General features: G+C 40.1%; 2 protein-coding genes across 3 annotated transcripts in view; both read left to right on the plus strand.

The window, feature by feature from the left end:
- The window catches only part of MEGF9 (multiple EGF like domains 9), an 81,162-nt gene extending 65,123 nt beyond the window's left edge, over positions 1–16,039 (plus strand). The window contains exons 4-6 of the mRNA XM_067542146.1: positions 2,814–2,957; positions 4,465–4,737; positions 9,631–16,039. Coding sequence (XP_067398247.1) covers positions 2,814–2,957; positions 4,465–4,737; positions 9,631–10,085 — 872 coding nt within the window. The 3' untranslated portion in view covers positions 10,086–16,039. The remainder of the gene's footprint in view (positions 1–2,813; positions 2,958–4,464; positions 4,738–9,630) is intronic.
- A 7,200-nt stretch (positions 16,040–23,239) lies between these two features.
- Positions 23,240–119,628, plus strand: CDK5RAP2 (CDK5 regulatory subunit associated protein 2). Of its 2 annotated transcripts, XM_067542147.1 has the most exons (39): positions 23,240–23,657; positions 24,190–24,251; positions 30,166–30,233; positions 35,103–35,213; positions 37,075–37,151; positions 39,891–40,014; positions 42,744–42,898; positions 45,167–45,329; positions 46,971–47,024; positions 47,464–47,583; positions 48,224–48,316; positions 50,059–50,277; positions 56,888–57,058; positions 58,030–58,203; positions 63,868–63,965; positions 67,220–67,347; positions 69,059–69,174; positions 70,474–70,602; positions 75,966–76,058; positions 76,804–76,851; positions 77,978–78,168; positions 81,521–81,986; positions 84,151–84,406; positions 86,176–86,292; positions 89,034–89,634; positions 91,891–92,123; positions 94,903–94,951; positions 96,025–96,212; positions 97,410–97,535; positions 101,842–101,958; positions 104,522–104,711; positions 104,922–105,043; positions 106,263–106,520; positions 108,177–108,260; positions 108,407–108,666; positions 110,950–111,096; positions 113,575–113,713; positions 118,230–118,276; positions 119,534–119,628. In XM_067542147.1, the coding sequence occupies exons 1-39, from the start codon at positions 23,605–23,607 to the stop codon at positions 119,591–119,593; spliced, it is 5,907 nt and encodes a 1,968-aa protein (XP_067398248.1). In that variant the 5' UTR covers positions 23,240–23,604; the 3' UTR covers positions 119,594–119,628. The 2 variants fall into 2 exon arrangements, with proteins under 2 accessions (XP_067398248.1, XP_067398249.1); XM_067542148.1 differs by lacking the exons at positions 23,240–23,657; positions 24,190–24,251; positions 30,166–30,233; ... (2 more) ...; positions 39,891–40,014; positions 45,167–45,329 and having other exon boundaries at positions 42,846–42,898.
- Positions 119,629–144,179: the final 24,551 nt, after the last annotated feature.

A 144,179-nucleotide genomic window follows, 5' to 3' on the forward strand; every position in this document is an offset into this window, starting at 1 on the left:
CAGTCTATGAACACAGAATGCTTTGTCATGACTGTCAAAGATCTGCCTTTATAGATGGGATTGCAGAATTGAAGCCTAACCATGTTATTGTTTGTTCAATCTATTGTGGAATGGTAGAAAATTCCTATTCTTTCTTTACTTACCTTTGCTTTTTATTGTTGAAGCAGAAAAACAGATAGTAAATTAGATCTGATTTCTAACAAGTAACGTATGCACGTAGCTCTCGATATGAACTAGAGATTGCACTTTGTTTGACCTATCCAGTTTATATAAAAGTGTGTATTCCTTGTCAATGTCAACGTTTCGATTGCATTAATACTGTGTTGTGGGCTCCCTCTGGTGGCTAACTGAAGACCTACATCTTTTTGACAAATCCAGGTTAGTAATGTGACAGAATTTCATATAAAAGATGTTTTCTCACAGTATATTAGATGGATACAGGTTCATTAGGTTTTAGTGTGTTAAAGAGAAAGTAGTTAGAGCAAACAGGCTGGAAGTCAAGAATCCTAGGCTTTATTCTTGGACGTATTGCCTTGTATAAGTCACTTCACCTCTCTGTATCTGACTGTATTCCTCTGTAAAATAAGTGCAACGACATCTACCTACTTGGGGTGCTGTGAGGCTTAGTTAATGCTTGAAAGGCACAATCAGATTGGACATTGTTATGAAATATTAATGCTTTCCATGGAGAAGAAAATGAACCCCGGACCAAAACATTTAGCATGCTTTGTATGGCTGTGTGACCTATTGGTCCATTGGCAATGCAGTCAGTTGGAGTATTGCAGAGGAAGATGCTTGCAACTCTGGCTGATGGGAAAGGGTGTGATCTTGAAATGGACAGGTCTGCACAGAAAATGTGTGGTGTTGTTCCCGAAGTACAGTAGCATAACAGAGAGCAGAGTCTAACTCCAGAGCCTTACAGCTGACCAGGAGAGACCACCTCTAGTAATTGACTCTTCCTGATTCATTCAACCCTGGTCTCCGTGGTGAGGCTGCCAACAGAGGTTGCAATTAGGAGATGGCGGTTTCCATAGTGTGGACACGTCTCCCACAGAGGCTATAGGCTCATATCATACAGGTCATCGAACAAGAAGCAAATATTGACTTGAAGATTGAGTTACGGAACACTGCAAGCATCCTTTGTTATCAAAGGCACTGCCAGCCTCCACCACATGTATGAATCAGCTGGTTCCAAAAAGCAATACCCAGCCAGTTATTCATTCTTCCATTAATCTGAGGATCAAATACAAGGACAAATCGTATTTGCTTGGGGACTCGCAGTCCTCTGATTCACTGGTGCACCAGCAAAGAAAGACTAAGAGTAATGTCATGTACCTGGACTGAGACTTGCATGATGCTTGAACAGCCTGGATTGCTGTTATAAGGAACTAACTGTAGTCTAAACATGAATCCGATGGGGATTTTATGTCTGGTTGCTGTTGACATGAGCATTTTATTCCCCCTAAAATACAGAAACTTAGCTCAATGAGTGTGCATTCTGTATTTATGCTGTAAATACACTGTTCTGCACAATCCTGGTTTGTTGAGAGGCTGCTTTTACCTTTCAGAGTCTTGTACTTGGGATTTAATCAAATAAGCTTCCCCTGGGTCACTTCCACCCCTCAGTGAGAAGCTTGTTGAAGCAGATGATGTTCCTGTTGATGAATGAGCTTTCGATAGGGGCTGCATTTGTATAGCTAGCAGGATTTTCTCCCTGTGTTTGCAATAATACCAAATTAAATTTGATAAAGGGCTAGATCATGCCACAAGGGCACAGTCTCTAGTAAAAGGCAATGTGTTGCTTTGCTGTTCCAGGAGCACCTCAGAGAAGGAATTTTGGCTCAGGAACCCCCCTTTCCCCCCCAGTCTTTCTCCAGGGGTTAGTAATTTGTTGCTGGCCTATACCAGCAGCAAATCCTCCCACATGGCGCTGGCTCAGCTCTGCTGATCGGTGCACTGGTGAGGGAGCCAAGCTCTGGGGGCTGGAGCCATCTGCTCCAGACGTAGGGATGGTGCACAGCTCCTCTTTACTCCACATGCCCAGACCCAGCGTCCATGTAGCCTGTGCAAGGGGGTTCTTACCTCTCTTTATGCCCTCGTGTGGACATGTGGTGCAAGTTGCAGTCGATCCCCACAACTTCAAAGCAATGCTACTGACATTAGGAGTGAGCGTTATAGGTTGTCCTTTATTTTAGTGCTGGTGAATTTTGATTGGCAGAGAGGCCAAAGACAGATGCAACACAGACTTTTTACTGAATTTTATGGTTCTCTTAAACGGTGACATTGCAATGATAGAACAGCTGTAAAGCAGAAACCAAGAGAACTGTCCTTGACCTTCCCAGCATGATCCTTACGGGGCCTTAACCCATCATTCTGCCTGTGACTGACTCTTGTAGGTATTTCACAAGCACCAGGAATCAGTGGGGCTACTCCTGTGAGTGAGGCTTGGCAGTGCGAGGTCCTTATTCACCAGTGTGGATACAGACTAGGCTATTTCTCCTGGAGGATCATTTGATTTTAAGTGCATGTATTGATTACTATGTATAGGCCTAAATTTTCAAAAGTGATGAGTGATTTTGGCTGCCTGTGTTTTTGACTGCCCAACTGGGGCAGGCCCGGTGGTCAGAAGGTATTGAGGCGTCCCAGATCAGGTCTAGTGTCCAACAAAAGGGGCAACCAAAATCGCTAGTTACTTGTGAACATTTAGGCTGTCCAATATAGATCTCTGTGTGTACATATATATCATAGCCTTGATAAAATGTGCTGCTGCTGCTTCTAAATTAATCGTCTGTTGTTTTGTTGATTTCTATTAGGCACCTGTTTGAATTGCCAAGGAAATACAGAAGGAAGTCACTGTGAAAAATGTAAGGTGGGCTTCTTTAGAAGCATCCTCCCAGGCCATGAATGTCGCCGCTGCCCATGTTCAATGGTGGCATCTACTGGCAGCTGCCAAATAAGTAAGGCTGTTTTTGTATGCTAGCGAAAGCAACTTCTTCCAATATATTTCACAGCTAAATTGTACTCAGGGCTGATCCTAATGTAGCAGTTCGTAAGCTTTGCCTTTGAATCCCTCTTTCATGGGACCTGGAGTGTGTTATTGGAAGTGACATGCCATTTGGGAGGGCAGTATTTATTGACAGTTATTCTTGGCACATTTATGTTGCTTCTCCTGGGAGCAACAGGATAGCAGAAACCATTGGAAGATCTCCCTGGCTGCAGGCAATAGCTGTTACGTGTTGCTGCGGTTATGCTGGTGGTTTTCACTGCCCATTTTAAGTGTCTTTATTGTCTTGCAGACAAAGAGACACAGGTACAGCAGAAAGCTAGTCTGTGTCATCAGGACTGGGTGAAATTCACTTTTCTGCAGAAGGTTAGCAACAGGGCTATGCAACTCTTAATTCCTACTTAAGTGGGACTGAAGCAGTGCATGGGCCACATGCTGGCCCTCTGCATAGGGATGGATTTCACCCAGTGCACACAGAAAATAGACCTGCCACAAATATTCTGTGCTCTTTGCTTAGTTGAAAGGCTGGTGAAGGTGTCTGTGCCTTACAGTTTCTGCAGTGTTGCTTTTGAGCCATTGGTACTTCATTACCAAAGAGATCGCAAAGGGGTGAAGGGATGAAATTAATCAGGGGGAAAATTTAAGCTGCCGTCTCTGGCTGTGTAAGAGACTCCCAAGAGAAAAGAGGCGGAAGCCCGGTTGCTTGGGATTTTCAAATTAATTTGGACAAAATGCTAGAAAATGTACTACTAAGATCAGTCTTGCACTAGTCGGGAGATGAACTAGAGTAGTTTTCTCCAATCTTTGTAGGTGGGTGGCCCCTTATTTAAAGACAGAATTTTTTGTACCGCCCTTATATTTACTGTAAAAGCGAGAATAAGAAAATGTATTAAAGATAACAATGCTAGGCCTATATAATTTGTGTGAGCTTTCAAGACGTTGGTGGAGAATACTTGAGTTTTAAGGCAAACTGCAAGGGGGAGTAACCCTTCGCTTTAGATTGTAATCACATTTTCTATGCCTTGTGATTTCCCCCTCCCCCAGGTCAAGATGATCTAAAAGGTTTTTGTCCATCCCTAACTTCCATGGTGTAGTCCCAATGGGCCAGGTGCTACATGCAATCCATCACTCAAGACAGAGGTGTCCTGTAGCAGTAATAATCTCAGGTTGCCTGGAAGTATGTTAACTGTGCTCTGTGACTGGGAACCAAGATTTAGAGACCCAAACATTGTTTTTTTTTATGTGACAGCATAGATATACAGGGCTGAACAGATAAAAGTCCCTACTGCAAAAAGCTTACATTTTAAAGGTTTGACCATTCAGCTTTTATACGGTCAATCTCCCTTTGACTCTAGAACCTGACTGAAAATCAGTGTGATGCAGAGCACACATGCAAGTGGTACAAGGAACATTCTTTCGTGGAGCTCCTTAAGTTATAGTTGTATGTCTCTTTTTTTCAGAACCTGGTGAACAAACCCCAACGTGTGACAGATGCAGAGCTGGGTATACTGGCCCCAACTGCAACCTGTGTGACAATGGCTATTACAATTCCGACAGCATCTGCATTCGATGTAAATGTAACGGGAATGTAGACCCAGACCAGTCACCCAGGGTATGCAAGCCAGACACAGGGGAATGCATTGGCTGCCTCCACAACACTACCGGGTTCCATTGTGAGGAGTGTCAGGAAGGTTATGTCAAAGACCCAGAGGGAGCCAATTGCACCAAGAAAGGTAAATCCTTCTCCTTGAATCAGTGTCCGTGTTTGCTGAACAGTTCAGATACACGCAAGCTGCCTAGGGGTGGGGAATGAATATTGTCTATATTCATTCATGGAGGGGTTTGCTGTTGAAGATGAAGCAGCTTTAGAGTCCTCCAATGTGGACATAGGATCTCATTCCTTTAAAAGGGCCAATCCAAATTGGAGGCTGGAAGAAAATTCCCCCATAGCCATTTCTGATGTCTTTTAAAGCTTCATTTTCAATTACCAAGAGCCTGTCTGAACATTGCCTACATTGAAAGGAGCAGCAATGATGTTTCTGACACATTGCTAAGCTTTGGCATGCTGGAAATGGCTCTTGACAGCCAGTTCTCTGTACAGCTCAAGACAGCAGGCTGGGGGATGGTGAGGATCCTCAGGGTTTCAGCACAGAAAAGTATTTGTGAATGTTCCTATCCAGCAGTGAACTTTTGTGTGTTTTTTCATGCGTGTGTGTGCATGTCTGTATAAAAAGAGACAGCAATATATTCATCTTGCTTGCATTATACAGAAGGTCACACTAAATAATGTAATGATACCTTCTGGCTTTAAAATCTATGAATTGGAGATTCATCTAGATTTTTGGTAATTCATCTGTTGCCCAAAACTGTGGCAGGCAATATTGTGAAATAAACTGAAACAAAAGATGATGTATAATTCAGTTTGTATCCTGATTTCTGTAGCTGGATGGAAACTCTTAACCCACCGTGAGTTGCACTTATTTGACTACTCCCGTTCAGCAGCACTTCTCACATCAGTAAGGATTTGCAGGATTGGCACCTTTTAAAGGCTTTTTATCATAACACTTAGTGGTTTAAAGGGTTATGCAGACATTAACCAACTGCTCAAAACAACTCTGAAGTACTAGCACCTCTGCTCTGTAGATGGGGAAACTAAGGCACAAAGTGGTTAGCAACTTGGCCAAAGCTACACAGCAAATCAGTGGCAAGATCAGGGGTTGTGAATTCACCATTGCCTGATTTTTGAGGCCTTTTCTCATTCCTCACCCTCTCTGCCTCATTGCATCTAATATGCTCAGGTGTGCTGTGGCAATGAAGAACCTGCCTCATAACAGTATAGCCCTGAATAAAATGGTAGAAAGCTCTTCTCCAATGGCTGTCAGTAAGGGCTGGTTCACACTGACCCTGCGATTCGGCAGCAGTCGACAGGAGTTACGCAAACTACTCTGCGTAGTCAACTGCTCAGCTTCCCTTCTGCGCGCTGTTCACACTGTGCTGAGCCGCAGCGCTACGCTACTTGAGGGGATGGACTTACTCAGTCGACTTCCTAATCAATTGAGTGGGTCTCACTGATCGCTCAGTCAATCCTGAAAGATCGATCTGGCGGCGGCGATTTTGCCGCCGTCAGTGTAAACATAGCCTAAGTTACTTCACGAGGTAGACTTCAGGCTCTGTGCATATGAACCTAAGCTGCGATTGTACATAGAAAGGAGAGCGCAGAGTTCCAAAATTTATCAGGACCAAATTCATCCCTGCTATTCCATGAGATTTAATTCAAAGGAGTCACAAAAGGAAGCTGCTGTGACCTTCATTCTCTTACTGATCCCTGAACGGACAGACTGCAAGATAGTTTTCTGCGTGGGGAAGAGAGATGATCAGTAAAGCTGTAACTTTATGTATGCCCATCTCTGCAGGGTTGCAGATAGCAATTTCACACTGGTCCATCCGTTGCCTCCAACTTTAATGGATTGGTTTTGTATGTAAGGGGCCAAGTGACCTTGTTCAGTAGTAATAAATATGCCTTTGCCTTTCCAGCCTGCACCTCTTCTGACACTTTAATGACATGGTGAGATAGCTGGTTGCTGTCTTGGGAAACTATTCCCCTCCCTTCTCAAAGGCAGCTATCATGTTTCCTTGACACCTGTTTTCCTTTCCATGTTAATATTTAAGAAGACCGCATTTTCTTTCCCTGTTTGCTGAATGTTTCTTGACCATAAGCAGAGATGCAGGAGGTACTGCATGCTAGCTGATTTTAGGGCCAAAAGTTTCAAAAGTGACTAGTGAATATGGAGGCCTCAATTTTGGACAGCCCATCTTCAGGCAACTAAAAGGGGCCTAATTTTCTGAGGGCAGATGCTCATCAGGCCCTTTCAAGGAGTCTCAGGTTGGATTCAGAGAAAACTGGGGCACCAAAAATAACTACCCACTCATGAAATCTGATCCTTTATATTTACTAAGTCACAAGAACAGACTAAGGCAGGATCCTTGAAGCACTTGGGATTTGGGCCATGATCTTTTGGGCTCCTTTAATTTGTACCCATGAAGTTCTGGGCTCAGGGATAACCTATTAGTGGTGTGAGTGCAACAGCTGACATCACAGATCTCTCTGCTCAAATACTTCTGCAAACTTCTGCGGATCCAGACTCCATTTCACCATAATAATTCACTCTGAGAGAGATACTAGCTCCTTACGTCTCTTGATTTCATGTAGTTAAATGTTGTTGGAATATTCTAATGGAAATGGCACTGACTACTATAAAGAAGGCTGAGTAACTGTTTTCATTCTAATCCTCTCTGTTTAGGGCCCATGACCTGCATAAATTTTATGGGGATTTACCACTGACTTCAATGGGAGCAGGATCAGGCCCCGAGAACTTAACTACTCAGACATCCAACAGTGTGCATTTTCCAAACAGCATGCCCATGCACATTCACAACAATGCCACCAGCACCAGAGTCTAATTAAACCACCAGTGAGACCAAGCTAAGGTTGAGTAGTGGTAGAAATTGGTCTGGGTGAGAGCCAGTGGTCTTTTCTTATATGATCGCGAGGAGCTGAGTGGATACCTTAACGGTGCATTTCCAGCGAACCTAATGGCTAGCATATATTTTAATGTGTATGTGATAAGGAAGCTTAAAGCTAATCAATTAGGTTGTATCAACAACTTTTTAACCTTAACTATCTTCTGACTAGACTGTTTTGTGTGGGACCCTTATTGGAGGTTGGCCCTTTGTAATTTGTGATAGCTTTTTATTGAGGATTTTAATCAGTGGCTCGATACTGCAGTGATTGGTGTTATAAAAATACCTAAGCTAGACAGATACGACCATATTCTTTTCTCAGTTATGCTCAGGCAATTGCATTAAAATGGGTGGGGTGGGATGGATGAAGCTGAGAGCAGGACTTGGTCCATGGAGCAGAAATATTCTAAATCATCTGTCTGGTTGTAACATATTCTGGTTGTAACATAATCTTTCCACCTCTAAATCCATCCTTTGGCTTTACAATATAATCATTCCCTCACTGAGCATCCCCAACTCTTGTTGCCTTCAGTGTTGCAATTCTGTGCTAAATTAGCCTTTCAGAGGTGATTCTCCTCCTCAGCTACTACTAGTAAAAGGTCTCTTCAGAAAAACCAAATCCATGCATCGAGGCACCATGTGCAAGAATTGCTACAGCTATGAGTGGATTTAAAATGAAGGAAGGGTTTTAAGGAGGGAGGATGGCAGAATGAGATGGGAGGGAGGAGGAAAAAGCAGAAAGGAGCTGTAGGAAAGCCTTTAATGAAAACTGTGTAGAGTGCTGATTATGCCTATTGCACTGGTTTAACCCCTGAATGTTCCTACTGAATGAACATAAGATTCTAAAATAAGTCATGTTAATGAGAAAAATGTTTTAGCGTGCATATCTGAAAACGTTCAGGATCTTCTGTTTGCCTTATGAAGCCAAGACTTTAGCAAGGTTCAAAGAGGGATTGGACATTTACATGGATAAAACAAAAATATCCAGTTATAATAGTTAATATGAAAAATTTGGAAGGGATATGAAATCTCATTCTTCAGGGTTTATGCCAATCTCTAACTAGTAGGGGTTAGAAGGAAAGTATTTTGGTGGGGCAGATTATCCTACAACTGCCCATTTTAGGGTTTCTTGCGCCTTCCTCTGAAGCATTTTGTGCTGGCTGTTGTTGGAGTAGATGGAACTTAGGTCTGATCCAGTATTGCAATGACTATCTTTCTGTGTTTGTCTATTACTCTATGCCGTAAATTGAAACTGAAATATGGTGCAGACTATGATCATACTATTTTAATATTGTTCATAGACACATGCACACTTTGTTATTTCTAAGCATTATTGAGCCACATTGTGCCCTCATATGTGCATGCAGATTTGTGTGTTGATTCATCTGAGGGGAGAATCTGGATCATTGTCTTTTTACATATAGAAATGTAAAAGCAGAGACACTATATCAAACATTTGATGATAGAACATGTTGTGCCATTGTTTTAACTTGGCTTTTGTTCTTAGACAGGTAGGTTGGAAACAATCCTGTAGTATGAAAGATGCACATCAGTGTCCCTAGGTCTAACCCTCCAGGCTTCACTTCTTTGGATGGGCCTGATTTTTAAGACCTTACACATGTTTGGTGAAATCCTGGCTCCACTGACTGGCAAAACTCCCACTGATTTGTGGAGTCAAGATTTCACTCACTGAGATGCACTTGGAGTGACTGGCTTTCATCATGAGTAATTGAGGTTCTTTGGGCCAGATTTTCAAGAAATGAGCATCCACAATCAGGACTAACTTAGCTCCTTTTTGGGCAGTTAAACAAGGAAGAGGTTTTCCAAAGAACTCTGCACCCAGCAGCTCCCATTGTGATGCTTATGGCCAGATTTTCAAAAGAACTCAACACTCAATGTGCTGAGCTGTTCTGAAAATCTGGCCAAGTATTTTGATGTGGAAAAGGGACCTGAAAAATTCTGACCTTAAATTTTTAGTTTGTTGCGCTCATACTAACAGTGATGTATAGGCAGAAGCATTTATTTCTTGTTCTCCAGTCATGGCTCATCATGTATTTTATTGGTCATGTTTGTATTTATTTATGTTGTTTTTTTTTTATTTGTAGAAGTCATTCCTGGTCCTGAACCTAGAGGATTTATAACTGCCTCTCCCAATACCAGCAGGCCAACATCATTTTCAACAACAGTGATAAACAGTACATTAGCTCCAACAACTGTGCAGACTATATTTCCTATAAACTCCTCTGAGAATAGTACATCTGCATTAGCAGACGTCTCCTGGACTCAATTTAACATCATTATTTTGACAGTTATCATCATTGTTGTGGTCCTATTGATGGGCTTTGTGGGTGCTGTCTATATGTACCGTGAATATCAAAACAGAAAACTTAATGCTCCTTTTTGGACCATTGAGCTCAAGGAGGACAACATTAGTTTTAGCAGCTACCATGACAGCATACCCAATGCTGATGTTTCAGGCTTACTGGAGGATGATGGCAATGAAGTGGCACCAAATGGACAGCTGACGCTGACAACTCCCATGCATAACTATAAAGCTTAAAACAAGAGTCAATCCAGCTATTCCAAAGTTGTCTTTAAAAATTCCAGTCCTCGTTGAAGGGGTACCAAAATCTGTACCAGGGTTCAAAGCAAAGGAATTTGTGACCCTTATTTCGGGAATGGCATAGCTTGCTGGTGAGCAGAAAAGGTGTACAGTGCATAAGAATTTCAGGTAAAATTATGAAATGCATTCAGTGTATTGTTTTCCATGAAGATCCAGAGAATTCAATGTTAAAGACTTACATAAAATTATGCTGACCTTAAAGTATATTTTTATATGAAAAGATGGTGGGGGGTATAATAAGCAATGCCTCCTGACTAATCAGAATCTGCTTTGACTTCCAGCCAAGCTAATGCCTACACCTGTAGCCTATATTTTGAAAAGTAGCCTGTTTAATTAACAGCGGACTTTCAGGAAATAGACTTTCGTAAAGACTTCATTTTATTTGCTGGTACGAATTTGTGTTTTTTATATATAAAAAGGGAAATCATGTTCATTTCACTGCACTAAGAGACTTTTAAATGAGTAAATGTTACACACATTGTAAAGTCACCATGTTCAGTTCTCCAACAATTTGGGGAGCAGAAACAATCAATCATAAAAATATCTGGGGGGAGAAAAGATCATTATTTTCCCTTTCTGAGTTCTCATACAAAATGATGGTACAATTAAAACACAGAAATCCATTTTTAATAGAAGGAGTTAATGAACTTGTATACATACTGTACAAGGGAAGACGACAAGGCATCTCAGGGTCTCGTGTACAAATAAAAGCTAGGCTTAATATCCTACCCTGACAGAAATGGTGTGTTCTGTACATAGAATGTAATATATCTTCTCTCCATTGTATTTGTAACTATTTGTAAAAAAAGAAACCAAAACACGAGTCATATTTTATCATCTAGATTTTATCTGTACAGCGGTTAGTGGCATTGTAAAAAAAAAAAAAAAAAAGAAAACAAAAAGGAAAAAAAAAAGAAAAAGGATTGTTTTAAAATTGTGTAAATCAGATGGCAATATTGCTGGAGCTGGGACTCTAGCAACTACCCATCAGTTCCTCTTCTGATATCACTGAAATTTTTTTAAAGTTGAGTGTTTCCTACTTGTTATCTACAGCTGTTCAACCTCCTCAGCTCCTTTAAAGGTATGGACAATACTATGAAAAGAGACTAGTCAATTTCCAGAGATCAGATGTAACATTTGGTAATTGCTGTGAAATGCCCACACAAAATGCAAACATGCTCTTACGAATACAGAATTATTTATGTCCTGATCCTGAAAACGATGATGAACACATTGTGGTGTTGTTCACATGCATAATCTCTTTGAAGTCTATGAGGCTGCTCATGTGAATAAAGACTGCTTGTGTGATCAAGGATTGTCAGAGATGCTGAACTCTGGCTTGCCCCTGCCTCTGTTGTAGATAACTGCAATGTTCCCATTGACTTCAGTGGAACCACGTTATCACTTAAGAGTTTACCGGATTAGCTTATTCATTGCAAAATTCTAGTTGAAACAAATGATATAGACACTGTCAAGCAATTTATGCCTACCAGTTCGTATAGCTTAAAGTTGTATACTGGGGAGAGTCAGGAGGCTCAGTTGCTGAGAAACATACAAATGTCCATTGGTTATGCAAAGTCCTACCATTCTTGTGCAGAGACAGACTAGCTGTTAACTTGTGCTCTCGCTGCTAACAGTCCTTTTCAAGCTCAGCAGAATGGAAATAGCCCCATGGAAGCTGGCTGCTTTGTTCCCCCAGCTGACTCTAAGATGTAGGCCTGAATATAGGCTCCTATGTATAGGTGCAGTGTGGATGATGAACGTATCCATGCACTGCCCAGGAAGAAGGCTGACAATAACAGCCTCTGTGCACTGGTTAGAACCTCTAACAGCACGTCATGACCCCTGGATAGAGCCACTCTCCTAGCCTGTTAACAACTGGCAGTGGGGGAGCACGTGCTGAACCTTTTGCCAGCAGACATAAGGAGCACTGGACAGTTTGCTTCATTCAGTGACTCTGGCACATTCTGTCTGAATCTGTGCAGTGCAAAAATAATGTCATGGAGCACCACAGCTCCACCCTGCCATTCTTCAGTGTTCCTCACAAGCAACAACGTGGCACCTGGTCCTGTTCAAGTGCCACATCCAATCTCTCTCCATTATTCGTTTCACTCTACTTTGGGCCCAATCCAGCTCCCATTAAAGCCAATGGTAAGCATCCCATTGGCTTTAATGGAGTTTGAATGGGATCATTTGTTTGATTTCTTCTGAGCTTGACATACTGTTACTGTCCTATGAAAGTCAATACAATTAATGTTTACCAGAGTCATGAATCAAGCCCTTTTCCTAACCTGCCCTAACATCACGGATGAGGCTGTGGTGCATGCTTTGCAAATGCTGCTGATCAACAAAGTGGTTAACCAAATTGATCTATAGCTGGCATGCATCATCAGAAACAGAGTGGAAAGGGAGAATATTATTTATTTTATTTATTTATTTATTCTGTTTGTATTACTCTAGTGCCTAAGGATCTCAGTTGGGGTTGGGCTCCTTTGTGCTAGCTGCTGTTTGTACACACAGTAAGTCACAATCCCTGCCCCAAAGACCATGCAATCTAATTTAAGATGTGACACAACAAGTAAACGTAACAAAGGGAATGAGAGAGGGAGGACAAGGAAAAGAGTGATAGGAGAGTGTGACAGACTGTGTATAAGCCTGATCCAAAGCCTGCTGAAGGCAATGGACAGTGTCTCATTCCCTGCTGTGGGCTTGGGATGAGGTCCTAAATTTATAAGAAGTTGGATTCAAGTAATTTAAGAGATGTTTTAAGTGATAAGATGGGGAGAAAAAGGAAAATCATAGATTGCACATGAAGCTTTTAAGGAATGGATTAATAACAATGGAGAGTAATGACTAAAAACTGTATGTAATTATTTGGCAGGGTCCTTTTGTGATATCTACATGCCTGGTCTTTATACAGTGGAACAAGATTCACAGGAGATTTTAATAACCCATTTTAGATTCTGGAAATAGTTCTATAGAGCAATAATGCTGACAGGTAAAGTGAAAGAAAGATTGTGCACTATGGCATGTCAGAAGTCTTTTTGGGGGGTTAAGGGGAGTTTGCAAAGAAGAGAAGAACTATTACAAAATGTTCCTTCCTGAAACCTTGGAAAGTCTGCAGGCTACTTTGTAACAGGGATGGTTGACTTCTGATTTGCACTTCAGATCCTGGTTTTTGGTTCTCTCCCATTATAGAGAGAGTGGCCAGCTGCAGAGTTTGAGTCTGAGTTCAGAAACTGACCCCTCCCATTCCACCCCTAAAATTGGGGGTGTCTGGATCTAGAGTTTTGGTTCTGACCCTTTTCTACTTTATAAGCAAAACAAGAGAAATGAATATGAAGGCACTATCTGTGAGCCCAGATTTGATGTACTGAGGAGTTCAGTTCACCTTCTGCTTTGTAATGGTGGGAGGGCAGTATGATTTGGGGTACTTTGTTGATGGCAAATTCTCACAAATGTTGAGAAAACATCTCAAAGACATTGTGTGGGCCTGATTCAAAGCCTCCTAAAGTCAATCTAAAGCCTTTCCTTTGGGCCCTACTTTCATAAAACTTTTCAAAACCAGACTGAACTTACTGGGAGTGTGGAAGGATACCCGTTCTGTTATATAGCCGGCTTTGTTTTGTGACTAACCTCAGCCTAGTAGAGACCGGAAACATCAGAGGTGAGGCACTAGGGAGGATACCAGTAGGATGGTGAAATGACTCAGCAGAAGAAACAAAAATAGTTGCAGACTGTCAGCTCTTTTTGCTTAGAAGAATAATAGGATAAGAAATCAAAACCCAATTAAAGAAAAAGTAAAGAGAAACTCCCCAGCTTGAGGTTCAGCTTAGTTCTATGATCTCTGGGAGTGGAGCCTGCTTGTGTCCCCTCTGTTAACCCCATACCTGAGCATCTGTACAAAAGGAGGGAAGAATGAGCTAGTTGCATCTCTTGATCAGCAGACTGCACCTTGACATAGCGCAGTGCCTGAAACTTCCACAGGCAACTTTCTCAGCCTACCAAAGTCCTCAGCTATTCCTCCTGTCATTTAGCAGTTCATTTTATAACTTGCCACAGAGCTGCTGTGACACAGAGTCTGCTCCACAGCAGCTTGGCACATGCACAGATGAGGAGGGAGAGGAGAGCACAGGTGCACTAGAACCAGTGCAGAGCTAATCATCCAATTAGGGAATGGGCCTCTAGGATACTGGCCACAGATGGCTGAAGTATCAATATGGATACTGTGATGGCATCTACAGGCCTCCTGCTGAACCAGGGCAGGCACTGGGTTATGGAGGCCCAACTCCATACAGGTACAAGGCATGTTCTCAGGGGAGGAACAGTTTAAAAGGAGACTGGTAGGCCAGCTGGGCATGAACTGCACGTAGCACTAGAAAGTGAGGCTGATGATGTCAGGAATGGCAACAGCTTTGTGAAGGCCGCTCTAGCATCAGGGACTTGGAGGCCCCCCTGCTTGCTCTTTGGGAGTTGAAAGTCCTTAGAGACTGACTGAACAGGATGCTTTAGAGACTTGTGATCACTGGCTTATCAGATTCTCCTGTTCCAAACTGAGGAGCTCCAGACTGGTAGGAAGTGCCCAGGGAGAAACATAATTCGGGGTAGCTCAGTAACTAGACAGGATAGTTTGACAAATGTTTAGGACCCTGGGTTGGGACCTGCTGGAGTGGATGGGTCAGGGTCCCTCTTCCTTGCCCCCCAGCTTCTTTGTAGTGACTGACTGCTGGGGGAGTAATTGGAGCACAAGAAGGTGATTGAGGCTGCAGCTGGGGTCTCCTCTGGGATGATTAAATTGGCAGAAATCAAAAGCCACAAGCTTACCACCAGCTAGCTGGTGATCAGACCTTCCTGCTACAAGTACACACCTTTTGTGGGTACCACTGTTCCACTTTAGCAGCTAATTGAATAGTACTGCAGTCTTGCAGGACAACATTCATTTTGGAAGAGAAAGTGGATGGACTGATGCAGTAGCTATGTGTGCATGGAGAAAATGGAGTAATAGGGGAATGTGGGATTTCAGAGAAATATGATAGTGAAAGACCAATGGCTGCTACTCCTAATGGCCATGATTTTATGCCCATGTCATGAGGAGGTGAGAGCCATTTTGATACATGCCCTAGCTGGTCTCGCTGAGGCAACTGAAATCCCATAGTCAAGTTCTTGAAAACAAAAAGACTCCTCTAATGGGATGGGTAAAGGGTAAAAACAGTAACTTTATTATATGCTTGGGGCATCTTGGCTGGATCACAAAGTAGGATGCTATTCTTTGAGCACAGGATGTGGCAGCCATACAAAAATATAACAGGACTAATTTGAATTTAAGGTCTTAAATCTCATGAACCATCATAGCGAAAAATAACTGCATGAAGTTTTAGCCCTGGGGAGTCCTCATGAGATGTCATACACTAAAATAGTCACTCTCTTGGACCAGGCAAAATAAACTTAGACCATCAGAAGTAATTTAAAGGCAGAGTGGAGTGTCTTCACCATTATACTGGCATTCTGGGCCAGTTGTCCCTGATTTACAGTATCTTTATTCCAAAAATTAAATGCAATATGTGGCAGACCATATCTTCTATAATGAGGACTTAAGATAGAAGCCTAAACAAAATTTATCTTTAAAGTAAAGTTTTAAAATTAGCTTCCAAGGATTTCTGCTATTTATAACTGAGATTAAAATAAGGAAAACGTGGGTTTAAAACATTAAAATTACACTTGCTCCCGATGAAAATCCATCAGTTTTATAACACATCCAAATAAGGTGTCTCCTAAGCGCATATTGAGCTTACAAATGCATTTCTAAAAAAGCTGTGTATGATTTGAATGTCAGAATTTATACAGAAGAATGTTGTTTAAAATTAATAAAAATGTATATAATTTGTATCTAAGCCACTTTGGGTTTTGCTTTTGTTTTTAAATATATTCTTTGGGCTGCTTCCAAATCCCATGTGAAGTCAATTGGGAGTCTTTCCACTGACTTAAATTAGAGCTGGATTGAGCCCTAAAGGCTTGAATCTGACACATACCAATAACTCCATTCATGGATTCCTGCTCTATAGATGTGAGATCAAAATTAGGCCCTATGTGGTTTTAACACCAGACATTTGCTAACACAATTCATAATCTGTCAGGTTATCAGTGTTTTGTTTTTTGAAGTAAAACCTGTGAAATCTTTTGACTATTTATTATTGTTGTTTGTTAACACACCCTACTCTTACAGCTCTGTAGCTTGTCAGTCGATGAGCCTCTGTTCACTGTGGGGGTGTAATACTGATAGATTTATTTTGGCATAGAAATATGCTACCATGTAAAAATGAAATTAGAAAAGGCATTGGTATCATGGGTGTTACCCACATCTACAATGGGATCTTCACAGGACCGCTGTGAATCGGGTATCTCTGAATCTGCAGCTGAGGTTTTGACGATTTAGGAAGGCTGTTTACATCTGCAAAAAAGATTTTGTATAGCTCTGCCTCTGGAACCTTTACAGTTCTCTCTCACTTGTCATTGTTAGTAAGTTAACTCCCACTCTCCGTGCAGAAGTCAATGGTTAGACTGTCCTTGCCATTGAACGTTATTTGTGACTCTCTTTGTCTGGGATGCAGCAAAGCACTTAACTAACGAGGATAAAGTGATAGGAATTAAGCTTAAAACAAAGTATGTGCTTAAAACTAGATGAAGGTCCCTTCCAACTCTAATATTCTATGTGATTCTAAGTGCTTTACTGAACTGGGTGCTTTAAAATGAAGGGCTTGAGTTTCTTCTTCTTTACACTGATGTAATTTCATTGGTTTCCTTTACTCCTGATTACACTAGTGAAAGTGCTTGATCCTGTAAGTCAATGGGAATTTTGCTCTTGACTTAAGTGGGAGCAAGATCAGGCTATTAGTGAAAGGAGAATCAGGCTCATTATGTAGTGACTTGAAAACATTGCACCAAATCCTGTCCTCTAAGGAAAGCCCAGGTCTAGGTAAAAAGGCTAAGCATGAGCCTAACTATTCTGCCACTGATACTGCAACCCTTGGGCCGCGGTGGGTGTGCACCTTTTGCACTCTGTTCCTTCGGAGTCTTTGGCCCATAGATCCACATCATCAAATATGCAGTGACAGAGTCTCCATTACTCCCCTTCATTTTGTACTTCATCTCTGAAATGGCAAAAATCTCAGCCTATTTTGCAAAAGTAGGATGGATGATAGGTCTTTTCCAGTACAACTTGTTGGTACAAGGATTTAGTATAATCTCCTAAAACATGCTGTTAATTAAGATAAGGCTAATCGATGTTAATTTGATTATCAGAAGGCAAGATGTTAACTGCTCCAAAATAATAAATATTTTTCCTTTACAACTTCTATGGTGTTGCTGCAGATTTTGTAAAATGGACATTTCAGTAACGCCATGGAAATTGCCCGTAACTCCAGTTAATGATCTGTTGGATTGTTTTTAACTTTTCGTTTGATCAGAAGGAGTTATCCCTTTGCAAGCCACGCTGATTTAATTTGAATGATGGTTCATAAGGATGGCTACTTGGCATGTGTCTGCAGAAACGTGTGTCCCTTTTACAGGACATACGCTGCACTGGCCTATGTCACTTAAAAGGTAATTGCGTTGCCTAGTGACTTGGTGATTATCATTGATTTAATGCCATATGTCATATATTCTTCATTTACCATCAATAATTGGCTCATTTCTTGTACCAAGAAGACAGACTGCCACACACTTTAAGATCTCTGTTGTAGCCATTCTAAAGCTACATAAGACATTTCAAGCCAGCCTGGCTGATTAGACCGTGCTGTCATATGGCAGACCTGATTTTGAAACTGACTTCTGACCAGCAGTGATTGAAAGATCAAAGCATAGGACCCACTGCTACAAGGTGAGAAGTACCCTGAACTTGCATCGAAGTTAACAGGTGTTCAAGACACTCAAGTTACTTCACAGGATCAAACCCCAAATACATAGCACCAAAGATATTCTACTGTACCCAGTTAAGAAAGTCCTCAGTTCTGCCAGCAATTGCCTGAAATTTTCCATTCAGTTTTGTGCACTGTAACCTCAGTTCTGTTGTGTGTTTACACAAGTATATCTGAATGAGAAATGGGCAGCAGCAATGCACTAAGGTTAGGACCACTAGGGAGGGGAAGACTGAAGCAGCAGTGGTGGTGTATATGCCTGTGGTTGGGAACCACAGCAGGACACCTATTAGCAGCATGTGGGGTGATTTTAGTTTTTCATTTCTTTTTAATTTATTTATTTTACAGGCTTCTATGTGGCTTTGTTTGTCTCGGAAGAGAAATTAGTTCCATGTTGTAGCTGTTGTATGTACATGGAGAAGAATGGCAATCGAATAACGACAGTGAAAATACTATAGTCCATGATTACATGCTTGTCCCAATCCCAAGCCCGTGTTTTGAGGAACTAAGAGTCCCATTGATATAGCCCAGATGGTTGGGGTGAAGAATGAAATCCAACAGTCCAAATAAAAAAAGAATTAAATAAACATGGCAAAGGTAGGCAAACATCTCTCACTCAGGTGTTACTTCCTTGTATTACAGGTAACACTGCAGAGCATTAAATTAAAAGTATTTACCATTCCATTATTGATGCTGGGATCTCCCCAACCCCCAAATTTGGACAATAGAAGTAGAATAGTCAGTTTCGTGTTTTTGTTAACAGTTTCACTGTCTGACTCTCATGTATTAGCATAGTACTGCAATTTTTGTTCAAATGTGGCAGGTAAATGCTTGTTTAAATCCCGCCAGAAAGTTTTAACTATCTTTTTAAATATACAAACATATCTATATAATCTATGGATATCACTTGGTGTGTCACTCTAAAGCCTAAAAGGTCTGAGTCAGTAAGAAGCGATGGAAGCATCTTACAAGCATGACTGAGGGCTCCTTTGATTCCAGATATCACCAGGTTGAATCCTCACTGGGTTTTGCAGTCTCTTGCTATCCAATTTTTAAATTCTCAGCCATTTTGACTTTATGAATTATGTCCATATGGCATGCACCTACAGTAAGGCATGTATTTATGCCATGCCAAGATTCCAAGGCCCTTGTGATATCAGAGGTAACTCAACCAGTCACCACCCTTACTCTACAGCTAATTTGCATGCAATAGTTTCATTGAGGGAGACTGCACAGATGGTAAATTACTTGGACCAACTGCCTCAACCATGGATCCAACTGCCATCCACACAACCCAGACACAATAACCCCAAGCACACACAGGCCCTTCCTGCATTACTTATCCCTCATTTGCCACCTGCACAAATTAACACATCTCCCAGTACAACCCCACCCAGACACAAATCAACACAACAACCCACACAACAATAAAACCAGCATAAGCAATAATCCCAAACACACGTAGGCCCTCATAGCAGTGTGTACACTGTAGATAAGGATGGTGATTTGCCACTTGCACAAATCCATACAACTCTCCCAGCACAGCACAGGACCCCACACAACACCACAACCAGTGCATACAATAATCCCAAACGTCCCTCTGAAGCCTATTATGTTTGTAGAGTAACTGTGAATTGATGGAAACAGCTAAAAGCATGATTGAGAGTTTTAATTTAGACTATCACCAGATTTAATCATCACTGTGACTTGTCTGTTACCATCCAACTTTTAAGTTCCTCCATTTTCAGCTTTGGTACACATGGCTTTATGAATTACACTTCAGCTCCTAGTCTATTAATATGAAGTTTTACAAAACTTTTTAAAATCCAAAACCTAGGTTTTGGGTTCAGACTACCTTTTCTGCACAGTGTCAACAGAAAAGAGTGTAAGGGAGTGTTAACACATTAAAGCAATTGGCATACAGTACTATCTGTATTATAATAAAAGGTAGGGAGACCAATACACACTAGGGTTGATTGAAAAAATAGTGGGGAAAACTGGAAAAATGTTTATAAAATCCAGATTTTTTTTTCAAAATTTTGAAATGTTGATGTTTCAAAATATGAATACTTTCAATAGTTGGTTGACAAATGAGAAAATTGCAAAACTTTTGTCAATTTTCTTTTTTAAACTTTAAAATTCAAAATGCCATCAAATTTTTAAAAAATTAACCTACTTTAATACATACAAAAATACAGCAATAGTTGATTACCATGAATTTCATCTGTCAGATACAAATGCTACTGAATGGAACTTTGCACATAGCTATGTATCCCCCTCTTCCCCCTCCCCCCCAAAAAAAATTAAAATTACTATAAAGTGTGATTAACTTTACAGTGTTATTTTACTGATCAGTGCTGTCTTTTGATTTTAGCTGTTAATCTCTGCACTCTTTTGGTCTTTCCTATGTATCTCCATTTTTTAAAATTTATTTTTCTTTAAAAATGTAACTTCAGTGACTACTGGTGAATTTTTTAATGTCTCATATTTCTTGCATTCCCTTTACTGGCATCTCTTAAGACTCTAATAAAAGATTAAAAAAATATCTAGCATCTTTCAGTTGAAATGCTTTCTTATGCCTGTAAGAGTATTGTATAGCATAACATAGCAATTTTAGGACCTGATCCTGCCAACACTTACTTACATGAATAACTTTTACTCACCCAATAGTCCTGTTGAAGTGAATGGAGCTACTTCATAAATAAATTTAATCATATCCGTAAATGTTTTCAGGATGAGGTCTCTATTATGGCCCCAGTTATGCAAATATTTGTGTGTTTAAAGTTAGACATGTCAATAATTCTACTGACTTCAGAAGGCGTACTTGTGTGAGGAAAGTTAAAGACATAAATGTTTGCAAGATCAAGGAATACAGCTGGAGCTTTCCAAGGATAGCAAGGCTATGGTAACAAAATATAAAAAGCAAATAATGTAGGTGCTGCTTAAATAATAAAGATAGCACAGAGAGAGAGAGAGGACAGTCCAGAGATTAGGATGCTAGTCTGGGACTTGGGAGATCTACATTCAATTCTCAGCTCTGCCTAAGGCTTCCTGTGTAACATTAAGCATATCTAAGATAATAGCAACTCCTTATGTCATAGGTGCTGTGTGAGGATAAATACATTAATGATTGCGAGGCACTCACATATTATGGTGATGGGACCATATCAATGACTTTGGGGTATGAGTTCATTTCTGTTACTGTACAATTTGTGTGTGTGTGGCAGTTTAATGTTCCAGTACAAAGTCAGCATGCTGCTGTGCTCACCAAAGGAAGAAATTGATCAAATTTGCATAGGGGCATTTGACACTAACTAAATGGAAATATTATTTGTAGTTAGAATAAAAACAAGTTTGAGATAATACTCTTATATAAGCCAATATAAATTTGCTTTTATGATGAAATGTAAATGTTATATTGAAATACAGAATTCCATATGGGATGGTCACTTTAAAAACAAATAAAACTAAAATAATCCATCTAAAGAACTATTCCATGCATGTTTTTGGAGTAGATCATCTAGAATACAACTGAAAGTCGTAAGAGCCAATTTTCAAGTATCTACCTAGATGCATGAAAGTGGCAGCAATAGAAATTGCACACATCCAGTGAGAAAAGAGAACACTCCTTTAGATACAAAACACAGGCTAATGATACAATGTATGGTTAAGTAAATCATTTGGGCAAAACACCAGTTCTTCTGCAGTACTTTTTGACTATCTTTCATCTCTTCACTGGGCAAGCAAATCAATTTTAGAAAAGTTATTTTGCAATATTTTCAGATGGAATTATTGTAAAGGATAGGACTCTTGATTTTAGATCCATGTATATATTATATACAACCATTAAAATAACAAAAAGCTTTGCAATTATGATTGTAATTCCATCCTGAGATTCTAATAACTACATATAAATCATGATTTTTGCCATACTAATAATTAGCCCACCATATCCTGTATACGACAGCCCCACATCATTTAGATGGAACTATAGCTCTATGATTTATACTTACATTGTGTAACATACCTAATAAGCAAGTATCTGTCTATCCACCAAAGAAGAGCCATGAGAATGATTAAAGGATTGGAAAACGTCTTATAATAGACTCAAGGAGCTTACTCTATATAGTTTAACAAAGGAAGGTTAAAGGGTGACTCAATCAGTTTATAAGTACCTACATGGTGAACAAAATTTTAATAACCAGTTCTTCAACCTAGCAGACAAAGGTATAACATGATCCAGTGGTTGAAAGCTGAAGCTAGATGAAGTCAGATTGGAAATAAGGGGCATATTCTTAACATTGAGGGCAATTAACCATTGGAACAACTTACCTGGGGTTGTAGTGAATCCTCCATCAGTGGCTACTTTAGAAAAACAACCAATCTTGATTTTAAAAGATATGCTCTTATTCAAACAGGATTTAATTCAGGGAAGTTGTATGGCCTGTGTGATATCGGAGGTCAGACTAGAAGATCACATTTGTTCCTTTTGGCCTTTTACATTAGTGAATCTACTTACCTATCTACCTATAATACCTGTTTAAATATATACCCTGCATTGCAATACTTGAGTGTCTGGTGTTACGTGTTTTGAATTTAGCTGGGTATAATAGTTTCAAGTTTTTCTAAATCGGTTCCCAGCCAAGGCATGATGGTATTCTACTGTGTCTAGTCTCCCAGGTCCATGTACCCAATTTCGGTGGACTTAAAGGATATGTCCTAACTCTTCTTATGGCAGGTACTAATGCGCTATGGGCTTGACTGTACTATTAAATATGAGGAGACTATTGCAGTGTGATGGGGTGGCCACCTGTGTATCCTGCAAAAATAAGGTGGATCCCTTAGAATCCAGTGCATGTGGGAGGAGAGGGGGGCTGGGTGACACATTTAGGGCCTCATTTTTCAGAGGTACTGATCATCTACAGCTCCCCTTCCCTTTGGTCAAGAGTTGAGAGGGCACAACAACCGTGAAAAACCAGGCCCAAGTTCTGTGCTGCATACTGGCCATGGCCAACTGCAGGGCCTGCTGTGTAAGGGTGGGGTGTCCTACCCCAAGTGTGCCCTGACTAAAAATGGCGGCTTTCCATGCTTCCCTGGCTGCCCCATTGTGCCCTGACTAAAGATGGCGCCTGGCCACGCCCTGTATCCGTTCTCTATTAAAGATGGCGGCTGCTCACACGTCTCCTTTCTTTGCCCTCACTCAAAATGGCGACTGCCCACATTCACTACCCTCTTTGTTCTTAATCCTGAACGGGGCTGCCCGTGTTCACTACACGGCCTGCACTCAGTCAAGATGGCGTCTGCCCACACAAACCTAGCCTGTGCCCTCATCAAAGATGGCGCCGCCGCTATAGATTTCTATGGTGCCCTTACTCCGGGCCCTCCCAGAGCGGCCTCAGTCGCTTCACAGTCGGATACACAAGATGGCGTAAGCGGCTGCGGCCGTTTGAATTCCAACGAAGCCGCCAAAGCCAAACTCGGACGATAACAACCAGAGTCGCCGGCGCCGCCGCCGGAGGGACCCTGCGGGGCTTGGAGCCGCCATGGACTCGCTGCCGGGGGAGGATCCATCCCTGCCCGTGGCGTTCAGCGGCAGGTAGGAGCAGAGCGGGACCGTTATCTCTGGGGGTGACCCCGGGTCTGGCGAGGGGGAGCAGGCCCGCGCGGGATGAACGCCCCCATCCCCAGGGGCTGGCCTGGGGGAGGGGCCGGCGCACTCGCGATTAAATGTTAATCCCCCCCTCGGGTCTGGCGGGGGCGCTCGGGATTCCCCCCCTCAAATCTGGCGCGGGGGTGGGGGCAGGGCAGCGCGGGATTCCCTGAAGATGATACGGGCCGGGCTGCTCATGCCCTGGCTCTGACACTGGCGGGGAGGTGGCCGTTGCTGGGGTCTCACACCTCCCTGGGCGGACGGGAGCCTGCTTAGCGCTGCCGATCTTGTCGGGTTTGACACCGGGGACGGGCTGCCAGGCTGCTCCGTGGGTCCGGTCCACTCCCCTCCCTCCGCGCTTCTGTCACGTAGTGTGTGGAGGAGGGAGACTAGAAATCCTGATGGAGGAGGGACGGGCTTTCTGCGGGGTTTCTAAACGGGCCCGCACTGAAACGCCTCTGGTCTCTTTCTTTCTTAGCGTCAGTGTTTCCCAACCGCCAGATACTGTCTCCAGAGATGAGTCTCGCATTGGCAGTGGAGGTAAGGGCAGCTAACACGTGGTGCTGAAAAGGAAGTGGGCAGTTAATACTAGACTCCCGCTGAAATGCTAATTTTAGGAGGCAGCAAACTTAGGTTTTAAAGATAAAAATCTTATTTGCAGGAACATATAATCTACAGCAGCCAAACTTGTTCTTACAGCCTTGAAGACCAATGGAATCATAGAAGGGTTGGCAGGGACCTCAGGAGGTCATCTAGTCCAATCCTCTGCTCAAAGCAGGACCAAGCCCAACTAAATTATCCCATATAGAAACATTTCAGTAATGTCCTAGAAATATTACAGCTTATTTGCAATAACAGCTTATTTTTCCAAACCTTAAACATCCCCACAGCATTTGCAATCCAAACATTGTAGCACTGAGAGTCTGAAAGTGAAACTGACTACAAAGTGAAACTGAATTAATTACCCTGCTGGTAGAAATGTCAAAAGTTACAGAGCATAAATATTGAAATGTAAACACGATTTTTAAAATCCTATTCACTTTCAATAGATGTTAGTAACAGCGATAAAGAAATTTTTTTATTTGCAACATGTGATTTTTATAAGTTGAATGTCCCTTTAAGAAAACCAACAGACCTTATAAATTCAAGCTACTGCTTCAGAAACTGATATCAGTCCAAGATACTACCATATTAAGTTTCTGTTGTCATTAAGATTCTGATCCTGCAAGAAACTCTGCAGCCTTTAGAATCAGTCCCTAAACTTCTTGTACTAATCATCAGAGAAGATGATGTTGGTTCACTTAGTGCTTTGTCTTAGGGATATCACATGAAAGTCTTTCACCAGACTTTAAGCATTTCCATCAAGTATTTCTGAACTGTATTGAGCAGGGATAGTAATTCAGCATGTTTTGCTTTATGGTGGATCTTGTGGCTGCATGTTCATTTTACTACAGGCTTGAGAGAAGATACAGCCCGAAACGTTTATTTTGAAGTAACACAGATGCATTTCATTATTTTGAAAACTAATAATGCATAATTATAGCAATTTTTTGGGTTCTGGTAGCCAGTTTTCTGGCCTTGTATTTTGAATGTTATTCTGCCAGCTATCCTTTTGTGTATTTAGCCAAATATATTGTAGAGTGAATTTCAACTAACTTCTGCCATGCAGTAGTGGAAGCAATTTACATATACCTTCTCTGGAAGAATATTTATTATGAAAACAAGCAATTATAGGAAATATACCAACATAGCAGTATGGCTGTGATCCTGGTATTGTAGGTGCTTTACTGTTACACTTATGAAATAAACAGCAGGATCTTATGCAGGGGATAAGGCAGTATCCTGCATTTATTACGAATACAAAAAAAGAAACACAGTTTAAAAAGCAATTGCCTAAAACACACACTCTCTCTCTCTCTCTCACACACACACACAGTTCTGCAGGAGGGATATAATTACCAGTCCCTTGTTGCCAGAGTTGAATCACTGGCCAGGTAATTCAGACACGAGGGTGGAGTCAGGCTTTGTCAGTTGCGACACGATGCTCCTTGGGATTTGCAGAACGAACCCAAAGTCCAGGTTTCTTCTCTCCATTTTTATACTTATCCATCCCCATTCGGGTCTATGGATTTTGTCATGTCAGATAGTCTCCTTGTTTGATGTAATCATCAATTACATTTGAAATTGCAAGTGTGACAGCTTTCTTATTATTCTTTCATTCCTGTTTCACACTTTGTTTTGTTCCTGTCCTTGGGTGTTAACTCCCCTGTTTTTTCCAGGGTTATTTTGATCTTCGGCCATCCAGGCTGTAAAAGTTCTTTAAACAAAAGCATCTTCTCTCCCTCTTGCCCCTGAAGGCTGAGAACCACTATCTCAGCAATTATTTTCTGCTGTCTTATCTCAGCAGACTCAAACTGCATTCATTCCTCATTCATATTCACTAAAAATCATTATATTTTTATTTCATTACATTAGTACATTATCTTATACTTACTTATTAACGTAATAAAATCCTTATACCTAAACCAATTTTGTTAATACCAATTTTACTAAAAGAAAATAAAAGAAATCTTATTTACCCTCTCATTGCCCCATGATTTACACATCAACCACATTCCTGATATGCATTGGGCACTTTCCTTCATTTGTAAACTAACATAATTAATTTCAAAACATTCCTTCGTAGATGTTCGCAAGCAGGGCCCCAATGTGTCATAAATGTTAAATCACAAATGTTTAGTCAGGATGTTCCCACTCATATATTCAAGCAGTCAATTATCATAGTGGAGCCTGGGATGGCATGAACAAACAATCAAGTGTCCAGAACATCCCTATCCATAATGCCTAGTTTTATTCTTTCTCAGTGTGAGGATTAACCCTTAAGCTTCAAATAGTATCCATAGTCCGGGCCTGCTCTGGTCCAGGCCCAAATCACAGTGCTGGGGCCTACACTATGAACTATGTATCTCATCAGGTTAATCAAATATTCAACATTTGAAGCCTTCTGGTTGGCATTCCTGGGAATATTGAAAGTCTGTTTAGTGTATATAGAATTACTGTATAACCTTAGATGTACAGTAGAACCTCAGTTATGAACACGAGAGATATGAACTGACTGGTCAACCACACACCTCATTTGGAACCGGAAATACACAGTCAGGCAGCAGAGACAAAAATAAAAGCAAATATTGTACACTACTGTACAATTAAATATAAACTACTAAAAAAAGGGAAAGTTTTAAAAAAAAGATTTGACAAGGTGAGGAGACTGTTTCTGTGCTTGTTTCATTTAAATTAAGATGGTTAAAAGCAGCATTTTTCTTCTGCATTGTAAAGCTTCAAAATTGTATAAGTCAGTGTTCAGTTGTAAACTTTTGAAAGAACAACCATAAGGTTTTGTTCAGAGTTACAAACACTTAAGAGTTACAGACAATTCCTTGATTCCTGAGGTGTTCATAACTCTAAGGTTCTACTGTACTTATTTAAATATTTTCTCTAAATTGTCACAACTCTGACCTTGGTACTTCAACCTTCTTTTCCTTATTCTTTCAATTCTACCTTTTCCATATATTTAATATGATGTTACATTTGTGTAGTAGTTGGCTTCTTGAAATCTTTTACCTAGAATTTCCCCCCCCCCCTCGGGCCCCCTTTTAAAGTTTGTTTGTTCACAGTAACCATAGTGCAGCATTTACATCCCTTAATCAATTTGGGCTCTTGCAGAATGAGTACGTGGGAGGGAAACATTTTTATTATTTTTAATAATATACATAGATAAGTAGTTAATATTTCTTTGCTACATCTTCCATGTATGCAAGTCTTGGTCTTATGTGGCACAATGCTGTGCAGTGATGACCACCCTCTACTTGCGTTGATTTAAATAGGTGTTGCAGGTGCTTAGCACTTTATACAATGATGCTTATGATACATTTTGTTTGGATTTCCTTGTTCTTCTTCGAGTGATTGCTCATGTCCATTCTACTATAGGTGAGTGTACGCCACTGTGTACGGTTCCTGGAACTTTTTTCCTCTTAGCAGATCCCTTAGGGCTGGCTCTGGTGCCCCCTGGAGTCCCGCGCACATGCCGCGGTATATGAGGCACTGCCGGCCCTACACCCCCTCAGTTCCTTCTTTCCGTCCGTGATGGTTGTTGGAACTAGCCTTGCTCTCTGCAAGTAGTATTCCCCTTGTTTGAACTGTTGTTATTCTAAGTAGTTTAGTTAGTTTTAAGTAGTTAAGTGTTATTAAGTGTAGTTAGATAAGTAAGTCCCTTCGGGGACTTAGAGTGACCAGCTATGCCCCGGTAGCTGGGATTTAAGCTGTGCGCCTCCTGTGGAAAGGCTTTCCCGCTCAGCAACCCCCACGATCGGTGCCTTGAGTACTTGGGGGAAGAGCACAGAAAAGACAAATGCAAGATCTGCAGGGCTTTTAGACTGCGGATTCAGAAGGACCGAGAGATCTGGTTAAAAGCCCTGTTCATGGAGGCAGCGCTCCGCCAGGCGTCCGAGCCGGCCCGCTCCACTTCGGCACCGAGCGTCACCTCGGTGCAGAGTGCACCGCTGGCACCGGCCTTGACTTGGCACTGAGCCACATCCCCGGTGCCGAAAAAGAAGAAACCGTGCATGGAGCGCGGACGCTCCCTTGCGCTGTCGGTACGGGTAGGGTCAAGTGCGGAGATGCATCAAGCTCGGCCTGTCGCGTCTTCTCCGGTGCCTGCATCTCCGCCGAGGGAGTCTCCCCTGACTCCTGGAAGTGGAGAGTGCCCATGCCAATGCCATCGACACCGGAGGCTTTTCAGGCTGCAAGAGCCTTGTTGGCCTTGCCTACGCCACCTCCGCCGAGGGAGAAGGGGCCAGTGTCCCGGGGCAAGCCTGCGTTGGGTCCCCCCGAAGGGTGGTGGAGATCCCTGGTACAGGGAGGAAGATCTCCCGCCGGAAGGCCACTGCAGGTAGAGCGAGGACGCTCCCCCAGCAGTCGCTTCAGGTCAGCGTCGGAGAGCTGGCCTGCTTCAACTCAGGACGAGGAGTCTCCCTCTTGGTGCCGATGTCGGTCCCCGGCACCGGAGGCAGCGCGGGCCAAGATGCAGCACCAGTCGAGGTCTGCCAGGCGAAGCTCGGACAGCTCCCGGTCCAGACTTCAGGCACCGAGAAGTTCGCCCGCACCGAGGCGGTGCAGAACCCAGTTGCTGTCGGAGGACTCGGCACCGCGCAGTCCACGACGCGGAACCCGGTCGCCGGAGTCCGGCTTGGCACTGCAGAGTTCAAAGCTGTGCCAGTCTCGGTCACCGAAGGGCAAGTGGCACCACAAGTCATCTGAGACGGCGCTCCGGTACAGAGAGCTCTTCAGAGCACGCCACCATCCGTCAGCACTGCTCATGGCAACTGAGGCGCTCCTTGTTGTCCTCCAGGTCGGAGGCGTCAAGAGGACGGTCTCCGGCACGGAAGGGCACCTGGGACTGAGGACGTGCACAGCACCGCCAGTCCAGTGGTGCAGGGTCCCACAGGGGGGACGGTTGTCGGGACAGCCGACACCCCCACAAAGCATCACAGCAGGTGGGGCAGTTAGCCCCAGTTTGGCCCCAGGGTCAATGGCCGCTACAATGGCCTTATTGGGCCCCATGGGGCATCCAGATGGGACTGGGGCCCCAATCCATCCTGTCATCAGGAGTTCAGTCTGTGCCTCTGGCGCAGGAGAAGGCCTGTAGACACCACTCCTCAGACGAGGAGTCTGACCCCATGGAGGGACCCTCTACGGGTGCATCCCTTCATCAGGTGGGAGAACACCTGCAGGACGCGCCTCGGTAGTCCTTTTCCTCCTCACCGCATGAGGCAGTCTCCCAGGACCATATGGCGCCACTGGAGGATTTCAGGGCGCACCAGGGGCTGCTCAAGAGGGTGGCCTCTAACCTGGAGCTGGAGGTGAAGGAGTTAGAGGTATTGCTTGTTAGTCACCTATAGCGGAATGGATGTGAGCAATCACTTGAAGAAGAAAACAAGATGTCTTCAAGATGTGTTGCTCATGTCCATTCCACAACCCACCCCCGTCCCTGCTGCCGGAGTTGGCAGAAAGAAGGGACTGAGGGGATGTAGGGCCAGCAGTGTCTCATATACTGCGGCATGTGCGCGGGACTCCAGGGGGCACCAGAGCCAGCCCTACGGGATCTGCTAAGGGGAAAGAGTTCTGGGAACCATGCACGATGGCGTGCACTCACCTATAGTGGAATGGACGTGAGCAGCACGTCTCGAAGAACAGCAGTTACTGGTAAGTAATCTTGTTTTCTTGTCACAATAACTCATTCGGTCCATAAGGTAAAAAGGGTATGAAAATGCAAAGGTGTTTAATGCTTTTAATGCATTCAGACTATTAAAATAAGCGTTTGCCTCTTCCAAATAAAATGGTAACTTTGCATCCTCTGGTATTTGAATCTATTTTAATTGTTTTCTCAAATGTCTAGCGCTACTGGACGTAGCGGAAGATACAGTTTCACCAACCAGAGCTCGTACCATGAAGGATTATGAAAATGTAAGTACATTTGTAATGTAAAAGTTAGTGACAGAGTTGGTTATTAAATCATCAAATTTACTAGTCAAATGTGTTTGTAACACAAATAAGGAAATGCATTTTTGGCTTAACGGGCAATGTTATTTTAACTGATAGAATATATGGAACAGAATTGTACTGTTGTCTGATTCAGTTTGGAAAACTTGTTACTGGAGCTTGTTTGGACTATCATTAACATTTTTGTGAAATTGTGGGGGTGGGGGAGATTGCTACTTTCCAAAACATTAGGGATTTCAACTGAATACATTATTTAGCAGTTTTAACTGGCTATTTCTGACCTCTAAATGGTTGTAACATAACTGAGCCATCAGCTATGTTATAGGATCTTCCTGGTATCCAAAAGATATACACTAAAAAGTAATGAAGTCTTATGATTTTAAAATGTGTAACTTGATAAAAACTCAGCCTTGTTTGTTGGCATTTTGTGTTAAAACTTCTTCAATCAAAGTTCTCTCAAATCTCTAATGTCTATAAAAGGCAGCTTTCATACAGAGGGGTGTTGTGGCCTGCTATGCCTGTCTTTTAAGATGTAATTGCATTGCTGCAATTTTTAGTGTGGCTCTGTAGTTGCTCATAGGTTTTGTAGCATTGTTATGGCTGAGTATTTATCGCCATTCTAAATCCTTCTTTCAGATTTGTGTAGCTTTCTCATGTTCTTCTGAGAAGTTCACGTGTTTGATGAGAGTCCAAAGATGAATTGTTTTGTAAAGTCTGGCTCTCTTTTTGATCTATCGACTATCAGATGGGGTAGGAATAGCCTGTTTAAAACAACTGTTAACTGTTTTCAGATCAGCTTAACATTTTAAACACGGCATGTTGCTAGACAGTGAGGAATAGTCACTTTGCTAAATTTGGGATGGGTTTGTAATTTTAAAGATTCAGATTTTCCATGCTGTAGGAGAGTTGGAAAACTCCGTGAGGTTCCCAGTGTGGAGTCTCTCCCAGCTTGTTCCATGAAAGGAAAAGAGGGATAGGTTATGTTTCCCTCCCTGCAGAATAGGCACAGGATTTGCATCCTTTCCTCCTCCCTGTGGTTCAGACCCTCTCAAGGTCCTCATGGATGTTGGGTTATACTAAGAGGCTAGGGCCATCTCTGCATGGGCCTCCATGCTGACTCCAGGTACCCCCTCCCTAGAGTCCTTTCTCTCCTCCCAGTTCCCTGGCTGCTACAGGCCTTGTCTAGACTAAGATTTGAAAGTGTGATGTTCTCATCACACTTTAAATCCTAGTTTAGGCACAGCTATGGATGATACTTGGTGTTGCTGCTTCCCAGGATGTCCCTGACAGCCTGAGAGAGGGAGGACAGAATAGAAGAAGAATTCTACTCCATGGGAGTAGAATTAGACCAGTACTGAGTGTATTTGAAAACATTATCCTTAATACAGAACTGAGCTGCAGATGTGAGGAACGTAGGACTAGGAACATGTTCCACTAACATAACTTACGTTCTTGTATTCTTAACTTCAGTATCTTTGTTTGCTGAGCCATTTAAAATACTGGCAATGTGAAATAATCTGCTGGTGGTTTAAACAATTGAGTGGTGAACATTGTTTGTATGATTCATACATATAGTTAAACCAAACTCAGTGGGACTGCTTCAGGTTTGGGCCCCCGGGGTGCAATTTTGCATTCGTCACTTATATGAGAAGTCCTTGATTTCTGCAACCACTGCGAAAAAGGGTTTCATGATTGGGCCATCATTCAGTAACTTCGTATGCTCATAGGGCAGTGGCTCTCAACCTTTTCAGACTACTGTACCCCTTTCAGGAGTCTGATTTGTCTTGAGTACCCCCCAAGTTTCACTTTACTTAAAAACTACTTGCTTACAAAATCAGACACAAAAATACAAAAGTGTCATAGCACACTATTACTGAAAAATTGCTTACTTCCTCATTTTTACCATAGAATTATAACATAAATCAATTGGATATAAATGTTGCTTTTACATTTTAGTGTGTGTGTGTGTGTATATATTATAACGGTATAAACAAGTCGTATGAAATTTTAATTTTATACTAACTTCATCAGTGCTTTTTATGTAGCCTGTTGTAAAACTAGGGAAATATCTAGATGAGTTGATGTACTCCCTCAAAGACTTCTACCCCAGGGATACATGAACCATGATTGAGAACCACTGCTCTAGGGCTTGGTCTTCACACAAAGTTGCATTGGTTTAACTAAGGTGCGATTTTGCGCTGATTTAGTTAAACTGTTGCAACTTTGTGTGAATACTTAAATTGGTTTGTGTATTGCACTGTTCTAACTCAACTGGTGCAACACCACACCTTAGTTAAATCCGTGGAACGTGTGCGTACACAAGACTTAGCTCTGCCACTCTTCATGATCATTCATTTTGCTTTTTAGTACTGTGGAGTGAATACTTCCAAAGTCTGATAAATTAGATAGCCTTCCTTATGTTGCAGGCTTGTGTCCTGATCCTGTAAACTCAAGCTTCCTTGTGGAAATAGTGATGAGGTTACTCACCGAGCAAGAACACCTCAGCCTAGAGGAAGAGAATGCATTTTTGGGCTCTGAGTTAATTATTTTTTGGGGAAAAAACTCTTTAACTTTCACAGGCCAATCTTTTTAAAAAAATTGTATTGCTAATAATGTTTACAAACTGCACAACACTGTCATTCTAGAGAACCGTATATAAATATTTTATTAGTAGCTCAGTTACATATTAGGTTTCTTTATCCAAAAAGTATCTGGCAGGAGGCACTTGTTTTATTTGAATGAATGTTTCATGCTTTGTCTCTTAAAAAATTTAAACGGAGTCTTTCTCTTTAATGAAATCATTAACTAATTTGCCTTCTTCCTACTGGGAAAGTTAAGTCACAATTGTTGAAGGTCATATGTACAAGATGACTTTTTGAATACCCCGTGTGCATTTATATGCAAACAGTTGTACTATAAAATATGTGACTGTGTAGGATAAAGCTTTTATTGGCATTTGATTGGGCAAAGCCTTATACACTTGTGGGTTTGCCTCGAGATTAATGGAGAGACATCGCAAGCTTTTGTCAATAAAACCTTTATACTTCACCACACTTTCATATGTTTTGTTCAAGTTGTCTTTTTATAGAAAAAAGCTACTTTTAGGTTTAAAACCTTTTTTGTATCCTTTTGTCTGTAAAGCCAGGCTGCTTTAATACTTGGTTTGTAAGCTCTTTGGGGCAGGAGCATTCCCTTCCGGTCTGCAAAATGTCATGCTAAAATTATGTATTGTATTTAAAAAGCTCTTTTATAACTGGTCTTTCCTTAAGAGCCAGTGTCTCATGGCCTTGGGGGGAACTGTATCCATTAGAAGGGGTGTGGGCAGAATAGATTCCTACCAGTCCATTGGTAGGCAGAAAGCAGGTGATTATAGCATAGAAAGGGTCCAGATATCGGCCCTTATCCAGTCCCAAATCATAGCAAGTGTATTACCTCTTCTGGATCTTGTGCCAGTGTGATTTTTTGGGGGGGGGGGTAGGGGGGGGGATGAGCGGAAGATGGGCAGGAGGAATTCCACATAATAAGAGTACACTTATTAAGTTTGTGGATGATACCAAGTTGGGAGGGGTTGCAAGTGCTTTGGAAGACAGGATTATAACTCTGAATCATCTGGACAAACTGGAGAATTGGTCTGAGGTAAATAGGATGAAATTCAGTAAGGACGAATGCAAAGTACTCCACTTAGGAAGGAACAATCAGTTGCACACGTACAAAATGGGAAAGGACTGCCAAGGAAGGAGTACTGCGGAAAGGGATTTGGGGGTCATAGTGGACCACAAGCTAAATATGAGCCAACAGTGTAATGCTGTTGCAAAAAAAGCGAACATGATTCTGGGATGTATTAGCAGGAGTGTTGTAAGTAAGACACGAGTAGTAATTCTTCCACTGTACTCCGCACTGATTAGGCCTCAACTGGAATATTGTGTCCAGTTCTGGGCGCCACGTTTCAGGAAAGATGTGACAAATTGGAGAAAGTCCAGAGAAGAGCAACAAAAATGATTAAAGGTCTAGAAAACATGACCTATGAGGCAAGACTGAAAGAAGTGAGTTTGTTTAGCCTGGAGAAGAGAAGACTGAGAGGGGACATGATGTAGCTTTCAAGGGCATAAAAGGTTGTTACAAGGAGGAGGGAGGAAAAATTGTTCTTTTAACCTCTGAGGACAGGACAAGAAGCAATGGGCTTAAACTGCAGCAAGGGAGGTTTAGGTTGGACGTTAGGAAAAACTTCCTAACTTCGGGGTGGTTAATGACTGGAATAAATTGCTTAAGGAGGTTGTGGAATCTCTATCATTGGAGATTTTTAAGAGCAGGTTAGACAAACACCTGTCAGGGATTGTCTAGATGTTACTTAGTCCTGCCACGAGTGTAGGGGGACTGGACTAGATGACCGCTCGAGGTCCCTTCCAGCTCTATGATTCCATAGTGGAGGAGAGGGAAAAGGTGGTAGTCTCTCTCTCTTTGGGTGTATGTAAGGAGTGAAGCAGCTGATTTGAAAGCTGTTCAGAGGTTTAGAATGTCAGAAGTAGCCTAAGGGTGAATAATTAAGGGCCACTATGCATGTGAGATGGTTCCATGATTCTGGTGTACTTGCAGCATATTAATTTATTACTTTTGACTTGGATGGGGTCCAGGTGACTATCCACTTCCATTGATGGATGGCTTTTTAAGTAGGGCCTTTTTTTAACCATGTTTCACTTCTTCATGGTCTGTTAATTTGTGATCTGTATTACCTTTTATTTGTCTTTTGCACTGTCAGGAACAAAAGCAAATACAATATTTAACTTGATTTGTTTTGAAACGTGGCATAGTTTACTTATTTGTCATCTTTAACAGCAAATAACTGACCTGAAGAAAGAAAATTTCAATCTAAAACTTCGAATATATTTTCTGGAGGAGCGAATGCAGCAGAAATTTGATGGTCCCACTGAAGACATCTACAAAATTGTAGGTATTTAAAATCATTGCAAGTAATTGTGTATCTTTCCAAACAGTTTCTACTGTCTGAAAATTCCCAAACTGTTTGATATTCATCCTTTGTTGGGAATGTCAGTATTGCCAGTTCTCTTCACTTCAGTCTAATTATATGCAATAATAAAGGGATTAAAGTGACCTTTATTCAATGTGAAAGATTAATTTAAATTTTTCTGTACTAGCTAACAAACAGTTAAATTATTAGAACAATAAATCACTGCTTCCTTCTTCTCTGCAATCTTAATTTAAATTACTTGTTCTTGTGGTTATTGGATTCTTCTCATTCGGTTATATCACTGATGGCTAGTGTTCACAGTGTAATCCTTCAGACCAGTCATAGCAGGAAGAAGATGAAAGTTTGTCAGCTACCTGATACTTACACCTTCTTGCACCTTCTGAATATTAGTTATTTTTCCTGCTACACTACTTAATAAATGAGTACATCAATGTCAGCATCTGTGGGCCAAATTCAACGATGATATATTTCAAGCAAGTAGGTATGAGTCTCAAGTAGTCATGAGATATAAATTATAGGCTAAGGGACATGGAAGAAGGAATAAATTACTATGACTAATAGATTGCTTCTGAACCTGGCACAAAAACCTGACACTGCCTCCTAGTACCATTAGGGAATTGGGCTCCCCATCGCCCCCATCCTACTAAATGGGACCATTTAGTTCTGGCAGTCCTTGCATGGTCTTTCTCACCAGTTTTATTTCAACCTGCTGATTAGAGCATTAGAACTTCCAGTCCATCTGTGGCTCTCTATTCAAAAAAGTAATCTATATCTTCCATTGTAAGAATCTTTATCGGTAGTTCTGCATTCTGTTTCTCTCCAGCTATTACTTGTTGCTTCATACTGAAGCTGAAAATCTTTTCACAAATAATATAGATTCTTACTGAGGCCAGGGAGCCATTAACATAGGTCATATGCTAGCAAGTGGGAAAGGGGTTTCTGTATTGTGGATCAAAGGTGTGAACCTAATATGTCTTGTGTAGTTGTCCTTCTGGTTTACAACTGACTGTGATAAGGGGCACTTGGTGGTGGTCTCTGCTTGCTCTGAGGAAAAGCTGTTCATTTTGTTGACCCACTAGAATGTTACTTTTTCAGTGGTTTGTTCCACCAGTTCTCCCCTCAGTTTCCTGTTTCAGGATGAGAAGTTAGCTCCCCTAGCCGGTATCAATGCCAAGTTAAGTATATGGATAGTCCTGCTGTGAATGCAGGAGACTGGACTAGATGACCTGTCGAGGTCCCTTCCAGTTCTACACTTCTATGACTCTATTATTATACTCAATTAGGGTATACCATGAATTGGCCTTTGCTAGTTGATCTCTCACCAGTCTTCTAGACAGTCTCTCTTTCACCCGTTATCTTTTAAAATTAATATACTGCTGGTGAAAGATGCTGCATTGACTGCTCCAGAGAGTAAAGGCCTCTTTATCGAAGATCTTGTGTAGGCAAAATTACCTTGAGTTGTTCACAGTCATACCAGTAAACTGGTTTGAACTGTTTTTTTAAAAAAATAGCAACATTTCTTGTAAATATAGCAAAGGGCAAACAGTCTTTAACGTTGTTACATATATACTTTAGTGCTTTAATATTATGCTTTTTAAGAAGCTTTGGAGACGTCTGAGACTATTTTCAAGCCTTGTAAAATAAGAACTCTTTTGAAGGCTAAAAATCGGAAGTAAGTTCCAATTTCCATCATACTCTGGGCCTAATTAGTTTTTGAATTTGCTATTGCCTCTTACAGGAAAATGTAATCAACGTGCAGGGTTAATTTTGTGTTGTATTGATTTGTGTGGCATCTTGTCATCTAACTTTACCTTGTAGAATATTGAGCTGAAGGTTGAGGTAGAAAGTCTGAAACGTGACCTGCAGGAGAGAGAGAAACTGCTCATCAAAGCCTCGTAAGTACCATTGCCTTTCTAATGGTTGCAGCCTTTCTAGTACTTGGGACTGCCAAGAACTTGTCATCTATATAATGAGTCTTGTTGGTACATTTTTTTGTTTATGCTTATAAAATAAACAGCAGTTTCACAGTTCTCCACCAAAATATGCTTATAAAATAAACAGCAGGATTTTATTCAGGGGGACAAGGTAATACGCTACGTTTATTGTGAATACAAAGATTGTAAAAAGCAATTGCTTGCACACTTTTACACACACACGCGCGTGGACACACACACAAGGTTTTACAAAGATGAAGAATAGTTACTAGCCTTAGTTGTTCATGTTAGTCAACTGGCTGGGTGGCTAAGACATGAGGGAGGGAGTGCAGGGGTCTGTCTGTCTGCGCACTGATGCTGGAGGATGATTGTAGAACCAAACCCAAAGTTTTTTAATTTTTTTTATTTATTTTTTTTAATAGGGTAAGCTTTTATGCCATTTTATGCCATTGTTATGCTGCATCTGCATTCTGGTGTGATTGTTAATCACTCATGTTTTGCAAGCATGACCATTGTTGTTTTTTATAGTTTATTTTGTTTTTGTTTTTTGAGGTGGATTTTAGAGTTTTTAGGGTGGGCAGTCTTTGGCTGTCTGGATTGTAAAAGTTGTTTTTTTTATTTTTTTGAATATTTGAGGCTGGTGCCTTTTTTTGTTTTTTTGTTTTTATTTATATAAATATTACGTTATTTACATTTTAATTTTTTAATACTGTAATTTTACTTAAAGCTTGTAACTGGAAGACAAGTGTTTTTTAGATACAATATTTTTTTATTTAAAACATTTATTATTATTACAAAACATTTTAATTTAATATTGAATTTTTTTGTTTTAGAACATTTGCTGATGTTACTTTAAGCAGTGATTTTAAAAAATGTACTTCAGTAATAGCAACAGTTTCACACAATGATCTTTGATAACTTTACAAAAAGGATAATCAATGACCAGATATTAGTTTTGGACAAACAGATGGTAATTTCAAACAAACTTATTAATAGTGAACAGATTACCCTATATACCCAAAACACAAAGCCTCACAGAACCTGCTGTGGTGGTTTGTCACGTACCAAAAGAATAAGGGTATTTTATATAGAATTAATATAACAGAATTGAGCTTTGGGCCTACATTATACTTGAGGATCCCTGAGTTTTTGCAAACTCGTGTTTAAAAATTCCTTCACCTACCTCTGGAGTGAAATACAGTAATTGTTTAAAAGCATGAAGGAACATTACATAGTTAGATTATCAAAATGAACCTCCAGGGGTGTTTTCAGGTAGATAGTCCCAAATTTCAGCAATTATATTCTAAGTTAACATCCCAACATTTGTAAAAGATGAAAATGTCCTCAAAGCTTAATGGTCACTTGCCATCAGGGCATCTGTTTTTATATCTCATCCAAACGTTGGCACTTGAAACTGACAACAGTAGTGGGGCATTAGTTCAATACTGATTCAAAATGAAGCATGCCTCTTTTCTTCAAAAATTTAAAAATTGTGTACATTTAAAAAAAAAACCCAACTTGGTTTGCTAGTAAATTTGATTATAATGGACTATTCCAGTGGTATTGTCCAGTGAATATATAACTTGATTCTGTTTTTATCAGGATGTTGTTCATATTCTTGATTGTGAATGTTATGGTCTCTATGTATAAACTGGAAGAGATGTGCATTGTAGAAGAATTGGATGGCTTACGAGGACTGGTAATAGGATATAAACTCTTCACCTCTGGGTGATTGGTTGAAAACCAATCTAGGTCGGTAGTGACTGAAAGCTGTTACCATCTAACAGTTGCTAAGTGACATCTGTTAAATGAATTTAGGTCTCTGTAGTTCACCTCACAAAGTATCAAATTGTCACTAATTAGTCCCTCTTTTTGGCAGCCTGAGAGAGGGCAAGTTTCAAATGGGGCCCTGAAGGCTAAATAGTCCAATTACCCTTAAATGTGCTCCTTTCAGATCTTTGTCAGTGTAAGGAAGCTTGCTTTACTGAAGCTCAGGAAAGGAAGCAGAATTGAGGAAAAATAATAAGTAAAGTACAGTAAAGGTAGAATTGCCACCTCTTTACAAAAGAAACAAACAAAATCCTGGCTGACTTTTTTTTTTTTTTTTTTTTTTAAAGTCATTGGCAACTGGGGAAAACAGAATTGGGTAGGGCTTTAGATACATATATTTTTTTTATCTCTCGCTACCCTTCAGCTAGTTCATTTTCTGTTGTAATGCTGTTTTCTGTTGAAATTTAACTTTGCCAGAGGCTTGAGAGTATTTTTTGAAGCTTTGAAAACATCAGGATAGTATCACATTTATATATAATATCATATCAAAGAAATGACAAAAGGCTCTTTCTTATCAACTGTGACAAGACGTTTGTGTGGAACTCTCATTGCTTTACATCAAGTAGAGACGATACTGCAGACATTTATATAAATGTAGACATTTATATTTAATCCATATAATAACATACAGGTAATTTGGAATCTCTTTGCCTATGTAATCTATGCGTCTCATGCTTTAAGTGGTATACTATGCAGCAATAATTCGATTATGCTAGTAGTGTTTGTACCCTGTGCAAGAATAGGAAAGATGCCCATTACCTTCTTATTTCTCAGAGGTATAAGCACTAATTATGAGCGTGATCAGTGCTCTTTACTCCTTTTTTTTTTTTTTTTTTAAATGCTGAGGGTTTCTACATTTTGTTCTTGCAGTAAAGCGGTTGATAGCTTGGCTCATGGCGGTGATGCTGAAGTGCAACGGGTGAAAGAAGAGGCTCATAAGAAAGTACAAGAAGTGGAAGAAATCCTCACCAGCAGAATAAACCTTTTGGAAAAGGCAAGTCTCCAGTATCGAAGAGTAGTTGAATTAGTTATTGACTCTGCTGTGTAGAACTCCCTTGTGCCTTTGTGCTGTCAGCTGAGATATTTAGCATTGTGACCTGCTTAAATGCTGCTTTCAGAGCTGCTGTTCCAGCTTCACTGGAACACTAGCCAGTATAAAAATAGAATAAACGCCATGAATGGGGAAGCTTTGTCAAATATTATTAAATCTCGGAATGTGGAAGGTGGGCAGATCCCATGAAGTACTTACCCAAAATGCACTAGAGAGGAATGTTCAGAACAAGGCATATTATTTCCTAATTGGGGCTGGGGAATCCATCTCTTAGATGGTAGGCTTTTGCTTGGAGAAATGGCTAGTAAAAAACCATGGTGCTTTGATGGCAGCAATTGGGCTTTAAAAGGTCTTGCCAGCAAGGTCTTTGCTTTGTTAGACAATTGAAACCATGCTGCAAGAGGCCATGTCGTTCCACATACCCTGGATCCTCATCCTGGAGTTAGAGACCTTTATATACTGGTATGAGTTTGTGACATGATGATTTCCAAGGTCTGTGCTTACTGGATGTGACTGGGTTGTGAGAAGCCACCTGCAAGTACCTATTCCTGGGAAGGTGGATTGAGAGGTACTTTCCTGTATTCTGATCGCCTTCCACTCCACCATTTGTTATGGTGCTGGTGGAAATTGGATATGACACCCTGTCTGCCAGATATTGACTGCAGCAGGAGTCTAGTAGCACATTAATTTTTGTATCTCTGGGGAGGAATTTTAGCAAAGCTTTTTTGAACTCCTTTATGTGAGTGGTTGGGATTACCTGCAGCAAATATTGGTCATTAATATGCTTCTGAAACATTAACAAGGAGCTTCCCCAAGTGTTCCCAACTAACTTATGGTACAACCTGCTGTTCTGGGATATGTGCTCACAGTTGAGTGGGGAGACGGTTGGAGCTGGGAGATAGTTGTCCCCTATCCCCCATATGAACCAAAACGCTTTCTCATTGCCAAGAAGGGAGGCAGCACCACACAGTGAACAAATGTATATGAAGTGCCCTTTGCTGGAAATGCACATACCCAGTTCCAGAAATACGTTATCAGTATGTACTGAATATATATCACAACCTTGAACTTATATAATTTGCCCAGGGGTGTGAGATTTTATGGGTGGGCGGAAGTTCCTTCTCTGGGAAAGATTTCCCAAAAGGTGTATATTTGATGCAGTCGTCATTTTCCAAAGATGTACTCTCCCACTCAGGAAAAAAAGAGAAACTTTCTTAAGAGGTGTTATGAGCTCAAGACTGTGTTGTCTGTTGGGATTACTTAGCAGTATCCCTAGAAGGGGTGTGCTCCTATAGAGGGATAGCAGTCACTCTAACTTCCCCTTTAGTTTGCTGGAATCTTAACATGGCGTTCTTTTGCACTTCGCTGGTGTTAATAATTGAATGTCAGTGGGTGGAGAGAATCCTCTCTATGCCAAAGGGATCTCTCAGACCATTGTTTGCCTCGAACGTCATCAAACAGAAGATCGGTAAATATTCTAATATCAAGGTTACTTAGTGTTTTTCTACAACTTGGAAAGAATAGTGTAGGCCTCTGAGGTTAATTTTCTTTATGCTTCTGAATCGACACAAATAGAAATATTATTAGTCGTATGTTTATATAGCAGCATATATTTACATAACTTCGAAGGACATAGTCAAGACATGTTCTCTGTCCTGAAGAGGTTTTGATTTAAAGGTAAACACACACAAGACATACAACAATTTTTCAGGAGAGGAAGGCTCTTGGCATTACTAATGATAAATGATTTCCTAACGAGGCATGATTTTTTTTTGAGCAGTGATTTGAAGGCGAGTTTACTTGGTAGATGACGGGGAGACTGTTCTAGACATAAGGACCAATGATCATAGAAGGCACAAAGGCAAGAATGGGAGGAGGAATAAGGAAGATGAAGAAGTGCTTAGGGAGACAAAGGCTGTATTGGGGAAATGGCTGCAGATTATGTTGGAAAGCAGTCCAGCCATTTAGTTAATTATTTTCAGCATAACCATGAAGATCAGTTATTTCGTGTACTCTGGGATCTTCTCTTTATCACAGCCAATGTCCTTAGAAAATTCCTGAAGAATCTAGCTAGTATTTACAGATCTTGCCTATGTTTGGTTGGTGTTCGAGAAGAAAAATGTCTCTGTGGACGGTGTATGTTGATAACAGTTCTTGTTGAATACTGCGGACAGTGTATGTTAGAAAGGGTACATCTTGCTTCCATTGTAGCTATGAATATCGATTTCATCTTTTACAGAATAAATGGCCCTTTAACATCTCCTTGATTTTTATTGTACATATTTATTTTTCAAGTTCAAGAGTTGTAGGATAAGCCTGCATTGACTGGTGGAAAAAGCAAAGTACTGCAGTTGGGAGAGCTCCATTGTGTTTCCAGGTCTGCTACATACTTGCTGCAAGTCTCTTCACCTCTTTATGCCTAATTTACTTTATCTGTGAAATGCAGATTCTAGACTCATTACTCACGGGTGCATGCTGAGGGTTAATTCATTAATGTTTATAGCGCACTTGGAGATCTTAGGAATGGTGTGCTAGAAGTGCAAAGTGTGTTAAGGATGTTAAACTTACTTAATGACTAACCATATACAATGCTGGGCAGGGAAATGTAGCATGGAGGAACTTTGTAAACATTTTATGTTCCAGTGCATCATGCTTGTTTGTTTTGACTACAGAATCTTAAAGCTGCCCAAGAAGAAGTGGAAAAAGCCTTTGCAATTACAGAGAGGGAGAAAGTTCTAAGAATGGCTGTTGAACAAAAACTCGCTTCAGTTGCAAACACACATCCAAAGGAGCTGGATAGTATTACAGAACTGAAAGAAAAAGACAGGTCAGACTTTTATTGGTAATCTTTCTAACGAATGGAAAATGTTAATTGTTAAAAGGTGATTAAAAACAAACCAGTCAATATGAAATAATACATTAATACATGTCTTGTAAAATCAGCTGTTGAACAAACACAGGAACCAATTTTACAAGATACATGTTTGATAGGAAAACGGAGCCTTAAATGTAGTCTGAAAATGGAAGAGTGGGTAAGGGCATGTGACATAGAAATGCATGTACTACTTCAAAGCATGTTCATGACCATATTGCTTTTTATCTGTGTCCAAGAAAAATATGCTTATTGAGCCATTGCTGAAAGGGGGCTACAGTTTGTATGTTTGTACCCATTTCCTGCTTTCATGGTGTTCACGTGCTATTCAATCCCATTGACATGTCCATTGAGGTTAGTAATTCTAGCAGAAATAGAAAATATTGTGCAGCAATTGGGACCGTAAATGCTTTGGTTAGTTCTTGGAAGGCACTGGCTTTGAGTTGATGGGAGGTGAAAAGGTGCATAAATCATGAGCTGGAGGCAGTTTGAATGTGGGCATAGATTTGGGGCAAAGGGGGTAATTTCTGGTCTGTGCATTTTTTTCCCTTTAGAATTAAAATTTCAAAGGTTCTGTTGTAAATATCTCTGACAAAAATGTATATCCAGGGGTTCCAGCAAAAGTTTATCAATTTGTCAGTAAAAGTCTAGAGTGGAGTTCTTAAACTTTGTCTTCAGAAGCTAGGGACCCTTTAACTGAAAAGAATGTCTCTTCCTATTCTTGTATGGCTGCATCTGTGGATTCTTGGATGCTAAACTACACAGTTGGTCCACCCTACTAACAGATAGAAGGTTACATTTGTCCGAGTCCTTTAATTTCCTATGTGTGTTCTTGGACTAGTGTCTAAAACAGACTACTAGACTAATGACGGGTTTAGGTGGGATATTTAATAAATTGTCAGATATAAATGTTTTATACAGTTGGAAAATTGTGAATCTGAACACTCTAGTGGCATAAATGATTCACTTGTCCTAATAAGTCTTGATACTTTATCTTAAATACCTCCACCTCCTAACTTCAATTCCTTCATGATTTTACCAGATATTGTCCTGAATCACTTCAGCTGGAAACAAATTATCTGGAAACAAAGATAATTTCTGAAATGTTTAAATTGCTGCTTTCAAATGGAGTGAAGCACTAGTAGCTTGAGTAACTCTAGTAGCTTGTGTGAGAACATCTGCTAAAGTGTGGGAGAACAAGATGGTGATCAGAAAGTCTGTCTCAATTTTTATGGTTCAGTATTGCCTTGATCTACTATGGATAGACGCTTGGATGGTGGATCAGCACAAATGCTTTCAGGACTAGAAAACTTGAGAACTAATGGAGAAAGTTTACTGTAAGGATTGAAATATTCACTATGCGTGGGTTTGGCAATGTAAGAGTTAGTCTAGGAGCTTCAGGCTTGAAATTATATCCACAAGTGTATGAAGATACAAAGTGTTATACCACCAGACGCTGGTGGTGATCCACTACTTTTGCTACACAGCAGTGGATCTCCAGCTCTTAAACTCTGCAGACCACTTCATGGACCTATCTATACTCCCAATCCCTCTGCTATTTGATCTGCAAAATTAAATATTTTGATCATCATCAGGAAGGACTGTGTGAACTCTTGGTGGTTCATGGAGAGTGGTTTGGGAACTGCTTTTACATGGGGATGAAAATTCAACGATGGTGTGTTTTTAAAATCAATACAAGCGGTTTAGGTGTGATACAAGCACTTGAGTGAGGAAGGGAATGTAACTGACATTTATTGTCCCATTCTGTGCAAAGTCATTAGCACTCTAATATGTGCTCCAGCTTCCATACTTCCTTCCAGTTCTATTTTTAACATATACATGTTCTGCCATTCATTACTATGTGCGTGTATTATGGAAACTGGTAGGAAGTGGTCTGTGTTGATGACTCTTAAATATTAGAGAGCATTTAGATACAGCACTCTTCATGTGGAAAATGTTAGGATGAAAGGATTAAGCATTTTGATTTCTTATCAGTACTTGAAGAGAGTATTGGTTCTAAAAAATAAAATAAAAATCACTTTTAAGCAATTGGATTCTATTAGTTGCTTGCTTTAAACTTTCTGGTTACTATGCAGGGAGAGAGAGGGATTGGTATTACCACTGCTGTTTGGCCTCTGAGCCTAGGGAGGCTGCCCATAAAATCTACCACAATGGCTTTGGATTTGATGATGTAAAATTAATATTCACATCTTGTAATTTTAGACTTATAGAGCAGCTGACTTTGTCTTTGAAAAGTAAAGAAGCTATAATTCAGCACCTTGAAGAGGAAAAGTCTCAAAGGGAATCTTGTGATGGGACCTTATCAGCAGAAAAAATCAGAGAACTTACTGTTGCTTTGAGGCATGAAAAAGATAGTGAGATAGAGGTGAGGAAACTAACTGAAAAGGTGAACATTATGAATCTGACATGGTTTAGGATTTTAAAGGTCTTGAGGATAACTGTAAATAAGCGAGTTAAGCTAACTTTTTAGTGGCCTCCTCCACCTCTCAACCCCCATCCCACATCCCTTTAATTGGTTTCATTGTAGTTTTGGCAGCCAGTATTGATTGCTACACTTCATGTTTATCATCCTTTAGATGTCACATCACAGATTTTAATTTTTTTTGGTACTTTTACATTTTCTACACAATTCTGTAAGACATAATATGTAATTGTGGTATAATAGAAATCCAAAAATAATCTACTAGAAGTTTTGAGCTGAGGCTAATAGGCATGTCATTCTTATTAAGACTTTTCCTCTTAATAAACAACTCTCTTCCTGTAATAAAGAATATCCTATGAAAGTTAAAATGATTTCTTCTCTGCTGAGGTCTGGATGAGAGGATTTGATAGTAGAGATAGCCATAACCAAGTCTCATGAAAATAAAGAGAAGGCCAACCCCCACATTCTACAGAGGGAACTATATACCAGTCATCTGTCTATTTTATTTGCCTTATGGAGAAAGTCAGACATTATGCTGAAGATTGGAAAGCAGAAGTGAGTCTTGAGGCTAATTTGATCTCTTCAGGGCTCTCTTCAAACCATAAATGAGGATTGATGGTAGAATCCAGATGATAAATCATGGAAGCTAGAAAGCTTCTAAGAAATCTTATCCATGGTACATTTTGGGTTTTTCTGCTCAAGATAGTGTCTTCTGTTTTATATTTATTGGAACATTATCTTTCTCTCCTTTCTGCCTTAAATCAAAAAATGGGAAGGACCGAGCACTTCTCAGACTTGGTTTGAGCAGTGGACTTAAAAGCTCAGAAGAGCACTAGCTTTTTAGAGAAACTCAATGAAAGGACTGAAACCTTCAGAAAATCTACCCTAGCTTGGTTTGATCAGGAATATCATTTTGGAGGCTTATCAAGTTTAATATTTCTTTTAAAATCAGTTCATGGGATGTGGGCCAAAATCAGTTCCTTTATTATTAGATTATGTTGGCTATCTCCACCTTAGAAACAGTATTCTTTTCTCGGGGTCTAATTGTGATGAGAGAGATTCGATTAATATTACTGATACAGTAAATAACCTTTACTTCAGTGTCCTCTTAAGATGTGTAAGAGTATAGCTGCTGCTGCTGCTTCTAAGTATCTCTCTCTTCTGGGGAAAATTACCAAAAAAAAAAAGCGCCTTAATTAAAATAGAGCAATTTTTAGTAAATCCCCTTCATAAGTGTGCCCTGCTATCATAGATAACTGCCCCTTTAAAAATGCATTTTTGTTACCATGTCAAGCAGAGTTGTCGTGTGACATCATGGAACATGTCTTTAGTTTTCCACAGTACAATTCTGTAGAAAGATCTCATTTTGAGAGAGTTGTTTTCTAGAAGTCTACAATATATTCTTTTCATAATATTGGTGTACTATAACTATCAATTTTATTAACAAGCTTGGTTTGGAGGCATACTTCTCTTAACAAGCTCCAAAAGAGAGCCTCTATATGAAGTACTAACTGATTTTTAATGGTGGTACCCAGAAGCTTAGAGTATTTTTACTTCAGATTGACAAATATTCTGTTCTTATAGGCTGTTAAAATGGAACTGACAAATGAGAGAAATTGCTTTGAAAAAAAAATACAGGTATGTGTAAATCTTGTTTCTATTTGAACATTTATAACATATGTTGGGGAGTTTTTTCTATTATGCGTTCTTAGACATAAAGAGTTCTTAGTTCAAGTGGTTTAATGCAGATCCTTTTGGCAAATTTCTTTTGTTGTATTAGGAGACAAAGCAAAGGCTTAGCCTATTTCCAAACAATTTTCAGTCAAGTAGATAGGAGAACTCATCAAATATTGACACAGTATGCTTGATGCTCTTGCCTGCCCCAGTAGATCAGCTTTCCTTCATCATATTCCTGTCACAGATCTGTAAGGAGACATCTAAGAGTTGGGTCTATATTCTGCTTTAATGGTTTGATTAATAAGATGTAAGAACCGCATGAGCAAGTGCATTTAATACATACTGTGTACATTTTAGTATGAACTTTTTAATTGAGTGCAACCTAATGTAATCTATTTAGTCTCTTCAAGAAGAACTACGAGAGAGGGAGAATGAGCTCAGTGTTGAAAAGAAAAATGGTTTGAAAAGGGATAAAACAATTCAAGGTCTAACTCTTGCATTAAAAACAAAGGAAAAAGAGGTATGTTAATTGTATGTTTCTGGTTAGAACTATCCAGGTCATTTAGGACCTTTATCCAACTGAAGTTACTGTCTTTCAGTTGATTTGAGTAGGCCTTGGAGCAGGCCGGTAGTGCAACTCTCAACAGTTCTGTAAAGACTGCATGTTATATTTGCTACTTGAAATTGGAGCGTGATGGCTAGAGTTTTGATTATTGGGCCATGGAAAAAAGATACATGACTGAGCTAATGCACTTGCTCTTGAGTGATGGGAAGTTAGAACTTTTTATTGAATCCCCAATGAAGCAATTTTAGAGCTGTCAGAAGGGTACAAGCTGTAATACCTTATGTGTGATGTGAATCAGCTTAATATTAACAAAAGCCAGGGTAGTAAGTACTAACGTTACATGAAGGTCGGATGTTTGTGGAACAGTGTGGTCATAGAGCACAAGTTATTGAACTTGTATGTATAATTATTGTACTGCTCAGTTGGGCATTTTCAGTGTTTTATAAAGTACTTTTTTTGTTTACCCTTGGTTGAATAAACAAACAATTTGATAATTTATTATCCAAGTGTGCCCATTTAGAAAAGATCTTTGTTTTGACACTGTCACTTGTGATACCTGTATTCATGCATCCATGAGTTTTTCTTTTGTTTAAAGAATGAAGAACTTAATTCTGAAATTGAAGATTTAAATATTTCATTGGCTAAGGCAAGAGAGGATACCCACAAAGCTCAGATCCAGAAATTCAAGGTAAGTCACAAACCGTTTCAGTTGCTTTTCCCTATTTTCATGCAGAAGGTGCACTGGGTGAAGAAACCAAAACTAATTTAAAATGTTTAATTGTTCTTATTGTGAAGCAATTTGCTTAAAGTAGTTCAGTTTAAATTATGGAACACTGAAAGTACAGATGTCTCACTACTATCTTGTTCCTCAATTTTTTTTCTTAATAGCAAGTGTGAGAATGAATTTTTAAATGAAAAAGAGAGAGAGAAACCTTTAAATGTAAAATAAAACAGTGGAAGTTAATAACTTCCATGTGTGCAGATGAGAAAGGGCTTTACGGTAGTTTGCAATATAAAAGCCTCATTTTATGGTACAGGAGTACTGAATTTTAAAATAGTTCACAAAACCAACAGTAACATCTTATCTTTTATGTTGGTGCATTTGTCTTAAAATCCAAAAACTGATAAAACTCAGATTCCCAAAGTGAGTAAATAAAATAACATGGGTTAAAAACAGAAAATGATGTTTTGTCATGAGTTTCTTTCACTTCTTGATCTCTGTGGATAGAGTCGCAGGAGTGTCATGTCTGCTGATGTGTGTGCATCCAAACTACTGAGGGTATGTCTACACAGCAAAGAAAAAACAATGGCTGACCCATGCCAAGCAACTTGGGCTTCCGGGCTGAACCCGGAAGTCTACACAGCAATGAAACAGCCCTGCAGCCTGAGCGCCCTGCAAGCCTGACATAGGCCAACCATTGCTTTTTCTTTGCTCTGTAGACATACTCCAAATGGCCTGAATCTTAGTGGCTGCTGGCATTTTTGCTTTGAATTGAATTGAAGTGGTCACAATCTAATGAAACAGGAGCTTTCAGCTAAAAAATTTGTATTGCTTTCTAAATGATCTCAGAAATGAAAAGCCACCACTTTAGTTTTTTTTTTTTTTTTAAAATGGCAACGCACTAAAATTGGTGTAAATATAACCTGTTGTTGCTAGTTTTTTCAGCTAACTTTTGGCCTCTGAGTGAATATGTGGCTTAAATGTTGGAACCCTTGCAGTTTTACGCCAATAGCCTATTTAGTGAAATACAGCCGGCCCACCCTTCCTTTTATAGCCTTGGTCTTGTGAAAGTTGAGAACTAAACTCTCCTGTCCACAGAAACAATGTAGCATGGTGAGTTACAGAGCAAGCCTTTCCCTCATTATCCTGCCAGTTAATTTCAACCCTGAGTTGATGGGATCCCGGTTCTGGGTCAGTGAGTACATCAAGCTGGATGGCCCATTCCTTCATTATCATTTCCGCTCACGGAGGCCAACTACAGTGGTATACATGATCTGAAGTGAACAGTAACTGCCTTCCAGTTCATATAAAGAACATGCTTATGACTTGGTCACCATTGACATAACCTGGATTTAAATTAATGACCTGGATGTGAAAAGCTTTATATACTATTATCAGTTCCAAAAGTACCAAAATATTCTCATTTTCACTCTAGAATCCTTTGCCGTTCAGCTTTTATTGTCTAAACTTTAGTTAGTAAACTACTTGTTGTCCCAACCTGGATCTCATTGAAGGCCTTTATTACTCTGAACATTTTCTTAATTACCCAAAATAAGGTTATGGTCCTATGATAATTGATATTACACTGAGTGATTTTGCAAATTGAGTGAAATTATTGAAGGGAGAAGAAAGAAAAATAGCCAGGAATGTCGACTTCCAAGCTGCATGTAGTACATGTAACAGACTATGAATGCTGCTTTCTCTTCTAGGGTGCTGAGGATTATCAGGCTCTCTTGATGGAAAAAGAAACCCTCCTAGAAGAGCTGCGTTCAGAAAACCTTACTAAAGATACAGAGAATCGGAAACTACAAAGGAGGATTAAAAGGACTGATCAAGAGCTAAATGATTTGAATCTAGAGAGAGAGAAGATGGAGAGAGAGCTGGATGAAGCACAGCTACAGAAGAGTAGAGGCGACAAAACCATTAATGTTGTTATCATATTTTTCTCTATTTTTTAAAATAGTGGATAATGTTTTATTTAACATCTCTCTGCTTTCTCATGTATTCATTTCTTCACTCTAAATTTCATTTTAATCTTTTTGAAAGTTAAATACAAATGCCCAAAGTCAGTCTTCAGAAGGACATGGATGAGAAGATTAAGACAAGTTTTGGGTCTATCTTTAAATTGTTCTAACTGACTGGGGCACACTCTTCAGATCTTATTTTTATTTACTTATTTTTAATTAAAAGCTCTGAGTCCTATATAAAATCAGTAAAAAAGTGGTAAATGGTAAAAGTTAACTTTTAGAAAGTTTCAATCTTCCTGTAGGTAGATTCTCTAATTTATCTAGTAGTCTTCATTTTATGATAATCCTATTGTATCTGTCAGGCTACATATTTTGTCATTTCTCTTAAATTACACTACTTAAACTTTTTTCTTTTCAGCCCTGATGTAGTATGATAGCAAGGCATTTAAGGGTTACAACCTTGAGCTGAATTCTTGCTTGCTTTTACCATCACACCTTGTTCCCTGGAAATTCCGTACTTTATTTAATCTCAGTTTCTGTTTGCAAAAATCTCATGAACAAAGGATTGCCTGATCACAATCCAAAACAGGTCTTAGGGCCTGGTCTGCACTGACCTGCCATTCAGCGGCAGTCGATGGGAGTTACGCAAGCTACACAGAGTAGCTTGCGTAACTCCCGTCGACTGCTGTGCTTCCCTTCTGCGTGGTGTCTTCACTGCACTGCGCCGACAGAAACTGTGTTCCCGTTGACGCAGTGCTAGGCCACTTGACGGGGTGGTTTTACTGCGTCGACTTCTGGCAACTTCTGGATCGATTGAGCGGGTCTTCACTGACTGCTCATTCGATCCAGATAGGTCGATCTGATGGCGGCGACTTTGCCCCCGTCAGTGTAGATGTACCCTAAGTGCTTTGTCTGTTTGTTAATTTCTGTGCAGATCCCTTCTGTAGGACCTTTCACCTTGCCTTTTTTGTCTAGACTAGCACATTCCGTTTCAACAAGCAAGGCTCCTGCAATGAAGTGAAAGAGCAGGTTTCCCTCTTTCCTTATTTTGAGTAAAAGCTGTGCCTCATGCTGAGTGCCTATCTTAAAGCACAACTTTGTGCACTTGCGTGTTTTCTCATGTGGATTTTATTTTAATCTTCCCACCTGCTGCTTCAGTGTAGGCTGGTTCTTCTGTACTGGCAACAGCATAAACAAAGGGGATAAGCTTTCTCAATTTGGGACGGTCAAGTAATAAAATCCTTATTCCTGCTTTGAAGCAAAGGACTGACCTTGAGCCATGTTGAATTACACAGAATACAGTGAGCTTGCATCTGTAGAGAAAAAAAGATTGCATAGACAGACTGAACTCTGTTTATTATTAAAGCGTGCATAGTTATATAGTGACAGACTTGTCAAATGAAGTTGTCAACAAGATTATGCTCTGTATTAGAACAGCTTCTGCCACTGTTAATTGGGGTACAATGCTCACAGAAGAGAACATTTATTAAAGGCCTCTCAATATACCGGTTACATACAAAGCTTGCTGTAGACCTCTTGCAATATTGTCTAAATCCAGTAGAGGGGTCTCTTTCCCTGTAAACATGTATATTTTTTCTCTACAAGATCCATTTATTCTAGTTATAGTTTTAGTTGGATCTCAAGAGTGGTTCATTTGTTCTCACAGAATCTCTGACCCTGCTATTCCTTGAAATTTCTTCTGTGTATTGAGGTTAGAAAAAAAGAGAATGGATGATTCCTGTCATTACAACAGTCATAAAAAGCACATTTTATTGATTTTAAAGTATTTTATCTTCAACTATCTTCTCTATCCTCTCTTAAGGGAGCTAGAATATAAATGTGTACAGAAAAGCAGGTTTGTGGGGGGGATTCGCATAGTTACATCTATTGGAGAAGTCTGACTCCATTATGGCCAAGTTTTTCATGTAAGTGATTAAGTTCCTTGGGGAAAAGTGTCCCTGCCAAAAGATGAGCAGTCTTCTTAAAATTACATCCCAGATCTACTCCTACTCTTATGTAGTTGCACAATCTCTGCTTCAGTTTCAGAGCTGCAAGTATATTTGGATATAACATTGCCTGTGAATTGTGGCCACTGAGTAGTAGGTATGTAGGAGTAAAAATGTGTGATATAATGCCTTGCTCTTTGAGAAACAGAAAACTATTTTGGTCATCCGATGAAAACTTTTTATGAGAGCGGCCTTTTTAAAAAAAAAAAAAAAAAGGCTGTTCTATTAATATTTCTATGTCTATTTAGCTGTATGCCAGTCCATAAAACTAATAAAATAGACCTGAACTGGAGAGGAATCACCATTCAAATTCATAGTTAGGTGTCATTTCATCTCTTTCCAGGTTTTATTTGTTTAGGTCATTTTTAATGACCTTTCACACAGAATAATCATAATCTATTTCTGTGAATAACAATATCAAAACAAGATAGTGGGGTTCTGTGTCAAGGAGAGAGGCCCATGAGGGGAGCTTCCACTTAACTTCTGATCTGGCCAGTGTGGAATGGCCAAGGAAATATTTTGGTAGAGTGGGATAGGCTTGTGCATTGAAAAAGTGGAAAAGATTAGCTGTTCAAGACTGTTGGGATCTGTTCACCCAAATCATCAACCTGCATCATTAAGATCTTTCCCATGATGAATAGAAATAGGTACTGTCATCAAAATGGCTACTCCGTCCTACTTTCACATCATCTTTGTTCACTGGATTTTTAGCTAGCTTCAATTAATTAGAAAACAAAACAGGAACATGAACAAGAAAAGAACACACTGCCCCAGCCCTGTATAGTAGCTGGCACTTAATCATCTACTATTTTTTGTCTTTAAGAGGGAGATGTCTTTAGACAGTAGCTCAACATTATCGGTTCTGGATAGTTTGGTTGCTAAAACAACCAACTAGTGAGATACAGCTTGTTTAACAAAGTGCTTCTTATAGAATAAAGATCAACATATTTTAAATATCATGAGCATCTACTGTGTCTGCATGTATATATAATATGGCCTCAATATTAGGTAAAATTCAAGAGTTTGTTCAAGCTCTGAAGGTGAAATATCTTAAGTAGCTATTCTACCCTGGTCTAAATACAGGCAATTAAACTATATTTCCCAGTTAGTCATATTTGATCAGTTGGTTGGGAAGCGAACAAGAATTCATTAGCCAGAATTTACTACATGCTCTTCTCTGTAGAAATTATGCTGAAAGAGAGGTATTGGAGCTTCAAGCCTTAATTATTCACCACTCTGTTTTCCTTCTGACAAGGAGGGGGGGCACTCCTGTGTTCAACCAACACTAGTTACAGTGTTTCAAATTCATTTTTCTAAGTTGAGCTATCATTAATCATAGGAAAATTCCTTTGAAAGAAAGGTTGGCAGAAAGCATTGTAAAGCTAATGCACTGAGGGCTGTAGCTACTATTTTATCCTTGCAACTCAATGTATAGAAACCAATAGACCGTCTCCTATTCTAGCTACTTTGAGTGGTCAGTGAGTTCAAGCAATCTGCTATAGTGATGGATAGTTTTGTGTGTTATATAATCCTAATCCATGCAAAGAAAATAATTTTCAGTTCCAGTCCCAGCGTATTCAAGCAGGGATTTGGGAATCTCATGGGCTGCACTATCATCTTTACAGATGGAGAAGGACACATAGAATCCTTTACATTCTTTGTTTAGGGACCACTACATGGCCATTCAAAGTTTTCTTCCCCTTAATATCTGTTACTCAAAGGAGGAAGCAGTCTCTGTGCCTTCCTTGACCAACTATTGCTTTTTACAGCCGCGCCTGTGCTGAGGTCATGTAAGAAGGAGGAAGAAGCAACCTGCAGCAACCTGTTTTCTATCCACACCTGCTTGCAACTTTTCTTCATAAACCTATCTCTGACTTCTCTTTATCAAGGCTAATAAGTTCTGGGCTCTATTGCAATTCTAGGAGAGGGTCAGATTACAAGTGTTAAATAAAGTCTTAGTTGCCTGAAAGTAATTTATTCACTTAGTCTCCAAATGTAGTGGAAAAAATGCAAAAATAAAAATCAGTCGAGGTGTGAGCTGTAGAATGTATCACTAAAATCATAGCTCTTCCATCAGGCTTTGAATGCCAGTTTACATGTTGCTAATGAATATGATTGATGTGACCCAAATAAGGAATTCCATAAGTTGGAGCCAAAGGCGACTACACCATGAGATTTCATACCACCTTCAAAAAGGTCATTCCTATCCCTACCCTGGAATCTATATTAATAGTCAGTAAGTAGGTAAAATGGAAATGCATTTGAGGGTTAGTGTATGTATGAGAGTGATGCTGAAGGCACTGCCAGCAAACACACAGCTTGGGTCTGATGCGGCAATCCTTATTTAAATTAGTCCCTGCTCCAAGCAAGTAATCCTACTGATCTCAAATGGGCTATTTGCATTAGTTAGTTTGCAGATTTGGGGCCTGAGCTTGCTTTGTCTTTCAAACTTAGCATCATATGATCTCGTTTTAAGAACTGAAGTAGCTAGTAGTGATTTCTTAAGTGAGTGCCAATATTAAGCTCAACAAAGTAAAGTAAAGCAAAAGGCAGTGTAAATAATTGGTAATAAATGCACAAAGCAAATAGAAGTAAAACACCAAAGCAGTTAAAATAATAAGGGTCTGATATGACCTTGCATATAAAGCAAGGTAATTAAGTCAAGAAAATCACAGAAAATTGTTAACAAAGAGATTGCCATTAAAGTTTAACCATCATTATTTCTCTATACTTAGAATAGGAAACATCTGTGATGTATTAAATACCAGTATGGGTAAATATTAACTTCTTTAAGAGTGACTACTATTTTTGTAATGAAAGTCAAACTAGTGTTCCTTAAAGTTCGTCTGACTCTATGGGGTTTTAAAAGAAGTTGAAGTAGTGCAAACTAGTGTATATTTTAAATAGCAAAGCAATTTTTTGACCACTCTCTTTTGTTGTACGTATCTTCTTCCATTCTATATACAGTCCTTGCACTGAGCATTTTAGCTCTCAATACTGTGAAATAGGAGTTGTGAAACAAGACCAGTATAGGGCACAAGCAACCCCTCCTTCCTCTCTTAGGGTATGTCTATACTGACGGTGGCAAAGTCGTTGCCGCCAGATCGATCTTTCAGGATCGATTGAGCGGTCAGTGTAGACCCGCTCAATCGATCAGGAAGTTGACTGAGTAAAACCACCCTCTCAAGTAGCGTAGCGCTGCTCCCGTCGACACAGTACAATGAAGACACCACGCAGAAGGGAAGCACAGCAGTCGACGGGAGTTATGCAAGCTACTCTGCATAGCTTGCGTAACTCCTGTTGACTGCCGCTGAATCACCAGGTCAATGTAGACCAGGGCTTAGTCTTGAAACTTCTAGCAAAATCACCATAAACAGATAATTTTACATGGAAGCAACTAGTGAGTGATGATGGGGGAAGAGGAAGACACGGTTACGTTTTGTTCCCTTGTCCTATGCTGCCTTTTTCTTCCATCCTGTGACTGAAATCTGTCTAGTAATAAGCTATAATATGTTGGCGTTTGATTCTGCGAACACTCCCACACATAGTTCCACTGTTTGCAGGATCGATCCCTTTCGCAGTCAAATGTTAGGAAGTGGAATTATATCATTGCATGAAACACAATTTATATAAAGACTTCTGATGGTGATGTGCCCTCTTGACCTCTTATATAGACTCACCTGTAGATCAAGGATTTCAAACAGACAAGGGAAATGATTGGTAGGAGAATTAGGGAAGTAAATAGATAGAACATGTGAAAGTTTGTGGCTGTGTCTCACTGACAAGGGAATATTATCATTTGTATTTAAGTAGAGCCTAAAGGCAGCAACCAAGATCCTGGTCTCATTATGCTTGACACTGTACATGGATATAGTGAGAGAGTCCCTACTCTGAAAATCTTACAGTTTAAATAGACAAGACAAGAATTTTACTGATGGGGAACTGAGGCACAGAGAGATTAAGTAATTGTTGGTCAAACAGGAAGCATTTGTGGAGCCCACTCCAGTTCTTTAATTACAAGAATAACCTTTCTTCCCTGGTTGGTAATCTAAAGCTCATGCTATTAAGGAAGGGAAATGTTTTAACACTTCTGCCTTTTGCAGCTGGTAAAACAACCTGAGTGCAAGGATTTCCATGGTGTGATGGGAGAAGGAAAAGATGACAAACTGAATTACCACTAAGCCATTTTCTCCTTTTTTTTGGCAAAGGAGTAAAAATGCTTTGAATTAGGAAATAAGAGTTCATGCTGACTGACAGTGACAAAATGTGTGTGCGTGTGATATTGTCTACTGCCTTTGAGTCCAGTCATTCTGAAGGGAAGGCATTAAAACAATAATACCATAGATTAATGTAAAACAGTATTGACACCTCACTCTTAAAGTTTTATTGCCTAAACTTTATTCTTAAGATGCTAAGAGGAAGACAGGGAGTTAGATACATTCTTTAGAACATTCAATGATAGGAGTAATTTAAAGCAATGGAAAGTTAAACTAATAACATTGGTTGTCACTCTTAAGTTTTTTGTAAAGCTGATTTGCTAAATATTCAGTTTCATCTTTTTGTAGGACCTTAGAAATCAGCTAGAGAAATTACATGGTGAAATGATTGAAAGAGAAAAAGCAGTGGAACATCATTACAATATTCTTTTGAGTGAAAGCAATCAGAAGTTGCAGAGTCAAGAACTAGTTATCAAGCGACTAACAGACAGCGTCAATCAAAAGGATCTATTGCTTCAGGTAGGTAGACTTAAGCTGAAATGAAAAATGAAAATTTATCACTTGATTTTGTATGAGGAATGATTACAAATTCCCATTTTTGTTTGGAATTACTGTTGATTTTTATGATAATCCTTTACTTTTTATAATATTGTATTTGCAGAATAGATACATGGCTGTGTGGCTTTCAACAAGAGTTCTTATTAGGGCTTATGAAGTTCAGGGCAGGGGAGGGAGGAAGCTCTGCCAGTGTTCATGTAGAGATTTTGCTTGTATAACAAGATGCTTTAGAAGCTTCTCAAGAGGTCACCAAGTCCATCCTCTCATGTTAAGGCAGACCCAAGTATAGCCAGACCATTCCTGACTGATGTTTTTCTAACCTCATCTTAAAAACCTCCAATGACAGGGATTCCACTCTCCCTTGGGAACCTGTTTTAATTTTCTCCCCAGAAACTAGAAGTTAAGGAATGGGTATTGATACTGAACTGCTCTCTCATCAATCCTTATAAGGGTGTCTCTTCAAAATGGGGCTAAGGTACATTGATGGGCAGCTGTGGGGATGCCTATAATACTCCTGCTTAAACCTATTCTGTGGATAAAAGATGCTATCCAGCAATGTCCCAAATACCCTAACTACTACTGAAGAGTAAGAGTTGAGGGTGCTTGCTCCTTGCAGAATTGAGCTCAAACTGAGTGCCATGCTTTAGTGTATCTGTGCTGCTAATTTGGGATTTTCTATGTTCTCTAATTTAACTGTTTAAATATAAAAGATTTTTAAACATTTGGGACATATTTGGGCAATCAAAGAGGGCCAATATACTGTCTTTTTCTCCTTTTGTGGTCTTAACGCTGGACTTTTTTTCACCAGACAACAAAGAACATACCTGAAATAAGTTGCTTTTGAAGTTTGTATTCATTATTGTACATTTTTTTGCAGTAGTAATACTAAGCTTTGCAGAATTTTCATTACATGCATTATTTTGTTTCACTAGAAACTCGATGCAACAATTAAAGAAAAGGATATAGAACTTCAGGAACTTTTTAATAAGTGTAAAAGCCTTTTAAAAGCTAAAGAAGATCTGGAATTGAAGAATGAAGACTTAATAAAGGAAAAATGTGCTTCTCAGTCTCAACAGTCAATCATCAAGATAGTCAAAGAGTTGGAAGTAAGTTTGACTCAACCACAGCCTCTACAGATAAATCCAAACATTGGGCTTGATCTGCCTCCTGTTTAAATCAATGGGGATTTTCCCATTGATTTCAAAGAGGTGGGATTAGGTAAATTGTTGCTAGCCCCTATAACATAGGGCACTGTTTCTCAATCTTTTCAAATTGACAGACCCTTATTTTGGAGTGTTTAAAAAAAAAAAAAAAAAGAAAAAGAAAAAAGACTCCTTTTATAGTATATTGTAAGAGTAAAACGTGTTTCATTGATAACAGTGTCTGTACTTCATTTGTGTGTTTTTTGAGAGGTTGTTTGCAGTGTTTTTGTAGCCATTTTGGTCCCACATTATTAGAAAGATAAGGGTGACAGAGAGAATGTATGATCTTGAAGGATAAGGTAGTGGGGGAGTGAGATTTTCTTTGCTTTGAAACCGTAATAAAATTTTCAATTCCTTGTGACCTCCTGGGGGTTGTGATCCACAAATTGAGAAACACTGATGTAGGGTAATAGAATTAACCCATTATAATTTAGGGAATGTAATTAGCCACTCTAAACCAGGATTAAACCCATTAAAATTAACTCAGATCAGGATTGCTATAATTTGTACAACTGATGAAACTTCTGTGTGGGAGGAGGAAAGAAACCAGCACTTGATTAATCATTTCATCATGTATCTTCTCTAGTAGTTGACTTCAAGGTCTTAAAAGTGTATATTACTATTATTGTTTATATAGCACCATAAGCATACTGTGCACTGAACGCTATTGAATTTTGTGAAAATACAAGTCTGTGCCCCAAACTGTTTACAATCTAAAGACACAAACAGGCAAAATACTGTATAATGCAGAATAGATAGTTGTATGGTCATCATGGCTGGAATATTTCACTGTACACTTCGGTTTTTAGTGATGTTACTGAAGAAGGATGAGAAGGGAGCTTGGTGTACTTCTAAAAGGGAAGAGGAAAGCATGTACAAAATCGAGTCAGTAAAGGAGACAAAAGGAGCAGTTAAGAAAAAATTTTGTGTACAGTTGGGGACAGAAGATGTAGGTGGAAATGGAGGTAGATTTAAGGTTAGAATACTGTACGTAGGCAAAAGAAGAGGGTAAACTAGTACAGAGACTTGAGAAGTGGGGGACACATGGTGAGAACTGGAGAATGGGTAGATAACATGGCTATCCTTTTAACTTGACAATATAAATAAAGGAGAGTGGTTTATACATGTCACCACGAACCTGAGGTCAAAATATAAAGTCACAGTACTGTATGTACATTTTGGTTACTATATATAGTACACAGGTAGTGAGCAATAGGCTACATTTGAAGGCACATGTTATATTTCTTGTCTTTTTCCTGTTATTTCCGAGAACTATTTTAAGTTCAGATCTTCAAAAGGGCAGTTAAATAGATCAACAAGAAATGCACAGCCACTTCCAAATAATGAAGCAGTAACCACTTCACTTGTTTCACAATGTACCATTCATTAGTGAAACCTGCTTAAGGACATACACCTACTGTGCTATGTAGGCTGTTGAATTAATTCCCTGTGAGGGTAACAACGCCCTTTGCCCTAGGCTAACCCAAATGAATGAACAGGGGACACAGAAGCACAGACTGAAACTTAGTGGATGCGTGGTAAATTCACAATTGAGGAAATGCATCCGTCTTGGCCACAGAGCCATTACAATATGTGGCAAACCCATAAGCAGAGAAAACCTGTGAAAAATCAGAGATTTTGCCTCTATAGTTCTGCAAAGGAAACACATTGAACAAAACAAACTACAGTTCATTCACATAGCTGCCCCCATAAGGAAAATGTAAGATGGTACAGTGATGGAATCATATAGAATTAATAAAAATGGAAACTAACTGCCCTCTCTTCAACTCTACCCTTCCATCCAGGTGTACAGCCATAAAGGAGAACAACAGTGACAAATCAAGCCATGCATAATAATGACTCAGCACCAATTTCTAATCTCAGTCCATTTTCTTGCGCTAGTTCACTTCTTGACTGAGAACAATACCTAATCAAAACCCATTCTCCTCTCAGCTCGCTAGTGTCTAAGATCAAACCCTGGAAGAGCCCATAATGGTATATTAATAATCCGTCTTTGGACACTGATTATCCAAAGCTGTATTTTGATTGGCTGATTTGGCCTCTTTGATGACATTACAGTGCTGCACCATCTCCCAGCAAGTGTGCAGTTGCAACCTCATCACCAATAAAGACAAGAAAGTAAATCCCATATTTTAGCCTAGCTGCTGCTTTAAACTTTAAGAAACTAATTTGGGAGGTGCTGAAACTTAGTTCTTAATATCTGATTACTTTTTTAAAGTAAAGATATATTTTAAAGCAACTCATCTGAAGTACTGCTGGGTGCCTGGCCAGGATAGGGGAGATAAAAGGTAGTTTCTAATTGAAGTTTGGATTCATGAGATGCAGTAGTGAGCTAGAGGAGAGAGAGAATGTGTGCACTGGTAATTAGGTTAGTCATGCAACTGCTGACTCTTCTGATATCTGTGAAGTCTCAGAATGATGCATTCTGGGGTTGACTACTAGCAAATGCAGAAATGCAATGGACTCCTATGTAATTCTGAAAATATTTATTTCTGTACGTAATGCCCTTTTCCCCACTTTCTCCACACAGTCTTGTTAGTGGGGCCATTTGTCACACAAATGTATTTTAATTCAGTTGTTCATCCTTTGCAGTTCATTTTAGTACTTACAAAAGCAACAGAATTTATGAGGCGAGGCTCTTGCTCAATCCTTTAGTTATGCTTTCGGGCTCTGGTGTTAAAACAGTGTGCCCACTTTGTAAAGTATGTGTTTCAGTAACTGGGCACAGTGGTATCAGTTTTTAACTCTAAATTGATTTTGTAGGTGTGAATAAAATCCGTATAATTATTGTAATGTAGCTTTTCTGTGCTAATGCACCTTCCCAAGAAAGTGAACTACTCTATAAAACTGCTTGATGCTGAAATAGGAAATCTCGTTAGCTGATATTCACATGGTAAAACTGACTTCTCTGCCAAAGCACATCGCAAATACTGTCATCAGCCCATTGTTTGTCTTGTGTTATAATTACTCCAGTATTTAGGGAGTTAATACTGTGTGATCAGGGAATTGAAGAATACGGTGTGCATGCAACTGTGGTGTTTAATTCTCTAACTACAGCAAATTATAGTCAATGCACCAAAGTTATTGCTATGGCTATAGGATAGCAGGTGGTGTGTGCCCTGAGAATTGGAATTGAGACAGTTGTTGCAGTATTGCAAAGGCGTCTCAACTCTTGAAATTGATAGAGTGAGCACTTTGTTGTTGAGTCTTGATGACTATGAAAGGTGATGCAGTTGACATGTTTTTTTAAACGTGTGTCCTGTCTATTAAATTGTGATCAGCACATTGTAGTCATTGCATTTAGCCTGTTGAAGTTGTAAATTCATTACTAGAGAAATTCTTCAGTTCCTGATTTTGGTGAGGTGAGCTTATTGCTGAAAATAACCTCTTTTTTGACGTTGACGTCCTTGTATCATCACACTTAAATGCGGTGCTGTTTGTTCAATACCCAGTACGTGACCTGATGATTGAAATAGGTGTAGCTGGTGCATTTACACATTGACTAACTCCCGCATACAGGAATTTCTGCCAGTGGAGTAACACCTCTACTGCATATTTAGCGCACTTCTCCTGCCTTATAGAGCAACAAGAGGAGACTGCTGCTTCAAGCCATCAGCCTTGTGGTCTTTCCAACTCTTGCGAATGTAACATGTACCAAGAAGAGTCACCAGTCGGAACTGTTGTTATGCCACTTTTCCTCTCTAGACAGAGGGCTCAGTGATACCTGGCAGTGAAACTCTTCCTAAGGGCTCCATGCAGTGTATGGCTGAATTCATAGTTCAGTGCAATCTTGGAGGAAGCTGCCAAACTCTGGGATGTCTAGTCACATAGGAGTTAGTCAGTGGTGAAGTGTGGGTTCTGGCCTCTTCTCAATCGTTCAGACTTCAACCTGCAGACATTTCTAAATGACTTAGATTTTGTTAGAAAACTTTCTTGCTTATATGAAGAAACTGGATGCTCATGTGACTATGCTGTTATCTTATGTACTGTGGAAATGTATATCCTTTCTTTCCATCACTTGCCATTTAAGAAACCTTTAGATGGAAATAGCTTTCCAAGTCCTCTAGCATCTCTATTTAGCAATGGATTTTCAAATTTAAGTTCTGACTTCAATGGATTAGGTTGCCTCCTTGCCTAGAAATATTAAACTTTCACAACAAGACTATCCTAGATGTCTTACAGCTATCTGCACTAACATCTTTGTCCTAACACCATATGTCAAGAGGTTTCATGTTTCATTAACTCCCATAACATAGAGGTCTAGGCTGGGATGTAGGTTACATATCTGCCTTACTCTTCGTAAACCTTTGGGGATTTGCTCGGAGTAATTCACTCATATACCTTGCATAGGAGTGACAGTAATAGTACATAGAAAAGGAGAGACTGGATCATGCTATCTCTCTTCATCCTTGTTGATTTTCAGAAATGTAAGAGTAACATTTCTTCACATTTTTGTACATTTTTATCTAAATTCAGGTCATAACAAACTGACCAGCGTCCTAACTGGTGCCACGAGACTTGTGGTGTTCATATCTTCTAAGACTATTCTAGTCTGAACTGCATACTTCATTTCAGTAATATACATGCTGTTTAGGTTTCAGTTCTCTAATAGCCTAACATAGACCTATAAGTGTGGTGGTTTACAACAACATGCCTGTAATTCTTGCTCTCAAAAGGTAAATCATTTGTTTTTCTGGAATAGATATTCAAATATCTGACTCATAGTAATCAGGAAGTTGACTCAATGGATGCATGTTTATGACACGTTCAGCCTTCGTCAGCCATTTACAATCCCTTTTTTGCAATAATAGACCCCATAGTTTGTTGCTAGAGTCCTCTGCCAATAGAAAGTTAATTTTATCCAAAATATAGAAAGTACTCTTTGAGCGGTGTTCTTGAGCATAAAACCCTCAAAATACTTGCCTGCCGGATCCTTCCCTGGTTTGTTAATGTGTAAACTTTTGGAAGTAAGGAGGCTAGGGGAGAAGGGAGCGTATTTTGTATACTGTGATAAAAATGATGAACCACTGCTTAGATAGGTGACTGTTTCATGGTAAGTAAATAACAGAGCACTATTAGCCTTCTTTAATAACAGTTCTTATTTGAGTGATGGTCATTATATGTATTCCAAACATGGGTGTGCATGCACACCATGCGCCAGAGTCGGAGGTTTATCAGCAGTAGTGTCTGTTGACCCGCCTTACATCGCCACATGCTCCGTGCGAGGTTATAAGAGGCTGCGCAGGGCGACATGCCCTCAGTTCCTGCTTACCGTATGGTCGGAGTCGGAATCCTCTCTTTGCGCTCGGCCTTCTTTAATAACAGTTCTTTTTAAGTTGAATGGATAGCTTTCAGATTCAACTCCGTGATTGGTGATGGGCAATCCTGTTTTGCAACTCCATCTCTAGTTGTTCTTTTGCCTTCTCTTAAAGGCAGACACTGACATAATTGTCATCTCTAGAGAGTATATATATTATATATTCTCACGTACGCACACACACTTAAAAATCACTTTCTTGGGTTAATGTGAACTTATTTTTAACTCAGGAAAGAAAAGAATCTGAAGATGAAGAATTGATTCTTGCTTTAAGAAAAGAGCAGCACATTTATTCTACTCTAGTGAAGACTCTGAAAGACTCAGACAGGTAAATGTTATTTCTTCTTTGCTTGAACATCATCTGTGCTAGAAGTTGGATAAGATGGTGCAATTCGGCTGTCAAATCAGTGGAGTTTCATTGGTTTACACTGGGCCTGAATTGGCCCCAAATGTCTCCTTTAAAAAGGAGTATGCGTGAACTTGTCTGTATGGTCCAAAATAGACCAACTCTGATGATTTCCAGGGTTTGTTGGAAGGCTTATTTTCTTCCCCCAAGCATTTGAAAGTGGAAGAATTATAATTTGGGATTGGGAATTGCTCAAGGGGCTGGGGGATTTATGGGATGTTGAGTCAAATTAAAAATACAAGTACAGCCACTTATTTCAGGGACACCTAAATTATGTGTATGGACCTTTTTAACGTTTCTATAAAATGACATAAATAAATCATGAGGGGAAGCAGTGTTTAATGGCAAAAGTTTAGGCGTGGAAGACATGAGATCTGGGTTCTATCCTTGGCTATCCTTGGCTATCCTTTGTGACTCTGGGCAAGTCGTTTAGGGTAACATTTTCAAAAGTGACTTTGAAATCTGGCCCTATGTGACTAAGGTGTTTAGATGCCTAAAGATGCACCCCTGGGATTTTCAAAAGTGCCTGTGTTCTTAAATCGCATTAAATAAATCACTTAAATGCTTTTGAAAAGTTTACTCATAGTCTCTTTGGGCACCAAAAAAGATGGCTAGATTTTCAAAAGAACTCAGCCCCTTGAGTGTTCAGGTCTTTTGAAAATCTGACCAAAACAATCACAGAGTGAGTTGCTGGGTGCTAAGACATATTGAAAATCTGGCCCAATGTGCCTTAGTTCCCCCTTCTTTAAAATACAGTTAATACTTACCTACTTCACAGTGGGATGTGAAAATTACTTCATTAATTTAAATTTATAACAAAAGAGGTAAGTACGTTTTGAGGGAAGTTTAAACAAAGAACAAGTTGATTGTGTTTTATAGTGTGTGTTATGAATTTAAGGTATCCCAAAATATGTTACAAAGCATGAGTTAGATTAAATTTTGCTGGTGGAGTGAGTGTGTAGCAAAGCATGGCATCCTTTATGTACTTCACAATAGCTCACATGCATCGTCAGACAGTAGAATCTGTTTTGTTGAGAGAGGAGTTAGTGGACAGAATACAGGGATTATTCCCTACTGCAATGGGATTATTGATTTCTTTTTGAATAGTCACCTGACACATGTAGAAGAGAGTTTGGTTTAACATCTCATTTGAAGGACTTTTAACACTGAAACTCCCTTTCAGGATGAAGACTGCAGGGATTAGATGTAGTATTAATAACTAGTACTTAGCTCCGATATGGCACTTTTCAGCTATAGATTTCAAAGCCCTTTACAAAGTTGAGAAACTATCATTTGGCTCGATCCTGCACCATTCAAGACAAAAGGAGTTTTGCCACTAACTTTAATGGGAGCAGGATCATGCCCATTATATAGATGGGGAAAATGTAGCAGAGAGAGAGGAAGTGACCGGCTCACACTCACAAGGGGAGGCAGTGGAAGGGCATGGAATAATAGGCAGGTCCTCTGATCCCCAGTCCAAAGCTGTGTACATTGGATCATGCTGCTTAAATCCTTAGATAGGGCTTGAAGCCATAACCCGAGGGTCCAGTGTGCTCCTATACAAGCCCTTTAAATAATGAAGGTCAGCCCGTGACTATAGAAATTAACAAAATGGGTTTTATACAAAGAATATATCTGGGTTTTGGTTGACGTGTGTCCTTTTTTAGTTGTTGTTTATTCCAAACCACTTTAGTGGTTGCATTTTGGAAGAGTCTCTTTCTCAGAGCCAGGACCATGTTCTCTCTCTTTGTTCTCCACCGCAGGGAATCAATGCTTTTTCCAGTAAAAGCATTAAGTTGTAGAGACGAGAAGGAAGTGTGCTTACTTAGCTTTTAGAAGTGTGTTTTATTTTTGCTGAGCATTTAATACTATTGAGACCTTTCTCTTAGAAGATATTCTTGAGTGAGGGAGAGTTGGTTAAAGCAGTTGTTGTGGAAAAAATACTGACAGCAGCATGCTTGTCATTTTGTTGGAAGATGGAATGAAAATCTTTTTGTACACAGGTCCTTAATAGCATGAGTTTAGCTGAAACAATTTTATTTACTATGCATTCATATGCAGTGCTACTGCACTCATGCAAGTGTAATGTGCCCCAGTGTAATTCCCAGCAAGCTGGACTTAAATTCTGTTGAAATGTCCCTGGATTCTGAGCTACTTTGGTGCAGTAGGTTGGAAATTCTGCAGTAGCTTCATTTTATATTCAGATATTGAGGTTCTGAATGAATTAAATATGGAAATAAATATATAATCAGTGCAGTAGCACCTTGTTATCTTAATATTGAATTTGAATTATTTTAAGCTGTTTCATTTTCAATTTTCCATATACTACAAGGTGTTTTTAATTCACTATTCATAACAACATTATTGAAATTACTGAGGGGTGTGGTGGAGTAATGAAAAGTTTTTGTCAGCTAGGTAGGGGACAGCTGAGTCTGTTGACACCCAGGAGGAATGGGAGGCAGTTTGGAAGTCTAGGATAAGCACATTAGGTGAATGTTCCTGCTGAAATGCTCTGCAATTAATTTAGTTAAAGTTGACACTTAACTCCAAAACCTAAAGATGACAATTTAACATCCCATTGAGATAAATGAGACAATTATACTTTTCAGAGAAAGACAAAACTGTCAATCTACATTTGGTTCACGTTTTCAAGATGATCTTTGTAACCATAAAGGCTAGGTACATTAAAAAAAAAAAAAAGATTATATAGTGCAATTCTATAGCAAGAGGTGGATTTTGTCCCAATTTCCATGACTGAGGTATGATGAAATACACAGAGCCATCGATATAGTACATTAGTGATATCTTTTGGATGTACGTTTCATAAGCTAGTCATTTTGGTTTTCCTGAAAAAGAATTATTTTGAAGTTGGCCTGTAAAATATATCTACCCTGTTCAGGCTAACTTACAAGTAATAGTTCTCAAAACAGCTAGAAAGGGACCTACTCATAAAGGTTTATTTTCACCTTGCTATGTAGGGATTTGTTTGTTGTATGCATCAAGATAAGAAAAGTGTGTGATGAAAAACAATGATTGCTACTGTGGAACAGGGTCTTTATGGAAGCCTTGATGTATAAAAGATGCTGTGGTAGGGAACACAGCAAAATGTTTTAAAAGTTTTTAATCAAAACCTAAAAGAAGTCTTTTAAAATTTTTGATTTCTTCCTTTTGTTTAGTATAAATAGCCTGCAAACAGAGTTGAATAACATTTTTTTGTTGCGAAACCAACTGGAGGAGGAGATTTTAGCTAATCAGAATCTACGGAAGGTGCTGGAGGATCAAATTAAGGACACCAAAAACAGAGGTTTGTGTACATGTGTTAACATGGCCCTGTCCTTTATCTTTCATGCACAAGAGAACTGTTTTTATTACATTCAGTTTGTTGCGATTGTGTAGAAAACGTTTTGAAAACGTTGAAAGTAGATAAAGGTGTAAAAAGATCTTTCATCGGTCTTCTTGCATTGATGATCATTTTAGGAATTTGTAAATGTGTAGTGGCTTTGAGCATTCAGGGTATAGGGACAGCATCTATCTTTCCCCTGCAGCCAGTGTTAGTAATTCTGTGGCAATTCTGCTGTAGTGATCATTTTGAGTTGCCTACAATTCCGCTTCCACAAAATGTATTGTTTTCTGCAGAAGTCAAGGATACCTGTCTTTTGTATAATTTCATGGGCAGGGGATCACTTCCTGGGATGGAATCTAATTCTTTCATCATATTTGATAAACAGCCTCTGTCTAGAGAAATGGATATATTCTTCCTAACATGACATGCATTTTCAGAAGCAGGAAAAAAATGCAGTTCCATTATGCTGGAATTTCCTTCAAGCATGATAGAGCTTTTTAATATAACTATCCATTAGCTGTTTAATATATTTCTGAATGCAGATTTTTAGTAGATACATACCTGTAGAGAAAGAAGAATGTAACCTGTCTTCATTAAAAGTGGCGTTCTGAATATATTCCCAAACTCGGCCACTTTCCTCCCATGGGGAGTTGATAATATAACGATAATGCTTGGGCTTTTGTGCCTTTCCTCTGAGCATATCAGTCTTTAGTATCATCCACATTTTATAGATGAAGAAATTGAAATACAGAGAGGTTAAGCCCATTTTCTAACGTGACCACAGATTTTCGGTACCTTGCTTTCTGGGTGCCCAACTTAAGCCACTTAGAACCTGATTTTCAGGTATTATGAATAACTAATGTTTCCAGTTGAGCCAAAGGGAGATGTGATGTGGGTGTTCTTGGATCTGATTCTCAGAGGTAATTAAATCTCAGGTTGGACACCCAGAAATGGAGGCACCCAAACCAAGACACCATTTTTGAAAACTTTGGGCTAAGTGACTTGCCCTCAGATGTCGTGTTGAGTCAGTGTCAAAATCAGGAATAGAACTTAGATGTCTCTTTCCTATTCTAACTGCTAGACTACATCCTCTTTATATAAATTGAGTTTGTTTACTGTGTACTTTTAGAATGTGAGCTGTATTGGAATTGAACAGGTGTTTCATTGTTTGGATAAACAAGTCACTTAAAGCAATTGTATAGGAAAGGAAGAAGCAGCTTTCTTCTATTCAGTCTGTTGAGCCAATAGCAAAATAAAATTAAGTAATTTTATTTAACCTGTCTTTTACTCTTGAGACTTATAGTTCATGTTCATGAAATTCTGGCTAAAACAGAATAACTGTTCAAGCCTTACTTTTCCTCCATGAAAATTATTTCTAAATGTAATGCTAAATATGCAAATTATAATTGAGAATTAGATTCACAACGCATGCTGATAACCATGGAAAATACAGCATGTCTAGATGCCAGAGGCACAAAGGAATGTAAAGGGAAAGTTATTTCAATTAAACAGAAAGCTTAGTGTGAGGGATGAAACATTTAACTCTATAGTTCCTACAGTTTTACTAGTATGCAGTTATTTTAAAATGTTCTTGTTTTGCATTTCTGTGTTGTATTCTCATATAAAGGAGTAATGTATCTGAAATGATACCCACTCTTGGTTATTTTGACAGATGAAACCTTTTCTTTTTGTGGAGATCAAACATCTTATCTGAGTATTTGCCTAGGAGAGCAAGATCATTTAAGCCTACAGGTAGACCATCTGTCTCTTGAAGAACTTAAAAAAAAGGTATAGATTTTATTATTTACTGTTTTTAATGGCTTAACTCTCCGACATGTATAGTTTGTTTCTGTCTCTCACACACACACACACACCAATTTTGATCATTTAGATACAGTTGGAGTATTCTGAAAGGATTTAAAAATTCTCATCTGTGTGTTCCTTTTATGAACTGTTTCTTTTCTGTTATAACACGTGCTGCAGACTCAGCTGAACGATAGCTGGGTTACTACAATGTTCTTACAGTGGCTAGATACCTGGATCCAAATTCCAGAGCGAGTAACACCTTTTCTTCAATAACAATTTAATTTAATCTCCTGAGGGCTGTAATGCTTTGGTCTAATGTTGGCTTAAAGTGGGGGTGGCTGTATGGTGTTTATTGGCCAGTGGTGTACAGGTGGTCAGACTAGGTGATTTGGTGATGCCTTCTGGCCTGAAACTGTATGGCCCTTTATCAACCCCAAATAAATTAGTTTGTCTGTAAGCCTCCCAAAGAGGCAAATATATATTAATGAAACCTCACATCATTCATGAACAATGAAAAGATAGGTATTAATAGATCTACCTTTACAATTGGTAAATAGAAGCACAGAAAGATGAAGTGAATTGCCCAAGATCATACAGGGAGTCAGTGGCAGAATCCAGATTGACTACTAACCCTATGTTTAGACCATTAGACCATGCCACCTGTATCTCTAAAGTATATATGTGGCTGTAAATTTGGCCACATTTATTAACAAAAGGCGTTGATACACTTGGTGAGTATGGGTTGCTAATGTCTGCTGAAGTGTTTTGAACCTGATTCTCCACTCTGGTTTGCTACTTTTACAAAAGTGCAACTCCATGGAGATATATTGTCATAGAAATGGTAATAAATTGGAGAATCAGACTCCTTTTTTTTTTTTTTATGTTTCTCAGTGAATGCTGCTGCTCCGTCTCTGTAAAAAAGCTTTCATTTGCACCAAGATAACTTTTTCCCCAGTCAACCTGCAGGCATGACAGACCCTGATCTTTTTTCTTGCTGGCGAATTTTGAAACCTGAGCTTCACGACTGAAGTCTTCTAAATTGGCATTTCTTGAACACTAGCTTCTAATATATTTATAGAACGTTACTGGTTTCAAATGCATACAATCCCTTGGGCAGTGATGGAAGTATTAAGCTTTACTGGAAGTAACTAACATCATAATTCTGAAGCTGCATAACATTATTTATATTGCATAGCATTATTTAAAGAGATTTCTCTCTCTCTCTCTTTATGTATTAGGAAGAGCTTTATAGTTTCTGATTGTTTCCCTGTGTGTATTTAGGTTGCTGAACTCATCTTAATGGTTAAGGACCTGCATTCAATTAACCAAGAGCTAAAGAAAAAACAACTTGGACTTTCCAGATCAGAGGCTCAAGGGAAAGAAACACTGAAAATACTAAACCAGAGTGAGGTAGGATCTTTATATGTTAAAATACTGGGCCTAATTCTCAGTTGCATTGCTCTTTGTGCTATCATTTATATCAATGCAAAGTGGGTGTAAAACATTGCCAGATCAGATTGCTAATGTTTTAGACTCCATTTTTGAATGATGTAAATAACTGTACAACGTGCAGGGCAATTGAGTACAAAGTGTTTATAGTGTTTGGCAATATTTTCAATTGATTTTTAAGAAAACAACATACATTTTAAAATATGAATTGGCTCTGTGATCTATTTATTTTATAAATTTGCAGGTAGGAGAGGTTGAATTATTTTTCAAAGAAAGCTGCAATTTCCATAACATTTAGGAATCCCTCAGTGGTTGCTTTATGCATTCCTCATTTATCTGAGAACTGTTCTCACTTCAGTGTATAGTCTTATTAGGGTTTAGCCCATATCTGCTCCATGTCTGAGGCCACATAGGTCCCCCTGGCAACAGAACTGGGGTGTTTCCACTATGCATAGAGGAGGGAACCTGTGGTCAATGCAACACAGAGCAGTGTACAGAGGAGGGGACAGAGGTGGCAGGTTGGGCTGAGAGAGGTGCAGGAGAAGGACCATTGGATCCATTGATGCATGGTCCTCTGGTCTTTTGTTTGTGGCTTGGGCGTATTAGGACTAGGTCTGGGGAGGGGGAGGGGGAATTGGCAAATAGTAAATTCACCAAAAAATGCATTTCTCAAGGTGCGAACACTATTTGGGAATTTGAGTAAAATTTAGCAAATAGTTTCTGCTGAAAAAAACCTGAAAACAAAAGTTTTGGAAATGTTGAAGTGGTTCGTTTTGGCATTTTGTTTCAAATTGACATTTTCTAAATGAAATGTCATTTCAACCCAAACAAAAATGTTTTTGTTTTTTGTTTCAGTGAGTAAATTAAAAAAAAAAAATCCAATTTCTGTTCAAAACTAGTTGATTTTTTTTTTCAGTTCAGCCATCAAACTGAAAAATCCATTATTTGCTCAGCTCTAATTAGAACTGCTTCAGCAGTGGAGTTGAAGTAGCCTCTGCATAGCAGCTTCACTGTTTGATGGAAAAGATTCTGGGTACTGGATCCCTATATTTGTCCCGTTATGCAAGAAGATAAGGGAAATAGTGTATATGTCCAGTTCACATTCATGTCTTGTCATAGGTTATTCTTGCTTTAAATGCTATTGCTAATACCTTTCTTTTGTTTCTTTACTTTCACCTTCCTTGTGCACTACGTGCTGAATGATAATGGGATCAAGAGCAAAAGGAACAATTAGGATGACCAGCATGTTCCAGCTTGAATTTCTAAATCTGGTTAAACCCAAAGAACAGAAAATACAATGTTTAAATAATATAATTCAGTTTGTGTTTAGGTATTGAACTCTTTTGTGGGCTGTGTGCCATGTATTTTCTACATGCAGCTCAGATCTCTGGATAGCTCAGGGTAGGTTATCATATGTGCTGCAGATGAATTATTAAGTCAGGTCTCTCTGGTTACTTTTAAATTAAATGTATTTTTAAGTATGGATTAAAGGTACTGCTTTAGGTATTCCTGGGATAACATCCATTTTTTAAAAATAGTTTACTTACAGATTTATAGAATAACTAGGTTTGCACTGAAAGTCTAGTGGGTAAAATATACATTCTAAAAACTCATATTCATATTTCCAGCAGTTTTCTGAGCAGTCCTGTAGAGGGCACTGCACCCTCACTGATTCTACATTTGCTACCAATGGCAGCCCTGGACTGACAATATCATAGTCAAGAATATTGTGCTCTCTGCATTTGTCTTGGTGTAAATGGAACATGAAAGGCCATTCGCTAAATAATTATATACACGGACCTAGCTTTAGAATAAATAAGAAAGGCATTGGTAAAATAACCTATGTATAAAAGCCCAAATGCTGGTAAAGGCCAGGAGGTAAATAAAATATCGTATTCAAGCCTGTGCCAAAGTGACGAAGGTACTATTGAACCCCAAAGATAAAGGCTCAGCAGTCAAATGTTTCATTTTAAAGATACTGTATAATCAGTCCTGTCAATAAAAGACCTTCATGGTTTCCGGCTATGGACTATGATGGGTGCATTTTAACAAACTGAAAATAAATGTGAAAAATGCTGGATTCTGCTGCTCTTGGTGCTGCAATGGAGTCTGTTAGCATGCACTGCTAAGACGACACCAATGTCTGTCCTCCATATGAAATTTGGCAGGTTATAACAAGATATAGCCCTCTTGGGGGCTTCTTAAAATGTACAGACCTTTCTTTTCTTTAACAGAATTGGAATTCAGACCAGATAAATCTGCACCTTAAATCCTCTGCAAGGCATCTCACAAAAGACGGACAGCCCTAAGTAGTCTGTTTCTTGGCTCCAAAGTGGTGGTGGTGTAAAGATAAAAGGGCTGTTTTTGCACTGTCCTCTGAACATCTGCTTTCTGTGAGAGAAGCAGCTTCACTGATTCTAGCCTTCAGGGCTCCAGGGATCTTTGCAATCCAAGCATATCAGTGGTTCATTTAGGAAAAACATTCTCAAGGTTTTCAGTCTCTAAGGAAATATTTTAAATAGGCTGCTTATTCTCAGTAGGTTTCCTCCTGGCGTTAAGCCACTTATTTTCTTTTAATATTTTGTTGAACATTAGATTGTATTCCTTAGAGCACAGAAAGTTACTTTTCAATCTCTGAGACTTTAGCAGCAAAAGACTCAAATTGCAGCCAGTTGCTATAGTGCTATACTGTGTCTGTTTAGTGTAAATGTTAATAGTTTCATTGTGAGCAGTGTAATTTATGGATTTACATATTGCCTGGAAAAGGGATGCACCAGAAAACGAGGGTGATTAGTAAAAGATAGTTGTTCTGTGATCAGGAGCTGTGTCGATCAGGTAAGTATGAGCACAAATGAGTCTAACTAGCTTTAAAAATAAGCTTGGCCCTACAGCCTCATTTTGAAAATCAGAACCTGGCTATACATTTTTGGATACCATAAATAGATAATATTTTCCACTTTTTTTTTTTTTTTTGCTTTAAATAATCTGTGAGTAATCTTAGTGTTCATTGAAGTCAGTGGCTACAGTCAGACAAATGATAAGCTTTTCTAAAGCACAACTTTGCCAGTACATCACAATCCTGATAGGTAGCATCCCTGCTACTCCAGTTCTGAGACTGCTGAAAATGGGGATTTGGGTGAAAATACCAAATTAATTCAAATCTAAGACCCAAACCAGGATTTGAATATAGAGCTCTAGAGATAAAGGGCAAATCTATGAATACATTACACCATCCAACTCCCCCTACTATTTTATTTTTTATATTGATCTTTAAAATTCATTTAAAAAAAAAAAAAAAGCAGTGGTTTACACTTCTGGGCAGTGGAAGGCAAAAGTACTTCTTTCATTCACTTCTAGCACACATATACATGGCAAACAAATCACAGTAAGGAAACCCACTTACACTTTCCCCACTGCTTTTAGAGAAAAAGATTTACACACATCCCCACTAAACCTGCAGAAATCTCTTAATCTGAGATTGGATCGACATACCTTGAGCCTTGTGTCTTCAGTGTGTGACATCAGGAAAAAACAGGTTTATCTCTTTACGTCATAACCATTAGCACTGCCTTGTGCATGCATTGAGGCTATAAATTCAATATGCTCTACTTTTAGTCATCAGCTTCTTTTCTCCCAGTGCATCACTAAAATGCCGTGTGCCCAAGGGCTCAATGAACTACTGCTCCCCTGGCTATGCTTAAGAAGCTGCCTTTTTGTCTTTATTTAACCTAGAATAATTTTTCTTTAGTCTAGGTCAGAATGGAGCTGACTGCTAGGCACACTAGTGTGATATTATTGCCTTTAAGGCATGTACATTACAGCTTTGCTCCAAGACTAAAATCCTTCTCTAATAGAGCTGTAAATCTACTCACACAATACCATGTATCGGCTGTGGATTAGACAGACAATACTACATTCAAAAAATGCTACTTACCGTTAATAGTCTCATTTCCATTTTTTAATGAATTTCCAGCACCAAAGTTCCTCTACAAAAATCTCTTTATCAAGTTATTGAGAGGTGTTGCTGTAGAATAAGACTATATCGATACCACAGTATGGGCTAATTCCGTTGAAATGCTCTGAACATTTGGTGTGTATGTTGCAGAAGCAGCATTATTGGAAACTTGTAATCTGCCCAGTGTTCTTTTTTCCCTTGCCCTGAAAACAATTGTAGCCAAGAACATAAACTATGTGAGGGTTTGTGCATTGAAGCCATTGTTGTACTTAGATGTATAGGAACAAAAACATGTGGGCCAAAGCCTCTCCTTGGAGTGCTACTCTGAGGCACTGGTCACAGAAGAATAGTGGAATGACTTCACTGCAGTTTCAGGGATGCCGTGTTTTCGGTGGAGTGAGGGTTTCCAGCTGCTGTGTGAGGGTTTTCTGGGAGGAGTTTGCATGCAGGGACTTGCTTGTATGTGGCCCCTTGATGAAATCAGATTAATCATTTTAAAATTAGTATTGTTGTCATTTGAACATTTTTAGATGCTTCTAGACAAAGGATTACATTCTGATGTCTTGCCAGAGGCAAACTGGCTAGGGAGCTGAGCTGTGGTGGGGGAGCAGATGTTCTCCATGCATTCTGCCTGCATGCCTCTGGCACTCCTGCTGTTGAAATTCTAGCAGGCACAATGTAAGGGGTTTCTGGCCTTGCTTCCAGCTTGGCTGGCCAGCCCTGTTGGAGTTTTGGAGTGCTGCTGGGTAACACTAGTCAGTGACTTTCCTCCTGTTTTTCTACTCATGGAGGACTAATAGCAGCGTTCTGTCTTTGTCCTGAGGAGGGTAGGAAATGGGGAAAGAAGACATTCCTTGCACTATCGTCTTCCCTCCTTCCCCATAGTACATCAGCGCAGGACAAAGCAGTATTTAGCCTTCGGTGTAATAGTAAATCTTTTTATCGTTACACCAGATGGGATCTGCCCTGTTTAGCAAGTGCTTTTTTCATGAATTCAGGAGAAGATCATAAAATTGTAGGAAATAAAAATAATAAATGGAAAAATACAACAGGCACAATAGAAATATGGCTGGGGGGGGGGGAGGGAAGGTGTTTGCAGAAGAGGGCTAAACTAGCATTTTTGTACAGTTCAGAAGGATGTGCAGAAGTGAGGGAATGTAAAAATTCAGATTTCAATGTACTCTGTATGAATTATTTCTGTTTTTTATATTAACTCCCTTTTGATCTTACTGGATAAATCTAATCTACTGTTTGTTACTTTGTATCACAGGCATTTTTTCTTTTAAGATATGTCACTGACTTATTTATGCATGTTTCATACCACATTATTTTTGTGCTACATTTTCACATCGTTCCATACTTTGTATAGTTTCTTGAAAGAACAGAGGAAACCCTGACGCAAGCTGGAGATTTTGACAATAAGAATGCAGAGAGTTGTCAACATTCTGAGAGGACCAGTGAGGTAAGATTGTATCAATATCATTGTATAATATTTTTACCAGAGAGTTATGTGTTCTTGGAGCACAAATACAGCTTGATATTTACAGCTTGGTTTCTTTTGACTGTATGATTAGAGTATACAAGACTAGCCTCTGCAATTCCCTGTAAGCAGGTTGAGTCCCCTCCATGCTCTGAACAGAGGATACTGTCACTGGATATAATGCAAACACCTTTTCCTGTTTGATTTTTTCTTAGCTTAAATAACTACAAATCATAAACATAAGCCTAAGTTTTCTCCTCAAGTTTGTCTGTTCCTAGGTTTTTCCCTGCAGGATCTCCTCTGTCCCAGTCCCTAGTTCCCTTTGATCCAGAGAGATGCTCAATCTCTCTTAAAGGGCCTGATCCCAACCCTTTAAAGTAAGTTGGAGAATTTTGATTGCCTTTAGTGGCCTGTGTAATCGGGTCCATAGCATGGCTGGAGTTAAGATCCACCTGCTGCTATGACTGAGCAAAAAGTACTGTGCATTTATACAGGATTCAAACACCTGATGTGAGGGTGACTCAACAGAAAGCTTGCATTCCTGTGCAGGATCCTAGAATCTGCCATCCTCTTATACCAGCATTCAAAAGAGATATATTATATGGTGAAAAACATATAACTAAGATAAATATTATGTTTTCTGTTCAGTTCAAAATGGTAGTATTTAAAAAAAAAAACCATGATGTGCCTTAAAATTTATAACTTCTGCATATCCCTACTTATCTAGGTATGTCCTCAGTTGCCTTTGGATCATCATCCTGATCTGGATATGCAGGTAAATGATACAATATAAATAGCCTCTCTTTGTGTATGGAGAAGCTGTAGTAAGTATGTACTTAAATCTCTCATTGCTAATGGCTCCAGAGTCAACAGGGTTCATCATGGGCCTAATCAATATTGTATTGTAATAAATGGAAAGACTCCCCTTGATTTAAATAAGAGTTGCATCATGCCTGTGTGTGCATCCTTGAGTATGAATCTGCAGAGGTTATTAATTCAGAGAAAAATAATTCTGCTTCATGAAATAGTCTCTGCAGATCTTAATTGTAGGAATTCATGTGCCATGTCTTATAAGCTGTGGAGCCATATAAAACACTAAAAAGTTTTGAGTGTGCATCAGAATGTTCCAAACCATAGTTATGAAATGGCCTTTCATAACTCATCCTCTGAGTAGTTACTGAATCAGCTCTGATCCTTATTCATTCCATTTTTGCAGAGTTCCTTAATTAGATTGCATCTGCAGATTCACACTGGTTCTCTATATTTCCCACTTCTTCAGAGTCTTTTATAACTGCAGTTTGGAATGTTTGGATTGCTGAGTCATGTGCCCTCTAACAGTTTCTACTGCTTTTTGTAGTTCCTTGGCTTCTAAGATAGGTTGTACAGCCTCCTGATAGCATAAATCAGCAATGGCAATATGTATGGAGAATTTTAGAGGCAACTAACCCAACTTTACACACACAAGAATGGTAATTCTAAATATTTCAGACCACATTCTGCCCTTGGACATTCATACCAACTGGGCCAGCATACGGGTATCTGAGGGCAGAATTGTATTTAAAGACTTGTGATTCAAATGTGAACTAATCATGGAATGAATTATAGCCTGGAGGCCACATACCAGCAGCTGCATTATACAGGAGAGCATTCATAGATAAACACCTTAAGGGAAATCTACTTACTACTAAACAACTGGTCTTTAGGAATTAACCATATCAAATTGATGTTCATTAGTTCCTATATTAATAAACAGTAAATTGAATGTCTGTGACTGCTTTATAATGTAGATTAAGACCATCAAAGATTACAAACCCTGATTATGAAAAGATTGCAGCCCTGAACATAATAGAACACTGCGTACCTGCCTAATAAGAAAACATTTGCAATTTTTTCCCCAACAGATAGCTCCTTCAAACTATTCAGATGGTTTCTGCAAAGATAGACATTATAGGAATCCAAATAAGCATCGGTTTGAACATGATATAGCTGGCAAGCACTTTGGCAGAATAGAGATGGGTGAACATGAAGCAGAAGAGATGAGCCTGCTCACATCTCTTTTAAATGAAAATGAAACATCTGTACTTGAATCTAGGTAAGTCTCAGGGATAGACACCACTTTTGACAGTATTTCTATTTGAGGAGAGAATAAAGTAATTTTGCTAAAGTGAATTTAGATAATGGCACTGTCTAATTTACCTGAGAGATTGGCAAGGTTCCTTCAGAGCCATTTCAGTCTATCATACAATTAAGTAATTACGAAACATACTATCAGTAGGAAGACATTCTTATGAAAAATCCATTACAAGAAAAGTTTCTCTAAAGGTGTTGCTTCATAGAGTCTTAATATGGGAACTGATCTTTTTCAGCATGAGGTACTGGTAGTGTTAAATGGCTAAAATAATAATGATACATTGTGCTTTTTTTTTTTTTTTTAATCCAAGTATCTCAAAGCACTCTGCAAACAGTGAATTAAATGTGGGGGACACACCCCGCGTTGGTGTAAGAAAGTTATGGGTGTATGAAACTGGGAATAGGAGTTATAATGAAAACTGTTTTATTGTGTTAATTATGGTGGTGTTACCAGTATCCCCTGTGATACCAGTCCTACAATCTGATCTGTTTGAGTAGACGCTTATTCCCAAGCAGAATCCCACTGAAGTCACTGGCGCTCTGCATGAGTACATAGGTCTGCCTTCTGAGATAAGATTGTGGGATCAAGATCTATAATTAAATCTCGTAATTCCCTTCTGAGCTTGGTAAATAGCACAGCCATTTACAGACTGGTATACTGAGGGACAGAGAGGAGAAGTGACTTGCCCAAGATTATTCAAGAATGGTAGAGCAGCAAATATAACCTAGTAGTTCTGATTCTTGGTCCCCTAGTTTTAAATATGCACTAGACAACATTGCCTCCTTCAGTAGGAATTTCTTTAACTCCTCTGGCCTTAGGTTGGAAACGGTGGCCCTAGATATGGTAGGAAATAAAATAATGCCTTTAATCGCAGGTGCCTTTCACTGTAGCTGACTGATCGCTGAGCTTGTTTTGCCTGCTTGTGAGAACACTTGTTTTTACTGACATCACTGAAAAGGAAGTTTACAGCTCTGGCTGTTTTACAGCAGCACCTTAGTTTTTCAACAACACATTAAAACTCTTTAACCCCCTGCTCCCTCAGCTTCCCCCAAAAGCCAGAGTTTTAGAAGAGGATATTTTTAAATAGAATTTTTTTTTCAAATATATGTAATTTAATGTTGAATAAGAACAGATGGCTCTCTAATGGTTCTCTGGCTGCATTCACTCTCATAGCTGAGGTGAACTTCATGAGGCACTCAGTCTGCCCGTGTGCAGTTCACTTCAAATAGAGACCTCAAGTGAGTTACAGCTTTGAATTCATTCCACAGTCTGACAGTGTTGTATATAGAACACTCCATGCTGTCCTTTTACTGTAGTTGGTCACACAGGAAAATCTACAGACAAAAGACTGCTGGAAATAATTATCTGTTCCGCAGCATGCACCCCCAAAAGAGCAGTAAAGATACTATGTTAATAATACTGTTCATGTCATCTAAGGATTTCAGAGAACTTTACCAATGCAGTTGATTGATAAAGGTTCACAGCAGCCTTGTGAAGTAGGTAAGGATTATTAACCCCACTTTACAGATGGAGAAACTGTGGTACAAAGAGGTGAAAATGACTCACTCACAGTGAGTGGCTGAGTTGGAGCTAAGGCCATGTTTACGAGTATAGGAATGCCAGTATACTGTACAGACTAAGTGCTCCTACTGTTGTTGGAACTGTACTGGCAAAGCTCTGCTTTGTACTGGTATAGTACAACTAGCTGTACCTATAAAAGCAATCGGGATAGCTGTGTCAACAAAGTGTTGTTGAAAAAGCTAAGGACTTCCGCTGGCACAGCTATGTCAGTCGGGGTCACACCTCTTGATATCCCTGACCAACATAGCTTTGCCAGTAGAAGCCTGTTGTGAAGGCTTGGCCTGAGTAGCCCTTCTTCCCAGTTCCTTGCTAGAACCACTAAATCCCTTTGGTTGTACGATACTGAGTTATAACCTCTTCCTCTGCACTGCATCCTGCACTTTTGAGAATCCCCGCTCATTTTCCCCTGCTGGTCTTCCCCAGGTTGTAATGACCTGTATAATCAGTTAAGTGTGACTTCTTTCAGAGGTCATCAATGTCATTCCTTCAGCAAGCCAGAGACAGTTTGTGGAGAGTGATGTGAACTGCCTTCCACATACAGTGTCCTCAATGCTCCCAACTCCAGGAGCTCAAAGCCCAAACTCTGATCCATCATGTGGCAAGGCATTACACTGCTATAGGCAGCTACACAAGCTCCAATTGTGTCTTCTGCATTTCAAATCAGTTCTGCAGTTGGATCTACTCAACCAGTTCTGTTTCTACATTACTATTTAAGCCATCCAATAAACACAAATTATTTTAATCATCAAGAAAATACTGAGTGGCATATGAGGCAATATTACTCTTTTAAAAGATGAATATATAATGTTGTTTTATTTCTTAACCTTACTTAAAAGTCTGGTAATGAGCAATTCTACGACAATCATCTTTAGCACTCTTATGTGTAATCTTTTCTGTGTCCTAGTATAAATTACCAGATTGACTAGCGATGAGTCTGTGCTGTTGGGTAACTTCATTCTCATTAATGATATTTGATGCCAGAAAGAAAAGATATAAAAAGCATAGTTAGCATCCTCCATTTCAAATGCCAGCTGTAAAAATGCAGTTGTTTTTAAATACCTGTTTATGTGTTTAGCGGCACAAACAGTTCTTTATTAGACACATGAAATCAGCTGTAGAATTTGAGGGTTTGTTTATAATTTAATGTCCCTTGTTTAGCTTCTGTTTCATTTTAAAATATTGCTTTCCAAACTGTGCCCCTGATCCACTGGTTATCTGTGGAGCACATGCTGATGGTCTATGGAGAGCAAGACTGTCACATTCTGCTGGCTGCTCCTGCTTGTTTCCAGCTTCTACATTGTTTTAAAAGAGAGCTGATGATATATTAAGGCCTAGATTTTCAAAAGAACTCAACACCCAGCACTTGTTTTCAATAGGCACTTCATTAAGATGCTTATATGGGAGGGGTAAGATCTTGAAAATCTGGCCCTACACATCTTCCTGATGTTATTTTATGTAAGCAGTTGCTGTGGTTTCCACAGGTTTCTTATGTGATCACAAATGGGTGGAGGGGATGCAATCTACATTGTCACAAGTGGGAGGGGAAAGTGTCTACAAGGCAATCTATGAAAAAGTTTGAGAAGCTCTGCTCTGAATCTGCTGGAAAGTAAAATGGAAACTCATAGAAGTCTACAGTATGTCAAATCTCTACAAAAGTGTTCCTTAGGAGATGTTCTTGTTTTCTTAAACAAAAAAGCAAAACGCATGTTTTTTTTCCCCTCTCTGGATAAAGGAGACAAGAACAAATGAAAATTGTAATTGCACTGTTAGATCATCTGAGCGCAACTGAGCAAGAATGTTTAAGTGAAGATATAGAGAATAAGGATGAAAAGGATCTTAGGCAAATGATTATTCAACTAAGAGCTGAACTGAGACATTTCAAGCAGGTCAATAAATTCTTAAAGCAGCAAGTAGAATTGAAATCAACTATTGATGGAAAAGAAAGGCTTTATCCAGATACAGCTCCACAGGTTAATAAGGAGATTGAATTGTTAAAAGTGGAATTGAAAGATACAGCTACACAAACAATGACTATAGAAGGTAATGTCATGAGACTCAAACATGAAGGCAAAAGAGGAGCCTCAGAAGAAAAAAAACAACACTCAAGATTAAATGTAGAACGAGAACATCAACAAGAAAATACATATAAGAAGGGTGAGCAGCATGAGAGACTTTCTGTTACAAGTAGAACAAATAAAGTAAGTTTATTTAAGATTCCCTTTTTTAACACTTCAGGGTAGACAGAGAGATGAAAAACAAGATTTACTTTAGAAATGAAATACACATTTCTCATGTAATTAAAAAAATTAGTAGAAGGGATTTCTGCCAAATATATTTAAGATAATTGTACTTACTGTACAGTGCCTTTTATCATATACTTCAGCGTGCTTTAGAAACATTAATTAAGCCTCAAGCCTCCCAGGATTTGGTATCAGTAAATATTGTATCAATTTTATAGGTGGATAAATTATGGCATATAGGGCTTGATTTTCTATTGCCTTTTTACTTGGCATAATTGTTCATAAGAGGGTAAAGTGTGTGTGAAATCACACCATTAGACTTTTAAGTCTAAGCAGAGAATTAGGCCTGGAGAATTGAAGAGACTTCCCTAATGTCTCGCAACAAGCAGTCCTGAGTCCCAGTCCTCTGGTTTAATTGGACTCTTTACATTGCCTCTTATTCTTAGACAAGTATGGTCACATTTTCAAAACTGGCCTCTAAAACTGGGTACAGTTTTTCACATCCATGTTTGTATATGCCTACCCAAAAACTCTAATTTTGGAGTGTAGATTACCTTTGCATGTGTAATTCAGGTGTTGGGCAGCTAACGGCTGATCTGCACATACATATAGCTTAGGACTACAAAAATTGTGCATACATTGATTGGTGTATACAAAAGTGTATACATGCATAGTTGCATCAGCAACTTTAGAAACTGTGTTGAGGCCACTTTGAAGATTGAGTCCCTACGCAACAGACAAGGACAGCTTTTGGTATTGTGCATTACTAATAGAGAGTTTGTAGCCTTCTCTGAATGGGAAGTTCCTGCCTGTGTGTGTGTATTGATCAAAAGGTTCTGTGGGCTGGCAGTATCAGCAGCTCATTATATTTTTCTGGATCAAGCCCTAACATGGAACTGAAAGAAGTTCAGGGTTAACACATTTTAATAAAAGAATGAGAAAACTATCAGCATTGGATTTATTTTCCAACATCCAAATGATATTGTGTTCATATGTACCAAAGGAATTGAGTATATCATTAGGAAAATGAAACTGGCTTTTTATTATTTTAAACTGTGTAAAGACTATAATTGCTAGGAAATGAATGTGGAAAAATAATGCAGATTACAAAATAATAGAAGAAATTGCAGTACTTACGATGCTAGTGGAGCAACTACATAACAAAAGAAGTAAATCAGATCTATTTAAAGATATTATTATTGATTTTTATTTTTATTTCACACAGTCCTGTTCATCAGCATAGTGTGAGAATTCTCAATGCCGAGATCTCACTGTTTCTTTTCTCCAATTTGGACAACTAGGACACGTGTAGGGGAAGTTCCCGAAAGATGCCAGAATGAAAATGTGATTGTCGATTATTATTTATGATGAGACGTAAACCCCTCCCCCCACTAACATTACTACACCAGTGGTAAATAGGAGCTTTGCTGAGGCAGCCTGCTCATCATCTTCAGTATGTGTGGGGAAGAAGCTATCCTTATTTTCTAGATTCCCTCTGTGGTTGGTACAAAGAACCATGTTGATTGGCTTAAAAGTTACCAGCAGGCCCTCACTGTGATAGAGGGAATACTGCTGCAAAGCAGAGACTGTTGGAGTGAAGAGAGGAGAAAATGAAGCAAATATCTTTAGGACTGTGGAGGGTGGAGAGGATTTTTTGTGTAAAGAAACAAGGAGCTAGGGAAGAGGCACAGAGATCCAAAAGGAATTAGTGGTTAAAGAAGACAAATGAGATGAGTATATATTCCCCCAAGGCGCACACAGTGTAGATTTAACTGATAAATCTGTAGATTAAAAGTCTTTACCAGTAGATAGTGAATCTGCCGACTTCGTTCCATGTGCTAGAATACACATGGCACAAGGCTGTGGAATCATAAACAGCACTTGCCTTTAGAAAATTATAAGGGGCTGGGCCAGGGCCAGGAGGATATTTCGCTTCCCTGTGAATGCTCAAATTATTTGCAAGGATATCGCTGTCTTGTTTCCAATACTAAACAGTATAGCACCTAATTGGTATGTACAAAGATTTACTAGTGTTTTTTCCTGGTGATCTTGTTTATTCCTCCCTTACCAAGTATCTCATTCCCATTACCAAAACCCATGTTTTATTGCATCTATCTTTCAGAGCGATTTCATTTATCCATCCAAGAAATCCCGTTTACCCATTCCATTAAAATCATCTAGATCATTAGGAAACATTCCCTTAACCTCCTGTATGCAGAAGCCAGACATGCATTTGCAGCACCGATTCATGGTACTTGATGAAGGTCTGAAGGAATGTAAAGTACAAAACAAACAACTTCACAAAGAGTTATCTTTGGGTGGATCTGTAATTGAAAATCTGCAAGAGAGGCCCGAACAAGAAAGAGTATTGGTGAGAGGTAAATAAACATTTGCATTTAAAGTGCAGACAAAATAACATCTAGTACTGCTTGAAATACTAGCTTCTTTTCTTACAGTGGAAATAAAATATAGATCACTTTTACATACCTACAATACTGCTTAATCTTACAGTTTGATTGGGGACAAATATATATCCTAAAAATCTTTAGTGTTGTTTTATAGTTAGATTTGTCTTTGCAGCCAAAACATAATAGAACTTGGTATGCAATGAAAGTACATGGTATATGTGGCATAAACTACATAATAAATAAATGATAGTCTCATAGCACATTTATATAAATATGGGTTAACCAAAATGTTCATTTATAGGATTCCAAACTGAATGGAAAACATGGAGAGATGAAAGTATAGATGCACTATATTTGTTTGTGTTGCATAAGTAAATGTACCTGATTCTACCATTGACCAGCCAAAGTGTCAAATGGCTTTTTCCAGCTTAGTGAGATTTAATTAAATTAATTAAATAACTATATCTACAAGGGATTACAAATTATAACACAGTTGACAATATATATTATATAAAGATGCAGTATGGTGAAAAAGTGCATTTAACTGTAAGATCAATAACAGAGGGGTTGGAAGGGATGTCTAGAGGGGAAGAGATGATTTCAGGATGTGAAATGAGAGAGAGTCAGAATTATAACATGTAGTGTTCTACAAAGCAGCAGCTGTAGAGTAGAAGGCTCTCTCACAAGCAGTAACAATGTTGTGGGAAAGGATAACAGTGACCCAAGTGCTTAAGCTATTGTAAAGGGGAGTAAAATTGGAACAAGGGACCCCATTCCACTCCTGTTAATAATAGTAATAAATACTTCACTCTTATCTTGCGTTTTTTTATCAGTATATCTCAAAGCACTTTACAAAGGAGGTAAGCATCATTATGCCCATTTTACAAATGGGAAAACTGAGGCATAGAGAGAAAAAGACTTGCTCAAGATCACCCAGCAGGCCAGGAACCAAGTTAGGAATAGAATCCATGTCTCTTGATTCCCAGTGCAGTGCTCTATAAACTAGGCCACTGTAGTACCATCTCCATAGTGCTTCCCTGAGTATTTATTTGTTTTTATTAAAATTGATGGAAGTTTGGTCATTAGCTTCAGTGGGAGCAAGATCTAGCCCATGGTCTGTGAAGTAGGCGAGAGCAAAGTTCCATAGAGAATTTTAAGAATGAAAGTAGTTTTATACAGGATTCTGAAATTGAAGTGTAGCCATTGAAAGGTTGCAGTTCTTTCACCCCTATCATCAATTATTTTGGCATGTATATGCAAGACGGGTAGCAGCATTGTACACTTGTTGGAATCCTGAGATCAGGGCTCTTAGAGGTTGTGGAGAATGAAATTAGAATCATTGCTTAAATTGGTGAAATTATTTATCTTAATTGTAAACACACACAAAAAATGAAAAATCAAACACTAAAAATCAATTGAGTATATAATAAAGGTACTGATGGCTGGCATGTGTTCATCATGTAATGCAGAATTTTGTGTAAGAACTTCATCTGGGGAAGGAAGCCTTTGACATTCAAATTTATTGTAATTATCTTGATAGTTAATTTATGTATTTGAAAAATATGTGCGTAGACTATTTCACATGAGCAGGATATTTGTGTTTTTGTTTACTACAGCAGTTCTTTATATGACTTCACCATTCTGAATTGTTGCAACATCAGTTGTTTTACTATCCTACTTTTTTTTTTTTTAAGTCACTTAGCTAAGTTTTCTTTTCTTTTTTCCTTATATTTCTCTAGCTGAATCATTGGTCAGATTGGATTGTGAAGAGATCCAGGTAGAATCGCAGTGTTCTGGTTTTGAAACTTGTGGCAAGAATGAAAATAAGATGGACATGGATCAGAAAAACAGTGAAGGTAGAGCATGGACACAAAGTCATAATGAGGAAGCAGCACTGTGAAAACTACTAATTTTACAATATATTGTCTTATTGTTTTCTGTAAATAATTGTAGATAACTCCTGTAGATAATTGTCCCTTTTCACCATTACTTGTTAGTTTTAAATATTGTTTACTTAATTAGTATAGAATAATTGTCCCCAAGTTAGTGTTTTAAGGGTTATATTTTCAGAAGGGTCACAAGGATTTATGAGCAGTGTCCAATAAAAATAATGAGTTGTGTGCCTAACTCCCAAACACAGTACTGCAAACCTCCTCGGTTCCTCTGTTCCATTCTGTGAATTGAGTATGTTCATTACTGTTTGCTTCTCCATACTGTTATGAAATGCAAGGAGGAAGCAATAGAATGATAGCATTCTGCTTATCTGAATTATTTGAAGGCATTTGGCTTAGTTGAAACCTAACTGAATCATGTAATGAAAATGTAAATGGGTTTAATACCCTGTACTATGTGCATCTACATAATCCATTTGTCTTTTTGAGAGGGCTTGGATGACCTTTTTATCTAGTTGCATATAGAGTACTGAATAGGAGACTAATTCTGCGACCCTTACTCACGTTAACTTTTACTCATATGAGTAGTCCTACTGAAGCCAGTCAATAAGGGTTTGCAGGATATGTATTTATTGTGTGTGTGTGGTACATTTAAAGTGCACTTACAGGTTCTGCTTTAGTTTAAAGAGCAGCTAATGCCTTATGAAAAACCATAACAAGCATTCTAATTAGAAACAATACAACTTCTGAATTTTCTGGTTTTTTCCACCTCATATTTTTAGTTTGTAGGACATACTAAATAACAGTGAAAACAGGATTATTGAGTTTCAGAATTCATCTAGTTTCACTGTTTGTTCCTCACCTGAATCCACAGCCTTCTATGACATCTTAATCATTACAGCAACCAATTGCAAAGTCACAGAGGATTATGTCTTTCTTGTGGAGTATAAGCAGGAATAGCCAGTGAACTATTAAGAAATGTATCTTATTCTTCTGCTCAGGATCTCCCCGTGAATCCTGATGCGATAGAGTTTTCTCAAGAGTATTCCTGTCTTGTGACTCAATAGCATTTGGAATGTTGAACAACATAAGGAAGCAGATGCAGCAATCCATGTATAAAGAAGAGCATCATCCCACCCTTCAGTACACGTGGGATAGATAGCACAGTGTAACCACTTAATTTCTTTCCCGATTTTTGATTCGGCTTGCAGAGTTATTTTTACTTGCTTGTGCTCATTCTTAGCTCAGGCATCCATATCCACCCCACTCCATTCTTTTTAGGAGTCCAATGTGTCAGACTTTGGATTGATTTAAGGCTTAATCCTGTGAGATGCTGAGCATCCTCAACTCCCATTGAAGCCAGTGGGAGTTGATGGTGTTAAGCACATTGCAGGATCGAGCCCTTAACGAGTTAGGATGAAAGCTCCTTTTTGAACGTATCCACTGGGGAATGTTGGCACTTTACAGTGCCATTCTTCCTGTCACCAATGCCTGTTTCCAGTCCCTGTGAAGGTTCAATGGGGGGGCTATTGAACCTCCTTGTTCTCACCTTGAGAAAGTAGACAAACTCTATGATAGTCTTATGCCAGTACCAAAGGTAGACAAGTTCCCTCTCAATAATGAAATTACTATGGGGTCTTCACAGTACATTGTCTGTAGTGGGCTACTATAGCCAAGAGGCCAGATACACGCTATCTAAGGAAAACAGAACTGATCTGTCACTAGTCGTTCAGAATCCTTTATTATTTTATCAGTAATTTCCAGATTTAGATTTTTCTTCATTTCCATCTGACACTTGGCCATGGAGATCATAGGGCTTTACCAGTATGCTATGCTTGTCTAGAATATACATGTAAGGGCCCTTGTCTTACTTCAAGATGCTCCAAAAAGAGGGAGATAAACGATCTTAAGTATTTGTGATCTTTTGCAGAGCTAGCCTGATGATAGGACTTTCTTTCCTGGTAACAAGAGACTTCCAAGTCCCCTAGCTACTCACTTGTACATCCCCTCCTCTCCTTCCCCCAAGAAATGTAGACTATGTGGTGTATAGAAGTGTAAAGCTTTTACTGGCATGAATCTGCGGTGATGGCATAACTCATGAGGGGCTTAGCCAAATGTGAGTTGTGTAGGGCATCCCAAATGAGCACCAAATAAAACCTTTAACATCACATGGTATTATGGATTTTATTTAGGCCACATTTTAGAGAGAATTTTTTAGAACTTCTTTTTCTAACTTTACTATATTTATTAGTAATCTTTAAATTCCAGTTGGCTGTGTATGGATATTGGAGCTAGAGAGAAAATAAAATTAATTTTTAGAAGTTTTTAAAAAGTATTTAAATAATACGGGTCTGCTTGTAAATCAGTGTTATAGTGTCTTGTGTTTGAGGACTCACCTTGGTGAGTTGAAACTGGACTTAGCAATGTCACTGCTCTAGCACTGAATATAGCAAGTGTAATTTTAAATCCTTACTTGGAGAGAGAGCTGGTTTTATATATTGAAAATTGGTATTTGGAAGCTGATTGGAGGCTTGGAATGTTAGAAGTGTAAGATGGATTAGTGGGCACAGATGATGAGGTCAAAGAAACAAACTAAGCAGAATTTATTTTATTCCCTTGTGGAAGTGAAGAGATTTGTTCAAGTGCTATTTTGAGCTGAAAGTCAAGTAAATATTGATGCTCACATTCAAGCCTTTTATTTTCAGAAACGAAAACTCCTCATAACATTAGTGACATGAATATTCTACATTCACGGAAAGAGCGAAATAAAGAGTATTCCATGGATAACCAGGACATTGACTCAGCTACAACATATTCAGGTTCCAAGAGTTTGCTTTCTCTCAAACTGAGTGTAGCAAGTACAGATGCATTTGATGACTATGAAGTCATAGACGACCTAGAAGAATTGAGACAAAGAATTAAGGATTTGAAGTCTGAGCTTGAAAAGTACAAAATGTTCGTATTTCATTTGCAGCCTACTAAACATTTTTTGCCCAGTGATATTTTCAATATAGTTTTGAATGATGCTGAATTGCCCATGGAAAGACATGTTATACAAATGCAAGATACTGATGGACAAGAGACCAAAACGTTTTCGAGAGTACATCAGCAAGTGGATTATGAAATCCACATTGAAAACCTAAATTCACAGTCTTCAGAAACACCTGATGAACAAACATCACAAAAGCTTAAGCAGCTATTATTAGAAAATGAGGCCGAACTTGAAAGAGAGCAAATTGCAAATATGCATCTTCTCGATGAAGTATATCATCTGCAAAACAAACTTAGAGAAACATCACCATCCAAGTGAGTAATACTAACACATTTTCAGCCCCTATGAGTAAGGGCGCAAGTACCAGTATTATAGGAGGTAATTCCAGGGACGTTCATATTTACATGTGTCCGTAGTGCAGTGATGAAGGCTAAAATTTGTTAACATTAATGTAAAATGACAGAGATTTTTAGTTAGAAGTTGCCTTATAAGTACAAAATATTATTTCTACTACTAAAGAACTGCTTCTAATACATCCATATCCTCCTCCCATGATGGTTTTTATGCCACACGGCTTTTTCCCTGCAGAGGCCTATAAACATGTTTGCTGCAGGATGCTGTCTCCTATTTGGTTTCTTAAGTGAGGTTCTCCCTTGTGCAGGTTTCTCTGTGGGAGGGGATGACTTAAGCCAGATATGACAGAGACTCTAGGGGGCTTTCATCATCTTCTGCCACTCGGGGCACTAGTCACTTGCTGGTTTAAACTAGAGTAAATGGTGGATTCTCTGTAACTTGAAGTCTTTAAATCATGATTTGAGGACTTCACTAACTTAGCCAGAGCTTATGGGTCTATTATAGAAGGGGGTGGGTGAGGTTCTGTGGCCTGCAGTGTGCAGGAGGTCAGATTAGATGATCACGATGATCTCTTCTGTCGTTAAAGTCTATGAGTTTCTAAGACATAATCAATGCCCTCAGAATTTTGCTGCACTCACATTCTAATTTTTGTGACAAGGGTAAGGAAATTCTACATCAGATCTGAAATCTCTGAAACACTTCTATGGGTGCCAAATTTCTGGGAACCCTCTTGGCCGTGTGTCTACATTTATGTATGCAATAGTAACGCTAGCATTTAAAATGACAATATGTCGCAATTGTATACAGTAGTGCCTTTCATTCAAGTATCTGAACGCACTATACATTGAAATTAATGAATGAAGCCTTATAACAGAAATTCACAAACCAGTGAATCTTCCCTGTGAGTCTAGGAAGTATCATTTTACATATGGAGAAACTGAGGCAAAGAAAGTTAAGTAATTTATCCACAAATCAGACTGATACTCTCCAGCCTAGAATCTGGATCTCCTGGTACCCAGTCCTGTAGTTTAGCAACAAGATCACTCTTCCCTGGAGGGAATATCTGATGGCAGCAGGTAGAACACACACAAGTCTTCAACCCTTCAGGTTTCTTATGAATTAATTCATGATTAATGATGCTTGCAAGCCCTTGATGTGGCCCTTTAATGTTAGCTTAGAAAAATACCCAACTGCTCCATAAAATATCTGTACTTGCATGTCTTGAAAATACACTTCGTACATATTGCATACATAGATCTATGTAATCTAAGGGATGTGATGGTATTGGCTGCTGTAAAGTTTTAGTGCCATGGGTTTGGTATCACTGCATGACTCACAAGTGACAGAGCCACAAGTGAGTTATACATCTCTCCGTAAACAAGTAGAATAAAAATGTAATAGCAATCCACACTGTCATAGATTTTGTTTATGCCCCATATTTTGTTCATTTTTTTTTCCTTTTTCAGTCTCTTCCTCCTCCCCCGAGGTACATGCATCTGTAGAAAGAAGCATATCAGTGATAGCGACATTTGCAATATAAGGTGGACATCTATATCCACAAGTGCAATATAAATTCAATTATTCTGAGTTGAAATTTATATCTTAGCTTTTGAAATACAAGAATTTAGGCAGTAAATTGGTTGTCATGATCACATCTGTAGTAATAAACATATCAGACAAAAACCTAGAATTTGTCTTACTGGATGTGAAACCATTAGTCCACAAAGTCTAAAATCCTTCCTCTGCAGTCAACAATACATAATGTTCCAGAGGAAGGTGGACCCCATCTGACTCCCTTGGCCCCTCAGAGACAACAATTGTAGAGAAGACACGTATATTTTTTATCCTTTTCACTCATTCCTTCCCATTTATTTCACTGTAGCTCCTTCAGGTGCCATCTGACTCATATGTTTGTCAGATTCTAAGAATCAGGTTAATACTGGGTATTTCAGTGATCTACAAGCAAATTCATCATTTCGGTTCCCATCTGTGTAAGGAGTGACATAAAGCATGATAACCTGCAAGTTGTCTGCATGAATACAAAGCCTAATAGTAGGGGCAAGACATCTTTGTTAGTGTTGCTGTAGGGTATTTTAAAAGATACTAGATTTACATAACATTCAATTCTAGAAATAGAATTTTAATTCATTTTAGGTTTTCTTAAATGTTTAGTTATGGTCAAAAAATACTTTTCAAAGATCATTTCATTTCCTCAGATATGATTCACTAGTTCATTCCCAAGCTCGAGAGCTCTCCTTTCAACGCCAGCAAATTAAAGAGATCCACAGCATTTGTGTCACTTATCATCAGCATCTGACGAGCCTTATTAAAGCTTTTGAGGAGCTGCTTCAAGCCAGCGATGTTGATTATTATGTTGCCGAGGGCTTCCGTGAACAGCTGAATCAAAGTGTGCAACTTTTTGAGAAGCTGGAAAAGAAGTTTCTATATGGTAACTAGTTATATTTCACAGCCTGTTGTCTACAGTGCATAAATATTTTATTGAAATCTGAAGAATTTTTATTATAATATTTTTGCCTTAGAAATCAACTTCTATGCATTTTTCTTGTGTGTATCCTCAAGTGACTCACGGTAGGATCTTCCCAGTACAGTTCTTTCAGTCAGAAGGGTAGGCAGACAGCTGCTCTTACTGCCACTGCATGGCAGATTTAATTCTAGTGCCCGTGCAGTGCTTGATTTTTAACTTTGTAATTGTCATTGCTGTTGGGTCCTTCCACCTCAAGTTGTTTGTGTCACAAGACAAACACACCAAACAACCAAAGCTACTTGGACTAAAGCACAGGATACAACAAAACCAATGACAGTTTTAACAACACATGGACTCAGGATTTTTTAATATGGGGTCCAGTCCAGCTCCCATTGAGGTTAATGCAAAGACTGACTGACTTTTGATTTAGAGGCTTTTTGAATCATGCCTACATGTCTGATCAGCTCCCATTGAAGTGTTCATAGAAGTTTTTCCATTGATTTCAGTGGGAATTGGATTGGGCCCAGAGGTTTTAGAAAATCAGTGAAAAATGTGGCTTTTTTTGTTTAATGCTACAAATACATTAAATCATAAACAATTATTTGTGTTTTTAATACAGATTGTCATTTGTAAGTGAGGAAAATGCATTACATTGAGTAGAGCTTTTCCCTAGCAATAAAGGAATTGCCATGTCACTGGGCCACCTAGTCTCTGACTGTGGCTACTGTCAGATGCTTTGAGTGAAGGTGCAAGAAATCCTGTACTGGACAATTTTGGAATGACCTGCCTGTAGAGGAAGTCCTTCCCTAACCATCATCAGTTAGAAGGTTGGATTATACTCTGAAGAATGAAGGTTTACACACCTTCTGAAAAATTTCTATCTTTTTGGGGTTGATATTTTTTGGGTACTCTAAGATCTCTCTCTCCAGTCTCTGTCCCCGTCCCCATGCACGCAGAATGCCATAAAACATTAGGCTGGAGAGCAGTTGCCTTGAACATCCAAGAAATAGGACTCTCAGAAGCTTTCAGTCACTTTTATATTGTTCTTTATATTTATAGGCTATTTTAATCAGGAAGGTCTGTTGAGATCCAGGATTTTGTTGTAGAGGGGGCCCTGGGGACATAAGCATGGCAACAGCATGGTGAAGGAAAGACAGATTTACATCTTAAATCATGGCTATTTAAAATGCAATGCAGTTCCCTAAAATAGTCATTGAAATTGTTATTTATCACCCAAAGGAACAGTGTGCCATACCCATTATCATAATCTTCATGCTTTGTTACTGAGGAAGTTTGAGTGACAAAGTGATGGCAAAGAGAAAAAGGAATACTAAGATGAGCAGAGTCCAACAAGAAAGCTCTTTTCCCTAGCTTCTCAAGGATGGCCTTTCCCAGCATATCTCAGTCAACTGACAGCATTTTTGCAGGTGTCAGCTGCAAAGTCATCTTCAAGCAAACACTTGAGGTAGTCTTTTAAAATGGGGACACTGACTCCAACATCTTCATGTAATTGCCTGAAGAAGATTTTCTTCTGAAACATTCAGTGGGGAATCAAACAATGGTCCCTGTCCTGTCTTCCTTTAAAAAGCTGCAGCATGTTGTAGCTTTGATTACTCAACTAAAGGGGCTGTATATTTGAAAAAGATGCTCTGACTAGTGTGTCATACCAATGTAACGAAAGATTGAGTGTATTCAGTGATTTCAGTGGATACTTGCATTACAAATAAGAAGATTCTGTAGTTCATAATCATTAACATGTCTTAACCCCCCCACCAAACCAACAGATGGTATCCTATATACTATGAAAAGTCACTGACAACTGAGACAATTCAATATATCTAACAGAATGGTGTTGCACTGAACCACACATTAAAATAAAATGATGTCTATAGGATTATAAAGAACATTTGGCTTATTAAGAATTGACTGTAAAGCAGTAGCATAAACAGCCTTCTGCCTGTGCATTTCATTCCTGATCTTCAGTACATACCTCTGAAATTCAAGTTCTGTGCCTTTCTTGAGCCAGGACTGTCAGTTGTGCTTGATCACATGGAGACTTAGCACTGTGAACAAGTGAGGGGGACTCAGGTGACGTCACCAAACTCTTGTTCACTTATGATCCAAAGTAGAATTTGAACCCAGATCTCCAGAGCTGAAATATTACTTGCTGTGCGATCCACTTTTCAATCTAGAATACGAAAGGCAAAATTCTGGACTTACCTGCTAGAGGCAATGGGAGCCCTGCTCAGCATGCAATATATGTAACAGACATTCTGCCAACATGACTCAAGGTGGCCAGGGGACAAATGGGATGGAATCTTAACTACTGCCTCATTTTCTTAGCATGCAGTCATGGCTTTCTTATACTGTACACCACAGCAGATGCAGTGGGGCCTTCACCAGGACCCTAACGCTGTGAAATTCTAATAGGTGTGGTGACCGGCTACCATTCCTATCATTCTCCTGAGCATCAGGTAGGGTTAATGCTGTGCTAGCATGGGATAAACTCCAAGGTACTCGCATTGTATTTGGCATTAACACATTAATTGTGCGTCTTCTCACTGATGAGTGCACACCCTATACTGTGTGTGTTTCTGACTTATGCTGGTAACTACTTGCACTTTCCAGATCTCTGTTCAATTAGCCTTTAAGTTATTTAAATATGTTAATGCAGAGAAAAGATTAGATAACCAGTATTGTTTTGAGAACACCTCCTTTTTAAAAAAAAATTGTTGTTTTGCAGGAGAATCATTGGATGCAGAAGTTGCCAAACTTTATGAATTAGTACAAAGGTGAGAATACCATTGAAGGCTAGCATTAAACTTGTTGTAGTGTATGTAATTGATAAAGAGCCTACATGTTTTTTAGTACAGCTTCAACTCTATTGCTCTTTGAGCTGGCTGTTGTTTATACATCACAAGTTCCATTAATATCCATTTTGTTAATAAAATATTCATAGAAAACAAACCCAGCTATCTCTACCCACTTCTCAGCAAAGGTTTAACAACAGAGCCACTAAAGTGAGGTGTCAGGTTACTAAGACTCTGTTACATTTACTAGCATACATAAAATTAGGACAGCATACTAGGACAGATTAGCATAAATATTTAGGATGGATGCTTAGCACAGCTGAGAGAAGAGGGTAGGCAAAGGCTACTTTTTGGCTTCCCCTCACCCTGGGCCTGAACTGTAGGGACTAGCTAAGGAACTCATTGCCTTGGGATGTTGCAAAGGCCAAAAGTATAACTGCATTCAAAAAAAGAATTTATATAAATTCATGGAGGATAGGTCTATCCAGGGCTTTTAATCAGGATGGACCCCAGGCTCTGGGTGTCCCTAAACCTTTGCCTCCAGAAGCTGGGCATGGATGACATGAGTAGTTGCCCAATTTTGTTCATTCCCTTTGAAACTTCTTGTATTGGCCACTATTGGAAGGCAGAATACTGGGCTAGACGGACCATTGGTCTGACTCAGCATGCCCATTCTTAAGTTCTTATTGCCCAAATGCATTGCTTTCTGACTTCATTCTCAAAATACCCTTACATTAGAGGTGTGGAGAGCAGGTGCTGTGAAGTTACCTAAATTGATTTTATGCCTGCCTAGGAGTCTCTTGAGCTGGTGCAATCCTCAGCTGCCTTTTTAAGGCAGCTGCAACTGCCTTTGCCACAAAAGGGACTTAAAATATATCAGTTTTGGAAAATGAACTTTAGGAGTGAAATCCTGGCTCTGTTGAAGTCCAGTGATGACAAAAATCTCCTACTATACATGTATTCTGTGAATTTGACATCAGTCTTCTTTATTGATTGTGCTTCTAAAGCAATAATTAATCACTGTACATTTAAAAATATTTTGCTTGACACAAAAGGGATAATGAGAAGACCACCACAATGCACCAGCAACTTAAGGATGAGTCACCTCTACCGTCTGCTTTTCATAGCTTGTCTGACTTTGAAATGTCAGAAAAGTCATCTCTTGGATCACCTGAACATAAGCAAGACCTAGCAGAAGAAGAACATGACAAACTGGCACTTGTGCCAAACAAGTTTCCCCCAGGTAATTTTTTTCCCACTGAAGATTTACTATATATTGGGGAAAATTAGATAAATAAAAAATTCATAAGGGAACTAATTAAGAAATAATGTGGAATGTATATCTCTTTCATCTTTCCAGTATCTTGCATAATCATTTGTAATTTCAGTAATCATGCGTACCAAGATGACAATGATGGAAGCTATCTCCTCTTTGAAACAAAATTAGCTATGATATTTCGTGCCTTTGTTGTTTTGGACTGTCATTTTTTACAGTACTCTAGGTGGTCTTTAAATAGACAAGTTATGTGGGAAAACAGGCAATTGTCAAGAGATTATTAAATTAAAAAAAAAACAACAGATTTTCTAATTTTATAATACCTAGTCTAGTGTTTCCTTGAGAATTGTAAGTGCTGCATAATTAATAAGTGGTGTCATGTTTGACATGGATAGTTTCAGTAAGTGCAACCTATGGTTAAAGTAGTTTGCTGTAGACAGAGATGAAGGCAGCAGCTGAATTACCGCACAGTGTTCAGGGAAAAATTAGTTCAAAATAAACCATCAGTATATGACATGGATAACCTGACAAACAAGATAGTCACAGTTAGAACTGTAAGTTCCTGACTAATGCTGAAATGTACAGCAGATGGAAGAGGAATTGTCGAATGGCAAAGAAAGAAGAAAAAGGTACTGTACTAAAAACTAGATAGAACAAACTTATTTGTTAAGGCATGGACTCTGTCTGTTAAATCGAGGACTTATTTTATACATGAGTTACTCTAGTGATCATTCTGTTGTTATATGGGAAATCATCTACAGTTGGTTTACTGAGTCTAGAAATGGAGTTGTATTGGAAACTTCAGATTCATTACCAAATCAAAAGAACAGTTTAACTAGAAAATTGTGTGATCTTATACTATTTTTAAGTTGAAATTTAGAAGAGATTAAAACTAGCGCTTATGATTATTTGAGAACACCAGAATAAAGAGTTCATGAAAGGAATGTTTAAATCACCAAATACAATATTCAGTAAGACCCATGTAAGTTATTGAAAAGGGCCGCTGTGAATACCATTCATTTAGCCTCTCTCACTGTGATTTTTGTAAAAGATTTTCTAGCTATTTTACCACACCACGCACATTGCTGGGTGTACTGTACCCACTGTAAAATAATACAATCATTTATTCAAAATGAAAAGAGACTTTATTTATTTATTTATTAGCGTTATTACTGGTGCATCTTCAAGAAATTCGAACTCTGAGACAACGTTTAGAGGACTCCATTAAAACTAATGAAAGATTGAGAAAGCAGCTTGAACGACAAGTAACAGACCTTGAACTAAATCAAGGTAAAGCCTTATTTAATCATGAGTGAAATACACTGGTGCTTAAAGCCAGAGTGATTGAACTCTGCTGGAGGAATGTGGGTGGGTTGAGGAGAAAACTCAAACCCCTAGGAAAGGGTACAATATGGGGGCATTGCAACCACTGCATTGGCACTGGTCCATGGTGAGCTGGATTAGCAGCTGCAGGCCCTCCACACTACTTGTTTATTTGCATAAATGTGGATCCCATGACCCCTCTCTTTAACTTCCTCCGTTGCATCAGGTATCCAATCCTCATGCAGAGATCCCTTCCATAGTGTACAAGTGTCCCATATGGATGTTCCATCCACAGCTCACACACGCTCCCAAAACAGGGTTAATATGCTGTGGAAGGCCTTGTGCTACCTCTTTGGACATAGGGTGAATTTAATCCTGGGAATGAAAAGCCCTTTTAGACTGCACTCTTGTCAGATAAAAGCCTAGATTTTCTGGCTTTTTGTTCTGTTTTTTATTGTTGACATGGGAATTTGCATTTTATATGTCTTCAAAATGAAGAATGAGAAGTTACTGGCTCAGATTCTTCACTGTGTCCAAGCACAGACGGGCAGCTGCAAGGAGCTAGTTGCAGCTACCTAATTTTAGGACTGCCCAGCTCTGGTATAAATTAAAGCAAAAGGAGTCTTGCTCTAACTCCAGTTGCTGCCGTTGATGGTATAAGGGTCCCTTAGTCTAGCTTAGGTTTGAGTGTAGTAGAGCTCATCTTTCTCCCTCTCCTCCCCATTACATTAGAGATTCTGGGACTGGTTAGCATAATATATGACTGCACGACCACTACTAACTCTGTGTCAGTGGAGATTCCCCTACATGGGGGGGCGGGGGGTGTGCATTCTCCACAGGGAGTGTCTGGATGTTTTAAGGCCATTGTGTGCTGCATAGCAGCACAAACTGGTCTTCATGGAAAAGAGTATGCGGTCCACTATCCGCAGCTTGTTATCAGAATTGCTTGTAGTGAGAAGTTTTTTCATAATAAAACAGAATTATGCCTTTAACTGAGGAATACACAGCAGAAACTGGTGGAATTTTTAAAAAGTCCATTTTTATTCAGTTTTCTCGAATGTTCGATATGAAAAACATTGAAAATATATAAGTTAACAGGAGCTCAGCACCTTTGAAAATCAGACTTTCTGTTTTAAAGCTTTTTCATAAGGAATCAGCCAGTCTTTAACCAAGCAGGCTTTTACAATAAGTATATGGTACAGTGCATATTTTTCTGCACATTACTTTGTTCTCATTCTCCTTCCCCACACTTTCCCCCTAGAGCCATAGATTAATCTGCAATATTACATAAGAAGGAGGCAACAAGTATATGTATGCTGTCCTCATACTCCGTTTCACTAATACTAGAATTAGATTAATTACGTTTACATCATCCCCACAATCCATTTCTGTTGTTGTTTAAATGGATACTACCTACAAATGGCAGTTTGCTTTCAAGAATAATTTACACTGATGGAAAGGTGTATAAAAGGCACCCATTTCATTCATGAAGTATTTACGCTGCCGGAAAGCCATACTGTTCTCATGAAATAACCACATTGAAACAGTTCCAACTCTTTTACAGCTTCATAAAGATTCTGGAAAGGGCATTCATTAATTCAGTGAAAGTATATTCTCTTTATAAACTGTCTTATGCCTTCCATCTGTCTTTTTGCTACATTAGTAAATTTACCAATGCATGGAGGGCAAATTTGGAGAGGAATGGGAAAAGTAGCTACTTATTACACAAACCCCTCTTTTGCTTCTTTATTTGCTTAGCATTTCCTATTGCTTTTCAAGATCTGTTTGGGGTATAGAGATGTGTGTTCTCTCTTCAGATAATAATGATTGCCACTTTTGTCAAGGTTTTCACACTGTGTTTTGTGTTTTAATTTTAAAATTGGCTATAAAAACATACTCGTGGGTGAACATGAGCTAGATTTTAGCCGTGGGGATATATTTTCTAAAACAGATGTTTTTAAACATGCTTTTATTTAATATCTTTATTTTGTTTTCCTTAAAAAACAAACAAGTTATAAATATACTTAGATGATGACTGGCAGCCTGTTAAATTCATTTTATATTGAGTTGTTTATTCACTAGACTCTAATACCAAGAATTACTTTAGTCTGTCTGATAAATATTTTATATATGTACACCATGTTTTGCCATTTTGCCATTTATTTATAATATTTACTTTGTCTTAAGTACTCAGAAGCCTCTGGGCTTGTAATCGTGGAGATAGTCGAATGACTCCATAGTTAGAGTTGAGCTGAAATTTTCTCTAAAATCAGGACTAAAATATTCGCATCATTTCAAATGCTAGACTAAAAGTTCAACCTTTAATTCTGAACTTTCTAGGTCTCTATTGCTTGTTTTGATATTTTTAAATATGGTAAAATCAGTAAAGGTTTTTATCCTTAAGTTACTGATATGTACACTCATCCTTCAATTGCAACTTCAGAGTACTTTTTGTCTGGGAGAAATGTATTTATTTATTTATGTTTGCTGGTGTTTTCTGTGGTGCCCATCTGTCTGTCAGTCTTCCCTTGGAAACCTCTAAGGTCTACAAAACTTTTTGTGTTCACTGTTGCGATACATGACATAACCAAAACTCCTCAGCATAACTGCAATCATAGCTTCTGAACCTACACTCACATCTGCTAGCTGGACCCCCATGCACCTGACCTGTACAGAATTCTCTGCTAGTGGGTCTAATTGCAGGATCGTGGCCTTATTACCATTGGGGCTACATTTCGCCTTTATGAGGTAAGAGAACTAATAGTTAAATTTCAGAGCTGTTCAGTGTAGCTTGTCAAATAACATGAAAGCGGGGTGATGGGCAATAAATTAAATTGGGATCGAGATGAGACCATCAAGCTCAGACATTTCAAGTTGAATTGCTTTGTTAAAATTTGAAAGGCAAAAATCTTTTGAGTTCACATAGCTACCTTAACTCCAACATATAGATAGTAAAATGCCATTAGTGCCAGGCTTCTAGAGCTTTTGAATCTTTCAGTAATGACAAGTGTGTATCATGGCACACTATATCCCAGTTAGGTAGTGGCTAAGAGCTTCAATTGGGATTGCAGTAAAATGAGGTTAGTCAGAGAAAGTACAGCACATCAAATTGAATTGCTATAGCTGAAAGGCATCCACTGCCTTCCATTCAGCTATTTCTTTGCCAGATGGTTATTTCTCTATTTATCAACTGAACAGTTGGCACCCATTTAGTTGTCTTGATCTTTGCTAAAGTAGTAGCTTTTGATTCAACTGTTCAATAAAAATATATTTTAAATAACACTATTAATCCCAATGGATCCTGAAGAGATTTACAAGTCTAAACAGATATATGCATTTTGCACAGGGCTATTACTTCATTCATCATTGAACCATCACCACCCCGCGAGTGGAACATGGCAACGTTAGCAGTGCACTATAACGTGGCACTTCACTGTAGTGTATATGAATAGCCTTATACCCAGTTCAAACTGCACATGGCATTTAGGGAGGTAGAATGATTCCCTAGGCGTGGCCAGGACCCCAAAGTTAGCTCCTCCACTCTTACAAACGCCAGAGGATTTGTAGTGACCACAAGTGGCCAGGAAGGATCTCAGTTTTTAATCATAGACAAAGGGCCACAACTCCAGCAGCCCATTCCCTTACCGCTACGTTGGGCCATTGAGTGAGCATTAACTTGGAGTCCAAAGTCATCAACAGAATCGATATCACTACTTCCCTGCACCACTCACCCTAGGTTTTTCTTGAAGGTCTCCCATGCAAATACTAATCCAGTCACCCTCTCTTAGTGTGTGAAATTTGAATGGCTCTCACCCGAGGTGGTCTGGTTACATGTAATCCAGTTTGAACACAGAAGATATAGTGGGATTTATCTCAAGTTAAATGTTAGTACAATACACCTCATTTTAAAAATGTGTAATGGTCTCTCAGAACATTGCAAATTCTTGCAATTTGTCCCACTGCATTTTTTGGCTGGTGGCCGAACATGAATGTGACGTATCTCGTTGCCTACTGAATCTTCCAGGGATAATTTAGCAATTTTGGTAATGTTAGCACAATGAATGAGGGTACTTAGGATGCAGAGCTTTGGTTTGCTTAGTGTTTACTTGAATTGCCTTTCAGTCTCTAGCAATGATAACCTTCAAAATATATAGGGGATAAATATCTTTCATAACATGTTTTTCTGCTTTGTTTAAATTGTTCTTGTCTGGAAAGTTTAATCTTTACTGACCTAGAGATGACTCATAAATCATTTTTATGTATATATTTATAGGTTCTGCAAACATTTTTAACCATGGCTCAGAGCAACATAATTCCCTGACTTCTGAAATTCATTTCCTGAGGAAGCAAAATCAAGTTCTGAATGTAATGCTGGCGAAAGGATCTAGAGGTAAAATATGAAACTGCTTTAAAGAAGCAGCTTGCAATTTTGAACGCATCATACATTTTTATTCCAAGTCAGAAAACAACAAAATATTTACATTATTTTCATTAAATTGCCTCCACAGCTCTCCCCACTGGAGAAATTTCATGATTAGCTGTTGTATCCAAACACAGGGTAATAGGGATGGAAGAGTTGGATCAGCAGCACTCTACCTCTGTTATGCTGCCGCTCTCTGCCCACAGCATTCTCCTTTTTTGTGTCCTCTTTCATTTCTTCTCTCCCTCTGTTTGCTCTTCTCCCTCATTTTTGTGCGTGCACATTCATCTTCTCTTTTGTGCCATTTTCTCTCTTTTCACCCCTTTTTGGTACAGCCTCCTTTCCCAAACTCTGTTTAAAGATCTTGCCAAAAGAAACTGGCTAAAATTATTCCGTTTCGTTCTGAATGGAGCTCCTTTCACACAGAGCTGGCTGCAAAGGGAAATAGACTAATTTCCCTTAAGATTCTAGAGCCTGATGCAGAGGGAAAACTGGATCATTCTAGTCAGTTTCTCTCTGCAAGCACTTTGCCTCAGTTCCATTATTTTTGAATAATCAGTTTCCCTTTACACCTTCTTAACTTGGCTCTCAACTCTCCTGAGCTCCACATGTGCTCTAAGCAATAAAATAAAATTAATTCAGCCCCCTTAACAAGAAACTCTTTAAAGCATGTAAAGGTAATCCTTGGGTCAGATGCCTCTCTATTTGCAGAGTGGCGTATGGACTGTTTGTATAAAAGAAACATCATGTTTTCTGCTGTAGAATCACTTGGTGCTTAGCAGTTTATTCATGGTTTATCTTTTTATACTGCATAAGCTAGTGTTGATTTTCTTTGTTGCCATGTTTGACAGTATGTTTCTAAAGTCAGGCCTTAAGTTTTGTAAAAATTATGTTTAAGCCCTGGTCTACACTACAACATTTTATTTTGGTATAACTACGTCGCTCAGGAGTGTGGAAAACGCACACCTCTGAGCAACGCAGTTATACTGACCAAACTCCAGTGTAGACCAAGCTATGTTGACAGGAGAAGTCCTCCTGTCGGTGTAGGTAACATCTCCACTAAACGCTGCAGTGGTACAGCTGCGCCACTGCAGCGCTGTAAGTGTAGACAAGCCCCAAGTAATGTTCATCACAGCAAAGCATTGTTGCCTTTTATTTTTAGGACTGGATCAATTTCCCCAGAGTTTGTGGGCATCTTCCCCTTTTTATCTTGAGAATAAATACCTTCTGCTGCAGAGTATGTTGGTCCCCAGTATCTGTCAAATCTTCGCCTTACCTCTCTTTCTGTGGTATTACATGAAGTCATATGGGCACCTGCTGCTGATTTTTTTGAATCAATGCTCTCTATTTTCAATGCAAAGCAAAATGATTTAGTCACATCACATGTAAATATGAATAGGAATCATGTGGTTGAATCCCCACACACCATGCTGAAAATGAACCCGTTTCTATCTAATTCCAGTATTTTATTTCACCCTGTTGTATTCTCAGATATGTTCATAGTTTGCTTATAGCTCTGTGCAAAGGTATGGGATCCTGAATTGTACAATTCAGTATTTTAATATTGTGACACGGTCCCCGGGGTACAATCTGGCCTGTGGGACCAATGAGCCCTCCAAACTCACCTGCCTGGATTGTCTCTCACACTGTAATGCTGATGTCAAGGTACAAGTCTCTGACAGGCACTGCACTTATACAGCCATCCACAGGCAGGAATACACCCAGCTGAGTTACATGAATGATTTCCCAGCCACTCATGAATCATCAGTCGAGAGAGGCTTCAGCCAGTTCCCCCCAGCTCCCCTACCTTGCACGTCAGAAATATGCCATCTTGCACTGCTCAAAGTTCCCTTATGTCTGGGAGATGGAACGATTCCTCCTTTCTGACCCCTGGCTGGGAACTCCTTTCTCCTTACTGGCACTGGCCTCGTAACATGACCAACTGCTCCTACTGACAGTTCTCAGTTAAGGAGCCAACATGGGGGTGGGAGGATGGCTGGTCATATCAGAGGCAGGGGAGAACTGGCATGGTGCTGTTGGCATGCAGGCAGATAATGTTGGGAAAGAGCATTTCAACATTCAGTGGAGGATGGAGGGTTAATTGTGGGACAACTAGAGAGGCAGGAGTGGCCTTACTTGGTACCTTCTGCCCCTCAACAGCAGACAAGCTTACTACTCAGTAAGAGCACTCAAGTTGAATATGCTCCCTGTTGGAGTCTAATCCTGCAAGTTACTGAGCAGCCCTTTCCCGTTGCTTTTGTCAGGTGCAGGGTGTTTGACATGTGTAAGGTAGTGCTCAGCTTCTCATAGCATTGGGCCATGAGTGTTCTAGGGGCTGAACTCTACACTCCATTCAGGCACATTTATCTACCAAAAATGCTTTCAAAAATTGGAATACTAAAATCATAAAACTCGAAAGAGCATCTTATTTCTTTTCTTATTCTGCTAGTGCTTAACAAGTTGAATTTGTGCAGTAATGGTGTTTAGATACATTGTGGGAATTGCAACCAGCTTGTATTTCTTCTCATTGCAGATAAACAAAAGGAAAACGAAAAGTTAAGAGAATCCCTCTCTAAGAAGAATGCAATCATTGAGCATCTTCACGAGGATTATGAATGTGTCAAAAAAGAAAATGAAAGGTTGCAAAAACAAATCGGCAAAAAGGAGGATGAAAATAGGCATTTGACTCTCGAGATTTACAGCAGTCGAAATGAATTAAACAGGTATCAATCCTGTCTCTTTTTAACCATTTTCTTCTCCAAATGAACATTGTGTGACATACACGTTTAGCCATAGCCATTAACATTAATGAGAACTGCATAATTACATTCAAGAAGCAGGGAGAAAATTAGAGGGGTGGGGAATTTTAGATTTTAAAGGAATGAATAAGCAAAATTTAACCTTTGACTTATGAGTACATTGGAACTTAACAGGTTGCAGACAGAAATGAATGCAAAGCAACATCAGCTGTCTGAGAATGACAAATTACTGCAGTCATTCCGAGTTGAGCTAAAGGTGTACGAAAAGTTGGATGAAGCAAGGAGAAAGAGAAAAGGTATTTAATGCCTGTCATGTCTGCACTTTGTTTTTGCAGCCATACCAGCTCTGGCTGTGATCTTGTCATATTACACAAGACAAGAGTTGGGCTGAGTCAGTATTTCCTTGGTTTTACTTAAATCTCTATTACTGCTACAAAAAGTGGTGTTGGTGATTTCGTAGCAAGTGGCACTTTTCTCACAGAGTCAATATTAAGAGAACATCTCCTACATAGTGTCAGGGGCAATGTGTTGCTGGAGGTACTGTCCTTTGAATGATATGTAAAGCTGAGCCCATGCCCACTTGTAGTTATTAAAGCTGTAGGGGAAGAGAATGAACCCTACCTGACTACTTCCTCCATCTTCCAGGAGCAAGGGGGCAGAAACCTTTCTGAATGAACATCACATTGGTGTAGATAGGCAGAGGTGGGGGACAGCCCCAACTGCAAAATCCAACAGAAATCCTTGCAGAAATTAATGCTGTTTCTTGCTGTGGTAATTTGCATCCTCTTTATAGTTGGATTTAGTGCCCAGCTGCAGCAGAAGAACCAAGCTGACAAGGGACAAAGCAAGAAATATAGAAGGGTTGACTCAAGGATAGAACTAAATTTCCCTGCAGTACTTGCAGCATCCATGTAATTAGAGGATCGCAGAAAACTTCCTCCTTATGCATCTGCAAAACCCTTCCTGATGAGTGGAGAATCTTTTGGGATATTAGTGTGCAGGACTCCAGGAAGCCCTTTTTGTGCTTTCCCTTTGCTAGGAAAGGGAAGAACAGTGCTCTGAATGTTTCTCAGTTTCAGGTTGGTTCCTCTAGTTGCCGGGTGATCACAATTCCCTTTGTTCCTTATGAGAAATTAAGCTATCAGTTGTACTCCATTCCTTCACCTCGTGCCAAGATTACCGTTCCTTTTTTTACTTCCCCCCACGGTGTATTAATGCACTTCAGATTTTATAAATCTTTCCATTCTAGTCTCTTATTATGCCTCATCTTGCTTTTGGCATGCGACTTATTAGCTTTTATGGACAAAGTGAAAAATAATTTTCAGTTCTTATTAAATCGTTTGAGGGTAGAAGCAATTAAGATTTCCTTTTTTTTTGGTCAAACCATTATCTGAATACTGTTTGTAGTTAATTCTTAATATTGAGAATAAAGCTGGTGATAATTTCCTTGCTCAGCATTCTGATAAGATCTAACATTTTTTTAATTGTTAACGATGTTAAGTGTTTCTTTTAAAGGCGTCTTGGATCCTGGACACGATGCATCAGAAGAATTTGGAAAAGATCAAAATAATCCACTTGATTTACATGAACTATTGACTGAAATACAGAGTTTGCGAGTGCAGCTTGAAAGAAGCATAGAGACAAACAAGACTTTGCATGAAAAATTGGAGGAGCAGCTTTCAAAAGAAAAGAGAGACGAAGCGGGCTCAGTGTCAGCTGTGAATATCAACTATCTTTTCAAACGAGATTCACAGCATTATACAGGAATGAATGGTACTGTGCAGTACATTCTTTTATAACACTGTAAAAACCTGTGCCTTGTTCTTCAAAGATGCCTCTTTCTCCTAAAGCCTTATGTGACATCAACTATGTGATTTGGGAGCTGTCCAGGAGATTTTCAAATCCCTTTCCTATTAGAGTTATTAGTGCATGTAGAGGTGAAATGCACACTGTCTGATAGCCTCCAACTGTCGGTTCCTTTTCATTCAAGAAATAGCTTTGCAGATGATCTCTGGAATGGAAGGATGACTAGGTTAAGTTTCCATAAATTTTGCTTACCTGGGGGTTCTGTATTTAGTGCATAGCTCTATAGCATTTGCTAGAGGTGACTGTGCATTATTCAAGAACAATCAATAAGTGCACTGGATGGTCTTTGTATAAATCTTGAGGAATATTTTATTTTTTATTTGCACTGGTTTTCAATGATAGCATTGTAGCAAATCAGAATTCAGGGGAAAATATACTGAAGGTTTTTACACAGAGGGTACAAAAGTCACAAGGGTCCTATCTCCTCTATGTCCCTCGTGGAACCTGCTCTCAGGAGAGCACAGACTGTTTCTTCCTAGTGCCCTGGAGGCACATGTCACTCAGTAAAGGGTCTGAGGAATGAACCCACATCTCTTCCCCCACACTAGCCTGCCTAAACTCCCGGTTGCACTACAGAGAGCAGGTTACAGCAGCCAGGGGTTGATTGGGAGAGTTTCTGAAGCAGTAGGGCTCTACACATACAAACACACCCATGTAGGCCTATCTAGCACAATCTTACTTGTGCTCTATATAAGATACACAGATTCGTATCCAATCAATAACAAACCTCTCATTGACTCTCAATCATTCCCCCAATCTCCCTAACCACCTATGAGGAAAAACAATGGCAGATTCTGCTCCATCCCACAGGTGAAGAAGACCCTGAACGTAGCAGAACCAGTATGTTAATTCTGTGGAGGGTTTTCCATGGCATCAGCATCTAGATTACTGTAACTTGGGGCCACTCAGAAGCTTAAGTGGGTGCAATATGTGGCTTCTCACTTGCTGAGCAGTAATGTGGGTCGTGCAGGGAGCCCATAACAATAAGCACCCTGGTCCTTGATACATTTATAGGTGTAGTTCTAGGTGCTAGTCTTAACTAATAACAGCTCGAATTATTAGAGACCTGCTTCTCTGAGACACCATTACTTTCTGCCATACTGCCACAGGTGAGATTGCAGGGTTGGTTGGGAAGGATCCAAGTGTGGTTTATTTGAGAGCAGACAGGGCAGTTTTTGAAGGCTGTGCACCAAAGCCATGCTTCAGTGGCTGTCTTTTTTCTCATAGGTTTTTAAGGAGGTTGGAAAGATGATATCAAAAGATCTGATGGCTGGACACAGTGCTTTACGTTTTGTGGAGAGTTAATGAGAGGCTTGTGGTTGTTGATTGGATGAGAATATTGTACTGATGCATTTCCAGTGATTAGATTTTGAAGCTGCACCAGAGATTATTTGCTAGAGAAATAAATAAAAATATATATGCATGTCCTGGACACTGGAGAGCTCTGCTTGATTCCTCTGCTGCTGCAATACTCAGATTTGGGGAGTAGCGCCATTAAGAACTTTTTACTGAAAGTATGTTACCTGCTTACTGATGCACTCTCTTTCTGTTCTGGATGTATAGATGTTGGTCACAAATTCTCCGCTACCGGCAGTAACGTATGTGAATTACAAAAGCATGGACATGGCACATCAACAGCAAAAGCAGGTACATCCAAGGACAAGAACATCAGAAACAAGCAAATGTTCTGTTCCCAAGTTTCTTTTCAGATTTAGTACAGCATACATTCTTTAGCTTTTTGAAAGGATTGGGCTTTAAAAATTGAGTTAAATTTAACTTTTCCCCCACTTTAGAGACACAACTAGCGTCTAAAGAAGATTTAGACAGCTCTTCGCGGTGCAGTAGCAGCTCATCTACTGGCACATCATGCACTCCTCGTCTTGTTCCCGGTCATCGTATGTGGGCAGACAAAAATGGACGCCATATCCTTGGCTTGATTGAGGATTATAATGCTCTACGAAAGCAGATCTCTGAAGGCCAAAAACTGGTATCTGAAATGGAGGCTCCTCTCGGAAAGATCACTGGGATGAAACACCAGGAACCAGGAGTAAAGGTAAACATTGAGAATGAACAGGGGAAAATGAATTTGCCTAGTCTTGTAAAACATATAGATCAATTAAATGCAACAGATCATGGAAATAGTGTACAAGCTTCTCTGAACAACTCTGCCAAAGCATCTCAGCCTTGACATGTACTACTCCTGTTCTTCTAGTCCTACGTCCCTTCTGAACCCGTTGAATGCTGATTTAATGATGATGTGGACAAGTGACCTCCTCTTAGTCCTGAATGAACAATCTCTTTTTTACTTGAGTCTTTAAATGTGTGTTAACCTATTTTTCCCATAGGTGAAACTACTGCTTCAAAATAGAAGTTAGGATTTATGACACTGGAAATATAATCAGAAAGCAGATAATGAAAACATGGAGACAAACCATGTTAAAATGGAGTTAAGGTGGAAAGTAGAGCTGGTTGAATGTCAGATGTCCCATTCCGCACAAAATTTCAGAACAAAAAGTAGAATTTTCAAAATTCCTGGGGAAGTAAATCTGGAAGTTTTGTTTTGAAAGAATTGAAATGTTTAGTTTTGAAAATTTCAAAACAAAGTTGAATGTGGTAGTTTAAGGTCCAGTTTCCTGACTCAACCATGACTCCTTGGGCGTTTAGGTTCCCCATTGCGATTTTGTAATTATCCCGAAACAGTATTACAAACTCAGGAGATTCAGATTTAAGGTTAATTTAAAAGAAATCCAAACTTGTCAAAGTACAGAAATGCAAAACTAAAGTTGGTTGGGTGCCTTAACTCTGCCCTATAATGATACCATGAAATAACTAAGCAATTATGATTGACGCATATTAGTGAAGGTTGTCACAGACTAGGTTAAATTGATTTTTGAAGAAACAGTAACTTTCATTTTTTTTCCTTTCTTGGTGTCAGTTGAGTATAGGTGGGATACTAGCAACTAGTCTAACAACTAGTTTCTCAATTGGTCAAGTTTCGGCTTCTAAGACACGCAGTACTATATATTCATAAGACTTCCATTTGTAGCATACTGATATGGAGTCATCATATACGGGCTATATTCCAAGATATAATAATCTGTTATATTTTTCCTTCAATAATCAGAATGCTTGGTTTGAGGATGATGTATTGTAGGAGGAATATATTGTATTGGGTTTTTCACCACTTTCCCTTTTATTCAAAAGAAGAAAGGTTGCTTGACTGGCTATGTAGAATCTCTTACCCTGTTCATATCAATTATTGGATTCAGTTAATAGACTAGCTATGTTAAGGTTATAGAAAAATCCCTGTTGGTCTTTAAAAAAGGGAGGATAAATTATATCATGTTAAAACTGCAGTGCTTCTCTTTACCAGTTTCATATTAGTAAAGTCACTGAACGTAGAGCCCATAATAATTCTGGAAAATCTTTCTAGCATTGCATGTGTGCATTATACACTATAGCCATGTCTGCATGACACTTAAGACTCTCTGAAGTATCTCACATTTTCAGATGACCAAGTTAAAATACTAATAATGACTGAAGAAGTACTCTCCCAGCATGATTGTAACTTGTTTTGTTGGTGTCAAGATAAAAGCAATAAGATTCACAATTTGCAGTCTACCACCAAGCTTTACATATCAGAAGTTTCAACCTACTTAGCAAATGGGATATTTTACATGACAGGAGGCTTGTTGTTAGATAACAATGCTAAATAAGTATTCAGATGGCATGTTCGATGTGGGAAGGCAGAACAAATGCTTTTCTCCCACTTCCCCCCCATCGCCATCACTTTGGTAATTCATTTGCTCCCCATGCATTCTTTTCCTCCTCTTTTCCCTTTATTTCACATTTATGCATTTTCTTCAATTTGGTTTTCTCATCTGTCAGCAGAGGAAAACATTTTATATGTGCCCTGATCGTTATTTTAGCATTAAATGGAACAGTTTAAAGGGTCTGCTAAGGAAGAAACATCTATATTGCTTAAATTGATGTCTAGAGTCATTTGACTTTCAAATAGCATGCCATGAAATGCAAATAGAGAGGGTAAAGAGATGCCAAGTATATTCCATGTTATAGCAAATACACTAAATGTAACCCATTATTAATCACTATTATTGATTAGGATAAATCACACCCCCCCCACCCAGATTCTTGAATAATGTATAATTCAGCAGTCTCCTGTAACTAAAAAGTTAGTTTTTCCTGGAATACAATAGCTTTGTTCCTCATCTTAAACATGAAATTCATAGCTACTGGATTTATACCATTAATTAAAACCTACATTTTCATAATCTTTTAAAGATAAATCTGTCATGATTCTAATCCTGCAATACAGGTTCCAGACCAGGAGTCACTGAATAACTTTGCTGCAAGCATTCACACGGTACAGCAGATTTTAGAAGAGGCTGCACGTTTATTGAAACTTCTCTGGAGAGTTTCACTTCCTATGAAAGTTGTCCACAGTACTGCTCACTGCAATCAGGTACAATGTTGTTTCAGTGTGAAGGCAAAAGCAATGAACCATTCAAAGATTGCACTGAAAGTTACATAAGATGGTCACATAGGATTCATGAAATTCTTTTGAAGGTTATAAACCAGGTATAGTCAAGCTGCAGCTTGTGGCCATGTTACATTTAATATGCAGCTTATAAAGACTCTAAGACCAAATGTGTGGTAGCCTCGTGATATGAGCCACCTCTACTTAGATCAAAATGAAGTATTACATGCTCTTGTCTGTAGTCACCCCAGGCTGGAGTGCCATAGTAAAGATGAGAGCTACCATATGCTTCATTTATACAAATGACATGTTACCCTTGGGTTCTAGGCAAATGGACTTTCAGTTAGACAAAATTTGACCACACCATTATCAGCTTATACTCAGTCTAATTATAGACATTACAGTCTAGTAAGAATTTCACTGCCAGTTAATGACAAGCATCTTATCTCATGGCTTTGGTGTAATCAGAGGGCTGTTTCACCTTCATCGCTGTGACATCTGATCTGTAAAATAGGACATTTTTAAACGTTCAACAAAACCCCAAGACAACTTCCTTAACTGAAAAGGATTTCAGATTTCACCATGGAAATGAACTAAAGTAAACAGAATGAAAAGTGAATTATCTATGCCAACGGTGGCCAAACTTACTGACCCTCTGAGACTTCTCTCTCTGCTATAGCCCCACCATCCTGCTTCAGGGCAGACACTCTGAGCTCTCCACCCCAGTCTGGTAGGTGGAGAATGGAGGGGTTATAGGAGGCTCCTTGAGCTGCATTTTAACTGTAAGAGCCGCATGCAGCTCACGACCCACAGTTTGGCCATGCCGATCTATGCTGTCACAATATCACCACTGAAGAACGAACTGTTCCAAACTAAATAGCAAACTGTGGCTTTAAAATCTAAAATTTTTTTATCCTGAGGTGTTCTGTGTGTGCATGTGTGTGAATGTGTGTTTGAGAGAGAGAGAGAGACAGAATGTTAATCAAATAAATGTGTTGGAAGACAAAGGGTACTTTAATAATTCTGTTAAAATGTTGCATTATCTTTCAAAAATTTATAAACAAAAGTAGATTGTGCTCTCCAATACATCACTTGAGTTGTGATCCTGTAGTTACAGTGATGCTAGCAGAAAGCTTTGAAGGGGTGTGTAATTCACATAGTACCATGTGTATTTAAATGTTGTTCTGTCTCTCTCTCTCTACACACACACACACACACACACACACACACACACACACACACACACACACACACACACACCATCATCATCAGCCTGTATTGCAACACATGCGTGTCCTTTTCTGAACATACATGTATATTTCTGCATGTATAGACAAACCCACACAATATATCCATACACACAATGTACACAATATATCCATACACGAATATGTTTCAAAATACACCAAGCACAGAGAAAGTTTAGTTAGAGTGTACATCTAAACCATGATAACAGGGATCAAGGCACGCTCAAAATCTGGCCACATATGTTTGAGAGTGCTCAGGTCCAAGTTGGGCACCTGAATAGGGGCCAGATTTTCAAGAGAGCTCTTGACCCAACATGCAGAATGGTTTTGGAAATCTTGCCACTGACTTTGGTGCCTAAATGGGAGATGAGCTCTCTTTGAAAGTTTGACCCTCAGTGTTTGATCCTAAAAGGCACTGAGCACCCAACACCTCCTGGGATCTTGCAGGAGCTATGAGTGATCAGCGCCACTCAGGAGCAAAATGTTGGATGAGAATTTCAATAGTTGTAAAACAAAGTGGAAGTATTGCCCGTTCTTAGAGTTGGAGTTTGTGCAAGGATCCAGGTCAGTGACACTGACAAGCGACCATGGTGTTCTGTTTAGTAGCCCTTCCCCCAAAGGATAGTAATCGCACCTAACTGGTGGAAATAAAGCCTTTAAATAAACAGGACAGATTGGAAACTAATCTTGCAATCACACTGCCCCAGTCACTGTTATGATGCATTCAGATCCTCTGATTAAAAGGAAAGTAGGCCATGTTCTCAAACTGTGGTCCATAGACTACTTGTAGACTTCTGAGCACTTGCTGGTCACGTGTTACTGGCTCTCCTTATGTTTTCTAGTGGAGGGCAAAAGAACTGATGAGAATGTAAGATTAAATAAAGAACAGAAGTAGACAGTGGTGTTAGCCTTTTCCCAAAAGGTTAAAACAGCTAATTGCATTAAAGACAACTAAAAATGCACAAATACTTTCCTAAAATTAGCTTTCTGTGTAAGCAGTTGCTCTAATTGCCTCTCAGATGTCTTGTGATTACAGATGGAGGGCAGATGGCCTGTACAATTGAGATTGGGAGGGGAGGTGGCTATAAGCCACTCCATTAAGAAATCCATGCAATGAAGATGTTTCAAGGCTCTTTTAATAAATTGTTTAGCAGTTAACTATATGCTGTAGTTTATATAAGAACTCTGAAATCATTATTTGTTTCTTTCAATTTAGGATGAAGGAATGAAAGCAGAAATACTTAGACTCCATAAGAAATTATCTGAGCAAGAGAAGAAGCTACATAGTACTGTCAAACGTTTGCACTCTACAAACCAGCTGAAGGAAAATATGGAGAAAGTCATCATTGATCAGTGTTAGTGAATGGTCTATTAAATTAGTTTTTCAATTTCTTCAATTTTATTTCTGTAGATGGTTAACTAACTGAAATGAAAGGAATGAAGAAACTGGTTTTAGTGTGAAACTACTCCCGCTGAAGTGCTGTTGAATATATTTAATAGCTAGTATTAAATACTTTGTGGAGTCCAAAGTATACACATATATATTTGAAAAACTACTTGAAGAGTTCTGAATTGGCTCATGAATATTTATGAGTTCATTTGGAGATTATATGGTGGTGTGCCTCAAAATAATTAAAGGTATCAAGGTGTGCCATGGCGGAGAAAAGTTTGGGAACCACTGCACTAAATAAAGCTTGAGACTTTGTTCAACAAGGGAGAAATTCATCCCAGTGCACAAGGCAGACCGGCACATAGCTCTATGTACCATGTCACTTCCCTAACTTAAGTGTTACATAGGGACTTGTGCAGGCCCGTTACAATGGGGTGAAATTTCACCCCATTACTATTGTTGTACGATCCTCATTGTCAAAACTAATTTGTTGAGTTACTCCATTTAACGGTCCCACACCATTTCCTGTCTTGCAAGGGTTTGCTGTTAAGTGGAAGCTATTTATTCTCTAGTTCATTTAATCTCTGTGGCACTATCCCTCTCAAAATAGTGGTCCTACCGCAGTCCTTGAAAACCTGGAACTATTTAGAGTTTTCTGGTGTGTGTATGTATTGCACATTTATCACAGAAACTGGCAATAGAATTGCTGGTCAGAGAGAGGTGGTACAGCAGCATAATTAGCCGTGTGTAGCATCATGGGAAGAGATGTCAATTCTGTAGGCTGAATTGGAGGATTGCAGAAGAATTGAGAGGACTCAGTAGCATGGGGATGGGGCGCTTACTACGAGGCATGGCAGTTCTGACAGAAAAAACTAGAACACGCTGTGAAATGAAATTTAATTCTTAACAGCCATAGCCACAGTCTTGTAAGAAACATGAATGAAATCACCTGCTTTTAATGGACTATAGCTTCCAAAAATTTGTAATGGCTGCATATTCTGTAGTTCTATCAAACACTAAACACAGTCCAGTTCCAAAACAAAATCACAATATTCAGGAACTTTACACGAATACAGCCACTAACTCAATATTCAAAACCAGGAAATGTACAGATGTGACAGAAGCACTACAAAACAATCAAACAATTTATATCAAGCACAGTCTTTATCCAGCCCTATTTAACTCGTGTGTGCTGTCCATTTCCCAAACTAACCTCCACAATACCACCCTTAACTCTGACCTGTCATGACACTGGCTTACAGTCTTCATTGTTTTGTTTGTTTTGTGCCTGCCACTTGCCCACCTGCTCCCTCCCCCTCTCTCAGCTAATTGGCAATAACAATGCTTCAAGAGAAGCTGGCGGTCCCATTCTGCTCATCTCTTGGATAATGTAGTGGGGCTCCTACATCCTGTGACTTGTTCTTTAAGCCCCATTATCACCAAGCCACTAAATGGTTCTCTTTTGACAACTCTTATTGATGAGCAAATAGAGAGGCAATAGGGAAGGAAGCAGGGAAGGAAGGTTTAAGGTTTAAGGAAATTTTAGTTCCCATGTGTGCACACTAAAGCTACAAAATTGTACAAAGGATTTACCTTTATAGCAATGTTACTGGATTTTTTTAAATGTAATATTAAAAAAGTTTAGATGTTACCCCCACCAATGATCTGATTGGTGAGGAACTGGCATAGTCCCAAGATACACTTTCATTGGCATAGTCAGATTGCAGTTTTCACCCCAGCCATTTTCAGAAATGAATTACATTGATATGAAAAATCAGCATCTGCTAGCTGCGCAGTGCAAGGTGAACAATCTATGGGATACAACCCTTTTGCTTCAGGATCTAATCTGTTCACTAGCAGGGATCTGGAAGGAGCCCTTTCACCCCTCCCCCCATTCTATATTATTGCGTATTTTGGTGCATTATGGAAGAAGGGGTTCCTCTGAAATATCTAACATTAACATCTATTGAAGAGTGGATTAGATGGCTCACTGGTCTCTTCCTTATGACATTTATGTTCTTATGAGAAATTAATCTGGAATTAAAAATGTTATATAATATCAGCTAAACGTGGATGGAATGGCCTTAAATAAATGCCACTAGTTACTCAAATCATTGAAATGAAACGTGGTAGTCGATGTTGTTCTGCTCTAAAACTGCAAACTTTTTTTTTAAAGGTTACATGCATCTTTTTCCTGCTATTCAGTATTTATACGCTGTGTTTAGAGCAGTCTTTTCAGAAGATCATTGTAACAAATGACATGAAAATTGGTTTTAGTCAATCCAAACTTTTCAACAATCCAAACTGTTTTGTTCCAATTTTGGAAGCTAAGTAGCTCAATTTGTTGTTTTAAAAAGAACTCTAGAGTTACTTTATTTTGTGTTTTAAAAAAAATATCCCTGGGATGCAGTCTCTCTTATCCAGTATGGCAGTTCCTGTGTTCTGATTATTTACACACTATGTAGATCTCTAGGGTACTTCAAACAAAACAAAAGATTGACTGCAAGCTAAGAAAACAAAAGGTTAGGGCACAGGGTGTAAAACAGTGCAGATTTGCGGCTTCTAGGCATGCTCGCATGCGCACGTGCACACACGCAATAACCCAACCACAAAAAACACACCCAAACAGTCTACAACCTGTTCTGAATTAGAGCCTGATAAAATTAAGCCATCATGTTCTAAAATATCTTGATGCAAAATGCTGCCCAGCTAGTAGCAGCTTCACTATTAGTTTCATATACTCTAAATTCTGTCCATGTATGGAATTTAATATTTTTTATTTGGAAAAATCTAGTTTTGTCAGGTAAAATGAATTTACTAACAGTGTTCTTTATGAGCGAAGAGCACTGTGTTACACAGAAAGACCTTAATACAATTTTCTGCAAATTTCATTGATTATGGGAGTTATGGATGTCAAGTTACCTTTGCCTTTTAGAACAATTTCAGAAATGTTTCTAAATTGCATCTCTCCACAAACTCCTGACCAAGCATAAAGGAAGATAGGTGAATCACAGGAAGCGGCTAAATTGTATCTTCATGCTTACAGTCTCTGTTTTAAATAGCAAGATATCATAAGGATCAAAGTGCCTTGCTTTCCATCTCATTCTCCACAATCTAAATTCCTGCTAGCTGGGTAGCACCCCTGAAAGTACACGGTTTGTCTTCAAGTCCCCTAGCACTATTAGGTTGAGTATTCTTAAATAGAGTTAGAGGCACAGATAGGCACAGTCTTATGGCTATGAGTCTCTCTTACACATTCTTTCTTAGAATGAGAGAACTCTGTTTATAAACCTCATCTGAACGGCTGAACATATAACAATGCAGAGCCAAATTGCTGTAATCTGCAAGGGCTATAATTATCTCATGACAGCTATACCCTTGGAATTGGTGGGTTCTTATTATTGTAATGAAAAATCTTTGTTATACCTAAATTGTTTATTTTTTTGAGACTGGAATATGAAATTGCTACTTGAACAGTATTTTTCAGCAGTCAGGGATGTGAGAGAGAATCGCATTTTTAACCTGGCATTTCAAAGATCGATTCTTTATAGAAACAACACCCACCCCGTTCTTAGGTATTGTTCTCTCTCAAAGGCTAACTAACCAGATTAATAGATACAAACTTGGAACCCTTCAGAACAAGCCACTCTTGCATGATTTCTCCAGAGGGTATATAGGCTGTCGTCCTTGAACTGCCAGTTTCTTCGTGCTGGAGGAGCTGGCATACGTATTTTGCCATCTGTCCTGCCCCCTCCCTCCCTAATATGTCCCCTCCCTCCCCAGTCTGATGGAAATGATTTTAATTAGGTCATGCTCCATCTCCCTTAATGGGAGACTTTTCATAGACTTCGACTTCCATGGGGGCTGCATTGAGCCCTTATAACATAAGCTTCTCGAGTGAGGAGTCCCATTTTATCAGTATTGTAGAGGGCTATGAACATATGGTGCAAAGTAATACATTTTTTAATAGAGTTGCAATATACATGTTTTTCCATGTTTAGTCCTTGTTATGGGAGGAGTATTTTAAAAGCTCTCACCCTTTTTTTCCTATATATCTAAAAAGTAGAAGGCAGAATAGTCTGGTGGACTGGACACAGGCCTGGGAAATAGGTACACCTGAGTTCTAGTTCTCGCACTGCCACTGACTGCCCTTATGATCTCAGGCAAATCACTTAACTGCTCTGTAGCTGTTGTACCCACATCCCAGGATCGTTTTAAGATTACTCAGTGTTTGTACAACACTTTACATCTTCAAGTGATGTCAGTTCCCCTAGGTTTTGATAATGAGAGAGGTTGAAATGACCAGAGGAAAAAGGGGGATTATTAGCCATGATGGGTAAGATTGTTGTGGTCATCGGCCCAATTTGTAGATTTTGGTATGTGGTTTTATTTACTATTTTTAACACACTGATTTATTTACATTTATTAGATGTGCTAAGTGCTCAATAGTATTGTGTCTAATCTACACTTTCTCTTTGCAGTGGCTTTGACCCATGATGTTTTAAAGAAGGCTAGAGGAAACCTGGAAGTAAGTAAAATCTGTTTACATTAAGTGGCTTGCGGTATGTAGCACTATGCTATTGTAAGTACATTTAATATAAATGGCCACATTAATAATATACTTTGCAGCATTACTATCAGTTGTTTGGTTTGTATTTCCCACTGGTGTGGTGTAAACATGAGGGGGTGGTTACAATCATTTAATAAATGTTCCTTAATATTCAATTTGTAAGTTGCCCATTATAATTAGGCTTGGAAGGATTAGATTTTGTTGGTAAATGTCAATTTGTCAGACACACACAAACAGATGAAAAGTATTTCCATCGATGATCTAAATTTACCGATAGGCAGCCCCGTCTCCTTGCTTATGCTTTTTGTAGCTTACCATTCCTATCCTTTCCCACCTCATCCAGTAGTTCATGGTCAGCACAAAGACACAGTCCAGTAACCTAACTTCCAAAATCCTATCCTGTCTTCTGCCCATGCTCAGAAAGAAAGTCTTATTCAGTGCTGCCTTCGACCTGTCTTAATAGTTGACTTTGTTTTCAGAAGCTTTACCCAATGGGACTAGATTTAAAAAAACAAACATTTGGTAATGCAATCTTTTAAATTAGTCCGAGTTTCTAAACAGTCTCCTTTTATATTCCCAGACCTGAAGAAGAGCTCTGTGTAGCTCGAAAGCTTTTCTCTCTCACCAACAGCAGTTGGTCCAATAAAAGATATCCTCTCACCCACCTGGTGTGTCTAATATCCTGGGACTGACCTGGCTACAACAACATTGCAAACAATCCTTTCATATTTGATTTTCTTCAAGCACATTTAGTCTTCACACCCTAGAGTCCATAGCATACAAACTTCCCTGTCTGTCCTCGTCTTCCATTCACACCACTGTTTAGTGATACCCTGCTGGTAACCATTTCTCACTTTCTCCATCAACTCCTCTCTATCCTATTACAACTCTAATCTTCTACGAATCCTTCCTCCATTAGTCTCCTCACCAATGATTTCTCAAAGCTTTTCTTTAGCTGGATGCTATACTATTGTCCCAACCTTGTCTGGGTGAGAACCTGATCAGGCAAAAGGATCCTTTTTCCTGTAAGGCATCATATAGTTTTTCAGCAGGTCTCCATGCAGAAGTAAGAGCCCATGCTTGCAGATGGTCCTTTTGCAGAATCAGGGCCCTAGAGTGTAAGATCCATGGATTTGGGGGCTATTCTAGATCTTGGGAAGTCCTATGTGAGTTTAAAGCACTATGAAATTTATTAATAAGTGCTTTTCTTACCAGGTTCAGCCAGCTGAAAACCAAAAAGCAGCTTCACATATGAACAAGAAAAGGATTCTGTGAAGGAGAAACTTCCACTAATAAAGCCCGTTCCTTTATGTGCTCAGTGTGTAGGCTTCTTTAGTTTAAGCCTTAATATTGGTTGGCTGAAAAGGTTCTTTTGGCACTTAATAGCTGATGCCCTTTGACAAAACTATTGCGAAATAACTTATTTAACATTTAATATAGGGTAAAATGGGTTTTGAATATTTATTATATGAACAGGTACTGGAGGTATTGAAGAAAAGTGCAGAAAGTGTTTAAAATGGGCTCATCTGAAAATTTCTACCTTTTTGTTATGCTGTAATTTTTTTAAAAAGTAGATGCATTTTTTTTTTTGGTGGTACGATATTTCCTAGTGCCTAAAAGACTTAGTCAAGATAGTTATCCACCTCCAAACTTCTTTTACAATAAATACTTGCAGCAGGTTAACAGTTTTTATTTCGGTCTGGCTTGCACGCTGGATTTTAGGACTGTGGGAAGCGTTCAGTGTTTTTAAAGCATATGTGCATGAAGGATTTTGCTGAAATCTCTGAGCTAACTTTCTAATATGACAATGAGAATCTAATGCTAGGTCTGAAAATGTGAATTAAAATCAGGCATTTGTTAAACCTGTTCATGTTAATTATTTTGTTAGAAACTTTCTGAGCACTATCGAAACATAGACCACATGTGGCCAAAGTCTTCACAATTGTTTGGGGGAGTCACTTGTTTTCTCTGAAGAATTGTGGAAGCATTCCTGCCCCTCTAGTGTTCAGTAATCATTCAGAGAAGGTGCTTGACAGAGACCCGCTTCATTCAGTTTTAGCTTCCTTTGCATTAAAACACGAGCCTCTTAGAAGTACAGTCCTTCACGTGGTTGCAGACATGCATTTCACTGGGGGTGTGGCTGTCCAACACATCAAAACCAGAGAACTTCGCTTAATAGGAGCTGTAGGGGCAGCACTTGTGCCCTCTGGTCCTGCAGCTCTTCCCCGGGGTATTTAAGGACAGCTCTGGCCCAACCCCCATCTTAGCACCTGCTGCTTGAGTCAGAGCATGCTGGGTGTTATTTTATCTCATGCTTTTACCATCACAGTGTTTGTGAGTTTGTTCTGTAGTAGTTTATGGTTCATTATATTAGTATCCATAGGTTTTAGTTAGGTAGTAATTAAGTAGGGTTTAGCCTGGTGAGATGCCCTCACCGGGTTTTAAATGTTCTCTATCAGGTGGGGTAGCTATCTCCAATTGAGCGCCCTCCCCACGTAATGTTTGTTGTTCCCGCCAGGGGGGCACTTTAAGGAAGGGTGCTCCACCTGTACATTGTTCATGAAGAGAATACAGGTGGCAAGAAACCTGTGGCTTAAGTAACAGGCCATGAGACCTGTTTTGGCCTTGGGGAGCTGTGCAGATTGTCCTGTCCTGGGGAGCCTATCTGAGATGTTGCTCAAGGTCTGATGTTTCCCCTAAGAAGAGGTGGGATCGTTGTCCTTCCTCTGGTCCTCCAAGGAAGAAGTCTCACAAGACAGAAGACAGAGAGGAATCTCTCAGAGTCCTGGAATAGCCTCTATCCAAGAGGATTGCTGAGCAGCTCTTTGATTGCTTGTAGATGTGGGATGGAGCTGGGCCATATAACCACTCTTCAGTACCATACAGAGATCATTTGGACACCATACCTCCAGTGCCAACTATGGGACATCCATTGAGTCCGATACGAACAACAGTGGCGTCAGCACTGATTATTTCTACCTCATCAGGATACCAGGCAGCATCAGACCTGCTTTGCCTCTCCGTTCCTGATTCCCCAATAATTCAGGAGCACTCAGCTGCCGTGGTGGCTTCTGCTTTTGCTGTGTCCTCAGCACTGCCTGTTCTGGTCACAAAATTGTCTCAATTGTCAGCACCATATTCCACACCGACTAAGATGCAAAGTGCAGAGGTGAGGCCAGCCTCCTTTTTGGTACTGAAGGATCTGTTGGCGCAGACTCTTATTTTCAGATCAATTATACCTTCAGAGTATAGACCTCATTTGGGGGGCAAAATTCAGTCTTTGTAAATTTGCTTTTGATGGGCCGTGCTCTAGCACCTCTGCAAAGAAAGTTTTGCCATGGACATATATGGGCCCCAATCCTTCTCCCACTAGAGAAGTGGCTTAGTAGGAAGAGATGCTTCTACAGAGTCACCTGAAGGGACACAGCAAACTAGACATTTTGGGAATTCACTTGTCTGATGATAACCCTAAAAACTGTAGGTCTTGTATTTAAAAGATTCCTTTATGAAGGTATTTCTGGCCTCTGGTGATAATTGTAAGGGTTTTGGGGCCAGGCTCAAGGACAGGCCCACCTTCCTCTTCGTGCACACTCCTGCCTGTTGCCTTTTCATTTTTACCTCTGTTGTTGAATGTTCCAACAAAACAGGCTATCTGGCTTCATACAGTGCTGCCAAAGGCACAAAATTAATTGGAAAAATAATCTGCTTATTTTAACCCAGACAGGCCTACAGGTAAAAGTGATTGCTGGTAATAAAAGCAGATACAAAGACTGACATTTTGGCTCTTGAAGTCAAGGGCAAGACTCCCTCTAGCATTTATGATTGTGGCAGAACACAGATTTTCCTTCCCATCCTCTCCACTGTAAAAATTTGGCTTTCAAACCCGCCCCCATCGCACATGTGACTGCCAGGCAGCTTTGGCATCAGGGCCTACCAGGGCTTGGTGGTGGATGCAGTGGCTCCTGCAAAAAGGGGAGGAAAAGTTGTCCTTTGCTAGTTCTGAAGGACCAAACTTGTGATTCCAAATTTCCTCAGGCAGGTAGGCTGTTACCTTCCTGCCAAAGGCTGGTTCCTGAGTGACAGCCTTCAGCTATGGGATCTGAACTGGCTGAAAGTGGTGGGTGTGTTCCACTGCAAGGGGCTGATTAACTCCACTATAGAGAGAGTACACCACAAAGTTGTTGGATGTGAATTTCTCCAAGGATTTGACAGAGGCCCATCTCTCTTCACAGCAGTTGAAAATTTCTCAAAATTTCACTTATGAAACTGTAGTAAAATAAAATCATAGTAAAAGCCCTTGAACCCCAGCAACTGTTGGTGTTTCTCTTTTACCAGTGACTTCTAATGGGACTTGTGCTCTTAAGTCACACCAGCATTTTGGAATACCAAACGCTTGCCCCGTGTGTAGGTATTTCAATTGGAGTTAAGCTCTCTTGAAAATCTGGCTCCAATTTTGGGTGCAGAGTACTTGGAAATCTAGCCCACCAAGGGAAGTGAAAGCACAAAACCTGAGTGCTGCTGTCTGTAGCTGACACCAGGGGGAAGCAAACTCATTCAGCTGGGTCGATCGGAGTACACTGGAAAAATTAAAAGTTAAAAATAAACTTTGCAAATCAAAAGGAAAAAAGCATATAGTCAAACGTGCACTTCACTCTCATTGTGCTCACATCTCTAAAAACATTGAGTTAATTTTACTAAGTAGCTAAATTATAGACACTCAGATGTAATCAAAATCCGCTATACATTTCAACTTTCAAAATTAATCAGCCTACGGTTTTGACTTACAACACCTGAAAGAAACAGCTGTACAGCTATATATAGTGCACTCGTGTCTCTTGGTTTTCCTGCAGCCTTTATTCACACCATCTGTATGTTTCTTATTTGCCTTCCTTTTCCCTAGACGATCTGCGACTGTTCTTAACACTTCCTGCCACTCCCCCACCCTCCCCTCCACCTGAATGCTGCTCCTGACCCCCTGTTCCTACAATCAGCTGTGCGGGATGCATCCATTTTAATAAGATATGTGCCTCTCCTAGCATTTGGAGGGGTGGGAAATAGAGTTACTGCTGAAATTGGGTCAGCTGGAAATTTTTTTTTAAAATAGATCATTGCCTCTTAAGAGAGATGATCCTGAGAGATCAAAGTATTTCAACTTAATGAGACGTTCCTCTTAAGTATACACAATTTATTGGGGTGGTTTAAAAATAATTAAAAAAATAAAACCAACCTCACCAGATGGAGTGCCGCAAAAAGACAAAGCTTATGGAGTGTTAATTTTGTTTCATGAGAACCAAGTTTAAATTTTCTTTAAAAATAATGTATGGGGAAAAGACAGGAGGGATAGGCGGAAGGATTTATAGAAGCCATTTGATTTGTGTGTTCTGACCTTCCTTTTGTTTTACGCTCAAAGTGGTTAGAGGACGTGGTGGCCACATGGCCTGGTAGGTAGGTCACTGGACTGACAGATAGAAAATCTGGATTCTGTTGTTGGCTCTGCCTCTGAACATGGGCCTAAAACAATGGGGGCCTGACCTCAGTTGGGGCCTAGGCGCAACTGTAATACAAAAAGAAAATCTAGCTTTTAAAAAATAAATCATTTCCCCCTCTCATCTTTAGAACACTGCGGTCGTTATGGTAGTTAAACCACTGTGTGATGGAGGTTATAGTCTCATCTGCTGCCATCAGTTGCATCACAGCAATTCATTCCGACAGCCAAATGACCTGCTACAGGTATCTTTGGTTCGTGTTCTTTTCCTGCGTGCTGCACCCTCAAAGCCTCCGTCAGTGGCATTCAACATATTACAAGCCATTTCACTGTTAAAGTCTCCAAAAGGACGTAAAAGTAAAATCCAAGAAGGCAAGTAACAAGTTGTATCCTAAATTCATACCTAGTGCATTCGGCACAGGAGGTAAAGCACAGTAACAGAGTGATGTTTAAAGCTGGTCAAAAATGCTAATTCCATTTCATAGGAAATTTTAACATTTTTGGGGCAGGGTTGTTATTTTAAGGGACCAAGGTTCCCAGGGACCTTTTAGGGTTTTTTTTGATGAAAAACTAACCAAAACCCTTTTCAGTTTTTGTCAACAATATCTTTTCCTGCCTCTGCCATCAACTCTGTGCCTCAGTCTCCTCTTCTGTAAAATGGGGATAATAATACTGCTGCCTTTTCTAAAGTGCTTGGGAATGTACTGGTAAAAAGCACAATAGACGAGCTAGGTATTATTGTGTGTCTGTTGTTCATTGTGAGGGGTCTACGTTTTTGAACCTTTTGGCCACTGCTGAAAGGTAGCTGGACAATTGCAGGTACAGAGCCAGGCTAGAAAACACCACATGCTGTGAAACTGCTTCTTAGGAGTCATGGGTTTGTGTGCTGATGCTACATATTTGACTCAAGTTACAGTCCCATGCTAGCCTTTGCTTAGTGGACTGTAAGCTATTTGAAGCAGATACTGTATTTTCATTGTGTTTGTACAGCACCTATCACAATGGGGCACAGACCTCTGATTGTGGCACCTAGCCCTAATTGCCATAAAAACAATAAATATCGATTGTAAGCCCCCTGGGGGCAGGGACTGACTTTTTATGCTGTGTTTGTATAGCACCTAGAACAGGGAGGTCCTGGTCCGTGATTAGGTGCTACAATAAAATGTTACTAGCCTTATCCCACTCTCCAACTCAATTTCTTTCCTCCTCTTGCCCTAACCCTTTTTAAAGCCTTCCCTCTTCAACCACTAGATGGCAACAAAACGTTAAACTTGCTTGAGAAACTAGCCTTGATGCCTTCAAATGAGGATGTGAAAATGAAGCTATGTGCCTGCCATTAAGTAAGTGCTGCTTTGAAATTCTCAACCACAAAGGGCTTGATCCTCCTCCTTACGCCCACCAATTTCCCCTACCACAAAAAAAAAAAAAAAAAAAAAAAGGTCTAACTGTGCAGGTTTAGGCCCCTAATTCTTAGCATTTTGAAATTTAAATACGCTGTTTGGTGCCAGGGGTGTTTTGTTTATGTACTTCGATAAAACCAAAGTCTTCCTAAACATCAGCACCCACACAGAGAATAATGAATCCAATGTTAGTCAAACACATCCTGGCTCAGAAACCCTCCTCATTCCCAGGGATGGGCATGTACAAATATCCCGATTGAACTTTGAAATCTGGTCTAATCTCATTTCTGACCACTGTTAGGGATTTGTCAGATACACACGCCACCAGCTTTTCTCAGTAAAGAAGTCTCTTTAAAAATTAAATAGTCCTCTAACATGTCATGTCACGTTAACCAGTGTGGTTCAACTGTGCAAGGGAGGGGAGCAGGTGAAGGGGGTTAGGTCCAGACAGTGTGCTGCTGCAGAGATCTGTCCTGTCCTGCATTAGGGAACACAGGCAGAGAACCCCTACTGAATGGGAGTTTGAACCAGGGACATTCTGTACTATAGCAGAGGTTTCTTCTAGGAGCAAGATGAGCAACTCCATGAGCAAGCAGCAGCAGCAGCATGCTGTGGTCCTCCAAAAAAACCCAGCCACTAAAATGTGGGAATATCACTTTGCTAGCATCCACACACCCAGGGTGGCGTGGGTTATTGGGCTCAAGCAGCCTGTGTGAAGCAATGCTGCAGATTGCGACGATCTATACGTGTCCTCTTCACTCTGTGCTGTTCCCCCATACACACCTCAGCTATTGGGCTGAGGATCCAGCCCCTTTACTGGAACATAGCTAAATCATGTAGGGAGCAATTTCCAGGTGGCGAGAATGAATAACAACTCTTTCCTTCAACTACTGGGAAAGGGGGTGGGTATCTCCAAGTTTAGAGCTTTCTGACGTTTTGTTGCTTTTTATACCATCTGTTCTTATCCTGAAATGGCTCCTGATTTATGCTAAAGGTGAGTCTGAAATGTATTCAAATAGCTTTGTTAAAACAAGCTGCTTCAGACACTGCAGGGGGTGGGGGACCCACCTGGTTCTCCAGCAAACAGGGATTTGCTTCTCATAATATAGGCAGGCAATTGCTCCCCTCCCCTACTATTGCGAGGCTGATGTGACTCTTCTGATTAGCTGGACACTGAAGTGAAATGGAACAAGAGAAAACACAAGGAAAACTTTCAGCTTGCAAAATAATGTTTCCTTCTGCTGCAAAATTTGATTTCCATGTGGATCCAAAATTAAAATGCCTAAGTTGGATCACAAACGAACAATAAAGAATTATGCCAAATTGGAGCAGCTCACCAATAATTTCTGCAACCCAGGAATTCTGGTGGCTCTGGGAACTTAAACTCCGCTGTATATTCCAAATAGTGCCACTTCTGCTAGAATAATTAAATTACTGATTTAACATAGTGCATAAGAAGAAAATACAATGGTGATGATTTTGTCCCACGCTAACGCCCCTTTATGCCATTCTGGAGGTGGAAAGGCACTGGAGGCTGTGGCCAGTGCTCAGTGGTGGCTCTATGTTACCCAGTGTGGCATGGGGTGTGGCTAGAGTTGGAGGGGGTGTGGTCAAGTACCTTGCACTTTATCTGTTCTGGGTCAGCTTCCCAGTGGCAGTTGTTGGAGCAGCTGCTATGCGTTAGAGCAGCCTTTGGAGATATTCTACTAGATAGCAGTGCAGTATCAAGGCCATGGACCATCCCAGCAGTCAGGAGACATAAAACAACCTTTGTGCTTCCCCTCTTGGGGGAGCCTCAGAGCAGGCGCAACACAGGAGAAGTTTGGGGAGACAGAGTTTGGCTCAAAGTACAAGAGCATGTAACATCACCTCCAACACCAGGTACCAAAAATAGTTTGACAGCCACCAATTTTAAGCAATTCACTTCTCTAGTAGAATGATCACAGAGGCCATTAGTACTATTGCTAGAGTATGTCCACTATTTTAATTGTGGACAGCTCCCCTTTGGCACCCATACACATGAGGCAAGCTAACAATTGTGTGAATGGTCAGACTAACAGCTGCTGGATTTAGACAGCATTTGGACCTTCTATTTCACCACTACAGTGATCGCATGCTTGGATAATCTTTATCTTTAATTTTGAATTGACCCCCTACTTTTATAAAAGCTCCATAACCCCATTTTTAATGTGGTCATCTTGTCATTTCTTTAGAAGAATATTTGTAATGATTTTTCCCCCCGACTGAATAATGTGCACGGATAATTTATTAAACTGGTTTGCCACTGCATGCATTATTCAGGAGCTGCAATCTTTATTTTGCACTCAAATGCACAGATTTTTTTGGAGGTGCTAATATTTGGGAATTTGTTTTGTCCCCTTTTGCGAACATACACCAATTATTTAAAAGAAAGAAAACACTGAGAAACTGGCACTAACTCTTGAATCTTGGACATTCAGAATTTCTCAGTGCTTCTGAGCAACACGAGCTCCCAAGGTGTGCTGATTTATATTCTGCTGTCGCATAAAACAGCGAGTAGCCATCTTCACAGAACAAAGCCTATTGACAGGAAGGACTTGGAGTGGGACTCAGAAGAGGGACTTTGTTTCCGCGCTTAACTTTTAGGTGCCTTGCTGCCAAGTGGAATTCACAACCCCAGCTAGGCGCCCAGGCTCCCCCTACAATGCACGGGAAGGGTGAGGTATCTAAAAAGGGATTCATAGACACCAACATGCTGAGTGGGGAGTCACCCAAACTAGCCAGTAGGAAATATTGGAGGGGAACATGGCCTAAGCCTGACCTTCAAAGGAGTTAAGTGCTTGATTCTGGGTCTCCTGCCACCAAGCTGAGTGCCCGAACCACCAGACTGAGGCAGCTGGGCACATGGCAGAAACTTAGACACCTAAAAATGTTAGGTGGAGGTTTTGCATATCTGAAGTTTGGACTTAGGCCCCAAACTGCTACGTTAGGCTCCCCAAGGCCCTCTTCTGACGTCCGCCTTGGTTGCTCCATCCACATCTCACGCAAACCCCTGAAAGCAAAGGACTGGAAAATTAAGCCTCTTAACCAGTTTCTACCCACTTCTCCTCCCCACACAGACACGCACTGTCCCATTACCTCACCTAGCGTACACCCCACACCAATACCCAACTGCCTTCTCCCAACATAGTGGGGGGGGGGGGGGGGGTGCAGGCGCGCACGGTCCTGGGATCTGGTGATCTGGCACAGAGGGATGATGGAAGCTGGTGACGAGGCAAGGTCAGACTGCTAAGGACAAATACCAGCCGGAGCCCAACGTCACAGCCTGCCTGTTAAAAGATGTCTGAGGAGGACCCAAACAAAACTACGTAGAAAATTGAAGAAATACAAAATACAAAAATAAAAAATACAAAACCTAACCTGAAATTTCACACCCACAGGCCAGCTGCTTTTAAAGAAAACAACCAAGTGCCTCAAATGTGCCTCATTTTACACCTGTTTATCACAGCTCGGTCACGGTGGGTAGTGGTCCCTTGCTATAAGAGCTGGTAGAACGCCGGGGTGAGGACACTTTCCATGCCTGGAGTGTGCCCCAGAGAATGTGCTTTTTTGTGATTCAAGGGCATTATTAGCACACTCCATGTGCTCAGCCCTGGCATCCTTACTCGCAGCCAAATCAACTCCCTTCCTTCTGTAACACTGCCTGCGGTGGCTCAAGAACATGGGACCACCCTCAGGGCAGGCCAGTAGGAAGCAGGGCACAAACCCCACAGTGGTTGTGAGTTCTATACTTAGCTTCACCTATCAAGTGGAAACTCCTCAGGGACTATCACAGCCTAACCATGGAGTCTCAGACAGTCCCCTGCCTTTGTGAGAGAAGGTCCCCTACACCATGAATCATGGCATTATTCAGGTTACTACCAGTCCCAAAGAAGGAGTCAATCAATCACACTTTTGGTCTCACACCAAAGCCAGTGCTTTGGAACCAATCCTATAGTAAACTATGTAAGGATTTATTAATTAGGAAAAGGTACTAGAAGCTTCTATAATCAGCACGCTTTATATGTCCTTGAGGACTAACCCAGGCTAAGTAGCTGAGGCTCTCTTGCTTAAGCCTAGAAACCCTTGCCCTGTAAAGTCCAAGCAGCATAGAGATGACCAGCTCCTTCTTGCTTGGCGTTTTTAATCCCCCTTCTGCCATGTGCGCTGAGCTGCAAGCTCAACGGATGGGAGGAATGTACTTGCGTGACTCAACTTCACGAGGATTGGGGGGCGAGCAGAAGACCAAAGGTCTTTTGTCCTCTTTAACAGCTCACAGTAGGCTGTCTGGTGTTGCCAGACCATGCCTGGTGGGAAGGCTGCAACACCTTCTCTTGAAGATCAGCACTTCCCACGTCTCGCTCTCCTTGTCTGGTAGGTTGCACAGTGACAAAGTTTCACGAAAAAAAACTGCTCAAATATTATGTTAGCATCTGTAGCTCATGGTGCGTAGTGAGAGTAGTGCAGAGCTGGGGGAAATGGCAGCTCTCCACAGCCATGTCGCCAAGCCCATGGGGAAATACTGTTCACGTTGATGCCCCACCACTTGCCACATGGAAACTCCTCTCTGGGAGCAGGTGTCTGAGGCCCAGGCATTGAGAGGTCACTGGAGCCAGGATCCTGTGAAGTCAGGGGCCCAGGGAACAGTGGCAGAGAAACTTATGGGTTTTAGGGCATCCCAGCAGAGGCTATTTTCCCCAAGGGAGTCCTGGGATGTGAGCACATTAGAAGAGCTACACATCTGTCCTACTCTTCAGGGAGAGACGAGCGTAGTCCACCTCCCACCCTGACAGGTGGATTGCAAGGACACACCACACTCTGGAATTTTTAGGGTTTATTTGGCCCTCCCTAGGTTCGTCCCCACTCCCTCTACTTGGGACATGATCCGTCCCTTTAATCTGTCCTTAGGCAAAACTCCCACCGGAGTCTGCGTGTAGAGATTTCAGACAGCTCATCATTAATGGATAGACTTGGATGGAGCAAACAGACGGAGCAGCTGCAGTTCCCAGTTGTCAACCAGCATTGGCGCTGCTCGGGATAACAGCTTCCCTTCCTGGGTCAGTTTGAAAATGAGACCTACAGAGCTAAAAGCAGACTTTAACTGCTTGAGTTAAAGGACTCAGCTCCCTCATCTGGCAGCTGTAGCAGGCGCTTATCCTATTTGAGTGGGACCAACCACTAAAGGAAGGCAGACTCCCCTGCTTGCATTATATCAGCACCTCTGAAAACCAGGGAAATGTCTATGGTGTGTCTTGTACAAAACCATCTGGGGAAGAAAAAAGAGCAGTCCAGAAACCAGAGTTAGGTAACCTTGAAGAACAGAGTGGAAAAAAGGGCAGATGAGAAACAAATGAAAGGAAACTGGATGCAGAGGAAGAATAAAAAGCTGCCAGAGAATGAATATGAAAGAAAGAGGGAAAAAGGATAAATGGAGAGGGGAAAGAACTAGAGAATAAAATGGATAGTAGGATATATGGCCAATTATTTCTGATTCTTTGGCTTAAGCAAGATTTATCACTGTAATAAATGAGCTCTTAAGACAGGTAATATTGAGGCCAGAGCATGGACATTATTTAGTCAGCGTAATCATAATATTAATGTTTGCAAAAGTGGAAATTTTTAACTACCTCCTGTCCAGATCTCACCTCTTCACACATTATTCCATTCACTCAAATCAAGGCCCAGTGAATTTTCCCAGAGCTGTGGGGGCTGTTTCCTCAGACAGGCGTGAAGGCTGCTTGACCAGGACAGTTATTATATTTCACTCATGCCGAGAGGCTTCAGCCAAGCTGGGAGCTCCCATAGTGCTCCGGTAATGTGCTGTATGTCCCCCTCTGTGCCCAAACCACAGAGGATAAGAGTCTTTTACAGCCCCCCCCCAGCTACACTGGCTCACTCTTTTGCTCAAGCTTTCGAGACTCGTGCATTTAGCTCTGAAGGTCTCTGATTTAGTCCTTGGGGTATTGGCCAAGACGGCAGCCACCACATATTACTCAGAGATGGTTCCTCCCCCAGAGGACTTGGAGAACTGAGGCACAGCGATGCTATCTGTGACATAGGGATTAAAAATACTTTTCTCACCCCCCCCTTTCTCTCAGTATGTTGTTTTCTAAGTGACTGGTCCAAGGTCACACAGGAAGCCTGAAGTAGAGCTTGGAACTCAACCCAGGGCTTTTCAGTCCCAGTGCAGGGCATTCACTTCAAGATTATCCTTCCTCAAATCTTCAGTGTCCTAGAGTGGTAGATACAACAGAGGGAAAGACTTATTAGATCACCCAGTCCACTCCCCTGGAGGCCAGAATTGTTCCTAATGGACACAACTCTCTGATCCAGTCACATGCTAACTGTGTATATTTTAAATGTACTGTAGCAAAAACGCTACATCTGCTACCTCACCTTAAGTCTCTGAGGGGACTTAAGCATAGAAGGGGACAGAGTCTTTGCTTGCACAAAGCAGCTAATGCCCAGTGAAATGTGAATTTCAGACACTTGGCTCTACGCGAAGAAAAAAAAAAAAAAAAAAAAAAGGAAGTGAGGAGACGACAATGAACTGGAAAATATCCCCAGCTATTAAGCCAGGTTACAATCCTGCATGATTATTGTGCTCTGCAGGAGCCTGTGCCCAGCTGGTTAAGCCAGAGAGAGTCAAAGCATTTTAATACATTCGCCATAGAAAATAGTATTCAATTTCTTCCCGTTTGTTGCAAGCTTTGTTTTTATTGTTTGTTATCCATCAACCACCACAGAGACACAGCGAATGAGCCACACAGCCACACACACACACACCTCCCATCCCTGATTAGGAAGGACAATTTTATATATATTATGGGGAAACACATACCAAGGGCCTGGTTAACATGGCCAGGGGACACGGGAGATGGTGAGTAGAGATTCACACATGCTTCCCTACCCCCGTCCGTCCCACGACTATAGGATAAGGCTGGGGGCTGGGCCAAGGGCCGAGCTGCAGCCTCTCCTTAGAGCCTGGTGGACATGCAGGAGTTAATGGGGCACCAAAGCGGCATCAACACCTGCCTTGGGCCTGCATTCCTGGCAGGGGGTATTTGCACATGTGCGGGCAGAGGAGCCAGTGTCTGCAATGGAGGCGGCAGCTAGGCCTCACTCCGGAGAGGCTGGCACGATGTCTTGGTTGCTCCAGCCAGTCCTCCCACCTCTTCCACACGCCCCCGAGTTGCTCGCCTCCCACGCTGGACATTCCAAGGAAACGCTGACGTGCAGCCCAGATTTTCCTGAGCCCGCCGGCCCCTCCGGCTCACTCCACAGAGCCGTGAGTCCCAGGTATGTCACCCGCGCGGCTCTAGTGTTTAACAGGCCCTGGCACCTGCAAAGCCTGGCCTCTATGCAGGACAGGAGTGATTTAGAGCCTCAGTGATATGTGGGCAAGACAGAAGGAGACACACAGTGTGTAACAGAGAGAGGATGAGGTAAGCTCAATTCTAATAGACTCCCTTAGAGTTACTGACATCTGCGCCATCAGTGTCTGTGAGGCGGGTAGCACCTCGCATGGCAAAGAACTGGGAGCAGGTGTGGGTTAAAAAGGGAGGAGGGGGTGAATCAAGTAAGTGTGTGTGTGTGTGTGTGTGTGTGTGTGTGTAATGAGGGGGGAGGTGGTATCTCATTTGAGTCCGGCCTGGAGAATCTAAATAAGAAAGTCTGAGGCCATGTCTACACTGCAAAATTGTCAACGTCATTTACTTCGGCATCCAGCCCCCGCGGTTATTAAATCGCTGTGTGTGTGTGTGCCCACGTAGCCCTTTGTGTTGGTGGTGCATGTCCTCGTCAGGAGCGCGTGTATCGATTGTACTGGCAGTGTGGGCTGGCTCCTGAAAGTCAGTAACAGTCGATGTAAGCAACGCAGCGTCCATGCCAGAGGTAATCAATTTTTTTTGTCAAGGTCCAAATTTCTTGGTCAAGGTATAGTCAAAGTCCAGCCTACAGAGAAAAATGATACAATAATAATGAAATAAAAAGATTTCACGGTCCATTCAAAAGCATCTGGCTTTTGATATGGCCCCGTCTGCCTATTGACTACCTATTGTCTATACTGATACTGCGTCGACCTAACAACTCCCACCTTGACGCTGTGCCTCTTGCGGAAGTGGCATTATTAAGTTGGTGTAGTGGGGCAGTTACATCGGCGGGAGCGTAATTTTAGTGTGGACACTTACATAGGTCAACGTAAGCTGCCTTGCATCAACCTAACGCTATAGTGTAGCCTAGGCCGAAGCATCTAGTGGGCGTCTGAGCTGGTGCACCATACACAGGGTGGGGTGTGGAAGAACTTGGGGCTTTTCTACAAGAGAAAATTGTACCACTTTAAACTAAGGTGCAAACACGCACACCTCCCAATAATGGCTCAGCATCCCTCCAGAACAGGCCTCAAAACTGAGCCCACCAGATTTTGACTGAGAACTCTTTTCGACAAGGTTTTGATCAGTTTTTTTTCCAGCTCTGCCAACCTGCTAGCCCCCTGGAGCAAAACCTTTTGCAAGGAGTAGGTGCAAATATCTGAGGGCAAGGTTGAGATGCGTGAGTGTAACTGCCAGCCATTGCCATGTGTTTTTACATTTAAAATAGTCCCTGCAGTGCATGAGGATTTGTGTGCAGAACGCTCATTAAACACGGATGGGACCTGGTTGGCTGTCCCTGTGCCTAGCACTAAACGTATTCAGCCTTTCAGGCTGCTAATGGTGGCAGTAGCACTAACAGAATGATGCAGAAATGGGAAATCTGTTTTGCTTCCTGTAATCATAGCAAATTTTGCATTCTGCAGATGCCACGTAATATGAAATTAAATAACTCCATTTTGTGCTAATTTCGCATTTTATCTGTCATGAATAGAAAAGGTAAGTTCTTTGCTTCCAGAGCATAATTTCAGCCCAATTTCTCCTTTTCTCATGATTTCCCCCAAATGATGCTCTATGTGAAGCCTACATCGTGCTTCCAAGTACCATTTGATAAACCATAACAATCATCCTAAATCTCAGTATTAGCCACACGTTCTCCCACACCCCCTTAATATTTTATGCCTTGAGGGCAAAAGAAAAGAACTGATGAGAGAAGCTTGTATCACCCCACCATCCCTCACCAGCCCCACCTACGGATATGCATTCTCACTGAAGCTATGACTGTCCCAGCCATTAACATAGTCACTGAATGTCGTTGGTGGGATTTTGTTCTTCATGAACACATATGTTCGAGAAACATTTACTTACATCCTGTAAAAATGTAATGAAGTTCTCTCAACACACCGCTTTAAAGATTTGAAAGTTACTGTCTCCTAAAAGTCCTCCACACAGAAAACTAGTGTTAACTATTGTAAAAATACTGGTGGTTAGAGAAAGAGAAGCCTCCTGTTATAGTTTCACTCAGTGGTCCACCTTTATCAGAGACACACAAAATAAATGTGTGGAATAAAATTAAAACAGTTTAGACGAAACCTATTAATTTATAAATCCTGCATCTTGGCAGGGATTTAGACCAGATGACCCTTGTGGTCCTTTCTAACTCTGTGATTCTATGATTCCGTAAAGAAGGAAAATAAGGGGGACGGCAGACAGTGGATGGATTTTAAAGTGACTTGCTTTACTGAATCCACCAGATGTCATATTGGCATTTAAAAATCTAAGGTGGTTTGTTATGCAGTACAGATTGTCTTGTGCTTGATCTCCTAAACCCACCTCCATCCATCATCATCATAACTGTCAAGATAACAGGGGACAAATTTTGATTGCAGTCTGATTATTTTTGTTGCTGTAGAGACAAAGATATATACCCAGTTCTGGAGCCTGAAAAATTCCACCCCTCCTATGGGAAGAGAGTATCTTTAAGCACAAACACAAACCAAACTTCAACCTCTGGAACTCCTTGTTATTCAGTGGAATTCTCCTGGGGACAGAAGGAATTTTAAGGTCGTATTATGATTTTTTACCCTAATGACCCTAATGTAGAAAAGAAGAAGAAGATACCAGGCCCCATAGCTTTAATGTGAACAGGTATGGTGCAGAACTCTCATTGAGAGTTGACATGAGGATACTGGGACAGACAACACAGGAATTTTATGAAGCCTCTCTTCTCCAGAGAAACATCCTAATGCTCTACTCTCTGCTCCTCCCTCCAATGTCTGCTTTAGTGAGACAAGTTGTGGCTCACACCTGTGCTCTGCCTGCTAGCTTGCATCGCCATAGGCCCCCTAGTTGGTAATCATGATAGAAAGGTCAAGGACTGACTGGACCATGGAGAATTAACTCCTTCTACATGCCCCTAGAGGTGTTCCCTCCATGGTAGAGATAATTATAGATGCCGCTTTGTAAATCCCAGTCTAAGGGAGTTGGGTGCTTCACTCCCTTTAAGTTCCTTTGGCAATCCCAGTCCCGCTGTACACTAGTGGGTGCCCAGTGGCAGGCATGTACTGCTACTTCCCATGCTTTAGCCTTTCTAGACAGGAGACGACAGGATTATTGATCTTTACATTTCATGAGTCTGTCATGCAAATAATGCCATCCAGATCCATGCAAAACCAAAGCACATAATCACCACCACCATAGCATCCTCCCCAGCCCCTCCCAAAAGCCTCCTCCAAAAGAATTACATTTTAAAATGGAGAAAACCAAGGTTATATGGATATTAACATGATATTCCAGAAACACCTAGAGGCCTTGGTCATGCTGGGGGCCAGGTTTTCAGGCCAGAAGGGACCATTATGATCTAGTCTGATCCCCTGCACAAAATTTGACCCAGCAATTCCTGCATTGGCTCAATATCTCCTACCTCATTAATCAGTTCTAGAGTTGGAAACATTCAGAAAGTGCTGCTGTTTACATAGAGCTGGGTAAAGGATGTCCTGGACTTCCTGGTGAGCTCAAGGTCTGTAGGTATCTCTTCTAATGGGGTTCCCAGACCAGAATTGGAGGCCCTCTGCCTTCTCATCAAGGACACAATTGGCACCAATGTGAATGAATCAGTGTCAGGAAATAGCAAATGCATCTTTAAAACTAGTGTGGCAAGGTGGGCCTGTTTTGCCCCATGGGTCTGCACTCCTTACAGCTATGCCAGTGATGTGGCTAGGTGGGAGCAGGGTGGGGAGGCCTGGTCCCACCCTCTACCCCAGGCCCCAACCCAGGGACCCTGCAAGGAGTAGCCTCAAACAATTTAGTCCAAGGGCTACTACCTTTCCTGGGTCACTCATCTGTAGCCCCCCCAGCTTGTGGCTCTCCTTCAGGCTCTTTGGGGCCAGCATTCTCTGGTCTTGGTTGCACAGGCTCCTTCTTACCTCCCATGGCTGGGTGCTCTCACCACACTAGCTCCTCCACACCTTGCAGCTGCAGCAGCTCTGCTCAACTCCCCCTCAGCTGCACCCATCTGCCTGGCCCGGAGGCTTTTAACTGCTGGGGCAAGCTCCTTGATTGGCCCCAGCTGGCCTGATTGGCATAATTGGCCTAATTGCCCTGGAGTGGACGCAGCTGGATCACCCAGGGAACAGGGATTTGCTAAGACTGGGGCTCACATCCCTCCAGTCCAGCACTCTCCTATAGCCGTCAGGGCTGGCCCCATCACACTAGGTTGATGAGAAAAAACCCAGTGACTATGATATCTATCTAAATCTATCTATCTATCCATCTATCCCCTTTTCACTGACCTACTACCTATATCTGTTAGCCATGCATTCATTCTTCAGAGGATCCAGAAAAACAAAATCACTTCAGCCAACCTCACAAGCTCCTGAGGGTTAATTTTTTTTTTTTAAAGGCTGTTCACTCAGTGTAACCTTTACACAGACCATATTTTCCATACCATGGGAACAGCCTAGCATCTTATGCCAGGCATGAGCTAATCTCTCTAAAAATGGAAACTTTTCTGGGGTCTGGCAGTGGAAGCCGAGATAATATAGCCATCTAGTAAAGACTTGGATTGGCCCCGCTCCCTACGCATTAGGCCAAGCTATTGTGTGTTAAAGCACCAATAATGCTCTTTCCAGATGCAAAGGCGTCTGAGTCAATATAAGCTTCTGCTGTGGTTATTGCATCGAGAATAATCATCTCTGAAGCCCATGTGACCAGTCAGTTTTGGCTAATTTGCATTCAAAACCAGAAGCTCCTTAGTGGGCATTGCTAATAGAAGTTGGACACATCCTCCTCAGAATATTGTGGTGAACTCATTATACGTAGAATAGAGCTAAAACTCAGATTGGCTCAGCTGTGTCACAAGCACAACACTTCTGGCTCTTAGTGGACATTCTCCTTTAGCTTACGTGTCAGTGATCTTTAGCTTACATGGGGAGGATCTGTCTTCTATCCCTGCTCGCACCGTGACGTTCCAAACAACCTTGGAGTGCATCACAATAACTGAGGTGAATTCCTACATGGTCATGGGTTTCTTACAATATAACCCTCCCTTTTCACGGCGCACAAGCAGAGATTTTAATTCTGACAATGAACTCCCAAGATGGTGGCTTTGCCCGGAATTAAACAGTACAAACTAAAGGACAGTTCCATCAGTGTCTCTCATACTTCGGGGAGTGTGAAAAGCTGGACTCAGCAGCCCTGTGGGCTGGGAAGGACCTCCTGAGTCATCTGATTCCTGAACAAGTGCAGGAGTGGTTCTATCAGAACTCCTTTAGTGTTTCACTCTGTTCTCCCTTAAAAGAAACCTAGACAGGGGTTGAATTGACAGCCCAAGAAAAGAAGTCCTCTATCTACAGAACAGTTACAAGAGGGACAAAGACTATGCAAGTCTCTTCCCTCTTCCCCTACAACATGCCTCATCTCTAGAGATGGTCCTTCCAGGTTTGGGTTAAGATGGTAGCTCAGGTCCATGATCCATTTGGGCTTTGGCCTATCAACGGAGATTGCCAAAAAAGGAGGCCAAGTAGTGTTACTCAGCATGGTGGTTTGTGCAATATGGGCACAATCATTTACAGCAGTGCTCACTTCACACAGATCAACCAGCCGTCAGAAGACAGCAACAACTTTCAATCTCTCCTTACCTGAAATACCCAGTTCCTCTGCATCCAATTTTTCTTGGACACTTCTACCCCTAGGGCTTTCCTCAACATCCCTGGGTGAGCTATTCTGTTGCTCCTAGAATTGAAAGACTTCTGTTCTCACTCTACAACTTCATATCCAATTTTTCGGTTTTCTAATGTTGGGCTGTCATTCCTAGTCTCTTGTTTTAACTACCTTGATTCATGCTTTTTCAGGAACAGAGGCAACTGAAGAAGCAGAGAAATTGAACTATGTAGGATTGCCGCCAGCCTTAATAAATTCAGATTCTTATTCGGGAGGCAGCTTTAAAAAACAAAAACAACCCTAATCTTTGGGATCTCTTTGTTCAGAATCTGTATTCCATTAACACGCTGGCATAAGGCACAATGAAAAACAACAGAAAGGGAAACCCACAACAGTGGGTAGCCAGAAAACAGAAGCAGAGTAAATTATTAACATACTGAATGTGCAAAAATGAGCAGAGGACCTCGACTCAAACAAAACAATCCTGATGGGAAGAACAGTCAATAATAACTCTTCAGAATGGCATAAAAGCATTTGTCCAGGAGGGCACCTGTGAATTAGGTAGCAGAGATAAGAAGGAGCCAAATTCTAGCAAGCAACAGTTTCTTTAAACTGATTAGCTGTTTCACTTGAAGCCAGAGCGGGGCCTTCAACACAATAACAACATGCCTGGAAAATACAAGTGATTGTGAGTCTCCTGACAGCAAAACACCATATACAAACGCCTGATGGAAGGCCAGCAAACAACAAATTGCAATAATCTAGCTACAGGCGACAAAAGTTTGCCTCAGCATCCTAGTGAGAAAACAAGCAGGGACAGTGGGCAGAGCTCCTGGGATGCTAAAATGCCATTGCCATGTTCTCGGTGGACGTGACAGAAAAGCTCAGATTCCAGAACGACTCATCGGTGATGAGTGTTAGCAACAGCAGAGAGGCGTGTGACAAACTCCACTCAACAGTAACAATCAGTTTCATCAGTATTTAGCTTTAGAGAGCTACATGGCATCCAGTTCAGCCCCCAAGATGGCAATTAGGCAGCACAGTGCTAGGTGGGGAGGAGCAGGGGGCGGGGGGAGAAGAAGGGATCGGAATACTGGTTCCCAGTTCCTCAGCACACTGCAGATGCAACATGATAAGTCCTTCAGGAGGAAAGGCATCATGTTGTTCGCTAGTGGAGCCCTCTGGTCCATGCATAGAACAGCACTGGCTGGTTTTGGAGGGGGCTTCGTCCAGATGGGGTTGGAAATGAGAGTTTGCCATTCATTCTCATTTGGCCACTAGAAAACCAAAAGGGATTAATACTATTAAATAATAATGGCTAGGCAGATAGCAAAGCAAGACAACTGCTAATGATTTGGCTTCTTACACCTACCAGTTGTGCATGGCAGTAGGGTGACCAGACAGTCAGCAAGTGAAAAATCGGGGGCAATAGACGCCTGTATAAGACAAAGCCCCGGGACTGTCCCTATAAAATTGGGACATCTTGCAGCTCATCTATGAAAAACATGGTAATATTGTTCTTATCCCTCCTTTCTTCACCTGTTACTTCTTGTCTTTATGCTCTTTTGGGGTGGGGGCTATCTTTTAATATAGGTCTGGACAGTGCCTAACCCAACTGGGAGCCAACTTAGTCAACCCCTACAGGCACTACTGCACTGCAATTAGTAACGAACCTATGTAATGGCATAGCAGATCAGTAGTAAAAGCTGGGATAGATCGCAGGTCTCCTGGCTCCCACTTTCATGCTCTAGCCACTGAACCACAACAGCATATAGATTGATGATAGCAGAGGACCCAGGATAAATCCCTGGAGAAACTCTGAGCTAGTCTCTGCCACACGAGATATTAATTAACCTAGGTTGTGAAGGTGGGAACTTAAAGGCAAGAAGGTTTTTTTAAAGATATTACCCCACAAAGCAATAGATGGTAGTAGGACCTTGCTTATTTGCACTTTGCCGGTCTGCATATCCCAAATGTTGATCCAGAGAAGCTGTTTCCCCATTGCTTCAGAGACTTAACAGCACTGTTGCTTGTAGAGAGGTATCCTATTACTAAAGCTGTGTTATTATTGCAAGATACTGCAGAACATTTACTAGGATATTAACTGTTTTTGCTAATGCTCTTCCACCAGAAGCATGAAGTCCATCAGTGATCTCACTGCGTTGCTAACCTGGGAAGCGATCAGATAGGTGCTAGTACAATATCTGCCTCCCCCAGATGGTTCTTAGATACCCTCTGTTAAAGATACCTCTGAAAATACCCTGAATAGCAGGGTCACCTGTGTTCTTTGTGCACGTGTTTGGTTTTAATTTGTTCAGTTGGTTTAATTTTGTTTTGGGTTTTGACGTCTCATTTATTTCTTGCTTTCACTGCTTCTCTGCCAGCATCCCTAGGTCTTGATTTGTCCTGGGAAGATGCCAGGGAATAACTACGAGGAGGGCTTAGCATAAATAAATTAAACTGAGCAACACTTAACAACTGAGCGGAGAACATTCTGCACTGCATTATCCTGGCTTTTAAAAAACTGTGGGCCAGGTCCTTAGCTACTGTAAGTCAGTGTAGCACCAACTTCAATTACGTTTTATTTACACCGGCTGAGATCTGCCCCTGAATTTGTTTGCTTACTAATTCACAATGGGGCTCCCAGGCATTGATTTGAATGAGCCAGGCTCTACTGACAGGTGCACAACTGAGGCAATTCCAAACGAACAAGAGGTTGGCTAACAGAACAAGCCAGATCTTCCTCTCACTTTATAACTACATGGAGTTAACTCTGATCTACACTGCTGTAATGGAAGTGAGAGGAGAATCGGACCTCATCTGCGCCATATAAATACGATCAGCTATAATGGCCTCTCTTTGTATTAACTTTCCCATTGCCGCTACCACTAATCTTGGTGTAAAACAAGAGATTTAACATCTCTTTCCCATTCACTCATTAGTGCCAAAATCCAGCATTTGTGACATGGCAGTCGCTGCAGAGTTGTCACCGCCATACTGGGTTTGAAGTAGGTGTAAACACGTTACACCTAGTCCATCCTGCTGCACGCTTCCCTACAGAATACTCTCAGTGCTTGTCTCAGTGTCGTTTTCAGGCTACACATGAGACTATTCTAGTGTCTAGTCAACATAGGCAGTTTCCTCCTGATATTCCCCCTGATTTTCCCTTTCCCATCTATCAATCTTCTTGTACCACCCAAGCCATTTTCTCTTCCTCTTCTGGGCTTAGCGCTTGTCACGAGTTCTCAAAAGTAGGCTCCAAAGAATCCTTCCTGATAGGTCTGCACAATGAAATATGGAGGGTCACGCAGTGGGGGTATTAGAGTGTTGGGAAGGGAGGTGGAGTCCACGAGCGGATCTCTGTCTCATGCAATTATCTGCAGAACCAAAAAGTTGGAGGTGCCTCATTATATAGTTATATCCCCCGTGGTCATCATTTAGCCGAACTAAAATGTATTAGGCCAAAAGCCCATCTAGGGTAACTCCACTGATCTCAGTTGCCATGGCCCGTTTGTTGTCAGACTTCTTTGCTGAGATTGCCAGCATGGGTTTCAGTTACCAGTTATGATGCTGGCTTCTGTACCATAGATACCAGTCTAGACTTCCAGTGAGCAGTTCACCAATTCATTGCACATAGGCCACTGAACGCTCATCTGATTGTGCTCAGCAGATGCTATTGGTTTTGTAACTGTGTGGGGATGCAGCAACTGCAGTGTCCTGCTGGTTTCTTTGAGTTAAATATCAACTTTTGTTTTTCTTTTGAGGGTAGAGTAGGAGGTCACCAAGATCTGCTTACTTCCAGAAGTTAGAAGCAGAGACAATGAGCCTAAGAGTGAGAGGACTAATTAACTTTCAGCCTATACTAAGAGATAGACTCTCTTCTCCCAGTCCAAGTTCTTGCTGGTAATGTTGCAGATAAAGTGAGTGTTACAGATAATATGGTCTGAATTATTTTATTACAGTAGCACCAAGAGACCCCAACTGAGATCAGAGCCTCATTACTTAAGGCTCTGTACAAAAACATAGTGAGAAGCAGACTCTGCCCCAGAGAGCTAACAATATAAATAAAGACAGAAAGGGAGACAGAGCCACAGAGAGGGGAAGTGACTTGCCCGAAGTTACACAGCAGGTCAGAAGCAGAACTGGATATAGGGCACTGGCCTGGGAATCAGGAGACCTAGGTTCTATCTGCCAGACTATGCTGCCATCAGACTGGATGGATGAGTCCTAGGGATAGAAAGGAAGGCTAGGGTTGCATATTTAAAGGGCATTTAATAACTCTCAACAGGGATGGGCACAGTTTGGAGGGAAGCTGTGGGAAAAGTTGGATTGATATTGATCTCAAAAGCTTCAAGGGTTCAAGGTATTTTATAAACTCTTTCGCTGTCCAGCATGAAACCGTAATAGATAGGTTTGGGGGGGGGGTGATGTTTTTACAGAGGCACTGGGTGTTTGGACTAGTACAGTGTCCCTCTCTGGTTTTCTTGCACTTGTTTATAATAGTCAATAAATGAACTCCAATTAACTCAACCCATTTTTCATGGCAGACAAAAATTATAGGTTATTGTAACATTTTATGAACTTTCACTCTCTTCTTACTTTTGAGCTTACAGTAGGGGTAAATCTGTAGACCCAATAATCCCAACACGATACTGGCTGTATGACTGGACGCAAGACCATTGACATTGCTGAGTCCAAATGGGTGAAGAATGATATGCACGTCATGTGCAGAGGAGCTGCACAGGGGTGAATTTTACCAGATGAGATGAGATGTAAGGGAATGCAAAGTCTTTCCAGTAAATCCCAGGAAGCCATTTAAAGTAACAGTAAGCCTAGTGGGGTATTCTTCCCGAAACCAGCCAGGAAGGAGTGCTGGCACAGAAGTCAAATGACAGGGTTCTTACTAGTCCAAATAGGCAGAGGCAAAGAAAAGATCTTTCCAGCTGGAGGTATTTTAAACACATACAAAATAATGTCGGCATTATAGGACTGCAATCTTTAAATTATATTCAAAAAAGATGCTCAAAGCATATATCATTGAATTATGAACAGCTTTGGCAGCTTTATTGATGATGTTGAATCTGGTTGACAGATGCATTTACACTGCATAAGCATTTGAGATGCTAGAGTAATTGCTTATTAGTCTTGTTGTGAGGCAAAACACCAGATTGAAATAAATAGAAGCTCATGAACAGAGAATTTTGCTGCCTCTTTGATTATTTTTTCAAGCTAACCATCTGCTAAGCATCTGGGATTCTTAGAATCCAAGATTCATACCATATACAGGTGGGAATTGAAAAAAAAAATACAAATAGAAAGAACTTGAAAAAACCCAAACAAACTAGTGTATAAAATTGTTGTAAAATGACTAAGGAAGTTTGTTTTGTGATTGGCATTTGAATATGATTAAAAAAAGGTAGATTCCTACTGGCTGAAGTTTACTCCAAGCAGGGGGCCAGCTGAGGAGTTATCGAGCACTTTATCAGGGCACTGTATTTGTGCTGGTTTCTGCACAGTGGTTTGATGGTTAGTTAAGACCAAAAAGAGACAGCTGGGGTGCAGAGGGCTGTGTTGGAAGTAGAACTAAGTGACTTTAGGGACGGGTCCAAAGTCCATTGAAAGCAATGGAAAGATTCCAATCCCATGATTCCATTGGGCTTAATTCACAGGAGATTTGCAGAGACCTCTTTAGTTCCCTTTTGTGTGGATCAAAAGGCCTCAGTTTTGGGAATCCAAACGAAGTGAGAACTGCCTGATCTCAGATGTGAAGGAGATTGCTTGGCAGTGGAAGGATTTAATGCTTGTGGTTTATTTCAAGTTTTGGAATTCACTGAGGCTCCTGGGGAATAACAAACCCAGTGTGTGAACCATGAAGTCTCTCCCCAACTGTGGCCAAGGTTATTTCCTCCAGCTCCACTCTTTGTTTGATC

The sequence above is a fragment of the Emydura macquarii genome, unplaced genomic scaffold, assembly GCF_026122565.2.
Source record: "Emydura macquarii macquarii isolate MOO-44397 ecotype Brisbane River unplaced genomic scaffold, CSIRO-AGI_Emac_v2 contig_691, whole genome shotgun sequence".
Classification (NCBI taxonomy): Eukaryota; Metazoa; Chordata; order Testudines; family Chelidae; genus Emydura; species Emydura macquarii.

Bases quoted from the DNA above. Each gene is read 5' to 3' on its own strand.
- CDK5RAP2 (XM_067542147.1), top strand. From the start codon at position 23,605: ATGGACTCGCTGCCGGGGGAGGATCCATCCCTGCCCGTGGCGTTCAGC. The intron at 40,015-42,743 runs GCAAGTCTCCAG...TTTTGACTACAG, and splicing joins GAATAAACCTTTTGGAAAAG to AATCTTAAAGCTGCCCAAGA. The intron at 104,712-104,921 runs GTATCAATCCTG...GGAACTTAACAG, and splicing joins AGTCGAAATGAATTAAACAG to GTTGCAGACAGAAATGAATG.